The following is a 115,209-nucleotide window of genomic DNA, read 5'->3' as shown; positions in this document are numbered from 1 at the left end:
AGACTCTGGTGTTTTATCTTACTGAAATAACTTCAAACAGAAATGTTTCTGATCGTCCGTGATGTCAGAGAATAAGAAGTCTCAGTATGAAATCCATGGTCACTCCAAGAATTGGGCTGTTACTGCATTCTATGGCTGCAGCTTGTACTTGGGAGAATGACTGTTTTCCGATAAATTCTTACCTGGCTTTACTTGCAGTTCTGATTCTGGATTGGCGAACGGTAAGGAAGATATTTACTCTCTAAATGCGAACCAGTTTTTACTTTTTTACTCTATATTATTATAACATACTATAGCTCAAAATCTTGATGCATACGTCATTCTCCCTTCCTGGGTAATCTTGGTCAAGACACGTAAGGAGTTTGTACCTCATGTTTTTAATTCACAATATAAGGAGGTTGAAAGAAGTCCTCACCAGTCGGTTTATATAAAATTTGACCTCTTTTATTTTTCGTGCTGAAATGACAGTGCCTCCTGCAGTATGTTTACAAGACCTCAGCATCTGAGTTCCCACAATTCCGTCTGCCAGTCCCCAAGGGGAAGCCTCCCAGGTGATCGCGGGGCCCGTGTGACAGTTTCATCTTCTTCTTTTCCTGTTCTAGTTTCCCCAGGCTACCAGCTACCAGCATACCAGTCGTCGGAAGAAGACCTCTTGTTGGATGCGGCACCACCCCTGTGCTCCCATTGCTGCAGCTCCTGAGGTGCAGGGCACTGTTAGTTCTAGAAGAAGCTCAGAGGAAGTCTCTCCTCACCATGATGTCCTCTGGGCCTTAAGTGTTCTGCTCCTGCTGGGTCTCTCAGCAGAGCAGCTTCTGCCTTCTGGGCTTTATCACCTGCACGTGATTCTCAATGCTTCAAACAAGCAAGCAAACAAAACAAAATCACATAAACAAATCAACCAATAATAACAATAAAGAAAGGATGTCAATATTCTCAGAGAACGAGTTCATTCTACCTTACATGGTGACTGATCAAACCACGACACCTAACTTCAGCCTACAGGTCACTGCAACTCTGTCACAAACAAAGGACTTGTCTTAAGTGTGTGTAGTCAAAGGGCTCATCTGTTGATTTTCTAAAAATGAGGTAATTTAAACTCTCCATCTTTGAAGACCAAAAACTTCTCCTAGTATCCCATTTAATTAAAAGTTTTTACTTGATTTTACTCACAAAAATATAAAATCTCTTGAGTCCAGGGCTTAGCCGGGATACCTGTCGTGTACATAATCTTTACCATGCCCGCCAGTGAACGTACGTGGCCTCTCCACTTGCTTCTTGGTGTGAACGTGTGGTTTTTCTTCAACAGTGTTTCCAGTTGATGGATTCACAGGGTAAGAGGGAGGCAACACGACACCTGTGGTGGAAGGACAGTGGGGCAAGGTCAGGGGGGTGCTGATGGGTACTGTGACGAGAGCTGGCAGGGGCTTGGTGGGGTAGAAACAAGTCAGGAGAGAAGGTCACTAGTAGGGCCCTAAAATGAAGACTTCTGGATGGAGGATAATTATACTAGTGATAAATAATAATTATGGAGTGTTTACCATAGGCAGGGACTGCATGAAGACCCTTCTCTGTATTATTTTGTTCAGTTCTTAGACCAACTGGGTGCGTTACATGCTATTATTACCTCCATTTGATGGGTGACGAGGCTGAGCAAGGTTCAAAGAGTGATTTGCTCAGATCCACATAGCGCATCAGTGGTAGTGCTAGTTCTCAAGTCAAAATGTCTCTGATTTCAGTGATTTGGTTATTCATTTTTAATATACTTTCTAAAATATTATGAGATCCATGCCTCATTCTGGCCTCTGTGAAGAGACCTGAAATGCGCATTCAAGTATCTGAAGCAGGTAAAAAACTATAATGTATCTATACATCCTGACATGTATGTTCAAAAATTCTCTAAGCCTGCTTCCTCCACTGCTGATCAACTACAACCTTACTTGTTTTGTTCCTGACCTCTGAGTCCTTCTAATTTGACTCTGTTCCCACTATCTTTATACTTTTCAGGTGTCCCATTTACCATTGCAACAAAAAGAATAAAATACCTAGGAATAAACCTACATAAGGAGGCAAAAGACCTGTACTCTGAAAACTATAAGATGCTGATGAAAGGAATTGAAGACAACACAAACAGATGGAAATATATACCATGTTTTTGGATTGGCAGAATCAATATTGTGAAAATGACTATACTACCCAAAGCAATCTACAGATTCAATGCAATCCCCATCAAATTACCAATGGCATTTTTCACAGAACTAGAACAAAAAAGTCTTAAAATTTGTATGGAGACATGTAAGACCCCGAATAGCCAAAGCAATCTTGAGAAAGAAAAATAGAGCTGGAAGAATCAGGCTCACTGACTTTAGACTATACTACAAAGCTACAATCATCAAAACTATATGGTACTGGCACAAAAACAGACATATAGATCAGTGGAACAGGATAGAAAACCCAGAAATGAACCCACACACCTATGGTCCATTAATCTATGACAAAGGAGGCAAGACTATACAATGATGGAAAGACAGTCTCTTCAATACATGGTGCCGGGAAAACTGTACAGCTACATGTAAATAAGTGAAATTTGAGCACTCTTTAGCATCACACACAAAAATAAACTCAAAATGGATTAAAGACCTAAATGTAAGGCTGGATACTAAAAACTCTCAGAGAAAAACATAGGCAGAACACTCTCTGACATAAATCGCAATAATATGTTTTTCAATCCATCTCCCAGAGTAATGGAAATAAAAACAAAAATAAACAACTGCGACCTAATTAAACTCAAAAGCTTTTGCAGAGTAGAAGAAACTATAAACAAAATGAAAAGAACACACAGAATGGGAGAAAATTTCTGCAAATAATGTTACCGACAAAGGATTAGTATCCAAAATTTACAAACAGCTCATGCAGCTCAATACCATAAAAACAAGCAACACAGTCAAAAAGTAGGCAGAAGACCTAAATAGACATTTCTCCAAAGAATACATACAGATGGCCAAGAGGCACATGAAAAGTTGCTCGACATCACTAATTATTAGAGAAATGCAAATCAAAGCAACATTGAGGTATCACCTCACACTGGTCAGAATGGCCATCAGAAAAAATCTACAAACAATAAATGCTGGAGAGGGTGTGGAGAAAAGGGAACTCTCCTGCACTATTGGTGGGAATGTAAATTGGTGGAGCCACTATGGAGAACAGTATGGAGTTTCCTTAAAAAACTAAAAATAGAGATACCATATGCTCCAGCAATCCCACTCCTGGTCATATATCCAGGGAAAACCATAATTCAAAAAGATACACGCACACCAGTGTTCACTGCAGCACTATTTACAATAGCCAGGACTTGGAAGCAACCTAAATGTCCATCAACAGATGAATGGATAAAGAAGATGTAATACATATATACATTGGAATATTACTCAGCCATTAAAAAGGATAAAATAATGCCATTTGCAGCAACATGGATGGACCTAGAGACTGTCATGCTGAGTGAAGTAAGTCAGACAGAGAAAGAGAAATATCATACGATATCCCTTATATGTGGAATCTGAAAAGAAATGATACAAATTAATTTATTACAAAACAGAAACAGACTCACAGACTTAGAGAACGAACTTGTGGTTTCCAGGGGGGAAGGATGGGGGGAAGGATTAGTCAGGGAGTTTGGGCTCAACATGTACACACTGTTATATTTAAAATGGACAACCAACAAGGACCTACTGTATAGTACAGGGAACTCTATTCAATGTTAGGTGGCAGCCTGGATGGGAGGGGAGTTTGGGAGACAATAGATACATGTATATGGATGGCTGAGTCCCTTTGCTGTGCACCTGAAACTATTACAACATTGTTAATCAGCTATGCTCCAATATAAAATAAAAAGTTAAAAAAAAAAGAATGAAGTATGGCCATTTGCAGCAACATGGATGGACCTGGAGATTATCATACCAAGTGAAGTAAGTTAGACAGAGAAAGACAAATATCATATGATATCACTTATATGTGGAATCTTAAAAAAGTGGTACAAATGACCTTATTTACAAAACAGAAACAGACTCACAGACTTAGAGAAAGAACTTATGGTTACCAGGGGGAAGGGTTGGGGGGAGGGATAGACTGGTAGTTTGGGATTGACATGTACACACTGCTATATTTAAAATGGATAACCAACAAGGACCTACTGTATAGCACAGGGAACTCTGCTCAATATTCTCTAATAACCTAAATGGGAAAAGAATTTCAAAAAGAATAGATACATGTATATGTATAAAAATAAATAAATAAATAAAATTAACAAAATAAGCTATGGATCTGATATGGGAAGTTTATTAATGAAAATTCATAATGGATCTAGCAATCCTATTTCTAGTATATATCCAAAGAAAATGAAATCAGTATCTCAAAGAGATACCTGACCTACCATGTTCATTGTGGCACAACCAAGATAGGGAGACAACCAACTGTCCATTGACTGATGAATAGATAAAGAAAATGTGATATTTAATGAAATGTTACTATATATACATTATAATGGAATATTATCATCCATAAAAAAGAAGGAAATCCTGAAATTCGAGATAACATGGATGAACCTGGAGGACATTATGCAAAGTTAAATAAGCCAGTCACAGCAAGAATTAAAGGCATGATCTCACTTGTATGTGGAATCTAAAAAAGTCAAACTCATAGAAGCAGAGAGTAGAATGGTGTTTGCCCGGGGCTGGGGATGGGTGGGGAGAATGAGGAGATGCTGGTCAAAGGGCACAAACTTTCAGTTATGAGTAAGTTCTGGGGGTCTAACGTACAGCATTGTGACTATCCTTTATAATATTGTATATTTGAAATTTGCTGAAAGAGTAGATCTTATTCATTCTCACCACACACAAAAAGGTAACCATGGAAGGTGATGGATGTGTTAATTAGCTTGATTGTGGTGATCATTTCACAACGTATGTACATCAACTCATCACAATGCAAGCTTTAAATATGCACAATTCTATTTATACCTCCATAAAGCTGAAAAAAATTATAATGAAACTTTAATCCAATTAGGGTCAAAAACTTATCAACACAGGTGACAAATCCAACACGAGGATAACATGTAGTTCTTTCAGTTTTGTCTGTAGCTGATTTGGTCCTTTTCCCCACCGGCTGGTAGGAAGCAAAAACATGAACTTTGATTTAAGGCTTAGTGTGATCTGCTCATTTAAGCAGACGCTTTATTTAACACTCAGATTCTCTTGATGAAATAGAAACAACACAAACGTCGTTCAGTCTATCAGTGTCCTCCCAGCCCTGCTCATCTCCCTCAGGGGGTGTCCCTGTGCGTGGGGGAGGGGTGTGGCTTACGAGGCGTTATGAACGTGGCAGAGTCAGGCCCCGAAGGTGCGGTGTTGTAGGAATCCTGTGTTTCCAGGACAGTGTCCCACTTAACCTCTGTCTACCCTGCTGGCGTTCATGGCTCCCGCGGAACTCTCGCCTTGCGCTCCCATCACTTCACGGAAACTGTCAAATCACCGATGTCAGCCACGTTGCTAAGTGCAATGGCCAATTCTTTGTCGTTATTTACGTGACCCTTCAGCGGCATCTGTCACGGTGATTTTCCCTTCTCTCTGATGTTTTTCATTGACATGGCTTCCAGGACATCACATCCTCCTGGTTTTCCTCGCATACTCTGAAGTCTTCATCAATCTGCTTGGATGGTTCCTCATCTATTCCTGAACTCTCCATATCAGACCCACTGGATAGCACAGGGAACTGTACTCAGTATTGTGTAATAACCTATATGGGAAAAGAGTCTGAAAAGAAGAGGTATAAATGTATATATAACCGAATCACTGTGCTGTACACCTGAAACTAACACAACGTTGTTAATCAACTACACTTCAAAAAAAATAATGACAAAAAGGGGGCATTCACCAAAATTTAAATAGAATGTATAAGTTGAAATCATGAAATCCACTCTCCAAAGTCAAATATTAAAAACAGAGGAAATCACACAAAAACCCAGTAATTCAATCCGAAATATGAGACTGCCCAGATTGCTCTTCTGAAATCCAGTCCTATGTTTCTAATAGCTTCCTTGACCTCTCCACATAAACGTCTGAGAGAAAACTCAAACTTACCCAGCCCTGCCCTGCTCATAATCTTCCTCTCTTCTGTCAATGGCAACCCTATTTTTCTAATTTCTCAGACCAAAAATCTTGGGGTCCCGAGGCTCTGCTAGCTCATAATCTTGTCTCCTGCCCAAGAGGGGAGAAACACAGGTCAGGAGTTTTTGCTCATGAGGTCTTGCCTCTTTGTGACTCACACCCCTTTCTTCTCTCTTACTGTACAATGTCCACTCTACTAAAGCCCATAACCATTTGAGAGTGAGCAAAATTGTTTTGAAAACTAGAGTTCTAGGTAATCCTGGGGTAAAATTACACCCAGTTTACAGTTTAAATTTGAAGTTTAGTCTGAGATGACCTGTTTCATCAGAATCAATTACATGCATAAATTGTCTCTTACAGACATGAGTAATAATGTTGACCATCCTTACCTCCTTCTCACCCTCCATGGGGCTTCAGAGTCAACATATTTAAAACATTATCGTTTGAGTAAGGGACACCTACGGCTATGTTTGCCCTTCATCCGGGAATTGTACTGCTGTTCTTGGAATTATTCCTCTCCCTCCTTTAACTTTGTGGTTTCCATGAGCGTGGCTGTCTTCTTAGGCGAGTCTGCCCCACTGGCCTCATTTGATTGGTTCAGGGATGTCATCCTGGCCCAACCTAAGCCAGCGATAGGATTGCAATATCCTTGCGGCGATTGCTTGATCTATGACATGACACGAGGCAAGTCAATCAGAATCCTCCCTTAAAAATTTTGAACTTGGAAGTAAAGAGAGTAAAAGGCAGAGAGTAAAACTGCCTGCCTTTTACTCTCTGCACGTTCAAGTTCAAATACAGAGATAGAACCAAGTTCAAAAATAGAGACAGAACCTATGAAGAGTAAGCCTAGGGAGATGTGTGGTGGCCACATGGCCAATGATGTAAATGAAAGTAGTCTGTAGTGGGAGAGAATGACACCAGCATCCAGAGAGAGGTGCAGATGAAAGGGGGACCAGATTCTGCTCACCGTCCCATCCCCAAATAGAGTTTTTCCTGAGGCCCAGTTGTAGCTCTGGCCTTTCAGCAGGTATTCATGGAGAATCTAATGCTTTAGATTCCAGAGACCCTTTGCTAACTAGCCAAAGGGAGAAAAAGGAATTTATTTCCTCATATGATCGGGAAGGATATTGAAATAGCTAATATGATCAAAGAAATACTGCATTACCCCGGCCTCTACTTATGCCTGGAACTCACACTGTCCATCTTTCACCTCCTCTTCTCTCAGCTTCTGAGTTGGTCTCAACTGAACTTCACGCAATTAGACTCTTTTCTAGGTTGCTGAGGAAGAAGGTTGCAGGCTGCTCCAATTGTTCATCCTTCCTAAACATTACCCCGAAGACAGCAGCTCCAGGAGAAAAGTCTCTGCTGGCTTGACTGGAGAAGTCTCATGAATTGAGACTGATGGCCAAGCTCAGGTCTTAGGACCACCTCTGAGTTGGTCACTCTGGCCAAAAGTGTGGGACACTCTGTCTAGCCTGTCCTCTCTCATCCACTGCTCCAGTGCCTGTGAGTAGGTCAGACGTAGCTGTACTCGAAACCCGGAGACTGTTATTAGAAGGGATATGAAAATACATTCTGAGAAGACAGCACAGTAGCTACCACAGTTGACTACATCGTTGCTGGTTCAAGCCTTTCTTTGATTCCATGCAACAAGGAAAGCCATTTTTTGCCTGAGCCAGTTGAGTTATATTCTCTTATTCGCCACCAAGAGTCCTGAGCTCATCTCTGTTTTTCTTCTTAGGTGCTTGTCTCCCCGCAGCATGCTGTTTACCAGATCGCCCTAGTTGGAGGTGTGGGGATCCTCTTCCATTTCTCCCTATCCCTCCTCTCCCTTTATCCAGAAATGTGAGAATTATCCTCCATTTCTCCCTATCCCTCCCTCTCCATATCCAATCAGATATGTCAGTTCTAACTCTGAAATGTCTCTAAAACCAACCTCACTCTTCCATCCCTATGGTCACAGCCATTGTTCACGCCTTCATCATCTTTTGTTTGATTTCCCCCTTGGTTAGTTTTCTTACTTCTAGTCTTGTTTCTTTGCACTCTGCCCATCACCCTACTGTGAAAGTGAAATGATCATGTCACTTCCCTGAATACATTTTTCTCTTGGACCCATTGCCAAGAAGTTAAAAACTTCCCGGTGACACGTTTGGGACCCTTGTGAACCCTTGCTGAGGATGCCTCACATCGTCCTGGTGTCCAGGTCTCAGCATCAGCTCTATGTATCCTGCCTATGTATCCTGCTACTTGGCTACTGTGTTATCTTGTTATCTTGGTCCTATTCCTTTCAGGCATTGCTGTCTTGGCCCTAAACTCTAATCTCATAATTAGGTGGCTTTTATTGGCTCTTGGGATTCCTTGATATCCTGACTCCTTCTGTCTTTGGTACTTACCACGTTTCCAAACCTGATATTATCTATAAATGACTTAGGAAGCTTTTAAGAAGCACATAGTTCCTTGACTCAACCCAGATACACTGCATCAAAAATATTTTTTGAAATGAACTCCTGGAGATTCAGAAGCAGACAGTTTGTAGAAGTGGTCATTTGGCGAACACCAAGCTTGAGTGTGTCTGCTCTTGCCTGCTCTCGGGGTTCTGTCATGCCTCTTCTCTACACTGACTGCGTTTCTTCCTTTACCTACTCCAGAGACTCCTGATTGGCCAGCCTGCCTTGGAGTCCCCTCAGGTTTATGTCCTGGTCATCTCTGCTCTGGACCCTGGTGCCATCAGCCAAGAATCAGCTATTTCAACCACTGAGCTCTCCTATAGTTATGTAGTCCCTTCATAATTCCACATCCTTGGATTTATTCTGTCTATTCTTTCTTTATCGTCCATACTGCAACCTCTAGTTCAAGTCTAAATTACTTTTCCCATCTACTTTGGCCATGTCTCCAACCATAAATTCTGCTCCTCATTTAGGGGCCCCAAATATTAGGTAGATAGGTAGATAGATAGATAGATAGTCACTAACCCTTTAAAATTATCATAAAGGCTCCAGTTAGTGAGTGGTAAGGTGCAGCTGATGGGAGACTGTGTACATCTCTCTGAAACTCCATATTCAATAAAATTACATTGTTCAAAATTGAATTTGAATATTTACACAGAAATCAGCAAATACTCAGAAAATCTTACTCCCCCCTCCAAGGGACTGGGAAACATTTCCCATCATACCACTATTTCCAGAGTTAGACCAAGCTGTGGGAGCCCTGGTACCAACCCGCAGTACCTAATCTAACACTTGCAGGTAAGATGTGTGCACCATGAAAGCGCAGGTGGACTGAGCCTGGACAGGTGCGTAGTTAGCGGTCTCTAGATCTTGAAAAGTAGGAAAGCGAACTCCTCATATTGCTCCAATCTGTTCACCTCCCAGACGATCGCTCTCAGCTAATGGCAATTACATTCACATGTCATTTAAGCGATCTGTACATCAAGTTCCTCGTCCATAAAATGGGGATGCTAGTAACATTTATATCATAGGGTTGTTCCAAGGATTACATGAGCTGTGATTGGCAAAGGGCTTAGAATAATGTCTGGCATAGTTGTGATTCCCTGAAATAGTATGTGAGTGTTTTAAATAATTGCTCAGAGTAAAACCTGTGGAGTCAGCCTTGCTCCGTTAATTCTCTCATATCCTAGATTCGAAACTCCAGGAGATCCTTTTACCTTGCCTTTTAAAACATACATCTGGATCTGACCTCATCTTACCGTCTCTCCTGTGACTACCGTGTATCAGGGCTCCATCGTCTCAATCAGAGTTATTTTGATTGCCTGCAGATCCACCTCCCACCACAATCTGTTCCTGAAACAACAATCAGAGTGATTCTTTTCGGTCATTTTTAGACTGCATCCACTTCTCAACTGAAAACCCTCCACGGCTCTCTAATTCCCTAGGGTAAAAGCCAATGTCTTTACAATGGCCTTGGCCTTGCTCTGATCTCTCCTGGGACATGATACCCTCTCAGTCGATCCAGTCTGGCCGTCCTAGCCATCCTAGAATGGAGAAGCAGCAGGGAGTACAGTAGGATTGTTAAAACAAGAACAGGGGAGAAGGAAGATGGACACAGTGAAGTAGTGGGGTCAGGCGTGAAGGGCGGGGTTTAAGTTGTACAGAGCAAACAAGTAAGAGGTAGAGTAGGAGCAGGTCAGGAATTTTGTCCAAAGCTGATCAAGTAAGAGCATGATCTGTACCCGGTCCCTTGGAAATAGGCTTAGTATGAAGAAGGCAAGACAACAGCCACAACTAGTACCTGCAGAGAACCTGGCAACACTGAATGCCCCTGAGTCCTGGGTAGACATGGGCCAAGTGCGGTCTGGCTTTGTTGTGCAGTATCAGAGCTGGGGACCCTGTGCACGTCTGGACAAAAAATATTTCCAAATCTGGTGGTATGTAGAATACGCTCCACCAAGAATATTGACCTCCTCCTCTCCTAGAAAAGTGACGGGAACTGAATGTTCCTTGGGAACACTGTGATGGGTTTAGGATGAGGGCAAAGGTTAACACAGCAAAGACCAAAACCGTGGCAACCAAGGCACTTGGGAGAATCAACCTTGATCCAGCTCATGGATAATCTTCCTTTTCCTTGAGACAGAGAAAACATAGACCAAGAACAAATATACTGTGTCATCTTTAAGGTCTCATCTTGATAAGGTCGGGATTATAAACCAAACAAGCAGATAATCAAAAAGAAAACAAATATAAAAACATTGCACTAAGGAAAAGATCCCGCAACAAAATCTACTGGGATTTCACAGCAGAATCAGGATGGGATCCTGTTTTCTTACAGACCAGCCTCATCTTCTGCCTTTTCTCCTTTTCTGGTACGGATCTCTGTCTGTTGATCCTGTTCTGGTCTGTACATGTACCTTTTAGGCTTTGTGTCTCATCCATGAGCTTGCTGTTGGCTGCCAGTGTCTAAGAGTCAATACGCCTATGATGACTTGGCTGTGGCTTGTCCTCTGGCTACTTGCTTTGCTTAGAGCCCTCTGCTTTAGGTCCCTGATGGTACAGTAGGCTCTAGTGTTGTGATCTTTCCCCTGCTGCCTCTTTGTCCCCTGCCTCCAGCCCATCCTGGTTTCCTCCAGACCACGTCCTTGGATTAACCCAGGTTACCCTCAGAGATACGCCCACAGAGGTAGACTCTGTGCAAACACCTCAGGACAGGATAGAAAATTCCATCATAGCACATCCAGGTACCAAATAAAAGATTCTGGAGTGCTGACAAGGTCAAAGCTTAGTCTTGGAAAATTTGTTCCAGCTGAGGGTTTAGGACTTGGTGATCAATCATTTCTACTCAGCAGTTGAGGCTGCTCGTTCCCCACAGAGTTCCCGTAGCCAGTGTGCCCTCCCCCAGCTGCTCAGGGTAGAGGAGCTCAAGCTTAGAACTACTACAGCTTCCTCCAGAGAATTGCCTTCGCCTTTGGCTGAGAGGAGCTGCCCCTCCCAGAGAGGCTTGGGGCTTTACTCTCCCCTCCCCCATCAGCCCACCTAGATTAGATTTCAAATCCCACTTTTTGCGTAGGTGGAGTTGGGGGGAATGATGCTTCCACCACATAATCACCAGGTAATGTGGTTATGAGTCTGTGACTTTGTGCTGATTGCGTGCTGTCAATTAAACTGATCCTTCTTCCCACCTATAAATAAAATCTACCTTGTGACTTGGAATTTTTTTTTGTCAATTCAAGCATTAATAACTTTCTCTAACTCTGATTAGGGAATTATTTCCAGGTGAGAGCTCTGATACATCTTCTTGGACAAGCTGTCAAACCCACACTTCATCAAAGGTGCCTCACCCCTGTGATGACTTGCATCTTTTGGAGGTAATAGATCTTCAGACTTACGAAATAGAGGTAGGAGGTGATGTGTGAGTCCCTCTCATCAAATTGCATTGATGTGAAGCTCTAGAGAGAGGTATTGGATTCTGTTTCCATGGCAACTGCTTCACTGCTCAAGGGGAAAAACAGGACAGCAATTGAAGTCTGTATTAATAGCAGCTCTAAACATAATCAGTAATGTGTTGAAATCAAGTGAAAGAACCACAAAAAAGCAATAGGTAAAACTTACAACCATGCAGGGTGGGGTTGAAAAATGAGGTCTTGTACAAATATTATTGCAACTCCAATATGCTTTAAGAATTACAGGGACGGGAGCTTCCCTGGTGGCGCAGTGGTTAAGAATCCACCTGCCGATGCAGGAGACACGGGTTCGAGCCCTGGTCCGGGAAGATCCCACATGCCGTGGAGCAACTAAGCCCGCGAGCCGCAACTACTGAGCCTGCATGCCACAACTACTGAGCCCATGTGCCACAACTACTGAGCCTGCGCTCTAGAGCCCGCAAGCCACAACTACTGAAGCCCACACGCCTACAGCCTGTGCTCCACAAAAAGAGAAGCCACCGCAATGAGAAGCCCGCACACCCCAAGGAAGAGTAGCCCCCGCTCGCCGCAACTGGAGAAAGCCCGCACGCAGCAACGAAGACCCAATGCAGCCAAAAATAAAATAAATTCAAAAGACTAGATTTAAAAAAAAAAAAAAAGAATTACAGGAATGGTTGGTGACAAATATATTTTTGAGGAGAATCAACTATTACTTTATTTGCCCATTCATTCAGGTGAATGAATCTGAATCTGTAGAACCCTGATCGTATGTCAGCCACGAGTAGGATCTGAAGGCACAGAGGTAGGTCAGGACTCTCTCTTTCTTACAGGCTCTCATGGTTTTATGGGGACAACAGAAAAAAACCTACCATGATTATAGCGATGCTTTATATGTCTACCCAATTATAACGATGCTTTATCTGTCTACCCATTCTAAGCGTTTCCCACCGCGTAGCAGCCAGGAGGTTAGGGATTTGTAGGGGATTAATATCACACGCAACTCCAGGGATAATTCAAAGTCATTTACTATAGTTATTGGTTCAGCAGTGAGCCGGCAACCAAGGTGTAAACCTATATGACATTGTTTCATCTAAAGGGATTGGCTTCTGCACAAAGCTCAGAAATCTTGTTTGGTGGTTGTGAGATGCTTATAATTTTTTTTCCTCCTAGAGGTGAAAGAGGGGTCACGTAGAGTCTGTTGCTTCAGAAAGCCACCCACCTGGGGATCAGCCTGAGGAAGTCAGCCGTTGACAAGGGCACAGCCAAGAGAGTGACAGAGAATCACAGCCAGACGTGACCCAGCGACACTGAGGCCAGTTCTATCGCTGACTGTTCCAGTGACACCAGCCAAGACCATTTCTTTTTGTGGATGCTTGAATTGGGTTTTTAGGTTTCCTGCTGCCTGGAAACAAAAAAAAAGCATGGCACCAATGACAAATTACAATACCATGGAATAAGTAGAGTATTGGAAATAAGCAGAAGGATTGACGTACAGAGGAAGAATAAATCAGGGAGAGAGAGGAGGTGACAACTGACTCATCTGGCAGAAAGGAGTGCAGGAAAGATCAAAAAGGTCCTCTCTTGTGAGGGAGAGAATTCAGCCCTTCTGTCAGCGTAGCTCCCGACTATTGCTGGAGAAACAGGCCTCTCCTAACGCAGGCTCTATGCCTGGGGGATGCGCCATGGACCCAACGGAGCTTGAGCCCAGGCGCCCTTCACTTACACTGCCCTTTGCGGGGGGCGGGGGGATGTGCTAGCCCCAGATGCACGTCAGCACCTGGCCCCCTGGATGGAGGTCACCCTCCGAAGCCTGGTGGTGTTTCTGGGCCGTGGGCAGGGGAGGCGTGCCAACAGCACTGCTCCTACTTTTCCTGACCTCCAGTTCACAGCCCCTGGTGGACCCCATGGAGCAGCTGGCCCTTGTCTCTGCCCCCGACGATGGATGCTGTTTCCTGCCCTTCTTTAGGCCTGCTCTGCACACTCACGGCGCAAGCTTGCCCAGCCACGTGCCCAGCCACGTGCGGGAAAGGCGAATGCAGACTTGGGGTCACCCTCGGTGACGATCCTCTCTCCTCAAACCCAGCGCCTCTGGCTTCGCGGACCCCGCGTGTGTCTCGGCCCGTGAGACCCCTGCCTTCTTCTCGGGCCCTTGTTGCCCTGGCCACGAGTTGGAAGATGCCCACGGGAGACTTCTGAGGTGACTCGAGTCCCCTGTGTGTGTCCCTTTCTAGGGATTCCAGCTGCTGCAAACCACATGTGCTGGCTCTCCAAGGCCTTCAAAGGATTGCTTATATGTGTTTACAACTTTTTAAAAAAAATTTTTATTTATTTGTTTATTTATTTATGGCTGTGTTGGGTCTTTGTTTCTGTGCGAGGGCTTTCTCTAGTTGCGGCGAGCGGGGGCCACTCTTCATCGCGGTGCGCGGGTCTCTCACTATCGTGGCCTCTCTTGTTGCGGAGCACAGGCTCCAGACGCGCAGGCTCAGTAGTTGTGGCTCACGGGCCCAGTTGCTCCGCGGCATGTGGGATCTTCCCTGACCAGGGCTCGAACCCGTGTCCCCTGCATTTGCAGGCAGCTTCTCAACCACTGTGCCACCAGGGAAGCCCCGTGTTTACAACTTTTAAAGTTATTTTTGGTAGAAGATTTCATTCAATATAAGCTACACTGTTGGGCCCAGGGCTCAAAATTGTATCCATTGAATTTTAATTTCTATTATCATTACTAAATGTTACTTTAAAATTTCTTTTAAATATGTGCTCAATCATTTTTAATCCCCTCTTATTGCATGCTCACTTTGCTGTCCCTTAAACATTATTTATATAGTATATACTAAATATATATTTGGATTCTAATTCTAAAATTTCTCTTTTTTTTTCTTTTGAATATTGGTGATTTCTGATAATCACCTCATATAAACTGATATTCTCCTGTGGAAAATTTAAATTTGAGAATTGTTTCTTTTTAGAGAACTTGCAAACAGTGGTTATATGCTTTTCCTTATTTGTCCTGAGTCTAGGTTTAAAGTACAAAGGTCTTTGAGAGTAATGGCCTCTGACATAATGCTGAAGCAGAAGTTACACAATTTATTCTTGAATTGTGCTCTCTGTGGAAAACTTAGAAAAGTGATAAAATGTTTAGTGATGAACTTAGATTCACTAAGCTTCTCAGACAGTTAAAACTTCAGCTGTTGAAGTTCCATACTCATCTTTTAAATGTTTTAAAATTTATTTAAAAATTAATATATTTTAGAGGGAAAGTTATTCACCTGTTAGCTAAAATTCAACTACTTTTAAAGGATTTTTTTTTTCTTAAAGAAAAGGACACTGTCTTCTTTTCCCAAGGTCCAATAAGTGAAAATAAGCTTCGGTTTGGTTTGAAACTTACGACAGATTGGTAGTTGAATTCTTCATCAAACTAAAATGAATAATCTATAAAACTAATCAAAGCAGTCTAGTTCTGCCACTTGGCAGATGGCAAATTTGGCCTGATTAGAATTGTCATATTTGAGGCTGGGTGTAGGAGCGATCTGCTTAACTGTGTTGAGACCAGACAGGATGGGAAGAATTTGGGTCTGAAACCAGACATTATGTCTGGGCAGGTCCTAAGGTGGTGGCTGGGGAAGAGGGTGGAGAACAGACACAGCTGAAAGCTCTTGGAGAGTCTGGCCTGGAAGATGGGATCCCAAACTCCCCTTGACGGTGAGATCCAAGAAGAAGGTCAACCCTCTCCTCCACAGCTACATCCAAAGGGACTCGACAGTGCCTGTCACAAAGTACTTGCTGCAAGGATATTTTAAATGAAAAAAGCAAAAAGACTAATGGAGGGGTCTAAAGATATGGCAACAGACACCTCAGGCTCTGATAACCCCTTACAAGTGTCTGCATAGCAGGGAGATACCTGCCTGGAGAAGGACCGTCTAAAACCGTCCAACAACTCGGTGACCCCTGCCCTGAGTGTGAGCGAAAGGCGGTGGTCAACTCTGAATCTCTTTCTGCCCGTGATAAGTAAACATTTCTAAGGTCTACTTTTCCCCAGCACAGTGTCCTGGCAATGACCAAGTTAACTTCTTTTTGGTATGCTAAGGGCTTTTATTTATTAATTCATCTAATCCTCACACCAACCCTATGAGGTGCTATTATTAAGAAAAGTAGAACGAATATTAAAGTATTATACTTCTACTGTCATCAGTCATTATTGTTCTGGTAATATTGTTCTGGAGGTCTAGCCAGCTGGAAGATGTCAAATCACCCGCGGGGACTGATCCCCTTCCCGGTGTGATCCACACGTAATACCTTGTATGACAGATGCCCCGTGATGTCAATTACATTGCCAAAGATCCCCTGACTGTAGCCTCCCAGGGGTTACCATAGACGAATTTTAAATAAAGGCAAAAATCACTGAAGGTCTGAATCCAAAGTAGCCAGCAGAATGTACCTGATTATCTTTTAAGTCCTTTGCTAAGTATAGAAGGAAATAGTGAATCAAATTCTGGATAATTTGCTGGATTATTAATTCAGTAAGGTTGATGACGGTTTCTTGAACCTGAAACTAAGTGTCGATCAATGTTTTACCCACTGGTGTTTTCTCATAGTCTCCTTAGAGAATGCTCAGTCATCCGCGTCATCCTTGCAAGAAAAAGAGAGCAGGTGAATAAGCCATGACTTCTGTGGATCAAGCACTGTGCTAAGTGCTTTACGTACCTATAATGTATAATTTAATTGTTAGAACAACACTTGAACTAGATATAATGACCCCAGTTTTTCAGATGAGGAAATTGAGCAAAATGAACTTTCTTGGTGTCTTAGTCCAGGCTACTGTAACAAATTACCATAGAATGGGTGGTTAAAACAACAAACATTTATTTCTCACGGTTCTGGAGGCTGGAAGGCTGAGATCGGGGTGCCAATGTGGTCAGGCTCTGGTTGAGAGCCCTCACCCTGCTTGGCAGGAGGCTGTCTTCTTGCTGATCCTCACCCGGCCCAGAGCAGAGAGAAGAGGCATGCTCTTCTGTCTCTTCTTACAAGGGCACTAATTCCACCACAAGCGCATCACCTTCGTGATCTCACAACCTCCCGAAGGCCTCATCTCTAAACACCATCACATTGGCCACTAGACTTTCAACATGTGAATTTTGAGGAGAGACAACATTCAGTCCACAGCACCTGCCAAAAGCACCTCGCTGAGATAAGAATATTTTGTTTACAAGTTCCTAAGCTCCCCTGAATTTAAATGCAGATTTATTGTCATCAGCTCTATTGTCTGGTTGTTTCTGTATCCTAAGTAATTAGTGCAAAGATAAAGCAAAGAGCATTGCCTTTGAGCTGGTGATGACCTCAGTCAAGGTTGTCTTCATACCCCAAAGACCTGCAAAATAATGTGCCTTTTGAACCAAAGCATTGGTTATTTCCTGTAGGGAAATAATTGGGGTGTGTTATATTTAGAGAAGCAACATGTTCATTCTTATAAAAATAATTGATTTTCTTCTACGTGTACAGTGCTTTGTATCTGTTCACCTTTTTAATTGCAGAACCCATCCCAAGCTTCTTACCAAAGTTCTTTGACTTATAATTTTTGGCTACGATACACATTACACGTGGCCATGGGAACCTGAGGACTGCCTTTTGGAAACCACTGTGATTTTACTGTAAAAGATATCTTTATGGACGCAGAACTGGTGCTGGCCTGCAGAGTATTTGATCTCTTTCTGTTATTTTCCTCCACACCCAGCCACGAGGGCTCCTGGTTTTCATTCCATGGACTGCGAATGTCAGTCTCTCTCAAATTTCTTCTTTTCCCAGTATTTACAGGTTATGTATGACCTTGCTTTGAGCAAGGGGCTCGAATCGTAGGGCTGGGTGCTGAAGGTGGGCGGCTGGGTATGTGATATAACCTGTTCTCTGTGTGTTCTAATCCAACGGATGCAATGTCTAGGAGGAAACAGAACACTATTCGTAAAGGGAGAAGAGGTACAGAACGACCTCGCATAATGTGGTTTTGAGTCTTCTGAACTTTTTACTTTATCCTTCCTCCTTTGGCATTTTCCTCTCTTCTTCCTGGCCTGCCCCATTCTTTTTGGGGTTTGTCCACCAGGGCAATGGGTCTCAAGCATAAGCATGCATCAGATAACTGGAGAGCTCGTTATCATACAGATTACAAGGCCTCTCCTGCAGAATTTCTAATTTAGCAGATCTGGAGTGAGGCTGAAGGGTTGCATTTCTAATAAATTCCCAGGTGGAGCTAATACTGCTGGTTCAAGGCCAGAGTTTGAAAACCACTGGTCTAGGGAGTCCCAACTGCCAACTGGCAAACCGCCAACGCCTGGGAGTGGGACGGGGAGGATGGGCTCTTCCCTGACCTTGCACCCCATTTCCTGCCTGGAAACCAGCGTGTACTGCTAGGACCTTGGTGTCTCAGAATAAAACATGAAAATCCCTCCATCAGGCTTTGCCTGTAGTTCCTTCCTGGGGCTTGAATGCATAGGTTGGACGGGCCGGATACATGACACCAACACATTCTGTCTTTTCTAATCCAGTTTCTTTATCAATTTGTAACCATGCGTGTGTGGTTTTCAGAGCCCAACAATTTATCAGATGTGCCACACATGTCTGAACCATCGTGGGGAACACAACTGAGTCTCAAAACGAGATACAAGTGTAGAAACGACCCCAGATTTCTGTCTTCTTTTCCTGTACTTTTAAGGTGTTTATTTATAGCTCCATTTCTAATGTGCCCAATTTAATCTAGGATCGCCAGGGGGCCTTCCTTGTACTCCGCCAGCAGCTTATTTCTTTGACACCAACTTGCCTTAGGGGAGGAGAGAAGAGATCCTTCCTCTGCACTAGTTTCCCGCAAGGAGCCTAAGGATTGAGAGTGCTTTATCCCCTCTTCATCCCTACACACAGGCTGAAAACCACTGCTGCTTGGGGCGTTCTGTCCTAAGCCAAGAATGACCCAGGGCCAGCGTGTCTGTCTGTCCTGGCTTCCCTGGGAGTGTGGGTTAGAAACAGAGAATTGAGGCCTTCAGTATCCACGGCTGAAACAGAGAAGCTTAGCTGTCTAGACTGTCTCAGGCTTTTAGAAGGAACTTACCTCAGACTTACCTACTTTTTCTGTACTCCACAATGAGTCTGTGTGTTCTTGGGTTTCAGAATTATAAAACAAATGCTGATTGTTATCACATGCATAGATCATCTACTTATCTAGAAGTGAAATGACAACCCTACGAATATCTGTTGCTTCCAATATGTGTCAACTTGACTGTCATATATTTTACCTGTTTCCTATACTATGCTGTGTTTCTGGAAACATTGTTCAGTTTCTGGGGACGTGGCGGGACCTTCCTAACACAAACACAACTTTAAATAAATGGAATCAACATTCCTAGGGAGATGAGGCTAAAGGGATTATTGTGGGAGATTTCTACACCGGGAAAAGGCAGGGTTACTCTTCACCAGATATAACAGGAGACAGAGCGGAGGAGACCCAATGCAGTGAAAGGCCAGCCAGTTTGTCGCCTGGAAATAGGCCTATTGGTGCTCTCTTGGTCGCACGTGAGAGATGGACCTAGGACACCCACCATCGCTTCATAGATGGATAAGTCTAGCTTTGAGAAGACATGGGGTTTTCTTTGAAAGTGCTTCTCCTATTGAGACTAGGTGTGGTGGCGTGGGTCAAGAGAGAAACGTCCTTAGCAGTGAGTCATCAGTGTCAGATAAAAGTGCACGTATTTTTACAACACATAACACAAAACCTGTAACGTCTTTATAAGGTTTTTTTTTGTTTTTGTTTTTTATAGATTTATTTATTTATTATTTTTAGCTGTGTTGGGTCTTCGTTTCTGTGCGAGGGCTTTCTCTAGTTGCGGCGAGCGGGGGCCACTCTTCATCGCGGTGCGCGGGCCTCTCACTATCGCGGCCTCTCCTGTTGTGGAGCACAGGCTCCAGACGCGCAGGCTCAGTAGTTGTGGCTCACGGGCCCAGTTGCTCCGCGGCATGTGGGATCTTCCCAGACCAGGGCTCGAACCCGTGTCCCCTGCATTGGCAGGCAGATTCTCAACGACTGCGCCACCAGGGAAGCCCTATAAGGTTTTAAAGACAGATCTAAGCACTACTGAAGGAACCACCAACTTCTTGGTACCAATTAAACCCCTTTGTAACAAAATTTCAAAGTTTATCAGGCTAAGAGTGTTTCAGCAACAGGTCAGGCCAGCTTGGTCCCGCCCAGGCCTGCTGTTAGGATGGGTAGCAAGAGTACTAGCAAATTCCTCATGACAAGCAGGACAGAGGTCAGACCCAAGAACCGAGGCTAAAGCCAGGATTATGGTTCCAAGAGAGCTGTGGGTCCTACAGGTCAGGAGGATGGTGGGCAAGTGTTAGGGAGCCTGGGGGCAGGTCTGGACAGCACAGACCGGGGATAGAGTATCCATCTGTGGGTCTATAGCCTACGTAACAAGTCTGGGTCAACCACAGCAAGGAAAAGCTTAACACTTAGTTCTTCAGTGACTGGAGCCCTTACGTATCCCTCTGGTGGGTGAGCTCGTCCCCACGGTAGCAGCAAACAGCACACCTGACAGACGCGGGGAAAGGAGAGTCCTTCCCACTGTCGGCCCTGGTCCTGGACTTCCCCCAGGTTGAAGGAGAAACAGCCTTTCCACACGTGGATCTTTCCCTTGGAAGACCTGAAGGATTTAAAGATTATTTCCCTGACAGTAAAACCTAACGCGTATCCCTTGACTGTGAAAAGCTGTTAATTTGCTTCTGAGACCAGCCATTGAACCTTTAGAAGAGTGAATTATAACCCTGCACATTGGACATGTTTCAAACTATGGATTTCTGGGCTCCTCCTCACAGCAATTAAAGGAGAATCTCTGGGGAGCTGGATGGGACCTAGGCATCTATTTTTCAAATTTCCAGTGATTTCGTTGTTCTTCAAGTTTTTCATTTAATTCTTGAATGATGAAAGTATCAGGACCACTATAAATAAAAAAGATGTAAAACATTATTACTCTCTCACTCCCTTTCTATATGGGGGTATAACGGCTATATCCATGATACAAAGAATATAAATGAATATTTGTTTACCCTCCACCTCTTTCAGTTTTATTAAAGGATAAGATATATATGGAAAAGTGCACGAATAGTAAATGGATAGCCAAGGAGTTATTCCCAAATAAATACCATCTAGGTCAAGAAATAGAACATTAGGGAGTTCCCTGGTGGCCCAGCGGTTAAGACTCAGCTCTATCACTGCAGGAGCCCAGGTTCAATCCCTGGTCAGGGAACTAAGATCCCACAAGCTGCACGGCATGGACAAAAAAAAAAAAAAAAAGAAATGGAACATTGCCACAAACCCATGTTACTTCTCCATAAAGGTATAAAAAATTCCCGGGTTATTTTAATGGCCCACACCATTGCCTCTTTTTTTTTAAAATTAATTAATTAATTAAATTAATTTATGGCTGTGTTGGGTCTTCGTTTCTGCGCGAGGGCTTTCTCTAGTTGCAGCGAGCAGGGGCCACTCTTCATCGTGGTGCGCGGGCCTCTCACTGTCGCGATCTCTCTTTTGCGGAGCACAGGCTCCAGACACGCAGGCTCAGTAGTTGTGGCTTACGGGCCTAGGTGCTCCGCGGCATGTGGGATCTTCCCAGACCAGGGCTCGAACCCGTGTCCTCTGCATTAGCAGGCAGATTCTCAACCACTGCGCCACCAGGTAAGCCCCACACCATTGTCTTATTGTCTACTTTTCCGCTTTCTTTTGCTCATGATTTATTTCTTTTTTTTTATAGACTTATTTTTTAATGGAGAGAGAATACTTTAGGTATGAGGTAATGTTATCACATCAGTCTCTCTGAGCTAATACTATTCAGAGCAGTAACAAATATTTTGAGTGTCCTATGTGTCCTCACGGGGTGTATGTGAATATTATATCGCGACAGCAAATTTTCAAACCGTGACTCACTCAAGGAATTCAGGCTTATTTTTCTAAAACTGAATGGAACTTCGCTCTGGAGCCCCATGATACCTGAAGGGAGAAAATACCTTTCTGCTCAGTTTCAGCCGTGACCTTGAGCAACAGATGGGAATGGTTGCACATTCCAAAGTGCGGTGTGGGATCGCCGTGCCCGGGAAGGCGGCTGCTGTCTTGGGGAGCCTGAGGCTGCTGAGGCAGAGGGCGTGACCGTGTCTGTTGGACCGTTTGTGGGCGATACACACAGGCCCAAGTGTAAAGCCAGCCTGCTGGTTATCTCAAATGCTTTCCAAGAGAAGGGCCTGAAGAAACAAGGTGATCTCCGCAGAATAGGGGGCTGCCAGATTCCAAGGGGCTGAGCAGACGTCGACAGCCAGCCAGAGAGGCCACGATCTTCAAAGTGACTGCACCTTCCACCCAGAGGGTCAGCTTCATGCACCTGCCCAGCCCCGAGAGCCGGTACGCCAATTCACGGCGTCAGAGGGCAGCAAGGACATTTGTGCTCTTTCCTCTCCCTTCCCAGCACCCTTCACCTCTGGAACAGCCAGAGCCAAACCCAAAGCCAAGCGGGTGGGTGGGAGGATGAGGGACGGGTAGTCTAGACAGAAAAAACAATCCCAAATGGATTTCCTTTCACCCTGTTCAGTAGATTTTGGCCATACTTTTTTGAGGAACAGCAAAATGCCCGAGAGGGGAAATGCTGTAAACGTAAAAGAAATGTGAACATCTCGACTACTACATAGAATCTAACTTGTGTGTGTGTATGTGTGTGTCTGCGGCTCAGATGATGGAGAAATTTTAAAAAGTCGGACTACAGAAATTATGCCTGAATTTTTATCCAAAGGAGTTGAAAAGGGCTACAAGTCCACAGAGTGGGTTTGAACAGGCAGTGGGAAGGATGATTCAAATTGTTCTCTGATGCTATCTGCTGAGCCCTGTTTATCCAGTGTATGTGTAATATCAATACATTAGGTACACCCATGATTCCATGAGCTGGTTCCTAATCCTACCAGAGACCTTCCCCTTCGGCAATGGTGACTTCCTGTCAGATGCCAGGGCTGGGAGAAGGGCCTCCAAGAAGTTCAATGAGGTGTCAGGGACAAACATTTTGGGGGCGAGAGGAGTCAACCAAGTTTACTAAGTCAGACAACTCTTATCTACTTCCTAAGCATTTCTCCACTAAAAAAACCTGCTTTGGAAACAGCTAGCAGAGTCTTCTGCTTAGTAGAACCTGGCCTCTGCCAAAGACTTACTTTTACTTTTTAAAGAGTTCAGGTCAGTTATTCTTCTGAATACTGAAAATAACAAGATAGTTTTACAGACCAGCTTGGTTATAGTTTCCTTTCAAAAAGTTAATATTTACTATCTAGAAAATAATTCTGGGCTCATGGAAGTGTGCTTTAAGAGTATTGCTACCATATGACCCAGCAATCCCACTCCTGGGCATATATCCGGAGGAATTCATGGTTTGAAAGGATGCATGCACCCCAATGTTCACTGCAGTGCTGTTTACAATAGCCAGGACATGGAAGCACCCTAAATGTCCATCAACAGTGAATGAATAAAGAAGATGTGGTACATATATACAATGGAATACTACTCAGCCATAAAAGAGAATGAAATAATGCCATTTGCAGCAACATGGATGGAACTAGAGATTATCACACTAAGTGAAGTAAGTCAGAAAGAGGAAGACAAATATCTTATGATATCACTTATATGTGGAATCTAAAAAAAAAAAAAATGATACAAATGAACTTATTTACAAAACGGACTCATGGACTTAGAGAATGAATTTATGGTTACCAGGGAGGAAGGTGGTAGGGAGGTATAGATTGGGAGTTTGGGATTAACATATACACACTACGATATATAAAACAGACAGCCAACAAGGACCTACTGTATAGCCCAGGGAACTCTACTCAATATTCTGTAATAACCTAAATGGGAAAAGAATTTGAAAAAGAATAGATACATGTATATATATATATCAATCACTTTGCTGTACACCTGAAACTAACACAACATTGCTAATCAACTATTCTCCAATATAAAATAAAATTAAAAAAAAGAGTATTGGATAACAAAGGAAATCAATTTGATGCTTAAGTTCTCATGCAGTTTAGCCAGAATCTATGGGTGCTTCTAGGAAGAATAGTCTGAGTTTGAGTGCTACAGGAACAGTTCTAGTATAATTTTTGGTATTTGATCACTTGGAAGTTTATCCTTTCCTTCTATACATATTCCAATGCCTTGATCTTTTCCGCATTGTTAAACATAGTCTTTTTACAATTACACACCGTACTCTAACTCCCACTCCCTGCCCTCACCCCCCTATAACAACCTTCTTTTCCTGTGGGGAAAACGTTCCCTGTCCCCTGCCTGCCTGTGTGCCTTCTAGACTCTATTTGCTGTAGAAGCAAAAGCAATAAGTCTAAGTGAGACCCAGAGGTCATCAACCACTGCCTTTGTGCCAGGACAAGCAAGCCACCTACACCAATCACTAACCTGTTTTTAAAAGAAACCTCCAATCAGGGAGAATCCACAACTTCTTTTTGTGAACTGTTGCATCGAGCAACGGCACACTATAAATGTCTCTTCCCACCGATGTGTACTCTTATCTGCCTGTTCTTTTTTCTCCCTCGTTTGCATTAACCCTTTCTTGCCTTTTTATGAACTTCTGGGCCTTCTCGTCTCAGAAGCGGTGGGAGACCAATGTTACTCTGGACACAGCCAGGATGGAAAGGTAAGTCCCTGGCAACGTTGGTGCCCTAATCCCCGGTGGCTGGGATGGACAGAGAGGCGAATGCATTCACCTCGTGAGGCGTTTATTTCACTGCTGCTAAGCGAACACTCTCAAATGCTTTTTAACACCAAAAAGGCTGACACTTCTGAGTCTATTTCCAAACAGGCCACTAGAGGGCTCCCAGGAGTTAAAAATAAGTGGAAAAATACGGCATTTGCTTTTTTTCCCCCAGAATTTAAAATTAAAGTTTATTTTTTACAATATTAAAAAAAAAAAACCCTTACACATCTTAAAAGTGGGTTGTCAGCAGACAGTTAACAAGTACCCGTTTTGCTTTGCAATCAGAAGTTTTCAAGGGAGCTTTGAAAGCAGAGCTGAAATATTTGAAATGTGGAACACTCTTGACCATGAAATATGTTCTACTTACATGCCTCAGCCTTTAATAGTTCTTTGCATTAGCGTCAGGGATTACATTCTTCCTGGAGCCAAGCACGGGGCCAGCTGTGTAAGTAAGGTTGCTTACCAGTTCTTCTTTTTAATAATGTGAAAGAGTAGAGCTAGAGGGCTTTTGGTTTTCTTCTTTCAGCTGACTTTGGTGAAAAGAAAAGGAATAAAAAGCAGTTAGATGTGTGTTTTGTGTTTATGTGTGTGTGTGTGCGTGTGTGTATGTGTGACTGAATAAATGTAATTGCTTCCAAGATACATGGGCATGTATGGCTTTATATTATAATAACCCTTAAAGTCAGATAATGGAATATATTATGAAGAAAAGACTGTACCATACGATTAAGAGAATATGTTTCTGAATTTGAATGTTAATACTTGGTGCTTCTGTCCAATTAGTTAACGCAGGACTTTTAAAAATAAGTAGAAGATAGCTACAGATTTCTAAAAACTTTGGTTACTTTTTAAAAATTATTTCTGAATTTCAAAACGAAAAGCCTGGATTTGTCCAATTTTAATGCTTTTCCTTCAGGATCAAATTAAATGACTCTAGTTGCAAGTTATAAAATAGTCTTGGATTTCGGTGGTTGGTTTTCACTAATGGAAAGTGAATATCAAATCTATACATCTATCTTGTTTCTATTTGTTTTAAACCTCACTTAAAAAATCATTTCGTGGTGATAGTGATGAAAGGAAAGGTTCCGTGTTTTCCTTTCCTCCTGTGGAGGACCTGACCGAGTCTGAGGCTGTGACTCAGTTCACTCTGTGTCCATTCATTCCCAGGAACTAACCAGACCTCTCCTCGGGGAGGCCGACGGGGTTCAGAAGGTTTGCTGTGGCCAGTGTCAGAAGCCTTCCCGGCCCCATCACCCGCCCTTAACTTCCTCCTCGGCCCACTGGCGACCACTTAGACACCTGCGCGGAGGCGACAGCTGCGTTCAGAAAGCCATGCATCGTGCCAGAAGGAGCCGACGGCAGACTTTAAACCCTGCTCGGCATGTGGACGAGACGCAGAAATGAGCTGTCCGGACCAGCCGGGGCAGCTCCTAAACTGGTTCCTCTCCTCCCTGTGCGTCCCGAGGGCGCGGAAACTCTGGAGCAGCCGGCGCCCCAGGACCAGGAGGAACCTGCTGCTGGGTACGGCCTGCGCCATCTACCTGGGCTTCCTGGTGAGCCAGGTGGGGCGCGCCTCTGCCCCGCACGGAGGGCGCGCGCGCCAGGGGCCGCACTGGAGCCGGGCCACCGCCGAGGCCCCCTTCCCTGAGATACCCCTGGACGGCACGCTGGCCCCTCCCGAGGCCCAGGGCAATGGGACCACGCTGCCGCCCAACAACGTGGTGTACATCACCTTGCGCTCCAAGCGCAGCAAGCCCGCCAGCATCCGTGGCACCGTGAAACCCAAGCGCAGGAAGAAGCATGCGCTGGCTTCTCAGGCCCCGCGACCCGGGCCTTTGGTGGGACCGTCCCTTCGGCCTCAGGGAGCTGCAAGGGCAGCTGAGGCTGAAGTGCCCGGGCGCGTCCGGGGAGGAAACCTGGCCCAGGCTGGGGAGCGACCCTGGGGGTGGAGGCAGGGTCTGGGAGCGCGAGGTGGGGACGCAGATGTGCAGCTGCCCCCGGCCGGGGGAAGCAACATCAGGATCTACAGCGAGAGCGCCCCGTCGTGGCTGAGCGGAGACGACATCGGCCGCATGCGCCTGCTGGCCGACGGCGCGGTGGCGGGTCTCCAGCCGGCCTGGCCCGGGGGCAGGGCGCGCCTGCTGCTGCTGGAGGGGACCGGCCGGCCCGCGGCGCCCGCCTGCGGCCCCAGCCCCTGCGGGCTGCTCAAGCAGCCTCTGGACATGAGCGAGGTGTTTGCCTTCCACCTGGACAGGATCCTGGGGCTCAACCGGACCCTGCCTTGTGTGAGCAGGAAATCCGAGTTCATCCAAGGTAACCGTTTCCCGGGCTTCTTGTTTGCAGCTGTTGGAGACTGGCCTTGATTTTCTCTTCTCCCTCAGCCTCTTTTTCTAAATGGTTTTCTCCACCCGCGTTTCCCGTTTGGAGAGCAGCAGCGCGTCTTTCCATGCGCTTGGCGTCCTCGATTTTTCTCGGCTTTGGGGGGACACGAGAGCGCCCGGGCGGGTGCTGCGCTGCGCACGCGATTGAAGCCCCCGCGGCGCAATCTGTGCTCTCCGTTCCCCTCGCCGCGCTTCCCAGCGGCTTATTACATCCGATTAAAGCCAGGGGCAATTTGTGTGATGAGGAGAGGGAGCTGGGGTGGAGACAAAGAACTTGCTGACAGTCAGGCATATTAGTAAATGGGTTTGTATGGAAGTAAGTAGAATCCTGTGCACTGGAAGCATTTAAAAATAAAGGCGAAGAGGGTTATCTTTCTTCGGCAGATGGAATCTTTTTAAGAGGCACAGAGCCAGACCATGTTAGATTCGACCCCTTCATCTTTCACGATGGACGTGACCGCTTTAGCTTACAAAGAAAATGAGGCCAAAAGAGGTGATTTGTTCAGTGTACATACCAACCAGCCACGTGGTTTCTCCGAGTCCATGACTATGGTTTATTGAGCCTGAGTGCCGCGATATGCTGTCAGGTGACAAACACTGTGGCAGGTTCTGGGGTGTGCAGTCTGCCGATTCAGCTGCAGGCGTCAGGGCTGGTGTGTGACAATGCTCACGCCACAGAAAGGGTTTTCTCTGAATCCTAAGGCTCTTCCAGCGTTCCAGCACAAAGTAGGGTGGGTCCTTGGCTGCGTTTGAAAGCAGAGTGATCCCAGAAGTTACCACTCTGAATCCAGGCTGGTCCAAGAGGCTAAAAAGGACCCCAAAGAGATTATAAGCTCAAAGGCTATTTCCTTACTGCCTGTCACCACAAAACGTAGCATTTCAGCCCAGTTCCCATGGAGTCTGGACTGGAATGGATTAAAGCCTTGGGAGTGGCCAAAAGCCAAACTGCATTTTCAATGGCTTCAGGGGTATAATTTAGTCTTAGAATGGGTACTTCTTGAAGTACCACTGGTTTACTTAGAAAGACCTGGCATTCCCTACTCATCCTGGTTCGTGGCCAAGTGCTGCAGATTCACAGGTGTGTTTCGATGCCCCGGATTCACAAAGTCGTCCACCAGGATGGCGCTGACGTGAGAAAGCCTCTCGGACGTTCTGTCAAATGTGGTACAACCTCATTCCTGGAGGGTCCTCACTACTTGCTAAGCGCTATGCTGACTGAGACGTAGCGTCTCTGTACATCTTGACTCCTGCGTTTCTCACAGCAGTACTAGGAGGTAGGTGCGATTCTTATCTCCACGTGGGGGATGAGAAGGCTGAGGCTTATTTAGGCAAAGTAACTGGCCTCATGTTAATGGTTAAGCTGGGTTTTGCGCCCAGGCCCAGCAAACTTCAAAACGTCAGCTCTTAGCCGTTGGGCTTAGGTGATGGTACCACTTCTGTCCAGACAGGTGCACCCTGGAGAGAGGGAGGATGCAGGTGGGCACGGAGAAGCAGGCACACACTGAGCCTGTCCTGCACCAAGCAGGGCAGAGGGTCTCCCCGGAAGGCTCCCTTGCCGTTCATTCATGTCATAAAGGCCCTGAGAAGAGGTGATGCGTGCTTGAATGTATCCTGAGGCATGGTACTCTGATCTGTCCTTCCAGCTTCCCTGGGAGCTCCTGGATGGAAGTTGAGAGAGGAAAGTAGCGGTTAGGAGCCTGGGCTCTGGAGCTGGACCCCTGGGTTTGAATTTACCAACTGTGTGACCCACAAACGTCACAGTATCTCTCTGACCCTCCATGTTCTCAGCTCTAAGTGACAACAGTACCCACCACATGAGGTTGTTGCTAGTTAACACAGGGAAAACACGTAGACCTGGTGCTGGACACACAGTAAACCTTCAATAAATACTGCTATTATTTGTGTTACTACACGAAGCACATGAGGTTCCAAGTTCACTGAGTTACTCATATAGCCTCCAAGCCTCACCTATCATTTCTTTTTTTTAACTGAAGTCTAGTTGATTTACAATGCTGTGTTCTTTCAGGTGTACAGCAAAGTGATTCAGTTATACATATATATATTCTTTTACAGGTTCTTTTCCATTATGGTTTATTACAAGGTATTGAATATAGTTCCCTGTGCTACACAGTAGGTCCTTGTTGTTTATCTATTTTATAGATAGCAGTGTGTATCTGTTAATCACAAATTCCTAATTCCTCCCCTTCCCCTTTGGTAACCAAGTTTGTTCTCTATGTCTGTGAGTCTGTTTCTGTTTTGTAAATAAGTTCGTTTTTACCGTTTTTTTAGATTCCACATATAAGTGACATCATATGATATTTGTCTTTCTCTGTCTGACTTACTTCACTTAGTGTAATAATCTCTAGGTCCATCCATATTGCTGCAAATGGCATTATTTCATTCTTTTTTTTGGCTGAGTAATATTCCATTGTGTATATACCACATCTTCTTTATCCATTCATCTGTCAGTGGACATTTAGGTTGCTTCCATGTCTTGGCTATTGTAAATAGTGCTGCAGTTAACACTGGGGTGCGTGTATCTTTTCGAATTAGAGTTTTCTCTGGATACGTACCATTTCTTCATGTGACAGGGCTAGGACTAAAACGTAGGTCTCCTGCTGGCTTAGTTAAACTTTTTGGTGTCAGGATACCTCTTAGGTATTTAATTCTGTTCTCTGAATATCCAGCACCTTTGGGAATGAAGAAGGCCGTTGCATTAAACTTGAAGGAGACATCTATAATTCCAGTGTAGACTGGTGTTCCTCTCTCTTTGCAGAAGTAAGTGATGATGGAAAGAAACCAACAAGGTTGTATTGACATGACTCTCAATGTGATGAGTTAAATACCTAAGACTGTATCTCAAGGAATACCAGAACTTTCTTTATTCTTTCTTTGATACTTTCTACTAGAATGTAGTTATTGAGAGTCATAAAATCAGACCAGTTTCCTCAGGAGGCTAGGACATGATTTATAGTTATGAGTACTCTACACAATATAATTCTACTCATGGAGACATTGTACTGATGTAAAGTACATAAATAGATCAGTTCTGGTCACGGTAGGGGATTAACAGTCTTAGGTTCTTGGTATCTCTCTTCACTCACCTACCTCTAGTCTTTTCCTGACTTGTGTCTTTCTTCCCTTGATTTCCACAGATGTGTGGATCTTCCCTCTAGAGTCCTCCTAGTCTTCTCTTTTCCAAGCTTAGCTTTATTTGCGCCTCCCTAGCTACCTAAGGGGGTGATGGATCTTATCTTGTTACCCAGCATCTGTTTCTGGCTCATTCTATATCATTGCTTTATAATTATAGTTGCTTATTTAATCATCTCTTCTTTCCCACTAGGCTCTAGATCTGTGAAGGCAGAGACATTTCCTGTCGTGCTCATCATTGAATGTCCCGATCCCAGGGGAGAGCCTGGCACATAGTAGTTGCTCAATAAATATTTTTGAATGAATGCAAGAATGCATTTCTGGTCTGTTTCACTGACTCCAAACAGTAAATCTGTACTTGCTTCTGGCTTCAAAAACTCAGGACAAGTGCTACCATTTTAGTCCTAAATCCAGGCTGGGATTTCTCCTCGAGATTCTTATAAATAGCTCATTGAAAAGGTAAAGAAAAATATCCTTGGCAGCCTCTGTATTATGCAAATAATAAGGTTTAGGGAGCTTATTCTTGTGAGGACCATCAATATAATATGGTCTGTGGCTTCACACTGTAATGTAACTTGATAATGAGTTTTCTGTAGGAGGAAAAATAGAACTCAGCTTAGGTAGGCATTTCTCTGATGATCTGACTTGGTCTGGGAGGAGATCTTGTCATATCTGGGAGAGTAGACAGTCAGCCAGTCCTGTAAATAATCTGCCTTAAGTGTTGTTTCTGTTCTCTGACTTTTGATGAATGTTTGTGACAATAAATTCATGCTTAGTACCAAGAACATCTCTAGTCTCTTGTGAGTCGAATATAGATATTAGGCTTATCGCAGTTAATCTCTCAAAGAAACCTATGCAGGAGACACTTTCTTACCTCAATTTTGAGAAGAAAGAAAGATAAGAAGAAGGCAGCTCAAGGTCATACAATGAGTTAATTGTCCAGAAAGAATTCAAGCCCTTGTCTTGTAACTTCCAAGACTTTCCTCTTTATCAATCTGCTTTCCTCACCAAATCCTTTTGGGGGGCCTTAAGGTGTGTCTTCTTTCTCCATCACCACGACCTATTTGTATACCTGGTTATCTAACACAATGAGACCTTGATGACTTGTGTACTGATGCACAGATACGGGCTATGGGAACCTCTTATTTCTCAAGGAGAAAACAACCGTAACCATAGCAAGAGTAATATTGAATGTTACCATCTACTGGCACTGTTTTAAGTACCACGCACCTATTATCTCAATAAACCCTCCTAAACTTTTTATAAGGTGGGTACTCTACGAGAGGCCTTTTGTGGATGTGGAAGTAGAGGCCCAGTGTAATTAAATACTGTTGCCGAAAGTCATGTACATTACCTGGATGTAAAAAGGAGACATACGATGCAAAGGGAGATGTAAAAGAGCATCAGAGACTGTGACTGAACGATGTGCCCGCCCCAGCCTCTCAGATGAAACTTTCTGTTCATCCAGCCCAAAGACAAAAGGTCCCAATGATAAAGCTCATCTTCAGGTATTTATTTGTTTGTTTGTTTGTAAAACTGACACAGGTGATCCTATCAGCCCAGAGCCACTAGCTCAGGTTCGTCTGGGACAGGTTCTTGGTTGTATAACTTGATGAATTCTAGATGACTCTCCTTGAATCCAACAATGTATATGTGAAATTAGCAGGTTTACTGGCCCTGAACTGTACACTGGACCATTTTCTGACAGGTGTCACTCCAAAGATATCCCAGAAAATGAGAAGGTTGTACTTGGGGAAGGACAAGGTTGTAATTAGGTAGGGAGGGCCAGGAGGGTACCACCCTACAAAATCCAGCCATGACCACTAGACCAGAGTCTCATCCTATGCATATCTGTGTGGGAAATGCAAAAGTGAATTGAAATATAGCATCAAAGGCCTCGTAAAGAAATCCATGTTTGCGATAATGATGTATTTTTCAGTTGTAAACTTATAAAGAATCTAGTGTTACGTCTCACAGAGTGCCTACACTGCATTTGGTGTCATTTGACTATTGCGTTACTTAACAATTCCACATAGCAGATAGTATTGATACTTTATATATGGGAATCCTGAGGCTCGGTGAGGTGTGAAATTTGCTCAAAGACGCATAGCTAGTGAGCAGTGGAAGTGGCATTTGTACCCAGTTCTGTCTGATACTAAAGTATCCTCATGTTGCTTCTCTTAACCTACATTACGTCTCCAATATAACTTGATATAATCATGGGATAGTGACACAATGTGCAGATTTTAACATGGTGATTTCTGATTTACCATTATGCCAATCTTTCTATTTAACTTCTTTTTTCAACTCAACCACTTAACATTGATAATATTTTCACTCAAAGGAAGTATGGCCCTACTACCCTGAGCACGGCTACAAGGGCTGTTGTTGTTGTTTAAATACAAGCCAACGCTTCCCAGATTTTCTTGTTTGACCGTAAACAATCGTGTATATGCCAATATGACTGAATGTATTAGTATGTTTTCTGCCAAACTGTCCTTGCAAAAATCATCAATCATGATAGAGGTCACCAGGTACTATGTGATACTGATACATTTAAATACTTTTTTAAACAAGATATTTAAAAATACGTATCTAAGACAAGACAAAGCAGACTATGTCCATGTAGAGAGCAGAAGAGCCCCAGCCCCCTGTGATCTTCCGCTGAGCACTTGGGCCAAGCTCCCCAGCAGTCTGCGCAGAGATGCAAGTGAATCCCAAGGGCTACCATTTTGGCAGCACTTAAGCATTGTACTGTTTTTCACGCCCAGCATGGGAGATGCATTATGTGTGCTTTATTTTTAGGATGCCGCTTTACGGCCGTAGAGCTGTCAGACTGGATTAGGTCGCCTCATTCCAGGAACGCTGTGTGTCGGGGCTGCTTGGGTGACAGACTGCAGGCACCTCACCCACTTCCATTTAAATTCAGTGTAGATGCCACTGTGCTCACTGTTCTCCGACTTGTACTGCCTCGTCTCGTCACAGAGCGGGAGGAACACAGTGGGTACTTTCCTCTCTCCTCTCGAGTCCGTGCAAGCGGTGCTGTGAGCTCCACGCTGGTGGTGCGGCTGCCAGAGCAGGGGAGTGGCAGCTGCACAGTTCATGTCGCCCCAGGCTCTCAGGTGAGGACAGAGGCATTTTGCAGGGAGTTATGACAATAACCCAGATGCCCTCACAACTTGGAAACACACTGACTTCAAAATCCTGGAAGTCTGGGACATGGGTGCAAACTTTCTTAAAATATTGACTCAGGAGTATAGGAATCATGTCTTGTTTCTGAAAATCTGGATGGAAAGCACGTTGTGTTCTTTTTTTTTTAATTTTTATTTATTTATTTTATTTATTTATGGCTGTGTTGGGTCTTCGTTTCTGTGCGAGGGCTTTCTCTAGTTGTGGCGAGCGCGGGCCTCTCACTATTCATCGCGGCGCGCGGGCCTCTCACTATCGCGGCCTCTCTTGTTGCGGAGCACGGGCTCCAGACGCGCAGGCTCAGTAGTTGTGGCTCACGGGCCTAGTTGCTCCGCGGCATGTGGGATCTTCCCAGACCAGGGCTCGAACCCGTGTCCCCTGCATTGGCAGGCAGACTCTCAACCACTGCACCACCAGGGAAGCCCACATTGTGTTCTTTATCAGAAAAGCTCTAAGGGTACCATCTTTAGCAATCAAGTTGAGCTGATCAACTAAATACATCCATAAGTGAACAAAAGTTTACTGAGCATGGGCTTCAAGCAGTGCTGGGCTCCCCTGTCGTCTTGTTTGCTCACTACATACCTTCTTCGGCAAAGTGGGGGAACCGGGGGACCTTCTCTGCTGTGTCTCTGGAAGTGTCCCCCGATCTCACAGGAGGCTGGGGTAGAAGGGGCAGTGGCCAATAGTTGCCACGGTGCTCACAGCCTGAAAGATGCGTGTTCCTCAGCTCCATGCAATCTGTTCCCTTCTACAGCATCACGTTTATCTTTTCTTCTTTTAAGAAATAGCTGTTGAGCACCTGCTATGTGTCAGCCGCTCTTCTAGTCATTAGGGGCCACATCAGTGGACAAAAGAGTCAAGAATCCCTGTCCCCCTTGGAGCTGACACCATTGGACCACGTGACAGCTCAGTGGCCTGGAGGGGCTCTTCTTATGGCCACTGATTTCAAGGTTCACTCAGCACCAGCCTGAGCCCAAGGTCATGACCTTTCCATTGGGACTGAATCTGTTGCCATCTCTGGGTGGGTTTAAGGACAGCACAGGTGCTGACCTCAGTTAATGGGCAAATATTGACGTTTCAGTCGAATTTGGTTGTAACTGACAGCATTTACCTTCTATTTGTGACTCTAAACATGGGGATGGAGCTGTGTAGTTTCCAATTCAAATAGCTTTGCGGTTCAGATTGTGACTGGCATATCTGCTTACTAGGGCTGCTGTCACAAAATACCACAGGTGGGCGGCTTAAACAGAAGACATTTATTTCTCACAGTTCTGGAGGCTGGAAGTCCAAGGTCAAGGTGTCGGCTGGTCTGGTTTCTTCCCAGGCCTCTCTCCTTGGCTTGACGATGGCCGCCTTCTCACTGTGTCCTCATAGGCTCCTTCCTCTGTGGTCCGTCCCCCTCCTGTCTCTCAGTGTGTCCAAGCTTCTTCTCATTAGGATACCAGTCAGATTAGATCCGGGCCATTGTAACAGCCTCATTTTAACTTAATTGCCTCTTCAAAGGCTCTTTCTCCAAATGCAGTCACGTTCTGAGGTGCTGGGCGTGGGGCTTCAACGTATACATTTGGGGGAATACAGTTTAGCTTCACAATGACTGTCAGTCTAGACGCCCTGAATTTGAATCCTGGTTCTACTGTGTGACCTGGGTGAATTCCCTTAATCTCTTTCTACCTTATTTCTTCGAGTGTAATGGTATTGATAGCAGTACTGACCTCATCGGGTTGTGAGAATGAAGTGAGCCGATACGGATAAAATACCTCTAACAGTGCCCCCCGCATAGGAACACGCAGTGATTGCTGTGTGTTATTTTCATTCAGTTTCTAAGCTGAGTCAGCGCTTGGTGATCTATCACCTTAGATTTCCTTAGTTTGTTTCTCTAGATTGATGTTCACATGAACTAAATACACAGGCACCTCAAATTGTCATGTAAAGAAGGCGCCTGGAGCGGGTGGTGGAGGGTCCCAGTCTCTCCCGTTCGTGGAGGGCGAATCGCTTTACATTCAGTATCTCCCCAAACCGCGCAACAGCCCCGCACATCAGATGTTCTCGGACAGATTTCCTGTGGGGAAAGTGAGGCTCAGAGACTAGCGTATGTGCAGGTCGTATGCAGTGGGGCTGGGACGCATACGTGGGTGGGAGGGCCCGCCAGCCTCCCCTCATCACTGTCTGCACCACCATCATTATCCTCTCACATCACCTGGACCCTCGGTGCATGTGGCGGCGTAACCATGCGTCCCCATGGAAACCCCCTGCCTCCGCGCCCTTTCGGTCTGATTCCCGAGTGCAGCCCCGAGGCCTTAACTGTCCCCCTTCTCATGACGGTGATTTGGCGTCAGGAGGAGCAAGGCAGTGGTGTCTCCACCACCCCTGTGTTCATCATTCCCGAGTCTCAGAGGATTATGGAGACATGGTGGTGGATGGCAGAAGGAGGGCCTGGAAACCCCCCGCCCCCACCTCTACCTCTCCAGTGTCTCAATCCTTCTTAACCCACTTAGAGTGAGGACAGTGACATCACTGCTTACTAGGAGGTCACACCAACCAAACGTTTGTTCAGGGCCCATTGACCACTGCTTAGAACGTAAGGGCTGGAGGTGAAAACTGGGGGATTCTGAAAAATTCACTCATTCATTCCTCAACATCTTTGAATGCTTGCTTTTATCGGGACTTATGGCAGGAGCTGCAGAACCAAAGATGATTGGGAACCAGTCCCTGCTCTCACAGGGCTCCCAGCTTGAGGGCAAGAGACAGCTAACCAAACCCGTCCTACAAGAAGGGTAGGATCTGAAAGAGAAATTAAGGACACACTCCCATTTACCATTGCAACAAAAAGAATAAAACACCTAGAATAAACCTACCTAAGGAGACAAAAGACTTGCATGCAGAAAACTATAAGACACTGATGAAAGAAATTAAAGATGATCCAAACAGATGGAGAGATATACCATGTTCTTGGATTGGAAGAATCAACCTTGTGAAAATGACTATACTACCCAAAGCAATTTACAGATTCAATGCAATCCCTATCAAATTACCAATAGCATTTTTCACAGAACTAGAACAAAAAATTTCACAATTTGTATGGAAACACAAAAGACCCCAAATAGCCAAAGCAATCTTGAGAAAGAAAAACGGAGATGGAGGAATTAGGCTCCCTGACTTCAGACAATACTACAAAGCTACAGTAATCAAGATAGTATGGTACTGGCACAAAAACAAAAATATAGATCAATGGAAGAGGATAGAAAGCCCAGAGATAAACCCACACACATATGGTCACTTTATCTTTGATAAAGGAGGCAAGAATATACAGTGGAGAAAAGACAGCCTCTTCAATAAGTGGTGCTGGGAAAACTGGACAGCTACTTGTAAAAGAATGAAATTAGAACACTCCCTAACACCATACACAAAAATAAACTCAGAATGGATTAAAGACCTACATGTAAGCCCTGATACTATAAAACTCTTAGAGGAAAACATAAGCAGAACGCTATATGACATAAATCACAGCAAGATCTTTTTTGACTCACCTTCTAGAGTAATGGAAATAAAAACAAAAATAAACAAATGGGACCTAATGAAACTTAAAAACTTTTGCACAGCAAAGGAAACCATAACAAGATGAAAAGACAACCCTCAGAATGGGAGAAAATATTTACAAATGAAGCAACTGACAAAGGATTAACCTCCAAAATATACAAGCAGCTCATGCAGCTCAATATCAAAACAACAAACAAACCAATCCAAAAATGGGCAGAAGACCTAAATAGACATTTCTCCAAAGAAGATATCCAGATTGCCAACAAACACATGAAAGGATGCTCAACATCACTAATCATTAGAGAAATGCAAATCAAAACTACAATGAGGTATCATCTCACACTGGTCAGAATGGCCATCATCAAAAAGTCTACAAACAATAAATGCTGGAGAGGGTGTGGAGAAAAGGGACCCCTGTTGCACTGTTGGTGGGAATGTAAATTGATACAGCCATTATGGAGAACAGTATGGAGGTTCCTTAAAAAATTAAAATTGAACTACCATATGACCCAGCAATCCCACTACTGGGCATATACCCAGAGACAACCATAATTCAAAAAGATACATGTACCACAGTGTTCATTGCAGCTCTATTCACAATAGCCAGGACATGGAAGCAACCTAAGTGTGCATCAACAGATGAATGGATAAAGAAGAAGTGGTACATATATACAATGGAATATTACTCAGCCATAAAAAGGAACGAAATTGAGTTATTTTTAGTGAGGTGGATGGACCTAGAGTCTGTCCTACAGAGTGAAGTAAGTCAGAAAGAGAAAAACAAATACCGTATGCTAACACACATATATGGAATCTAAAAAAAAAAAAAAAAGGTTCTGAAGAACCTAGGGGAAGGACAGGAATAAAGACGCAGATGTAGAGAAGGGACATGAAGACACAAGGGGTGAAGTGTAAGCTGGGATGAAGTGAGAGAGTGGCATGGACATATATACACTACCAAATGTAAAATAGATAGCTAGTGGGAAGCAGCTGCATAGCACAGGGTGATCAGCTCGGTGCTTTGTGACCACCTAGAGGGGTGGGATATGGAGGGTTGGGGGGAGACGCAAGAGGGAGGGGATATGGGGATATATGTATACGTATAGCTGATTCACTTTGTTATAAAGCAGAAACTAACACAACATTGTAAAGCAATTATACTCCAATAAAGATGTTTAAAAAAAAAAAAGATGGGTAGGATAAAGACCTCCACAAGATATGTTTAGGGAAGCCTGCAGGCACAGAGAAGGATGTGTGTGTATAGGGGGTGGGTAGGGGGACTGCAGAAAGTTCTAGAAGCGGTAATGTCAGACTGGTTCTTCAAAGTCACTGTGCGTGGGTACAGAAGGGTGGAGAGAACCGATGTGTGAGAAGCTTGTGAAGGCAGCGTGTGCCTGGAAACTGCAAACCTTTCTGGAATAAGGAGAATAAGGGCTGGCGGTGGTGAGTGGAGAGTGGAGAGTGGGTGGGTTTATGTTATGGAAGGACATGGACTTCATCCCGCAGATAATGGGAAATCATTGAGGGGTCTGAAGAAGAGGGGTGATGTGCTGAGCTTTGGACTGTAGGAAGCTCACTCCAGTCAGCAATTCATGGCTTCTTCATCTGCCTTAACCAACATTAAATGGCCCAGGACCGGGTCCCTCTGATGTGACCAAGACTTTACTGGCAAAATGCAATCGTTTGTGGAGCTTGGCAGTGACTCCATCATCATGACCCTCTGAAGTCAAGGTCGGTTCCTGTTTTTCTAAATGGAATATTGAGACAGGAAGAGTCTGGGAGTTCCCATTTTTATAGCGGAAGTCCAGGGCAGACCTAGAAAGCAGAAGTTCCCGTCCATTAGTCAAAGGTTCAGAACAAAGAAGGACACTTTGTTTTTATTTATTTATTTTTTTAACATCTTTATTGGAGTATAATTGCTTTACAATGTTGTGTTAGTTTCTGCTGTATAACAAAGTGAATCAGCTATATGTATACATATATTCCCATATCCCTTCCCTCTTGCGTCTCCCTCCCACCCTCCCTACCCCACCCCTCTAGGTGGTCACAAAGCACAAGCTGATCTCCCTGTGCTATGCGGCTGCTTCCCACTAGCTATCTATTTTACATTTGGTAGTGTCTATGTGTCCATGACACTCTCTCACTTTGTCCCAGATTACCTTTCCCCCTCCCCGTGTCCTCAAGTCCATTCTCTACGTCTGCGTCTTTATTCTTGTCCTGCCCCTAGGTTCTTCAGAACCGTTTTTTTTTAGATTCCATATATATGTGTTAGCATACGGTATTTGTTTTTCTCTTTCTGACTTTCTTCACATTGTATGACAGTCTCTAGGTCCATTTACCTCATTACAAATAACTCAATTTTGTTTCTTTTTATGGCTGAGTAATATTCCATTGTATATATGTGCCACATCTTCTTTATCCATTCATTTGTTGATGGATACTTAGGTTGCTTCCATGTCCTGGCTATTGTAAATAGTGCTGCAGTGAACATTGTGGTACATGACTCTTTTTGAATTATGGTTTTCTCAGGGCATAAGCCCAGTAGAGGGATTGCTGGGTAGTATGTTTTTAAAGTAGAACTGATTGTTTGGATTGTTTCAGTTGTCTGTGGCAGAGGAAGTCACAGTGCTTCATGCTTAGCTAACGCTTGAGGAAACATGGAGATTATTTTAACTCAGTCCAACCTCGAGAAAACCAGTTAGTGAAACAGTTAGGAAGGTAACTAAATACATTTATATTGTTGTTGGAAGAATGGTATTCTAAATCACCCAGAAATTGGATTCCTAAGACGAGCCCTTGTATTGAGGATTTGGTTGGCTGTGTGGAATCTGCACGTATAAAGTCTATGGAATTCTGCTTCTCTGCCCCCTTCCCCTTTTAAAACCTAATATAGATTGATTCTTTCTAATATCTGACAGTGCTGTATTTTCAGTGTCTCTGGATCTCACACTTTTCCCGCCTTGGGGAACCTGTTGCCTCAGTCAGGGTGGCTGGAGGAGTGGGCTTGAGTCCCGTGGAGACCAGAGATGCCGTCAAGAGTAGAATCAACACCTGTGACTTCTTTTTCTACCCTACGCACTCAGCTTCTCTCCAGACACGGCTCTTCTCCTTGTTAATGGCCAGAGCTCCTCATTTCGCTATGCTGGGGCCTGGCAGTTCTTCGTTGCTTGGCTTGGCACTGAGAGCTCAGCCTTTATTTTAGTCCTTCCTTCCCTCGGTCCTTTAAAACACTCTTCAACTGGCAGACACGCAACCTGATCGTCATTACACGCGCGCTTGTCTGTTTCCACTAGACTCCCAGCTGTGGCCCAGGCCTTGCCTGGGACTGGGTTCTTGCAGGTCCTCTGTTTCTGGTATGCCTCACTCTGAATTCTTTCTATCCCACACACAGGAACCAGATGCGTCCAGATACTGGGGGACAGTGGTAAATACATGCTTTGGGAATAAGTGAATTAACAATGTTTAAAAGCCTGAGCATCTTATTCTGCACATTCCCTCCCCGGCAAGACTGTCACAGAATCCTATTTCACTCTCCCTCACATTGACTGGCTTGTCCACATTTGCCATCCCTAAGCCAAGAGATCTTACCTGCTTTTTTCACTTTTAATCGCCAGAACCCTACTGTGAGAGGCACAGTAGAAAAATAGAGCAGATAGTACTTAAGGGATCATTAACAGCAAGACACCTGCTACCTTCTCCGTGGAGGTACGCCCACATCAACACTTGCTTTTAGATGAGAGACCTGCAACATTCAAGTTTTCCTTCAATGCATCGGACAGGTGCAATGGAACATGACAGAATTTGTTTTCCATAACAAAGATGAGCCTCAAGTTTTGGCTGGTCTTTGTTTTCTTTAGAGGGTTTTGGAGTTATTTTTAATGAAGGGGTCTGAGCTGAACTGTCACTTTCCTTTTTGTCTTGTTCACAAGAAGCTTGGAACTTGGCCCATGTGATAAAATAGGCTTTTGATTTCAGAGCTCAGGATATTTTTACTTGTTTCTGCCCGGTGACAGACTCAGACATTCACTGATAACTCCCGCTGTAGTTCAGCAAAACTGGTCACTGGTTCAAGGTGAAGGGCACCTGATACACCAGGGCAGAGGAGGTTGTGTATAGCATTCATTCTTAGTGGATTTTCACGTTCATCTTCTCACAAGAATGTCTTCTTTGTGCTTTTGAATAAAGAACGACTTGGGAGAACATCAAAATTCAGGGGACATATTCAGATTTTGGAAAAAATAAGTTTTACTGGCAAGTCTCAGTTTTTTAAAAGACAGCTATATAACCGTTAATTCACATGAACACCCACATTTCTTTTAAAACCCCACTTCCTCCCCATTCTGACAGTTAGAATTTTCTCTCTTCACCGTTAAGATTTCTCTAGAGAGCCCAGTACTACATCATTCTGACAAACCCAAATGCGAAGAGATAAATGCTCCTCATCTCTGAAACACTTCAGGTAAGTTGCTTGAACCTGTTTCCTGCTTTCAAAGGGTATTTTTCTGTCATCCCTTCAGATCTATCAAGGTTCATTCAGTTCTGTTATCAGCCGTATTTTATACAAAGTGGAATGCACCTTACAGCTCTGAGATCTGGAACCAGCCTGGGCAACGTGCACAAATACTCTGCAAGACCCGCTGGCTGGAAGGAAGGGCATCCAGCCTGGCTCAGCCTGAGAATTGCCGCTTACCCTGCTTTCCGGAAGCCCCTTTCCCTGCAGTGACTGATGCCAGGCGTGGCAGGACAGAATGTGTTTCTGTGGCAGTCAGAATATTTTGCGGAGGGGAGGTGCATGTGGAGGAAAACAGAGGATGTTAACTGAAAACCAATTATTCCCATCCGTTGAAAGCTCCCTGTGGCAGTTTGAGAACCATTTAATAGAAAATGTATCATTCAAAAAAATTTTAAGATTTAAAGGAGAGAAATGGTAAATGAGACACAATAAACCCATACACTAGATTAGGGATTGATTCACTACAGTCTGTGGGTGAGAGATAGCCCACAGCCTGTTTTGTGTGGTCCCTGAGCTACCAATGGTTTCCACAATTTTAAATGGTTGAAAAAAATATCCAAATAACAATGATACTACTATGACACTTGAAAATTACAAAAAATGTGAATTTCAGGGTATGTAATACAGTTTTATTGCAACACAGTCACCACCATTTGTTTGTATGTTTTGACTGCTTTCGTATCACAATGGGGTTGAGTACTTGCTAGTTGACATTGTATGGCCCTCAAAGCCTGAAATACTCACCGTCTGCCCTTGACCAAGTTTGCCTACCACTGGGCTACATTATTGTATCACAGTTAAAGTGACACTATTTAAGAATATTTAATTGTAAGAGAAATGTTTGCAATGTAACATTTAGTGAAACAATTATGATAAACTATATACATAAGGTGATTCCAAATAGTTTATTTCCCTTGTGTAATTTTTGCCTCTTTTCCCTGCTGGAAATGTAAACTCTATGAAAGCAAAAAATCCCACAAAACAACAAACAACTGAAAACCTGGCATGTATGTCTGTATGCTTTAGGCCTAGAACAGTGCTTGAGACATAGTAGATGTTCAATAAACAAATAAGGGCTAGAAGGCTGATGAATTATGTGATTGTATAATGCATGCATATAAAAATAGTCATAGCAAAACCTTTCCAGGATATGCATATATGTTAGGCACCAGGCTGAGAACTTTAAATGCATGATCCTGTTTAACAAAGTTTGTTTTGGAAGGTACGGTATTGCCCACACTTTACAGAGGATGAAAGTGAGGTGTGAAAAGGTTATATAACTTGTCCAATGTTACAAAGCTAAGAAGTAATAGTATCAGAATTCAAAAGGTCTGTTGGGTTCTAGAGTCTGAACGCTAACTATAAGCTCTACTCCTTAAATTTCTAAAAACAATTTACTTTTTCAGGTGTGAAAGAAAGGGATGGGAAAATACCAGATGTAAATATACAAATAACAGAACCAGTTACTAGGGTAGGAGATTGTAGATGATTGCTGTTTTCTAGGCTAGACACTTATTTTATGTTTGTGTATTTGTTTTTTGTATTGAAGTAGAGTGGATTACAATATTTTATTAGTTTCAGGTACAACACAGTGATTCAATATTTCTGTAGTTTTATATTCCATTTAAAGTTATTAAAAATCACATATATTTTCTTGTACTATATATCTTTGTTGTTTATTTGTTTTATACATAGTAGTTTGTGACTCTTAATCCTATAGCCTATATCTCACCCCTCCCCACTTCCCTCTACCCACTGGTAACCACTAGTTTTTTTTACCTATATCTGTGAATCTTTTTCTGTTATGTTATATACATTGGTTTATTTTGTTTTTTTAGATTCCGCATATACGTGATGTAACATAGAATATTTGTCTTTCTCTGTCTGCCTTATTTCACAAAGCATCATACTCTCTAAGTCCATCCATGTGTTGCAAATGGCAAAATTTCATTCTTTTTTATGGCTGAGTAATATTCCATTGTGTACATATACCACATCTTCTTTATCCATTCATCTGTTGATGAACACATAGGTTGCTTCCATATCTTGGCTATTGTAAATAGTGCTGCAATGAACATTGGGGTGCATGTATCTTTTAGAATTAGTGTTTTTGTTTTCTTTGGAATATACCCAGCAGTGGAGTTGCTGGATCATATAGTAGCTCTGTTTTTAGCTTCTTAAGGAAACTCCGTACTGTTCTCTATAGTGGCTGCACCGATTTACAGTCCCACCAACAGTGGAGGAGGGTTCCCTTTTCTCTACGTCCTCACCAACATTTGTTATTTGTAGTCTTTTTGATGTTGGCCATTCTGACAGGTGTGAGTTGATATCTCACTGTGGTTTGATTTGCATTTCTCTGAAAATTAGCAAGGTTGAGCATCGTTTCATGACCTGTTGGCTGTGTGTAAGTCTTCTTTGGAAAAATGTCTATTCAGGTCTTCTGCCCATTTTTTAAGGGACCTTTGTTTTTTTTGATATTGAGTTGTGTGAGCTATTTATATATGTTGGATATTTACCCCTTGTCAAACATATAATTGGCAAATATTTTCTCCCATGTAGTAGGTTGTCTTTCCATTTAGTTTATGGTTTCCTTTGCTGTGTAAAAGCTTTTAAGTTTAATTAGGTCCCATTTGTTTATTTTTGCTTTTATTTCTTTTTCCTTAGAAGACAGATTTTAAAAATATTGCTACAATTTATGTCAAAGAGTGTTTTGCCTGTGTTCTCTTCTAGGAGTTTTATGGTTTCAGGTCTTACATTGAGGTCTTTAATGCATTTTGAGTTTATTTTTGTACATGATGTAAGGAAATGTCTAATCTCATTCTTTTACATGTAGCTGTCTAGTTTTCCCAGCACCAGTTATTGAAGAGACTGTCTTTTCCCTGCTGTATTTTCTTGCCTCCTTTGCTGTAGATTAATTGACCAAAGGTGTGTGGGTTTATTTCTGGGCTCTCTATTGTTCCACTGATATATGTGTCTGTTTTTGTGCCAGTACCATGCTGTTTTGATCACTGTAGCTTTGCAGTATTGTCTGAAGTCAGGGGGCGTGATTCCTTCAGCTCCCTTCTTTTTTTCTCAGGATTGCTTTGGCAATTTGGGGTCTTTTGTGGTTTCATATAAATTTTAGGATTATTTGTTCTGGTTCTGTGAAAAGTGTCATGGGTATTTTGATAGAGATTGCACTAAACCTGTAGATGACTTCGGGTAGTATGGCCATTTTAACAATATTAATTCTTCCAATCCAAGAGCATGGGATATCTTTCCATTTCTTTGTATAATTTCCAAATTCCTTTGTCAATGTTTTATAGTTTTCAGCAAATAGGTCTTTTACCTCCTCTTTTAAGTTTATTCCTAGATATTTTATTCTTTTTTATATGATTGTAAGTGTGATTGTTTCCTTAATTTCTCTTTCTGAGAGTTCATTTTCAGTGTACAGAAAAGCAACAGATATCTGTATATTGTATCCTGCAGCTTTACTGAATTCATATATTAGTTCCAATAGTTTTTTTGGTGGAGACTTTAGTGTTTCCTATATATAGTATCATGTCATCTTTTAGCTATACATTTTAATGTTTTTCCACATTTCCTAAAATGAGTAGATTTACTCTTAATTACTTTTAAAATATGAAACAAATGTTTCTAAAGGGAAGGAAAAACAGCACAGAAGTTAACTGCTTCAATTGTTTTTGTGCATAATTTCCTCATTTCTCTGAGGGCCTTGTCTACTGAGGAAACTGGCACTTTGTCTGTCTTGTGTATTGATTTGTGTTGCTGAATTTCAGTGTTTTTCAACTCCCTTTGAATACTTCCCAGCCTTGAGAATGCAAAGTGCTAGCTGTGTATCAGTTGTTCCAAAGACACTGAGTGATAGAGACTCTTGGTGTTGATATTTAGAAGTCTGAAGTGCCCATATCTTTGAAAGCTGTGTTGTGTCTCTTACATGTATTTGGTTACACTGGTTTATGTGTGTCTCCCACTACATGATGGTCTGCTTTTACCTAGAATTTATTATTATTATTTTTTAAATTGGCATAGTATTTGGAGCATATACATTTAACATTATATTTATCTAATACCTAAGAAGATAATTGGGTCCCAGCAGCCCCAAATCATTTAGTACAGTAAAAGGAAATAAAAAGGAGAGAGATAACAATTAAGTTCTTTATATATGGTTCATGTTTCTCTATTTTTCTTTTAATTGTGCATCAGTGACTGTGGCCTATTTTACACAATCTAAAGGACTTGCTACAGGCCCTGGCCTAAATTGCAAGGCTAAAAGGAGAAAGATTTTTCTTTTGAACAAAACTGGAATGTAGGTGATTAGAATGATTAAGTGAATGTTATTAATATTATTAAGGTCATTGTAACACCACATTCAGGAGTGGTTAGAAGAGTGACTGTCCTTGCATTAAAGACCAGAGATAAGAGCTCTACAGGAAGGCAAATAAGCAAGGTGGGAAAATAAAAGTCTTTAACAAAGAACAAACAGTTATAGATTGAGAACCTCTCAGGTCATTTGAAAGAGCTTTAAAAATCCCTGTGATGTGTCTTGACATTCCAACCATAGTTTCAGAGGATTCGAATGCCCAGGCCTGTTAAGAATGAGTTAAATGGGATTTTTCAGACCTTTGTGACTTAGTCGTTGTTTTTTTTTTTTTTCTTCCAAGAGATCATTCTGATAATAAGTTACAAGCAAAGCTGCTCTTCATCATCTTTCAGTGACTTTATTTGACAGACATGGGAGCTTGAGAGGGATGCTTTGGCTTTAAGCTTACAGTGTCATTTAATGTACAGTTCACCAGTGAAATTTCTAAACTGTCAAGAATGAGACAAAAACATTCGAGTGACAGATTTTTTTGAAAAATATTCTATGCACAGGAAGTTGAAGAAATGACATTTGCTTAAATACACTGTGAGGTTTCATGTGAATAAATGACCCATTACCAGGAGTGCTGTTGTTTCTATCAGAAAAAAAAAAAAACAAACCAAAAACAAACCCTCTTGCTTCCTTTTTCTTTCTTTGGAGATTATAGTGACTGGTGTGAAACGTACAATTTCACTTTTAAATTTGCAACTTCTAAAAATTCTTTTTCTTCCTGACATCATAATATGGCCTCAGAAAATCAGACAGTTGTTATTACAAATAGAGAGCCACTCCACTCAGACACTGAACAGATAATTATAAATGTCTGGATTCTTTCCTTTTTCATGGTGGCTGCTTTTAGATGTGGAATTAAACCACATTAACCGGAGGACGTTGTTAAGGGTGGTTAGTGGCCTGTTCCTGCCACATCTATAAAGTATCTTGTTTAAAAAAACCTTTTCTTTCCTTGTCTAACAATAACTTTCCATCTTATAAGACTCCTATCAGAAAGCATCACTGAGGTATAAAAGTAGTAAATATTCAGAAGGGAAAGTGATCATAAGTGTCATCTAATCAAACTCTCACGTGTGACAGATGAGAGTGTGAAGCTGTGAAAGACGGAATGACATCCAAGGGTACACACTGAGTCAGTAACATTCTAAAAGTGTGTTTTTTTGTGTTTTTGGATTCTATAGATGGCTGCCCATGTCCTTTCATTCTCTGGGACTCATCTTTATCTCCAACGAGTAATGAGACCCACTCTTCTCTTAAGCTCACCTGGGGAACTTATCAGCAGTTGCTGAAACAGAAGTGCTGGCAGAATGGCCGCGTACCCAAACCTGAATGGGGCTGTACTGAAATACATCACCACGAGTGGTCCAAGATGGCTCTCTTTGATTTTTTGTTACAGGTAAGTTCAATCAAGTAAGTGGTTATCTGAGACTGACACAGTGTTATAAATGTCTACCACTAAGGAGTTTTCTGTACCTTGGGTTTTTATGAAGCCAGAGTTTAAGTTCTATAAAGCTGTATTTGGCAAGCCCGGTGTTCTATAAGGTTGTATTTGGCAAGCCTGGTACCACATCACGAGATGTTGTATCCTTTTGGGAAATATTCAGAAATGTCCCTTGGCCCTCATATTAATTTCTGAATAAGTAATTCTTCAGTATTTTACTCATGGAATAGTCATACCCATCATAGATACAATTTACTGGGATAACCCATCAGCAGCTCTTCAAGGTAGAGAGTCTTACCCCACTTGGGAGGTAAGTAAACCAAAGTTTTTTGAGGTTAAGTAACTCACCCAAGTTCTCACGACTACTAAAATCTGGGGCTTGGAATCCTGGGATCTGTTGACAGTAAAAGTGTCTTTTTTCTATTATTCCACACTGTTTCAATGGTCACTTGGCCACATACCTTACAGCCACAATTTCCCCTGTTTTTTTCCAGTAATTCTTTGCAAATATGTCATTAAGATTAGACATTGGAGAATAGTAAATATTGGCCATCTACATAACTGAGTGACTTGATGTTTTATAGGTTTTTTAAATAACTCTTACCTCCTTGTGATGAAGACCTCATGACTCTCCCTACCCCCTCATTCCAATTACTGCCTTCCCCTTCTTCCACCTTAGAAAAACTGGTTTTCTGTTTTTGAATTGTTAATTAGTATATTTGTGGCAATTTAGGACTGCCTTCCTACAAAAACGTAGGAAGAAAACCAGTTTAGTGCAGGGTCGCAGGGTAGGGCTTAGGAACTTCGAGAAGGAGAGATATCTCTGGTGTCTGTGCCTCAGAGCCACCAGTGAGAACTGAGCCGAGAGCAGGCCACTTGGTTTGGCAAAGAGTCGCCAAATACTGATGGAAAGTGCGGCTGTGAGACTCAGGCTGGGCTCCGTATATGTATAGCCTCATTAGTCCATTGAATTAGCACACTATCTCTCTGAGGTAAGTGCCCTCTCTCCATTGTACAGGTAGGGAAACTAAGGCATAAAGAAGTTCCTGTCAAGAACTGTGAAGAGTCTGAGGTCTTACGCTGCTTGCAAGTTAACAAATTAGCCAGTCATAGATGCTAGCAGAAGACAAAAGCCTCCCGGGTCAGCGACAAATGACTTCATCACTCACGTTCCTCTGCCCTCAAGTCCCACTGGGGTGATGTGGAGTCGCCCCACTGAACGCTACACCCAGTGGGGTTTTGTACCTTCTGAGGAAACCTCCAGTCTTATAAGAGGCTGCTGACACAACTGCCCAACATTTGCCCCAGAAGGAGACATTATCTTTATTATATTGGTCAGGAAGCAAATCTGTCTTCCACCCCAGAGGGAGACACTCTTTGTATCTTCCAAGGCTGTTTGCTATACTGACATCCTTGAAGAGATAGTGCAGAAGAAAACTTGACATAAGATGTGCAGAAATGCCATGGAGAACTGTTTCTCAAGAGTTACCTCTCTTGTTTGGTGTTACTTAGCTAGTAAGTTCCCAAATAGAGATTTTAGTAAGTTTGGCTAACTGTATTTTTCATATTTTTAACTATTATTACATAACAACTACCAGGTTATTCTTAGTTTAATGGAAGATGTTGGTGTGATAACATGTAGTAGCGATACAGTGGAGAATGGAAGAAGATTGCTAGGGTGAAGTAGGTAAGGGTATTCACTATGGGGAGTGGCCAGCATAGATGTTGAAGGTCCTGAAGATGATGACTACGGTAGGGGGTGGGGGATGGAGAGGAGATTCATGAACCTGGTGGTGAAGTCTATGAGAAGGGAAAGACCTTGAGGTTTGCAGCTGATGAACAGAAGAGCTAACCTATAATGATTAGATGGCAACCCCTGTTAGAAGTTGTCTCTGGTGACATTTGTTTTAATTTTGGAACCTTCAACTAAATCTCAACCTACCATCTGTCTTTATCATTCTCCTTTCTGTTAAGGGAAGCTCCAACTATCATTCAACCAATGAAGATATATTTGTGCGACATCTGCTGTGCATTAAACCATAGAAAACCACCGCATGGGGCAGTGAAGTAGTATGAGATGGTTATCCCTACTGCTGCACACCAAGTTTGGTTTTTAAAACATTACTTAGTTAGGAAACTATACTGTATAAAACAAAAAGATAGATCCATGTAAGGATGGCTGGCTGAAAATAATGTAAGTTCTTACTGGTATGCAGTCAAAAGAAGAAGAACCTTTTGCCATAAAATAGTGAAGGAGAAAGTTCGAGTGGGATCGTAGGCTGGGAATGATAAAGACGTTGGGGAAACCATGAGAAAGAACATGGGATTGACAATGTTCCTATGATACTTAGTGCATCCTAAATACAGGCATACCTCAGAGAGGTTTTGGGTTTGGTGTCAGACCACTACAACAAAGCCAATATCACAATAAAGTGAATCACACAAATTTGTAGGTCTCCCAGTGCATATAAAAGTTATGTTTACAGTATATTATGGTATATTATAATCTCTTAAGGGTGCAATAGAGGGAGGAGTCTTTTTCATCCCCCATAATTCATGAGGATGAGACCTTTGCAAGACTTTAACCTGGAACCGTCCAAGGTAAGACACCAAGATTGGAGTTCCCAGTTTTGGCTCTGGTTAAAGCACTGAATCTAAAAGTCAGAAGTTAGTCTGACTGTTAAGAGTTCATTTGGTCACTATTTACAAAAGTAGATCAAACTATATATACAAGGGTGGCATCTGTGAGAATGGATTTACATTTTTGACTCATCCAGCATTTATTTGTCCCAAAGTCACAGACAAAGGCTAATTTTCTCTAGTTGTTGCAGTGTTTCACAATTCTATCAGTAATGTGCGAGAGTGTCTGCTTCCCACTCTCTTACCAACTTTGGGAAGTTGAAAACTAATAAATGTTTTTGCTGATTATATGGAGGATAATGGGATCTTGTATATATTTCCAGGTCCTTCATTACAAGTGAGGTTGAGGATAACATATTTTCATACATTGATTATTTGTGTTTTTTTCCTGTGAATTGCTAGTTCAGATCATTGATGTTTTTATTGCATTCCATAACTTTTTTCGTATTGATTTATAAAAACATTTTTATGTGATGAAAGTTAGCCATTATCCAACCCTAAATGTCTCAAACAATTTTTCTTTGTTGTTTTTCTTTTGACTTTTTAAAAAATTTATTTATTTTTGGCCGCATTGGGTCTTCATTGCTGCTCACGGGCTTTCTCTCTAGTTGCGGCGAGCAGGGGCTACTCTACGTTGCAGCGCGTGGGATTCTCATTTCAGTGGCTTCTCTTGTTGCGGAGCACAGGCTCTAGGCGCACGGGCTTCAGTAGTTGTGGCATGCGGGCTCAGTAGTTGTGGCTCGTGGGCTCTAGAACGCAGGCTCAGTAGTTGTGGCGCATGGGCTTAGTTGCTCTGCGGCATGTGGGATCTTACCAGACCAGGGCTTGAACCCGTGTCCCCTGCATTGGCAGGTGGATTCTTAACTACTGTGCCACGAGGGAAGTCCTCTTTTGACTTTTCTAATAGATTTTACTCCAGAGAAATTTTACATTTTTTGTAAGATCTTATTTTATTTATTTATTTTTTGCTTCTTATATTTAGCATCATACAATGTTTATAGAGAGATGTTTATTGAAAATGTTTACTGAGCAAATAAATGAATAAATGAACAAGCTTAGGCCATTTTTCATGAGTACCATAATAAATAGTTATTTTTTATATAATAATGCTTCTCATCAATTACACTTAAAATTTTTATTTTAAAGTCAAATATATGCCTTATTTAAATGGTGTTTGGGAATATGTTGGATTATATTGGGTGGATTTTGTGAGCAGTCTTAGAAAAGTTATGCCTGAAGCAAACTGAAATCACTTGCTCTGATGCTACAGCAAGGGCAAGGGAATACAGAACGCAGTTGTTAATTTTCTGTACACAACATTCTTTCTGTTTCACCCAGTTAACAAATCTACATTCCCAAAGGCTATGGCATTTTACTGGGTCTGTTAAATATGATAGAGACACAAGTAACCTTTTATTCTTGAAGCGTGGGTATCTGAACTGAGTGGATAAAAATTCTCCCCCCATTAGGATGACAAAGGGTAGTATTCTAGAGAGCATTTGAGTTTCCAACATTTGGTCAAATTCCTTTCAAAAGATTAAATAAAATAACAGAAGAAGATTTAGGAGGTATAAAACTTGCTTTTTTGACCTGAGATATAGTCTGTATAACAGTTAGAAACTGAGATTCTGGAACCAGCCTGCTAAGTTTGAATTCCAACTGCCAATAACTAATTTTTGAACACTGAGAAGTTACTTAACCTCTCCTTGCCTTGGTTTCCTCATCTGAAAATAGGAATAATAATATTGTTTTTATAGAGGGCTATTGAGAGGATTCAGTACTTTTATACACATAAAGGATTTAGGATAACGCCTGTTACACAGGAGGTGTTCAGTGAGCATTTCATATTAATTAAGAAATTGATCATCCAGAAATAATACTAGAGGTAAATATCGATATAGGAATTAAGTAAAATACTTTATCATTATTTTTACTTATTAAATTGTAAGTTATTCCCAAACCATTTCATTTTTTCTACTCTCGTGTAATATTTTCATACTTACAATTAGATTTTAGCCTATGAAGTTTTAATTATTTTTGACTAGTCCATCTTCTTTAATAAACTGTGAATTTCTCAAGGGCAAGTCCCTGCCTTATTCAACTTTGTAACCTTCAGTTACCAGCAGTGTGTCTGAAAATGTCACAGTTACTCAAGGCATTGTTTTTTTTGATCAAAGAAAACTTACCTAGTTATATCAAAATATTAAATCCAAAGTGTCAGATTAACCAAATGCAAAGTGGATGGCTAGTGGGAAGCAGCTGCATAGCGCAGGGAGATCAGCTCTGTGCTTTGTGACCACCTAGAGGGGTGGGATAGGGAGGGTGGGAGGGAGACGCAAGAGGGAGGGGATATGGGGATATATGTATACCTATAGCTGATTCACTTTGCTATAAAGCAGAAACTAACACACCATTGTAAAGCAATTACACTCCAATAAAGATGTGGGAAAAAAAGTGTTAAAAGTGAAAGAAATAAAAACGTACTTGCAGTAAAGAAGTAAAGTTTTGTTAAAGGCAGATAATGAGATGTTTAGAAAATGAAAAATCAAATGAATGGAAAATATTTAATATTTTTACTATTTAATAAATCCTCCCTGTATTTATATTTTTTGTTTATTTGATGGGAAATTAAAGGGTATTTCCATAGAGAGGAACCAACAGAGAGGTGACTGGGGAGTTGTCTTCTTCCACCATCAACAAAATAAGTTACACATATTTCTTTCCACTTGGATTTGACAGATGCTCTTTTTTTTTTTGAATTTTTAAATTTTTATCTTTTTTGATTTAATTTTAAAAAATTAATTTATTGTATTTATTTATTTTTGGCTGCATTGCGTCTTCGTTGCTGTGCGTGGGCTTTCTCTAGTTGCGGCGAGCGGGGGGCCACTCTTCCTTGCAGTGAGCAGGCCCCTCATTGCAGTGGCTTCTTTTGTTGTGGAGCACGGGCTCTAGGCACGCGGGCTTCAATAGTTGTGGCACATGGGCTCAGTAGTTGTGGTGCACAGGCTCTAGAGCGCAGGCTCAGTAGCTGTGGTGCACGGGCTTAGTTGCTCCGCGGCATGTGGGATCTTCCCGGACCAGGGCTCGAACCCGTGTCCCCTGCACTGGCAGGCAGATTCTTAACCACTGCGCCACTAGGAAGTCCCTAATTTAATTTTTATTTTATATTGGAGTACAGTTTATTTACAGTGTTGTGTTAGTTTCAGGTGTACAGAGCTAAGGGATTCAGATATATATATATATATATATATATCCATTTTTTTTCAGATTCTTTCCATTACAGGTTATTAGAGAATACTGAGCAGAGTTCCCTGTGCTATACAGTAGGTCCTTGTTGATTATCTATTTTATATATAGTAGTGTGTATATGTTAATCCCACATGAGCTCTTTTCTGTTCTAGACACTTGGCAGGTATAGTGCTGGTGATAAAAAAGATGGCTGAGACCGTCTTCCTGCCAGCAAGAGTCACACCATCCAATAGAGGAGAGAGATAATCACAGCAGAATTTATCAGGTCTAATAATTGAGTTTAACATCCTATAGAAACAAGTAAGATGCTATCAGTTCTTATGGAACTTGAGGGGGAAGAGTGTGGACCAAGAATGTGACACTTAATATAGAAATTGAAGAACTTGCAGGAACCAGGTGAGCACAAGAGTCAGGAATTTAGTTCCAGAGGGAAGGATTCTAACAAAGGGCCGGATAGGAGGAGAAGTTCACTGACTGGGAGAAGTGGTCCTTTGGAAACTTCCTGTCCCATTAAGGTGGTTTCTCCCAGATGTCTGTGAGTAAAACACTTATGGTCATGAATTCAATAAGCGGCAACAGTATAAATTGGTAAGCCTCGCCACCTAGCGTTGTCTCTCCTAATTTTTACCTGCCTAATGATTTAGTTCCTCAATATAACAAATTAGATTAAGAGGTGTTAATCTCTGACCTATTCTGCCCACCCCGCTCTCGATTCTGTGGGTCATTTTTTCCTCTTAATGGTGTGATGATAGTAAAGTAAAAATTCCGACCAACTATCTTCTAATCAAGAGGAAACATCACTTTTCATTAAAAAGAAATTGTTTCTGTAGGAACGTTCTATATGCCTGGGAAAGAAAGATTCCAACGGTGTTCTCCGTGGTACATGATGACTGTCTTCCAAGCATTCCCTCCCTTTATCCCTATGACTCTGTGATCAAGGGCCTCGCTTCCAACTTTTAGAGGTCAGTGAGGGAAAACACTCACAGGCAGGTAAGTGCTGTGACAGCAGAAGGTACAGCAATCCAGGGTCTCAGACACTGGCAGTTCAATTACATAATTTGAGTCAGTTTTGTTGTTTTGCATAATCAGCACACTGCCAATCTAAATGGCCCCTAGCCCTGTATTTATTGGTAAGTCCAAACAAGCAAATAATATAGTTTCTCATTCATTTGCTGGGAAATAATGAGGGATGATGCAGTCAGGTACTGTCTTAGATTCAAGTAGCAAAGAAAGTCTGGGATTAGCTTTGGCAATCTTGGTTGGCATGCTGAATTGGCTGGGATCTAGGGAGGAAAAATTGCCAAGGATGAGAGGATTTAGAGAACATTACATTCCTGCTTTTTATTGTTTGTTGAAAAATCACAGTGGTTCACTTGACTATAGAGTCACTTACAATGTTAAGGACATGGAGAAGATGTCAGTCTAGGCTTTAAAAATGACGGACTTCTAACTTGGCAGACATGCATGTGCTAAGCACTGAAATATGTTCTGGTTAACCATAAAATTTTCAAGGTGTAAAACTAAGTTTGCCCTTTCGATATTGAAAAGTCTGACTTCAACATGGTTTCTACTATATATATGTGTGTTCACACTGTCATGGGGAGAAATTATTTTTGGTATTAATGATGCTACAATACAGTGATTATTGAAGAGGCCTCAGAAGACTTTCCAAATTATTGTGTGACACTATAGTTTCATTATTCTGAGTGTTGCTTGAAATAGGTGAGCAAATTGGCTAGAAAACGTGGTATGTATTGGCCCCGACAGTGTCTTTATTGCTTTTTATGTTTATATGTGTAGAAATAGAGAAGTGAGGTAACAGAATCATACAGATTTGCTTCTGATGATATCAAAAACTATAGAGATTTTTGCAGGAGAAAGATGTAAATGAAATGGTTAAACCCTGCCAAGAAAGGATTTTTATTAAAGAAGGAGTTAGGCTATCTTTTTTTTTTTTTTTTACATCTTGGTTGCTTCCACATTTCTGTAATTATGAATAAAGCTGTTGTAAACATACATGTGCAGGTTTTTGTTTTTTTGTTTTTTTTTAATCAGTCATCAATTTTATACACATCAGTGTATACATGTCAATCCCAATCGCCCATTTCAGCACACCACCATCCCCACCGCACCGCGGTTTTCCCCCCTTGGTGTCCATACGTTTGTTCTCTACATCTGTGTCTCGAATTCTGCCCTGCACACTGGTTCATCTGTAGCATTTTTCTGGGTTCCACATACATACGTTAATATACGATATTTGTTTTTCTCTTTCTGACTTACTTCACTCTGTATGACAGCCTCTAGATCCATCCACGTCTCAACAAATGACTCAATTTCGTTCCTTTTTATGGCTGAGTAATATTCCATCGTATATATGTACCACATCTTCTTTATCCATTCGTCTGTCGATGGGCATTTAGGTTGCTTCCATGACCTGGCTATTGTAAATAGTGCTGCAATGAACATTGGGATGCATGTGTCTTTTTGAATTATGGTTTCCTCTGGGTATATGCCCAGTAGTGGGATTGCTGGATCATATGGTAATTCTATTTTTAGTTTTTTAAGGAACCTCCATATTATTCTCCATAGTGACTGTATCAATTTACATTCCCACCAACAGTGCAACAGGGTTCCCTTTTCTCCACACCCTCTCCAGCATTTGTTGTTTGTAGATTTTATGATGATGCCCATTCTAACTGGTGTGAGGTGATACCTCATTGTAGTCTTGATTTGCATTTCTCTAATAATTAGTGATGTTGAGCAGCTTTTCATGTGTCTCTTGGCCATCTGTATGTCTTCTTTGGAGAAATGTCTATTTAGATCTTCTGTGCATTTTTGGATTGGGTTGTTTGTTTCTTTAATATTGAGCTGAATGAACTGTTTATATATTTTGGAGATTAGTCCTTTGTCTGTTGATTCGTTTGCAAATATTTTCTCCCATTCTGAGGGTTGTCTTTTCGTCTTGTTTATGGTTTCCTTTTCTGTGCAAAAGCTTTTAAGTTTCATTAGTTCCCATTTGTTTATTTTTGTTTTTATTTCCATTACTCTAGGAGGTGGATCAAAAAAGATCTTGCTGTGATTTATGTCAAAGAGTGTTCTTCCTATGTTTTCCTCTAAGAGTTTTATAGTGTCCAGTCTTACATTTAGGTCTCAAATCCATTTTGAGTTTATTTTTGTGTATGGTGTTAGGGAGTATTCTAATTTCATTCTTTTACATGTAGCTGTCCAGTTTTCCCAGCACCACTTACTGAAGAGACTGTCTTTTCTCCATTGTATATCTTTGCCTCCTTTGTCATAGATTAATTGACCGTAGTGCGTGGGTTTATCTCTGGGCTTTCTATCTTGTTCCATTGATCTTTGTTCCTGTTTTGGTGCCAGTACCATATTGTCTTGATTACTGTAGCTTTGTAGTATAGTCTGAAGTCAGGGAGTCTGATTCTTCCAGCTCCGTTTTTTCCCCTCAAGACTGCTTTGGCTATTCGGGGTCTTTTGTGTCTCCATACAAATTTTAAGATGATTTGTTCTAGTTCCGTAAAAATTGCCATTGGTAATTTGATAGTGATTGCATTGAATCCATAGATTGCTTTGGGTAGTACAGTCATTTTCACAGTATTGATTCTTCCAATCCAAGAACATGGTATATCTCTCCATCTGTTGGTATCATCTTTACTTTCTTTCATCAGTGTCTTATAGTTTTCTGCATACAGGTCTTTTGTCTCCCTAGGTAGGTTTATTCCTAGGTATTTTATTCTTTTTGTTGCAGTGGTAAATGGGAGTGTTTCCATAATTTCTCTTCAGATTTTTCATCATTAGTGTATAGGAATGCAAGAGATTTCTGTGCATTAATTTTGTATCCTGCAACTTTACCAAATTCATTGATTAGCTCTAGTAGTTTTCTGGTGGCAGTTTTAGGATTCTCTATGTATAGTATCATGTCATCTGCAAACAGTGACAGTTTTACTTCTTCTTTTCCAATTTGTATTCCTTTTATTTGTTTTTCTTCTCTGATTGCCGTGGCTAGGACTTCCAAAACTATGTTGACTAATAGTGGTGAGAGTGGACATCCTTGTCTCATTCCTGATCTTAGAGGAAATGCTTTCAGTTTTTCACCATTGAGAATGATGTTTGCTGTGGGTTTGTCGAATATGGCCTTTATTATGTTGAGGTAGGTTCCCTCTGTGCCCACTTTCTGGAGAGTTTGTATCATAAATGGATGTTGAATTTTGTCAAAAGCTTTTTCTGCATCTATTGAGATGATCATATGGTTTTTATTCTTCAATTTGTTAATATGGTGTATCACATTGATTGATTTGCATATATTGAAGAATCCTTGCATCCCTGGGATAAATCCCACTTGATAATGGTGTATGATCCTTTTAATGTGTTGTTGGATTCTGTTTGCTAGTATTTTGTTGAGGATTTTTGCATCTATATTCATCAGTGATATTGGTCTGTAATTTTCTTTTTTTGCAGTATCTTTGTCTGGTTTTGGTATCAGGGTGATGGTGGCCTCATAGAGTGAGTTTGGGTGTGTTCCTTCCTCTGCAGTTTTTTGGAAGAGTTTGAGAAGGATGGGTGTTAGCTCTTCTCTAAATGTTTGATAGAATAGGCTTTAAAATAAAGACTATTACAAGAGACAAGCAAGGACACTATATAATGATCAAGGGATCAATCCAAGAAGAAGATATAACAATTGTAAATATCTATGAACCTAACATAGGAACACCTCAATACATAAGGCAAATGCTAACAGCCATAAGAGGGGAAATCAACAGTAACACGATAATAGGGGACTTTAACACCCTACTTACACCAATGGACAGATCATCCAAACAGAAAATAAATGAGGAAACACAAGCTTTAAATTGATATTTATAGGACATTCCATCCAAAAACAACAGAATACACTTTCTTCTCAAGTGCTTATGGAACATTCTCCAAGAGAGATCACATCTTGGGTCACAAATCAAGCCTTGGTAAATTTAAGAAAATTGAAATCATATTAAGCATCTATTCTGACCACAATGCTATGAGACTAGATATCAATTTCAGGAAAAAAACTATAAAAAATACAGACACATGGAGGCTAAACAATACAATACTAAACAACCAAGAGATCACTGAAGAAATCAAAGAGGATATCAGAAAATACCCAGAAACAAATGACAATGAAAACATGATGACCCAAAACCTATGGGATGCAGTGAAAGCAGTTCTAAGAGGGAAGTTTATAGCAATACAATCCTACCTCAAGAAACAAGAAAAATCTCAAATAAAAAAACCTAACCTTAACCTAAAGCAATTAGAGAAGAAGAACAAAAACCCCCAAAATTAGCAGAAGGAAAGAAATTATAAAGATCAGATCAGAAATAAATGAAAAAGAAATGAAGGAAACAACAGCAAAGATTAATAAAACTAAATGCTTGTTCTTTGAGAATATAAACAAAATTGATAAAACATTAACCAGACTCATCAGGAAAAAAAGGAAGAAGACTCAAATCAACAGAATTAGGAATGAAACAGGAGAAGTAACAACTGACACTGCAGAAATACAAAGGATCATGAGAGACTACTACAAGCAACTATATGCCAATAAAATGGACAACCTGGAAGAAATGGGCAAACTCTTAGGAAAGTACAACTTTCCAAGACTGAACCAGGAAGAAATAGAAAATATGAACAGACCAATCAAAAACAATGAAATTGAAACTGTGATTAAAAGTCTTCCAACAAACAAAAGCCCAGGGCCAGATGGCTTCACAGGTGAATTCTATCAAACATTTAAAGAAAAGCTAACTCCTATCCTTGTCAAACTCTTCCAAAATATAGCAGAGGGAGGAACACTCCCAAACTCATTCTATGAGACCACCATCACCCTGATACCAAAACCAGACAAAGATGTCACAAAAAAAGAAAATTACCAGTACCAGCCAATATCACTGATGAACATAGATGCAAAATCCTCAACATACTACTAGCAAACAAAATCCAAAAGCACAATAAAAGGATCATACACCATGATCAAGTGGGATTTATCCCAGGGATGCAAGGATTCTTCAATATACTCAATCAATCAATGTGATACACCATATTAACAAATTGAAGGATAAAAACCATATGATCATCTCAATAGATACAGAAAAAATTTTTGAGAAAATTCAACACCCATTCATGATAAAAACTCTCCAGAAAGTGGGCATAGAGGGAAACTACCTCGAAATAATAAAGGCCATATATAACAAACCCACAGCCAACATCATTCTCAATGGTGAAAAACTGAAAGCATTTCCTCTAAGATCAGAAACAAGTCAAGGGTGCCCACTCTCACCACTATTATTCAACACAGTTTTGGAAGTCCTAGACACAGCAATCAGAGAAGATAATGAAATAAAAGGAATCCAACTCGCAAAGGAAGAAGTAAAACTGCCACTGTTTGCAGATGACATGACACTATACACAGAAAATCCTAAAGGTGCCCCAAGAAAACTTCTAGAGCTTATCAAAGAATTTGGTAAAATAGCAGGATACAAAATTAATGCACAGAAATCTTTTACACTGCTTTACACTAACAGCAAAAAATCAGAAAGAGAAATTAAGGAAACACTCCCATTTACCACTGCAACAAAAAGAATAAAATACCTAGGAATAAACCTACCTAAGGAGATAAAAGACCTGTACTCAGAAAACTATAAGACACTGATGAAAGAAATCAAAGATGACACAAACAGATGGAGAGATATACCATGTTCTTGTATTGGAAGAATCAACCTTGTGAAAATGACTATACTACCCAAAGCAATCTACAGATTCAGTGCAATCCCTATCAGATTACCAATGGCATTTTTTTACAGAACTTGAACAAAAAATCTTAAAATCTGTATGAAGACACAAAAGACCCCAAATAGCCAAAGTAATCATGAGGGGAAAAAATGGAGCTGGGAGAATCAGACTCCTGGACTTCAGACTATACTGCAAAGCTACAGTAATCAAGACAATGTGGTACTGGCACAAAGACAGAGATTTAGAGCAATGGTACAGGATAGAAAGCCCAGCGATAAACCCATGCACATATGATCACCTTACTTTTGATAAAGGAGGCAAGAAAATACAATGGAGAAAAGACAGCCTCTTCAATAAGTGCTGCTGGGAAAACTGGATAGCTACATGTAAAAGAATGAAACTAGGACACTGCCTAACACCATACACAAAAATAAACTCAAAATGGATTAAAGGCCTGAATATAAGACTGAACACTATAAAACTCTTAGAGGAAAACAGGGGCAGTACACTCTATGACATAAATCACAGCAAGATCTTTTTTGACCCACCTCCTAGAGTAATGGAAATAAAAATAAACAAATGGGACCTAATGAAACTTAAAAGCTTTTGCACAGCAAAGGAATCTATAAGCAAGACAAAACGACAAGCCTCAGAATGGGAGAAAATATTTGCAAACGAATCAATGGAAAAGTGATTAATCTCCAAAATATATAAACAGCGCATGTAGCTCAATATTAAAAAAACACACAACCCAATCAAAAAATGGGCAGACCTAAATAGACATTTCTCCAAAGAAGACATACAAATGGCCGAGAGACACATGAAAAGCTGCTCAACATCACTAATTATTAGAGAAATGCAAATCAAAACTACAGTGAGGTATCACCTCACACTGGTTAGAATGGGCATCATCAGAAAATCTACAAACAACAAATGCTGGAGAGGGTGTGGAGAAGAGGGAACTCTCTTGCACTGTTGGTGGGAATTTAAGTTGATACAGCCACTATGGAAAAGAGTATGGAGGTTCCTTAAAAAACTAAAAATAGAATTACCATATGACCCAGCAATCCCACTACTGGGCAAATAGCCAGAGAAAACCATAATTCAAAAAGAGTCATGTACCACAGTGTTCATTGCAGCTCTATTTACAATAACCAGGACATGGAAGCAACCTAAATGTCCATCAACAGATGAATGGATAAAGAAGATGTGGCACATATATACAATGGAATATTACTCAGCCATAAAAAGGAACAAAATTGAGTTATTTGTAATGAGGTGGATGGACCCAGAGTCTGTCCTACAGAGTGAAGTAAGTCAGAAAGAGAAAAACAAATACCATATGCTAACACATATATATGGAATCTAAAAAAACGGTACTGATGAACCTTGTGGCAGGACAGGAATAAAGACGCAGATGTAGAGAAGGGACTTGAAGACACAAGGAGTGAAGTGGAAGCTGGGGCGAAGTGAGAGAGTAGCACTGACACATATACACTACCAAATGTAAATAGATAGCTAGCGGGAAGCAGCCGCATAGCACAGGGAGATCAGGTCGGTGCTTTGTGACCACCTAGAGGGGTGGGATAGGGAGGGTGGGAGGGAGACGCAAGAGGGAGGGCATATGGGGATATACGCATGCATATAGCTGATTCACTTTGTTGTACAGGAGAAACTAACACAACATTGTAAAGCAACTATGCTCCAATAAAGATGAAAAAAATTCTACAAGTTTTCAGTTCACTAAATTCATAGAGAAAGGGCATTTATGTAAAACAGACTTGGGTTCGAATCTCAGCTTCTCTAATAGACAGCTCTGTAACCTTGGGCAAGTTTATAATCTCTCAGAGCTTTAATTTCTTTACTATATGAAAACAAAAATGATTTTACTTCCCTTGGAGATTTGTTCTGGGAATACCATGAATTATTGCACACGAAGTACTTGTCCTGGTATCTGGCTGTCAAGGGCTGAATGTTTGTTCCTCTCCAAATTCTGTGTGATTCTGAACCCCCAAGGTGTTAGTGTTAGGAGGTGGTGCCTTGGGTAGTTGAGGAGGTCCTGAGGACAGAGCCCCATGAACGGCATTGGTGATTTTAGGAAAGAAGCCCAACTGGGCCCCCCAGTTCCTTCTGTCACGGGAGACCCAGTGAGGGGTCGGCAGTGTGCAGCCCCGAAGAGGGCCCTCACCAGAACCTGAACACGCTGGCACCCTGATCTCAGACTTTCAGCCTCCCGAACTGTGAGAAATACATGTTTGTTGTTTATAAATTTGTTGTAACCGCTTCACGGACTAAGACACTGACGGAGAGCAAGTAGTCAATAGATCAGCATCGTTATTATCTAGAACCACCCTGTTTATAAGAAGCTGAATTTATTGTAAGTATATATATGTATATATAGCTATGATTTCCTGAATCTCTGAATACTGCAAGCCGTTAGTGGTAGGGATCATGTAGGTCTGTCTTTGAATTTTCTACAGCGTAGAGCTGCTCATGGTAGCCTTTGGTGCTGTAGGAAACCGTGAGGGCGTGGAAGGCAGTTTCCATGGACTTACCATCCCGGTCAAGTTGGGGTGAAGGGTATTTTTTGCATAGATGGGGGAATTGCAGACAATACCTTCTGTGTTTGTTAACTGCAGGGTCCTCAGCTGACACAATCTGGGAAGCCAGCTGGGATTTTATTCTCAGATTCTGTTCCTTGAGGTCTCCTCAACAAGACATATAAAAGCATACCAAAGAACAGCAATGAACCTAACAAATATCGTGTTTCCAACGTCCAGAATTATCCTGTCAACTTCCTGTGCCTATTTGCTTTAAGAATTTCTTTTAGAGATAGAAATACATTAAAGTCGGTTAAACTGCCTTCGACCGTCTCTTCATGTTCCTTCCTGCACTTTCTCTCTGAGGTGATCACTGTCATGAGATTAGTATACACCTTTTCAGCCAATTTAAAAATTATTTTACACACATAATAAGTGAATATCTGTGTGTGTGTGTTTTAATTACATTCTGTAAACGCAGTTGACTACATGCATTTTTCCAGTGACTTGTCATTACCATCTTTTAACAATTGCTCCTACTTTTAACAATTAGAGAGAGGCAGGGTCCAAACAAGCTGTAGCTTTAAGATGCCGGAAATAGGGGTGGGAGCTGGAGATTAGAGGGACTTCTATTCCGGAGGATATAGGTCTGCAAGGCAGCAGCAGCCAAGAAATTTTCCCAGGATTGGAAGTGGAGTCTTAATGGGACAAATATCACATTAGTGCTTTTGGACTCTTTCACATTATATGAAAGGCTTTGTTTGGCTTCATAGGTGCTGCATTTAAATAATTTGCTTCACCACCATTTGTTCTATTTTTCCTATGAGCATATGTTAGTACTTTTCATTTTACTTTATAAACAAAACCAGGAATTATAAGCATACAGGATACTGCTTACAAGGTTCAATTAAATTCAACAAACTTGGACTGAGGGATTTCTGTGTTCTAGCCAGATAATTCCCAACCAATCTGTGGGCCTCAGGCATCATTTCAGATTTTGTGTCTTGGCTCTTGAATCTGACACAATGTCATCTCCAGGCCTGGGAACTATTGTTCTCTCATTTCTCAGTGTGATCCTTTCCCAGAAAAGATGGCCCCTTGGTTGATCCACACCCAATTCCACCTAGGAAGTTGGTAAAGTCTTCTCCTGCAGAAATTGACCCGTTAGATCATCCCTCCCACTAAGAAGTTAGGCCGTCTCAAAACCTCGTGGAGATTAGGAAACCAGCACTATTTCAAAAGGCAAATAGTTTCATGTTTTATGGCCCTTACATGGAATGTACTTCTGCTGCTAAAAATTCTCTACAAGAACATGACAGGATGGAGAAAGTAAATACAAAGGCCCTGACCTTTGTCAGTCTGTCTTTTGGGCTTCGACATCATTTCTCTGGTGGAGACCTTTTAGAGACCACAATCTCTCACTCCACAGAATTTAAGCTGTTTGATTTTTCAAGGATGCAACTTTGAAGATAAAGAGCTGTCACACCAACCCTAGTCCGTGACAGAGGTGTAGCTTACTAGCAACCTGGCCTCTACAGCAGGAAGGTATTTCTCTGGATCCTGGCCCACTTCCTGTTAAGGGTTCTCTGTGTCTCAAAGCATCTCCTTCCTGTGAAGAAGCACAGAGTTGCTCAGACGTCTGCTTCCAACTTCAAAGCCTTTAGAATTTTGTGTATCCTTTCCACCTACTGTCTAGCATTTATTCTCAGAGCTTTCTGGCATGGATTATGCTAAAGCCTCATTTGTGTAAAATGTGGGCTGGTTGACATAGGTCTTTGCTCTTGTATCTGTCGGAATCAAAGGAGAAATGTCTGGTCAAATACATTATATTCATAAACCTCATATTGCCAAGTGACAACCAACTGAGCATTTCTGGGTCAATTCTAATGTAATTATTAATCAAAGCACAGTCTGTTTTCCTCAATTACAGGTCATTTTTGCTTATTTCAACCCTTGCCGTGGAATTTTTAGGCTGTGCTGAAATTGATTAGTGCATGGTCAGTACACTTCAATTCTAAATCTTGTTGTATCCATAGCTGGGCTGGAGAGATCAGGGATTAGAGGAAGCCTGTGTGATTCCATAAATAATCTTTTGAGACTCAAAGATTGTTTAATGCACTGTTTGAGCTAGCTTTTGGGATTGGCTTCGCCACTGATCCTATGCCATGGAAACACAGACAGTTTGAAACCATCCTTGACTGCTGTTTTCCAGGAAAACAGGAGGTCTAAGCGTTGAATCTAGATAAATCTGCCAGGAGGTAAATAAGGAAACCGTGGAAAAAGCAACCCAACAGTATTGCCATAGCAACAATGAGAGGACAAGCAACTATTTATCTGGCTCAATATATATATTTTTTTGTATGTAATTATTTTTAAAAGATTCATGGTTTGTTTTGCCCAAGGAAGTAGACTCAGAGAGATTTAAGGGAGAGCTGGTCCATAGGGATTCTATTAGTGCCAGGCTCTTCCCAACCATATTCAAAATGTTTATGGACACAGATAACTAAGAGATAAATGGGACTTTTCACAGTTGTTACTGATTGTGGTCACATTGAATGGGACTGTTTGGGGTGATGGCTTTTCTGTGGCCCTTTCAGGGGGGTCTGTGAGGTCACAAAACTCAGAGTTTTTGCTTTTTTTTTTTTTTTTTACAATATTTACAAAATTTGCAATCATGGCTGAATCTGTTGGTACCTTGGGATGAATCGAAGCTGGCACCAGACTCTACCAAGAGTTGTTCTCCTTTCGTGGCCAATGGACTCATGTGAAAAGATACATGGAATGAATGCCTGATGCACTTAAGAAAGTCCTTGATGAAGCAATAAAAACTGTTAATGTTCTTAAGTCTCTACCTGTGAGTGTACATCTCTTTAATATTCTGGGTGAGCAAGTGGAAAGTGTATATAAAGCACTTCTATTGCTTCCCATAGTACAGTTGTTGTCTTGAGGAAAACCGCTTATGCAATTGTTTGAATCAGGAGCTCAACTCATTGCTGTGTTTTCCTTTAACACCATTTGAACTTGCAAGCACAATTCCATTTCTCTTATTATTTTTTTAGAGATATAGCAATTTCTTGTAAAAATATGTTATGTTAACATGTAATGGGTGTATCAGTGTTATTTTTAAATGAGTTAATACGTAACTATTCAATTTTTTTCAGTTTTAATTTCTATATGATAAATAACCCACATAAAGGAGGATTTTGGGGGGGCTTCAATACTTTTAAGAGTGTCAAAAAGTTCTGAAATAAAAAAGTTTGAGAACTATGGCTCTAGGGTAATTTTTCTGAAATAAACTCACTTTTGCCTGTATAGTCTCTGGTAACTTCAGCGTTATGACGTTTCTGTAATTCTAAGATTCTGTGATTTTGATTTTAACACTCTAAGCTTTTTACAGGATACTGGATCAGGAAAACATGGAGGTCTGGCCTGATTAGAGGTCTTTTAGTAGTTAGCTATCTGCATTAGACAGATTTCAGTAGGAGCTGGCGTTCATTCCTTCATTTTTTCCGACAGACATTTATTGAGTATTTGCATTGTGCAAATCGTGGTGTTGGTTGACGTGGAGGATACACAGTGAATCATACTTAGAGGCATTCGATTGGAATCTCTGTGATAGCAGGAATCTTGTCTTCTCCACGTTGGGAGGCAGTGTGGAAAAGGCGGAAGTTGGTAGAAATCCACATCATTCTCTAGCTGTGTCTCCTCGGGCAGGTTACTTAGCCTCTCTGAGCCTTTTCTTTATTTGTAATGTGATACCTAACCTTTTGGTTTATTTTGATAATTAGTAACTGCATGATATAAAATGCTTTTGCAGTATCCTGGGATTTCATATCTAAGCTACATAAACGGCTTTATTTGATAGCTATTTGCCAACCCAGGGAGCATAGAAACAAATACATTTTCAAACAGGAAATTCTATACATATGTGTAAAAATAATCTTTTTTTTAAAGTCTAATTTAGTAAAGCAGAATTTGTTTATTTATTTTCTCTTTTTTTTCCCTTCTAGCTTTATTGAGGTATAATTGACAAATATAATGCATATACTTAAAGTGTACGATGGGGTGATTTGATTTACATATACGTTGTGAAATCTTTACTACAGTCAAGCTAATTAACACCTCCATCACCTCACAAAGTTACCTTGTGTGTGTGTGGTGAGAGTGTGTAAGATCTACTCTGTTAGCAAATTTCAAGTGCACAATACTGTATCATTAAATATAGTCTGATCCTCAGAACTTATTCATCTTCTAACTGAAAGTTTGTTCTCTTTGACCAGCATCTTCCATCTTCCCGACTCCCCAGCCCCTGGCAATCTCCATCCTACTCTCAAGCAGCATTTATTTTTAAAGAACCAGAAAATAATCAGTCTATCTTTTTTATAAAGAGAGCTGATTTCCATAAAAAATAAGTTTCAATAACTTTGGGGTATGTCACATTAGGTTGTGTTAATCATTGTTAAAGAAAAACTATTCCATGGTGCTTGTTAAAGATGGTAAATCAGCCTTTGTTCAGGACCATCGCTATAGGTGTAGGGACACCACAGTGGGATTTTACAGTGGGAGAGGGATGGGGCTGAACCCAGAGTACAGCAGTGCAGATGGGAATTTATAGCCAGGGGGGCAGAGTAGGGGTCATGGGGTGAAAAATGGCTAAGAGCAGACATCCAGGGGAAGGGGAGTTCCAGGGAAAGTGGCCTAACCAGATTCTTGCTAAAGACAGTGCTCAGACATCACCTTTGGGATGGGGGGCGCTGAGGACCCAGGTTAGGTGTTGAGCGTGACCAGGTAGCTGCAAGGGTGAGGGCTTCTGGTTAAACTGACTTTGCAGGGTTCTTGCTAAAACTTGATTTTATAAGGAAGTGCGTGAAAAGCCTAGGAGAAAGTTCAGGAGCCTGACTTTGGTCAAGCAAAGAACCTTTGTCACCATAATCAGAACTGTGTTTTAGTATAGCCGTTTCGTTTATCTTTACTCATTTTTGTCACTATCCTTATAATAAAATACTGCATAATAGGGGAAAATAAAACAGATAGAAATTCCATAAGAATGCTAAAAATGAATACACATCAAGTCAAGCCAGGGAAAAGCTTTGAAAGAACTGTTCCCTGAGATGTAAATGTACATCATTTTTAAATGATTGGCAACCCTGTTTAATGTTAAATCATTAAAAATGCTGCTTCATTTCATTGAAAGAAAGTATTTTTAAGAAAGTGTACTTATATTAAGGTTATTTTATTGCTGTTTTAAATATTTGCTTCATATAAATCCATTCTATAAATCAGAATTTCATAAAATAGTTAGTTACTGTGTTTCTTAGTGCAAGTGCTCTTTGTAATTCTTTACAGGAAGGTGGGTGTGCCTTTGACAGGCTATTTTCACGCAGCTCTGCTTGTGCAAATTACAGAACGTGAATTTTCTTTCTCTAAAAATAGATTGTCACTTGCCTCGTGACAAGTGACTCTTTCCAGAGTCTTTCTGTGGCAGAATGATGTTTGACTTCTGGTATTTATTCAGAGGTACATGAATTCAAATATTGCATCTGTAGAAATAGATCCAAATGTGTTGTAGCGTTAAAAATAGTTTTACTTATATAGAAAAAAAGCACTGTTAGTCTTTACTTATGATTCAGTAATGGGACAGAAGCTGGAGAGTCTGCATAGAATTGGTATACACTGATAGTTATTTTTAAGTGTGGAATTCTGGAGTATAGGCAGTGCAGAGCCATGACTGCTGTGTACAGAGGCTGAGGCACAGGGGAACCGATGCCCGGAGTTAGATATATGTATTGCAAACGATTTTTACTTTTCTCATCGTTCTCCAGCAACTCTGCTGGTCACATTTGCATGCATACTCATTTAACAGGCTACCTGTTGCCATGGTAGCACAGAAGAAAAATGAAACCTATTATTTTATGAGGTGAGAGTTCCCTAGCGATACAGGTGCAGACTGGTGAGAAGGTTGCTTTTGCTTTTGCTTTGTTGAGCTCCCAAGGTTATGGGCCTAAGTCTGTGATCACAAGTACCGTAGGGGCCGGGGGGCTTGTCTGAGGTCTCCCTTCCCTGTGACCTAGTAGAGATCCACACACCCACTAGACCACAGGGATCCAAATCTGGTTCCACTGATAACGTGGCAACAGTGCATTGATGGACATCAAGACAAATCCAAGTACAATGATTTTCCAATGTGAGTTATTAGCTGACAAATAAGTAAGTCCAAATGCTTCTGTTTCTCTTCCTAGGGTGGGGCTGACAATTCTCCCTGTTCTTTTGCCTTTTTGAGATAAAGTAAGTACTGAAAGTTTTCTCTCCGTGCATTTTCTAAAAACAAATGAGGTGTCAAGTGAGATCACTGGAATTCAAAGGAATCTTCCAGAGAACTGCAAATTACAATGCTAGTGTTATTTCTGTCACATGTGCGTGTTGTTTTTCAAATGCCTCTTGCACGCAGGGTGTTACATGGACTCCCCGTGGGGTGTGAGACTCTGTGGTCCACAGTTAGTGAAACTGAACCACGTAAAGACGCCAACCAGGAGCAGATGAGGAGAACATGCAGCTCTGTTCTGTGCTCCCTGCCCATTTTTTCCACTCCATTCGCTGGATGCTGTTCTAAAAAAGACCCACGTCCTACTCTGCCAGAATCATGTTGTTTATTTGAGTCTTCCCAAAGAAGACAGTGTTTTGGAGGAGTTTTGTAGATAGCCAAATGCAGAGTGGATGCTATCGGGAGAATTCTGTCAATCGTACACAGATATCAAGTGCCTGCTCTGCACCAAGCGTTGGATGAGTTACTATGGTGAATTGTTCAATTCCACTCGTTACATGTTCTATTGTGTTATTTAAACTCTCTTTCTAAAACGCAGTTTTCTTTGTAAAGGGGCAGTTCTAATTTTTATTTATATTTTTACATTTTCTTTATCTTTTAATTGAAGTATAGTTGATTTGCAGTGACTGAGGTGTACAGCAAAGTGATTCAGTTTTATATATATATGTTCTTTTTTGGATTCTTTTCCCATTTAGGTTATTACAAAATATTGAGTATAGTTCTTGGTGCTCTACAGTAGGTTCTTGTTGTTTATCTATTTTATACATAATAGCGTGTATGTTTTAATCCCAAATTCCCAATATATCCCTCCTCCCCAAAAGGTGCAGTTTTAAAACAAATCACTTGAAAAGAGATGGTGAGAAGCTTGAGATATTGACTTAACAAACCAGAAGCACACACACACACACACACACACACACACACACGTGTGCACTCACTCAGACCCTTAGAGGGGTGTAGGAAAACAGGTAGAAAAATAGATGGGGCGATGTAATTTAACTGAAAGAACTGAATGAGAGAAACTTTTGGATCCAGGGAATTTCTCATCTCCGTTAGATAGTACGTGTTCATTCTACTCTCTCTTCAGCTTCCGAGCACGTCCTGCCTTGGTTCCCTTCAGGTTGTTTTTTTTCTGACATCTCCTCCTGATGCCCTGCTCCCTTGCCTTTCACCTCTCTTCCAGCCCTGCAGGAGGAGATGGTAGTGGAGCTTGCAGACAGGCACCGGGCCCTTGTTCAGCTCTGGCTCTGGCTCCCCACCCTCACGCTGCCCTTGCCCGCATGGCGAGGGCTCATACAGTGCTGCCCGAGCCAGTCCAGACCCGCCCACGGAGAGAGAAGGGAAACACTGCAGACAAGCGTTTAGAAGCTTTGATGTCAATCTGGTAGAGGAGTTTTGTCTATTGAATCTAACAAAATATTTGGTTGGTATTTTGTATTTTTCAAAATGTCATTTCTCTAGTAATAGATCATTTTGTTTTCCTTTATTGTATTATCTTTTTTTAAAGTTTCATTAGAAGGATAATGGGACTTCCCTGGGGGGCCAGTGGTTGAGACTCCGTGCTTCCACTGCAGGGGACACGGGTTCGATCTCTGGTCGTGGAACTAAGATCCTGCATGCCGTGTACAGCGCAGCCAAAAAAGAAAAAAAAAAAGAAGGATAGTGAATACTTTTTTTAAGAGCATATATCATAATATGGTCTTTATGAAGCTCTTGATCCCTGAGTTCTTGAGATGATTAGATGAATCTAAGCATTTCTAACTATGAATGAAGGTGTTTATTTATTTATATTTTTTATTGAAGTATAGTTAATATACAATGTTGTGTTAGTTCAGGTGTACAGCAAAGTGATTCAGTTATACATATATAGATATCTATTCTTTTTCAGATTCTTTTCCATTGCAGGTTATTACAACATATTGAATGTAGTTCCCTGTGCTGTGTAGGTCCTTGTTATTTATCTATTTTATATATAGTAGTGTGTATCTGTTAATCCCAAACTCCTAATATATCCCTCCCCTCCTTTCCCCTTTGGTAACCATAAGATTGTTCTCTGTGTCTGTGAGTCTCTTTCTATTTTGTAAATAAGTTCATTTGTATCATTTTTTTTTAGATTCCACATATAAGTGGCATCATATGACATTTGTTTTTCTCTGTCTTACTTTGCTTAATATGATAATCTCTATTTTATCATCTTTTAACAAAGCAACAGGCCACATGGAGTATGGGGCCTGGGGAGAGAAAAGGCAAAAACATCAGGTTTTTCACGGTAGACATTTGAGAAGCACTGGTCTAACATACCCTGAGGTTCTCTAAAGATGCCCTTGGATTTCCTACCTTCATGCCTTTGCCTATTTTTTAGCTAATACTGCCTGTCTTTTAAAACCCAACTGTAATATCCTCTCCTTCATGAATTTTCCCTGAACTCTTGCACTGAAGTTCTTTGTGTTTCTGCTGAAACCTGTGACCAGTACTTATTGCAAGTTGGGTCAGTTAACATTCTGTACAGGTGTATTCACCTCTCTGCAGCACCGCGTTGGAGGCTGCCCCTGAGAAATACAGGGTGATGGACACCTGGGTTAGAAGCCTGACTCTTGTCATGTGTCAGCTGAGGGACCTTGAGTCAGTCAACTAGCCTCTCTGTGCCTCAGTGTCCTTATTCATCAAATGGGACTCTTGTTAGCACTCAGCTCTTAGGGTTGCTATGAAGATCGAATAATCCATGCAAAGAATTAAGTGGACAATTCCTGGCACATACCAAACACTCAGTAAATGACTGCTATTATGTTTTTCATTATTAATATTAGCAACATGTTTAGAATATTTTTATTGCCTTTGTTCAGGCAATAAAATCAATCATCTAATTGCTTTGCTTTAAGGAAAAAGAGATAAGAAGAAACTCCCACAGATCCACTCTTTGAAGACACAGGTAGAAAGGGTGGGGTGCAGAAGTACGGAGAGTGATTGGATTTCTGCAGATTTCTACTGGGCCTTAGAGAGCTAGTCAGGGCAGCTGAGGCATCCTGGTTTGGGCTCTGTGCACATAACTTGAGTCACTGTTATGATACTTTTTCTTACAGACAAAACTCACAGTACCAAAAGGAAAATGGGATTAAAAAAAGAAACTTGAGAAGAAGGCAAGATATCTAAAAATATCCCCATCAACAAAATACTTGGCTGGAACACCTGAATTTTCTGAGTATAATTTTAGTTAGGTAAACATTGAAAAGATATATTTTCCTAAAAAAGGAAAGGGTAATTTTATAGAAGATCATCATTGGCAGGAATCTTCAGATTCAGAAGATCAATTTTGCAAAAGATTTTTCCTTGTTTTAAAGAGTAAGAAGATGTGAATTTGAACAAGTTGCAATAATGGTGATCAACACCTAACTGCTTAACTGACAAGATTTACCCCCAGATAGGCTTCTTTGTAGGATTATTATCTAAGAACATAGACATGTAGATGGTAACTATGGTGCTTGATCATGTGACATTTAAATGAAATGATTGTTTTAATGTGTGGACTAAACAAGTACATATATTAAAACCATATTTATGGATATATAGATGTCTAGGATGTGCTTTATTGGGCCTTAAAAAGTGGGTAAACTCTCCTCAGCGTAAGTGGAAATATATTCAGTATATAACTAAATTAAACGCCAAGCAAAATGGTGTTGAATTTAAGGGAGTGTATTATGGTTTTGTGGTCAAATTATTTTGGGTATATTGAATGTCAATTTGAAAGGGAGACTATAAACAAAATTCTGGGAAGAGCTAGGAACAAGATTTAATAGCTGCTTAAGCCCTCGCTAGACAAGGTTATTAATACAAAGACATAACTTACTATAGTTGGATGCTAAGAAAAACAAAGTAATACTGAGAGTATTTAAAGCCTTACAATCTGATTCTCTATCTGTAGGTGTACACACACACACACACACCACACACACTCAACATTTGTTAACATACCCACCAGGTACATGCATAGATCTGAATAAAAGGAACGATAAACATTTTTGGAAGAGAAGTTAAGCTGAACGCACACACCCACTTTCAATAACAAGGTCTGTGAGACTTGAAGGGGGCACAACAGTCTGACAGGGGAGTGGTGAAATCATCACAGACTGTTGAGTGATTCAAAATGAGATCAGACAAAACATTTTAAAAGTGCACTGTTCGAAACAGTCCGATGTTAGAAGATAGTAAAAAGATGCCCTAATTCGGTCTGTCCCTCTTCTAACTTTTAATGCTTTCTTTTAGCTTAAAAATAGAAAAGTATAATATTTACAGAAGTACTAAAAGTTCGGCCTGAACGCTAAAGTGCTTATTATTTAGCAATAGCATATATGATACTCGTGTCCTTGTTGTAGAAACAACAGAAATGTTGCTATATGTCTTGGTCCTTTCCCACTACTAGAAATCAAAAATGAAGAAAGAGCTTAGGGCAGAGCACCATTTAAGAACTGGCTGGTAGATTTGTCGTTAAAATTTAAGTTCTAAACACACATATCCAACACAACACACCTTGATTTTGTAGCCCAAATGAAAGAGGATTAAGTTTTTCCCCCCGTATATAATGTCATTATAATTGGATAAAAACATATGAAGATGATGGGAAAAGGGTAAAGGATTCTTTGAGAATTATTAGCTAATGTATATAAAAAAGAGACATTGGAAAGTGACTGGCAATGTATTTTTATAGACAAACCCTCAAAAACAGTCAGCCCAGTCTCAAAAATCCTCTTGAGTCCAGTAAGCAAACTTTTAAAACCCCACCCCAAAAAGGGGGGACATCGGGTGAGAAACAGCCTCCAGAAGAGTTATTTTTTACATTCTCCCTGACCCCCCGATGGTAACTTAAAAACTGCTGAGCACATACAATCTCTCTATATCGTTTGGTTTCTCTTATATTCAAAGGCAGTCAGGGTGCTACGTAAAATAAATCAAATGGAGAAGAAAGGGCTCAATACATTTTTCTAACAGTTTCCAACTTATGCTTTTTTCATTTAACCTGCAGTGATGTGGGTGGGCATTCCTGCCCACCTTTGGGAAACTTTGCACCAGCCCTGGGAACTCACCATGCCCTGGAGTCAGCCGATGTGACAGTTTTGGATAAACCACTGGTTAGGTTCACGACCCTATGTATCAGCTGCCTGGAGCCAGTTCTGCCAGAGCCCTCCCTGATCTGTAGACTGTTTCTCGACCAGCACTGTACCCTCCGAACTGTCCAAGTTCTCGTGGCTCAAGGACCACCCCATCCCATGTAACTGCTTTTATATAAACCTCATAGAAAATTGGCTTATGCTAACTTCTCTTATAATTCCTGCTTCCCAAAGTATGCTATTTGATACCAAGTCTACTTACCTGCAGAAAACAGAGAGGAGGGTCATTTGTCCAGTTCTCAAAGTTTGCTGTGGTAGTGAGACAAGATTAAGCCACTTCATTTTCCTCAGGAAGTAGTGCTGGTGGAGGGGTGCTGGCCATGGGTGACATTTGCCTTGGTGCCTGGCCCACTGCTAGGGGGTAGAAGATGTTACATAAACATCTGTTGCATGAATGAATGAAGAGTTATTTCAAAGTAGGCTCAATTTTGGTACTACTCTTTCTGCATCCCTTCCTTAGCAAGTGGCCACCTAGAGTGACCACAGCCCCACAGGATCTGCAAAAACCCAGGAAGAAGAGAAAGGATGGGAGTTTAGTGACAAAAGAATAAAAATGACACTCTGTGTTGGGCCATCTTTTGAATTTTGAGCGTATGTACAATCTTTGACTAGCCTTAAAACTATTCAACGTGATGTATTGGGGGAAAATCGTGGCATTTTGAAGACAAACACAACGGTGTCTGAATCTTAACTTTGCTACTTACTAATATTTAAGTAGCAGAGCAGATTATTTAATCTCTCTGAGGCTCAGTTTTCCTTCACTGAAATGGAGAAATTACCTTTTGCCTTGGAGGCTTGTTCTGAGGTAAATCACTTCATATAGCATGTGCGATGTGTCTCAACAATAGTAATGACAGTTTTCTTTTTTTTTGAGTATATTCTAAATGCCTGGGTCAGGGCTGGTGTGTATCCAGACACTTTCATTAATCTTCCCACTAAATGCACGAGGTGAATAGTTTCATTCCCATTATGCAGATCATTAAACTGAGAGTCAGTAACGTAAAGGGATGTATACAAGGTCGTGGAGCTGAAAAGTGTGAGAGAAGAGACTTGAGTTTAAATTTATCTAACTCCTGAGCCTAAGCTTTTCTTTACCCTGATTAATAAATATTATTCCTTCCCTTGCCCGAAAGAAATGGAAGTAACCCAATTCTCCCTTTCCTAGTTAATCTGTTTGCCCTCTTCTAGAGGGTAGTAGCCCTATTACCCACAATAAACACCACTAGGCCCAACTGTTCTGTTCATTCTGCTTACTTTTTAGAAATCTAACTGTGGGCTCCATACATAGAGTGTTCTTGGCTATTATTACTGGCTCACACATCTTTTCAGTACATCTCTTCTCTGTTATTTCAGGTTAGACACTGCAACACTGAAATCCAGAGAGGTTAGGGGATGCAGTAAACTTTTAGAGCCATTGAGGTAACTCCGGTTTTCTGGATGTGTCAAAGTACAACCGTTTCTATCTTCTGTCCCGAGTAGCATGAGAGCAGAGATTCTTCTGGCCACGCATCGGTGTATGATGTCAGTGGGAACTCTGAATGTTAAGGGTGGAGATGCTTAGCTTGGATGATCTGCCTTTGGAGCTGTTAGCAGATCTGGCAATGCTTAGACCCATCGCTGAGTCAGAAGGATATGAACCTTGGACTTTAAGTGTTGCCTTTAATTAAATGAGCCTGGCCCCAATTAGATTCTGGCAAGTCAGCTATTTAGAAAGCGCTCATTCTTTGGAAATCTTCTGACTTTCCCAAGTTTTGTTTTTACTCAGCATCTTGGATTTGTTTTTGTTTTCCCCTATCAGATTTATAATCGCTTGGATACAAATTGCTGTGGGTTCCGACCTCGGAAGGAAGACGCCTGTGTACAGAGTGGACGGAGGCTGAAGTGTGAAAACCAGGATGCTGTGGCTCTAGCCCACATCGTCCAGCGAAAGCAGGACCCGAGGCACTTGGTCTTTATAGACAACCAGGGTTTCTTTGACAGAAGCGAAGATAACTTGAACTTCAAACTGTTAGAAGGCATCAAAGAGTAAGTTTCTTGATGTAGTAACATCTGCAGGACATTACATTTCTCTTGAACAGGTAGTAAGGTCTGGAGAAGACTCACAGCCTGTGTCTGATCAATTTAGCCCTTAAAGAGAATCTGGGAATGGAAGCCCAGAGAAGGGAACCAAACCCAAGGGGAAGAGAACAAGGGTGCCGCCAGGTTTTACCGTCACTGACCCGCCCGTGCAACCTACAAAGGTCCTGCTGCGTTTTCACCTCCATCATGTTGCTTGACCCTCACTGTGAAAATCCGTGTGGGTGAGGTTGGAGTCATGTGGAGGTCTGTGGAATAGGAAGCAGCACAGCAGGGGTGAGCAGGTGACAGGCGCTCCATTACCAGGGCACAGGACCGGGGAGCTAACAGACGAGCTGATATTGACAAGGCAGTATGTCCAAAGGCAGAATAAACTCAGTGACTTTGATCAGCGCATGGGAAGTCAGAGCCCGTCGGCTGAGTAGGACACGGTGGCCAAGGACGATGGCTGTTTAATTCAAGTAGGAGGGTTTCTGAGCATTTGAAAATCCTTCCATAGACATAGATTATGGGGAAAGGTATCTTGAGCTTACACTCAAGAAGTATTTGGAAATATAGGAAACTAAGACACTCCATAGTGGCAGGAACCTCACTGTAGAGTCTGGGCTATTTGCCCCCAACCGTGGAGGTTGAGGCTACATTTCAGTGCTCCCCCCAATAAGCACACTTCATAGTCTTTGTACCTTAGTGAGAAATCGGGGTCACTAAGAAACTGGGGTGTGTGTCTGAACTTGAAGATAGAAGGGTGCTTTAGTGAAACAGTCAACCAGCCTTTTGTGAAACTGAGTGACTGCTGGGAACACATGAGCGAGCCTAAAATTGAGGGTAGAAGCCAGGTCTTCCAAGTCGAAGCCCAGTAATTTTTCTGTTCCTATTTCTCTTGTTAATAAAACTCTGAAGCATATTTCAACAATTCTTCCTAGCTCCATGAATTAGGTAATGTGGATTTTATGGTCTTTTGACACTAGAGACAATGAGGGTTTCAGGAGCCCCACTTTCATGAGTTTTTGTTGTGTCTTTCCCTGTTAATACTCATTTGTCACATCTCTTTGTGGATTGAAGGTAGAATATATGGATTCTCTTAGATTCTCTCTTCTAAGTGTCTAAGCTCAGGAAATTTTACGTGTAGGAAAATTTACATACCAGAGGCATCACTTACTGAGTTGGTATTATGGGGTCTTCTTTAAATCCTTGCGTTTCCTCTTAGAATTAAGTGTATGCCTGGAGAATCCATCTATCCTATACATTCATAAAAATATGAATAACGTTTTATTTATGCTTTCAAAGAAGATTTAACCTTAAATGCATTATGAGGAGTAATGAGTTTAAAGTTAAATCTTCTTTGAATATGTACTTTACCCATTCAACAGCAAAAATGAAGACTTTGCTAACCCAGATTTATGCATAGAATATTTCTATTAATCAGTGTAATGCAAAGTCAGGTAATGTTTTTGATTTTCCCTTATGAAAAGGATTAGTCGCTAAAGAGATCCATGGTTTTAGCAGTTTCATCTCGTACATTCTGCCACAGCTAAATTAGTTCAAGGGCCATAGAATTGATAAATCATGGATTATTAGTACTTCATAGAGCAAAAATTCTTACTTAATTAGTACTGTGGTCACTAAATTATATAGGACATGTCTTTGGGGAGCTCAGAGAATCTGATTAGCATCTTTTAAGCACGTCCAGCTCTGTGGCCTTTGGTCTCTCTGCAGCATCAGAAATGCTGCAGCACGTGGATTGCTGTATTCATACGCCCTCAGTGCTATCCCCAGCTTGCTCCACTGACCTTTGGAGAAGGTGCTTAGAGGCCTGAAACTCCTGGCAGACTGTACTCTTGAAACAAGTATATGTTCTGTTTTAGTTTTTAAAGAACAACTAAGTTTACTATTACACTCCAATATTTGTACTGTGCTTTCATCAGCATTTTAATGAAAGCTTGGAGAGAGGCCACATTGGAGATTCAGCAAAACATTGCTGGTAATTTTGAACCAGAAATTTTACTAAGTCCTTCAGATAATGTATCTTCTAGACCCCTGGCTTCATTCTTTCTAAATGAAGAGCGGAAATCTCAATGCACTCTCTTTAGGTAATTCAGCAAGAATCCTTCTAAATTGACCTCAGGTTTTCCAGAGAGATGCTTCATTGTGGAATGCCCTGGGTCTCAAACTTGAGTTTTGCTAAATTTATTTGAAAACAATTTAGTATTCCAGTTTAATAGAATGTTCCCAGATTCTTAGAAATCCTGAAGTATTATCTGAACTAAAGGCAGTTCTTTATTTAATTGGGCATTTTGGAATGATTTCTTTCTTTTTACTACATACATTTTGGATTATTTCTCATTAAATTCAGTCATGCATCTTCTCCTCTAGAAGAGTACTTTACTGAAATTGTCAGCATTTTTCTTCTCATATTTCCTTGCATAAAACCCCATGTTGGCACTTATAAGGTTACGATTCTACTTGACTGATTAAAGTGGTTTCTATGGGTGCAGTGGAGCTTAAGATTGAGGAAAGTATTTTTCCAGGTTATCAGAATCCATTCTAATTCCATGCCTCTCTTTGCCTGCATATAATAACCTTAAGTTAAACATTGGTATTTATGTCAAGTTCTCAATGGTATAGAAAATGCAGTTCCCTTGAAACCTATTCTTCTAGTATGTAATTATTAAGAGATGTGTCAGCTTGACAGTGACAAAAAATGTTTTGATTCTCAAGGTATTATCTGATAGTGTGATTTCTGCCAGATTAATGAAGGGCAGAGCCATTGGGTAAGGCATAATATTTCCAAGCAATTACGAAGAATGAAATATCATTTTCTCTTTTTAGGTTTCCTGAATCCGCAGTTTCTGTTTTGAAGAGCCAGCACTTACGGCAGAAACTCCTTCAGTCTTTGTTTCTTGATAAAGTTTACTGGGAGAGTCAGGGAGGTAGACAAGGAATTGAGAAGCTTATCGATGTAGTTGAACAGAGAGCCAGAATCCTGCTCACCTACATCAACGCACATGGGGCCAAAGTGTTACCTATGAATGAGTAGCCAAAGGTCTTGTGGCTATAGAGTTCTACATATATTTATGCATCTTTGTTTTGGGGTCAAGTACACAAACCTCAAGTCCTTTTAGGGATGAGGCAGTAGCGATGAATACACAAGATAAATGAATTTAATCAAGTAGATATGACGAGTCTGAGCGCTATAAGCAGACTCTAAAAGCTTTTACAATTATACTGCTAAAAAAGGTTTACATTTTCCTTTAACACCATGACCTGTAAGTTGCAACATCTGAGCACAGAATGGTTGCAATTACTATCCCAGCTAGCCATGTTAAAATATCTGTCGTGTCGGTTAATAGGACAGTGCGAATCAGAGGTGGTGACTCCTTTAATAATTTGCTGCTCTAATGGGACCGGTTCTGGACGTCCTTCTGTTACTAATTGTTAGAACATAGAGCAGTCTGGACACTACCCACAGGCAACTCTGTGTTGGAAAATGGAGGCATATGATCTGCAGAAACCTCAGAGCCTACAGTAATTCTTAGGAGAAATGGTGGTTTACTTGTAAAACCCCCAGGGTATATTCTATTGTACCTATAAATGATGAGCCAGCTCTGTGATCCTGAGTGCAAGAATTGCATTTTCCATTCCTTTTTAGAAAGGTATTTGTTGCCAGTATAGAAACCATCCATATCCGAAGATTTATACGTTAGGTAGTTTTGCTCTCTCAGTTTTGCTCCAACTTACGTCTAGTGGCTTAGACATTCAACAGTTATAAGGTATTTACACATGTGAAACTATACTTACAGAGTATCTTTTTGTTAAGTGGATGCTCTTTTTACACTTTTTGTCATCTTTACCAAGGATATGCTATAATTTCTGTATATTTCATTAATAACAGCGGATTTCTTCTAATTTGTTCTGTGTAATTATATTTAAACTGAATTAATTGATATTGTCCAGATACCGACTATAGGACTGGATACTGAATGTGTTTAAATATATTGTTTGGCTTATTCTAGTATGAAAAATATGAACAACATCAATTAAAACCCGACGCTGATCAATTCTCCTCAATGAAAGCACATGACTAGAACTGAAACAGCCAAAATTATTTAGGCTCAAATAATTCTCTCCGAACTCTACCAACTTTTTAATGAGGTAGAAGGACGTGACCACATAGTATTCCTGCGTTGAGTCTTCATGTCCTTGAAGGGGTCCAATCATGGTGTTTGCTAGATGGTCACATAGAGATTTCAAACCCTGAACAAATCATTATTACCCTCCCCCCATCCCTTATTAAGAAGCTACTCTACTGACTTCTTTCAGTTTAAAAATACAATTTAAGAATGTTTATAATGTATTCTATCCTCTGTTTTCTCAGGTCTGCGTGTTATTCCTAAAGTGCCCCCCATTTTCTGTGTTCTGATCGAGGGTCACTCAATATCACTGTAGATTAGAACTATTGAAGACATTTTGATAAAGGCTAAGATATCTATAGATTATAATTTACACCAATGAATGGGGGCAGGATGTCAAAATAGCATGTTGAACACAAGAGAAGACAGACCAAGGGAAAAGGGATCATTCAATCATCTAATTATAACTTTTCTAGGGTCGCATTCAAGCCCTGTTCTCAGCACCTTCCCTTGCTGGCCGACCCTTGGAGAGCTGGTCTTCAGACGATCTTCTCTTCAGTGTGCCCTCTGTAGCCCTGGGTGCCTCCCCTGGTCCTACACGTTCAGTGTACGCTTGGACCCTCATGAGTCTCCACTTCTACCTGCTGTATTTGGGCTTTTTAAGATTGCTTTATGTCTCAATAATCAGCACATTAATGAAAAATTGGCCTAACAGAAGTCTGGAGATCCAGACTCTACTTTAAAATAACTCTTTGTCAAGTTGCCTTATACCTTGTCTTATCCATGTGGCATATTTGCATTTTAAAATGCTTTTTATGGAATATACCATCTTATCCAAATTTGTGAAATTGATGCTGGGAATTCCATGTTCCTCAGAAGCGGCTTTAATTTTGCATCTCAAGCTACACCGTTTCGGGGTAGCTTGGTCCTCCCACTAGTGGGTCTGATTGTAAGGTCCAGGAACACATGTTTATTTTAGTCACCTTTGCTTTTCAACAATGTATTTTGTTTTGGAATCAGTGAATAATTCATGCTGTATTATTTTTGAATAATGGATGACTGAAGGCCAGGCTTTTCATTCTAATAAGTAATACTCTGCTCTTAGTGAAACTAAGGGAATACTCTGTGCCTTTCAGATATACTCATTATGCTGTGGTTTGGTTCACATAGCACATTATGGGGTTTATATGTAACTTGACAAATTTAAAATAGAGCAATTTACCTGGGCAGACATACAAAAGCTTATTCTTATGTCATTATTTTTTAAGCTGATATTATGAAAATAAATACCTAAAAAATGTATAATAAAAATATTAGAAATTAAAGATGTGTGCTTTTTATTCTGTAGGTGGTTTTTTTGTTGTTTTGTTTTGTTTTTGCTTTTGTTTCTGTTTTTTTGTAGATGGGTTGCTTTTCAGAAGTGAAGTCTAGGAGAATGTTTGCTGCCTTCATCCATGATAAAAGAAACAATTGAATAGTCAAAAATTATACTGGATTGTGTTTGTGTATGCATGTATTTGATATCATTAACAGTGATTTCATGCCTTCTCTTGGTGTACATTTAGCATTGTTTTAGGTGGTATGCAAATTAGTTAACAGATATCATAAACTAGAAGAAAACACTAATTTGGGGTTTTCTTTGCTTTGGGTGAGTCTTACCATTATGTTTAAAGTTTTCTTTATAGTATTCATATTTATTAAGCTTATTAGGCACCTGGGGAGCTTATTGAAATATAAAATGTTTTAGACTTATGCTCAAAATATTTATAATCCCTGAACTTATGTAATAGCCTGTTTATACCATTGTACTTTTCAATATACATTAAATTACAGCTAATGACTAAAATAACCTAGATGTAGATTCATCTACACACTGTCATATGAAATTCTAATGTTTATCTTAGCACAGAACAAATAATGCACATTTAGGGCACTAGTCTGAAAATATGATATGGGAATCGTACATGGGTCAAATAAAGATGATGAAGACCTTTCTCTAAAAACTAAATAGTGTCATCAAGAATTAAGAACTTTTATGAATGAAAGATGATTCGACTTGTCAGAGAAATTTCCGGACACTTGGAAATAGCCAGAAGCGTTCTTTCAGTGCAAGGCTGGGCTTGATTTGTTATTGAATGGACTATTTAACAGTGCTCTAAAGCAGAGGTTAACTTGTCAATTTTTATCCCAGGGAGATGCAAATAATTTCTGTCTGGTGGAAGAGACAACCCTAATGGTTTTACTGTTTATTACCCTGTTAGACATTAACCAGTTTTTATATCTAGTCCAACAATCTTATCCCAACATAGCCTGTAAATATTTAGCTTTGAAATACCCTTTGAAATGATTTTACCATCTTACTGGTTCCCTTGTTAGTTAATTATTTGAATAAAATCTTTGACATATGTTCATTTTACATTTGCATAGGAGTTGCAGTTCTACCTTTTTGAAAATTTTGCTTTAATAAATTTTTGACTGCAGAGCCATATAATTGTATTTTCTTGAGAGTCATGATTTAAAAATTTTGAAACTTTAACAACTTTCAAAACAGTCACATAATTTTAAGAACTGAATGCTACCATTTGATCAACAGCTTAAGTTTATTTTCATTTAATCCTTTAATTTATTAAAAATTATTAGTTGATCATCTACTTGAAAGGTCTGACTCAGACGGGTTACTGGCAGACTTTGTTTTGTAGCCTAAAAATTCACATGGTATGTGAATGAAGTCACAGAAATCCTTTCTTACATCAGCGTTTCATATGGTTAAATTAGTTCAACATTTTTTTTCACCTTAGAAAGGTATCTTTTTACACTCATGTTTCCAAAGTGCATTTAATTTGTTGATAAAAATATACACAATTTTGCACACATTAAGAAATCTCTATGCATCTTCTTTCTAAAAAAAGTAATGTGTATTTCTTAGCAGCACTTGTCAAGATTTCTAAAGCTTTTGAGACGAAGAGGTAAAAACAAAACAAAAAAAACAAACAACAAAACCCTCCCTTGTCAGGGGCTTTTATCACATGCTGCAGAATAGCTAGCTGAGCTATATTTCAAAAGGCACACTGGGCTGCAGGGAGTGGGCCAGTAACTAAGTGAGACTGAAACAGCTGTGATTTTGCAAAACGTGCCAACATTTTCTTTAGCTTCAGGACACGAGACATTATCTGGCTCATAAAGTACTCTATGTTATTGGCTCAACTTCTGTTTAGGAGAACAAGAGATCTTGTTCTATATCCTCATTTCAGGTCCTCAGGAGTATTACAAATTGAGGTCAACATTATTATTTTACCTTTTAGTACTTAAAAAAATAAACTGTGAGTCAGATATCTGCTCTAACTTGGTGAGAATACATTACAATGAAACTTGCAAGATTCAGGTCTTTCATAAGAGAATTTTGAAATAATTTATAGCATCTCCTAGGAGAGAGTCAATCTTCCTCTCTCTTCATCAGGTAGCAAGTGACAGTTAAAATATGACTTTCCCAAGACTTTTGGTGACAATTGTGGCAGTATCATTTGTGTCATTTCCTTAGTCTTACTTTATTGTTAGTTGCAAGTAGAGATGAACTATGTTTAAAGAGGAGTGACGTGGCAGCATCCAGAGCAGGAACTTCCTGATTGAGGACATAGATTCCTAATGAAATCTTGACTTTGTCCCAGGCTACCTACCAGTTGCCAGTAGTAACATGCCTTCAAGTTGTGACCACCAAAAATGTCTCCAGATATTGTCAGCTATCCCCTGAAAGGCAAAATCATCCCCTGGTTCAAAACCACTGCTTTAGTCCATTGATAAAAGGCCTCCCATAGAAGGTAAACCTTTAATTTTCTTTTGTCTTCTTACGTTCAGTTCATGAAGATGTTCTCTGTCAAATTCCTCATATTAGAATGGATTGCCATGTTGTATGACATCAGTCAGAGCCCCAAGAGGTTTGATGCTTTGGGGAAAGGGATCTTGAAATAAGCCACAGGAGAGTCAGGAGGAAGAGACATCTTGGGCTCTGAAATACAAATTTTAGGTGAGGAATAAATCTAGGCGCACACGACAAATTAAACATCAGCGCAAACATTTTGGAATGAGTGGTGGTAAAATTGCTTTACCTTCCTCTGCCCCCGAGGCCAGTATCTGTATCCTTTGAGAAGAAGACAGGTCTGTAAAGAAGGCATGCTCTCATCAGGACTCTTAGCCCAGGGGACCACCCCTCCACCCCCTGACAGAAAGTCAAATATTGCGGGGGGTGTGTCCTTACAGCAGGAGAGGAGGAAGAGTAATGAAGTGCATTAGAAGGGAATTATTGGACCAGGATGCAGCTAGCAGCCAATGGGTGGAGCAGAATCACATAGGAAATCCAAGAAAAGGATGGAATATCAATAAAATAGACTAATGTCTCAGGAACAAAATGCCATCAAATCTCCGTGGCTTGAAACCACAAATGTCGATTTCTCATACAAATGCCCATCCCGGCTTGGCAGGAAGGCTTTGTGTTTCCTAAACGCTGGGACCCAAGCAGATGAGCAGGCTGGATGTATCCATCGCTGTGCCCGAGTGAAGGGAAGTTCTGAAGGGCGGGTATATCCAGTTACAAGTCACTGGACAAAAGCAGTCTGGAAAGTGGGAAACTTGAACTATCTGGTGAATGAGTGGACGGCGAAAGGTACAAGTGGTGGCTGAGATTATATTTGAGGCAAATACAACCTACGTCTACTATTGTCCCTTCAATAACCCTCTTCTTCTGGGGACCCCTCCCACCCCCATTTCACTTCCCCTCTGCCTGGGCCCCCAGGCCATAGTCGAGAGGTTCAGGGATGTATGTGTGACTTCCACTGGGCAAACACAGTCTCTTTATTCAGCTCTGTTCGCTATCATCATTGATTGGTTCAGAATTGAACACCTGACCGACTGGGTCAATCAGAAAATGTGCCTCAGAATTTTAGACCTGAAAAGGAGGAAGACCAGGACTAAAGTGATAATGGGCAATATTCTGGAGCTCTTAGTCAGACTTTACATGAGCTGGAGAAAGCTGATACAGAGAAAGGAGGAAAGATGGAAGGGAACCTGCAGAGGAGCTGACAGCTGACGGGAGGGGCGGCCGGTGCCTGTGGTCCTGTTGCTGCCGTTGCCTTAGTTGCCCTGGAGATGCCTTCCAGTTCTTGGTTTCCTTGAAATGACTCAGTGTCCTTTATTAATTCACCTTTTTGCTTCAACTTAATCTGGGTTGGTTGTTTTTCTGATACTTGCAACCAACAGAAAATCTCTGATTGGTTTCTAAGGCAGTTAGGTCTTCTTCTAATACAAAGTTTAGAAAGCACGTCGTGATTTCTTCCTGTGACAGATGAAGGTGTCCGTGCTCTCAAGTGTTCTTCCCCCACTTCTTTCCTTCCCAAACCAACTTCTGAAATATGTATCATTGTGCTTACATTGTTGATCTTCTTGCTATTTACCTTCCGGCTTCCACCTGTCACAGGTGCTTTACTGCTTTGTGTGCATGGATTTCCTGCCCACCATCAGTTGCAGCTTCCTCATTCCTGACGTCTTTGTTTTTCCTCCTTCATCTCTTTGCTGACAGGTTTCTTCATCAGATGATGTTTACAGACTTACTCATGAGTTCTATATTCACAGAGACCTGCTCATTTGTGAATAACACTCTGTTGTATGGATGTGTTTAAACAACAGCCTGGTGATAGGAAATTTGGATTTCATATATTTTTTTTCAAAACAAAATGTCCCTGGAGGTCTGTAGACATTGAAACCCTATCATTTGGCATTGAACATTACAGATAAGATTTCAGAGGCCAGCCTGCAATTTTTTTTTTCTGTCTAACTTGTAGGTGATTTGCTTTTCCAGTTTTGATGCACACTGAATTCTTTCTTCATTCTTTAATTTTAATAAATTCTCATGACATGTCTTAAAGTTGGTCATTCTATATCAAATTTTCCTGGAACACAACAAGAAATCAACATATTTATATTTTTCCTCATTTCAGAAATACTTTTACAATATATATTTGAATACTCTTGTAGTTCTATTTGTTCTGTTTTCAGGTACGGAGATATTTATGATGTGTGTATGGAATCTGCCTCCGAATCAATTGTATTTTCCTTATTTGCTTACTTTTCTATCTTTTTTTCCTTCACAAAAGGTACTATTTTCTCAAGGGTTTTCTTTACATCTCTGACTTTATTTCAGGGGCATCTATTCTACTTCTTACTGCTTCTCAGTGTTAATTCCACTAACGAATTTATCTTCAAATTTCCTTTTTTAGAAAGCTCAGCTTTCATCTTTTGCTGCTTTTATTAACTCTTTATTGATTTTTAATTTTTTCATTCTTTTTAGTTGAACTAGTTTTTCAAAGGGTTTTAAAAATACCCTTCGAGACTGTAGGAAATAGTTTCTGAAACTATTCAAATTAAATTCAAAGGAAATAAAGTTAAAAGTTTATTTCCTCCGTTACACTAGCAATATTTCAAATGCTCTGTAGTCACAGGTGTTTCATGGATACTCTATTGTCACATCAGCTCAGATGGAGTGCATTTCCATCACTGTAGAAGGTCTGATGGCCAGTGTTGTTGTAGAGCACAGGCCGCCTCTGTGTATTTTCGTGTGCCGTCCTCAGCGGCAGCTGCTGTTTCCTGATTTCTCCCCCTCTACCTCATCTGCCAGGCAGCACATCTAGGTTAGGGTTTTGGTCTCTGTCTTAGTCAGGTTGGGCTGCCGTAACAAAATGCCACAGGCTAGGTGGCTTCGACCACAGGGATTTACCTTTTACAGTACTGGAGATGGGAAGTTCAAGATCAAGGGGCCAGTGTCTGGGGAGGGCTCTCTCCTTGGGTTCCAGACAGCCACCTCCTTACTGTGTCTTCACATGGACTTTTTGGGGTGTGCAGGTGGAGAGAAAGGGAGCAAGGTCTCAGATGTGTCTTCTTATAAGGGCACTAATCCCACCGTGAGGGCTCCACCCTCACGACCTTGTCTAAACCTCCCAAAGACCCCATCTCCAAATACCATCACATTGAGGTTAGGGCTTCAATATATGAATTTTGGGGTGACACAATTCAGTCTATAGCACTAGCCCTTCAAAGTTCACATCCTTCTTGCATATAAAATACATAAATTCCATGCAAACAGCCCCAAAAGTCTTAAACTGTTTCAGCATCATCTCTAAAGTCTAAAGTTCAAAGTCTCATTTAAATACCATCTAAGTCACATATGCAGGAGACTTGAGGTATGATTCATCCTGAAACAAGATTCCTCTCCAGCTCTGAACCTGGGAAACCACACAAGTTGTGGACTTCCAAAATACTGTGATGGGGCAGGTCATTCCCATTCAGAAAAGGAAAAATAGGAAAGAAAGGAGGGGTGACAGGTCCCAAGTAAGTCCCAAACCTAGAAACGCAACTCTCATTGGCTCTAAAGTCTTGAGAATAATCCTCTCTGGCTCGGTGTCCCACCTTTCATGGTCATAGCGGTGGCAGCATCATCCCCACAGCTCTGCCCCTGTGACTCTCTGAAAGGTCTTGCCCACGTGACATCTGGGATGGCAGTGGGTGGGGGTATCCTGGCCAAGTGAGAGCTGAAGGAACTAGTTCTGTCCCTTGGGCCTGTGGTGAGAGTATCAGCCCTGATGATCTCTGAATCACCCTCAGCATCATCCTTCTGTCTTCTTGAGGAGTAGTGCACATTCATAACTGAAGAGATTTATGGTCCTGTCTTGCAGAATCATGCAGGATGAGAAATCCCATGATCTGCAGTTAGTGAGTTTGACAGCATTTCTTCATTCTGTCCTGCTTTCTCTGTCTCTTTCATTTCAAAATGGCAGTGTCTTTGCTGGTATAATCCCATCTTCTCCTTCTTAGGTTTCTTAGAACCCTATTGTTTATTTTCAAAGAAATCAGTGCACTGCTTTCTGCTTTCGGTGATGGTCATCTTATAGCTTTATACTAGAGACATCATTCTTTCTCATTTGCCATCTTCTTTATTCATTTCAGTGGTTTCCAAATAATAATTGTATGCCTTTCTCCCCTTTCTCGTTCTTCAGAAAGAGAACCATGTGAGAAAAGAGTCTGCTGGGGTAGACTGGCGAGTGTGTCGGGGAGGAGGATGGGGAGGACGTGGAGAAGTGATCTAGAAGCTCTAGAAGTTACTTAGGCACAAGGGAATCAAGGAGTGAGGCAAGATGTGTCTAATTTTGAAGTGTTTTTCATACATAATTGTGGGTCATTATAAATTTTAAGGTTCAAAGTGTATTGACTAACCATTCTGAGAAAACTCATGACTATGGGAGATGACTTGAAAAGATATTCCAGGAACAGTATGTAAAACAGGCTGCTGTGGGCCTAGATGCATTTTCTGCACCTGTAGTCATCACACCAGTAGTAGTCTTTAAAGGGAGCTAGGTCAAACAGAGAAGGTCACCTGCGTTTGTATCACTGAGAAAGATTCAGAGCAATTGACGGTCACACACACACACACCCCACACCACACACATGAGACAATAAATCCAGATAAAGAGCTGGATTGTTTTCTTTCTTTTGTTTCTTAATGAACAGGTTGATTTCTTTTCACAGTTGATTATAAACTGAGTGATTTACTATTATCAGAATTGAGACTTTGAACTCAGGTTGGGACGCCCCAAACCATGAGATTAAACCCACATCTCAGGACTTTCTGGACCAATTAGCTCTGAACTGGTGGGGACTACAGAATTTATTTTAACTAGATTTCTTTAAAGTTTTATTGATTCATCCATGTAATAAATATTTCTTGAGTGCCAACTGTGTGTCAGGCACTGCCTTAGATCCTGGGATCCAGCAGAGGAAAATAAGGGAACACATTTTTCTTCAGCAGTTTCCATTTTCAAACCTTTGATCATGAAACTGTAAAAGTTAATATCTGTCTATATGTGGTATAATGGAAATCAGAGGCGTTAGCTAATTTTTTTTCATACATAAGAAAAACTAATTTTATATAGAGTTTTTTAAGCCTTTCCTTTCTGTTCTTCAAATGTTCCTACTAAAAAAAGAAAGATTATTTTTTCAGATATATTTATGAATCAGAATCTCTTACATAATTTCTCAAATATCCTTCATGATAGCTCCAGCCAATGCATTTTATTATCAGGAACTGTGTTTTGTGCACTTGACATTCTGTTCTTCTTCAATTTTATCTTTGGTAGAAAAAAGCTCCTCCTGTAAATTCTGACAAGGACTCCAGGAAGAAAGAGCTTGGAGTTTTGCCAATCTTTGTAGTGTGCTTTCAGATCAAGGAAATGTTCTAAAATCAGTATTTAAATAGCATACTTGGCAAAATGTTCTGCCCTGAAAGGAATGGATGACTTTTTTTTTTGAAGAGGAAGAGTAATGGGAACCAGACAGTGAAGTTCAAGAAGCCAGTCCCGTAAGCCTACTTCCCTTTGCTGCGGCATAATCCCCTTCAACTTCTTTCAACATCTCAGATCTCTTTCTCCACTATCAGTGGTCTTCTTCTCTTTCTATTTTGTTTTTAGTGAGTTGCAGAATTGCAACCTTCTATTTTATTTTGTCTAAAAGCCTCTTCAATGCAATATCTATCAGAATACTTTTCTGCCATATATAGCCATTTCATCTTTGTAAAATCTCCATTGGTTCTTCCCTTTTTTCACTAACGCTGATTTATCCTCTTTCTCTGAGATGGAGAGATACAGCCTTTGATATTCTGTCCTATTCTCCTGCTTCCCTCAAAGCTCTATCCTTTTCCCCCCTACGTTGTTGCTCTTAAGAAATTTATAACTTTGTTTCTACTGCCTGGGCTGATGACAGATAAATCAGCTTTGCCTTATGAATACTTCCACAAACCGTTTGCTTGTCTTATCTTTCAGCTCTTTAAAAGTTTCTTTAATAAGTACTGGACACCATTTAAATCAACTGAAAAGAGCATGAGATAAAGCAAAAGACAAATAATGGGAGAATGATACAGTTGGAGATCTGGTCATCATGTAGGCTCATTGGTACAAATTTTTCATTTATATTTTGAAAATAATAACTTGTGAGTTCTAGTGGGTTGTGGCATGAAACAGTATGGTAGATCTCCTAATTTAATCACAATAGCTACCCACCATGGCCATCATTAAAAAGTCTACAAACAGTAAATGCTCGAGAGGGTGTGGAGAAAAGGGAACCCTCCTACACTGTTGGTGGGAATGTAAATCGGTGCAGCCACTATGGAGAACAGTATGGAGGTTCCTTAAAAAACTAAAAATAGAGCTACCATATGATCTAGGAATCCCATACCTGGGCATATACCCAGACAAAACTATAATTCAAAAAGATACATGCACCTTAATGTTCACAGCAGTACTATTTACAATAGCCAAGATGTGGAAGCAACCTAAGTGTCCATCAACAGATGAATGGATAAAGAAGATGTGGTACATATATACAATGGAATATTACTCAGCCATAAAAAAGAATGAAATAATGCCATGTGTGGCAACATGGATGGACCTAGAGATTATCATACTAAGTGAAGTAAGTCAGACAGAGAAAGATAAATATCATAAGATATCACTTATATATTGAATCTAAAAAATGATACAAATAAACTTATTTACAAAACAGAAACAGGCTCACAGGCATAGAAAACAAACTTATGATTACCAAAGGGAAAATGGGGCGGGGGATAAATTAGGAATTTGGGATTAACATATACACACTACTATATATAAAATAGATAACCAACAAGAATCTGCTGTATAGCACAGGAAACTATACACAATATTCTGTAATAACCTATATGGAAAAGAATCTGAAAAAGAATGGATATATGTATACGTATAGCTGATTCACTTTGCTGTACACCTGAAACTAACACAATATTGTAAATCAACTATACTCCAATATAAAATAAAAATTAAAAAAAAAAAGATAGCTACCCATATCAGGTTCACACTATGAAGCTGGCATGGTGTGATACACTTCAAAAACAGTAAATACTTTAGTCCTCTAGACTATACCTGTCACATGAGATAAAGAAAGAATGGAGAAGTTAATAATTTGTCTAAGAACAACCAGGAAGTGACAACCTAGTATTCATATCCAAATCCACCCAACTTCACAGCTTGTGCTTATGACAGACAATCAGGCTACACAACCTTCCCAAGTTCATCCAAGGGTTCTGTCCACTCTGTTGCAGTGACTCACTTCCTTGAGAGAATTCGTATCTCTTATACACACCAAGATAAATTGCAGAAACCATGGCCAGGTGTTTAAGTGGAAGCATTGACTAAGAGCCATCTAATCGAGAAAAGCGTCAGCCGCTCAAGTTTGCAATAGCCCTCGCACATCTGGTTCTACTCATGTGTGTGAAATGGTCATTGTCAGTGTTCCCCAAGATGGGTACCTACTCTTTAAAAGTGTTATCATCTTGGGCCATATGTTCGGGTTTCCTGATTCATAGGAGACAAAGAGAATTTCAACTCAGAATTGCAATCTCGATCTATTTGCCATGATGCTGAGTTACACAGAACTCGGGCACATGTAAAATAAATACCTCTTTCTGTTCCAAGCCTTGATGAACATTTTTCTTGATGCATTTGGATTCCTCGGGTAAGAAAATCACAATGTAAAGCCATTCTTTACATTCGATGTTGTGAGTTTGAACAAAGGGCTGTGAGACCGCTATGGTGTGAAAGCTGGTGAAGTTCACAGAACAAAGGAGGATTAAGCCCCCTTAAAATCACAGCATTCCACTTCATTTTACTTTGTGTTGTTATGTCGAAAATTGAATTTGCTAGTTTGCAAGTACATATAATAGCCAGTTAGAGCTTTGTTCAACTGATTAGTTAGTGTGTTTTAAAGCAAGAGATTGAAAAAACAATGAACAGATTTAAACTCATATAAAATCAGCTCTGCGCTGGGAAAGAATTTTTACTTTCACTGAGAGTCATATAAAAAAGTTTATTTTCATGACCAAAAAGTGATCCTTTGTAAAATTTTTGTTACCATTGCTTTGATTGAAACATTTTTTTTTTTGCATTCCTGTTGCCAGTTGTATGAGTGACAACCCTCTTAAAAATGGTGTTAAGTCCCCAATATATACTCAACAATCCAGTATCTATCTGGTTGGCTTATATGAAGTCATTGAGGATTGTGGAAGATTGAGAGGTAAAAATAGACGTCTCTCCCTTTATCATCATGAACAGTTTTTTAAGAACCTGGACTCTCCAGGCAGCCACGTATGTCACTGTGACCATGAAACAGCATCAAAGCTCATGGCCAGTGGGATATCTGAGCGCGTGATGCACAGAGTAATATGAAATTCATGGCTCAGTCCAGTGTTTCGGGGGGAGATGAGGTGCTTTTTTAGAATACCACGTTCTTTCTTATGAAGCTGATAGACTATCAAATCTGTTCCATCACCATATGTAAAAATGAGAAGCCATTCCCAAAGAACTGGTTAGTACAGGACCCATTTTACAAGAGGCTACTGTTGAAAAGTAAATCTCCCTAAATTCCTTCTATCAAGACTGCTGCATCGCACAGGGAGATCAGCTCGGTGCTTTGTGACCACCTAGAGGGGTGGGATAGGGAGGGTGGGAGGGAGATGCAAGAGGGAGGAGATATGGGGATATATGTATACGTATAGCTGATTCACTTTGTTAGAAAGCAGAAACTAACACATCATTGTAAAGCAATTATACTCTAATAAAGATGTTAAAAAAATGAAAATAAAAAAAAAATTTTTTAATTAAAAAAAATAAAAAAACAAGACATCGCAAAAGGATGAGAAACTGTGTCTGAGAACTGAGAACTGACCACTTATTAATGACCTTCAAGCAAAGTGTCACTGGAGTAGTGGGGGTAAAAGTCCAATTGGAGTGGTTTTAAAAAACTGTGTGGAGATAACTTAGAGATGGCAAGTATATACTGAAACATGGTCTAAGATAATAAATTCATTTTGAAATTTACCTAGAAAATCTAATTTTCTTACCTTCTCTTTTGGATTTTTTAATACTTCATGATTTTTTTTCCCTCTTTTTCTCGCCACCCCTGCCCTGGGGTAAGATCTATACGTGACAAGGAAGAATAACTAATATGTTAGGACTTGTTTGAGCAGTATATGACCAAACCAATAGGAAAGTCAAGAGTGCCTTGAATTCTTCTCCTATCGTAGTTAATGGAATGATCCATTAGGTAAGTTATACATTTTCAGATGATACCTATCACCATGGTACAGACTTTTAATGTGAAGTTAAATTTAACAACTCAAATATAAACAACATTGATTTGCAATTTTCCTAATGAGACTTCCTAGCTGGAATTTGACTGAAGATTTCATGAATCTCAGAGCCTAACACACAAATCTTCCAGTGTATTCTATGAAAGAATATCCTTATTTGGCAAAGAGAAGAGTTAACCTTGAAAAATAATTTTCTTTTTTATTTCTGGCCTTAAAAACAGAAACTCCTGGGGCTCTAATGAGAAAGCTCCTTTAATGTTGGTGGGGATATTTTAGAGAAGTTCCCAGCAGAAAGCCTCAGGCTGTGCTCTGCTCTCTAACTAGTGCCTGTAAATATCTCATATGATGGTAGGTTTCTGGCCCTCAGAAAAATAAAGACCAAACTGTCCAGTAAGTTTTAGATTTTTGTGTTTCATATTAGGGGTTCCTGTTCTGTGTTTAGTGGATGGTCAAACATCCCTTAGGCACCACTTTGGTTCATGTTCTATATGCCATACCTTCTTTACTTTTCTTGTTCTGCCACCTCTGATGACTTTCAATCAACCCAAAGACATGTATTTATTGCTGCCCTTCATGCCTGCATCTTCTCTGTTACCCACCTAATCACTCAATGGCAGTAGGATTGACAAAAACCACAAAAAACATAACCGGAAAAGAACTGGGCTGGAGAAGATGGATGGAGGTGGGGACTAAAAGAAAATAAGTAAATCCTGAGCAGGGACCCTTGGAATAGACTATGTCCACTTGAAGTCTATGGGATCTGCTTTCCATATGATAAGAGGTGAGGAAATGTCAGCGCAGTATGGTGCTGAGAGCTGAGGACAGGAACGGGCCTTGTTTATGGCCCTGTTCTGGATTGACACTGCAGAGATTACAGCAATGGATAAAGTCAAGTCTCTGCCACTGAGAAGTCTAGGATCTAGTGCTAGGCGGTCTCTCTAAAAACTAGAGCTAAAATATCAAGTGACTCCCTAATAAACATAATTAGGGACTGGGTATTACATACGAGCCAAAATATTAGTTACATTTGGGTCAAAATTTTACTTTATGAAATGCCTCCTTGTTAAATATTTTATTTTCTTTAAGTTTTTAGGAATATCTCCAGTCATTTCTCAGCCAAACTGGAGAAAATGAGGTTCCCCTTCAGTCCAGGGAGGAGGAGGTAGGGGTTTGAAGAAGTAAAGCAACAACCCCTCCCGCCTCGGCTGCTGGGCCTGTGCTCACAGCGGCCTCAATCCCCACACCCCGGAGCAGACGTGAAGGGACAAGACCGCCTGTGCAAACTAGAACTTCTCCTCGCCTGGGGGACCAAAGGTGACAGCCACCTCCTAGAACTCTTAAATCTGGGTCAGGATATTTGCCTGCCTGAACTGACCAGCAGGAAATACAAGTTGTGCTTCTGTCGTGGCTCATCCCCACGTTCGCTTGTCTCCACGTGGGCTTTTCTCTCCCCCATCTCCAAACACAGAGTCTGGGTCTGCAACCTGGAACTTCATAGCCAAGCTGACATGAACAATATCAGATCAGCATGAGGAATCATTAGTAAAGTGCTAAAATCACAGTTCAATCCCATGCAACAGTTGGTCAGGAAGCATTTATTTACCATTTTTACAAACCATTGGATTTCCAAATGCTTCTGCAGAATTACTTTTCATTAGAGCAAATTAATCACTTGGTAGATTTTAGCTTTGATCCTCCATAGCTTTGACATATGTTCATTTTTTTCTTTTGCTAAGGATTAACCCATTGCCTAAATCCAAGTCCTTTGAAGACATACCTAAACAAACTTGCAAAAAAGCAGCATTTGTGTGGCATTTCCTTTGATGTGTGCGGCCGGAGGAAACACGTGTCACCGTTCCTTTCAGTGATATCTTTTGTAACAGCAAAGGTCTCTCATTTAATTCCAGCCATTTGATATTGGATGAATTTCTATTGCTGCTTGTTACTCAAGGTAAATAGTCTGTTTTGCAGATTGGAGTTTGGATTTACTCATATTAAAAAAAAAAATTTTTATCTCAACGAATAGTGGGAAAACTTCTGCAACATTTCACGAAGCTGGAATTAAGTGGGATGATTTTGCCCTAATTAGAGATCAGCTTGCTAGAATTTTACAATTCCAGGTGAGGAACTCATGGTAAAACGAACCCTAATCAACACTGTGGGCTGCTTTTCCTTCTCCACTGAGGTCAATGTAATCCAGCAGCAGAATCATTGGTTCCTGCCGTTCTTGTATGTCTCTCATTTTCTGTAATTTTCTTCATCTGTCATTACTGGATTTTTTCAGATAGCTCTGACCTTGGCGTGCTTCTTTATTCTTTTTGGATAACAGTGTGAACAGGCATCTGTTTCTGCAGTTGCTAATGTCAAAGTTATTTGCCAAGAACAGAAGACAGGTTTCTCAACATTTTGCAAATAAATCCTTAAAAAAAAAAAAAAAGGATTTCATGGGAATGAGAATATTTTGCAGTTAAATACCATATGATATCACTTATATGTGGAATCTTAAAAAATGATACAAATGAACTTATTTACAAAACAGGCTTAGGCTCATAGACATAGAAAACAATCTTATGGTTACCAAAGGGGAAAGGGGGGAGGAGGGATAAATTGAGAATTTGGGATTAACAGATACAGACAACTACGTATAAAATAGATAAACAACGAAGACCTACAGTATAGCACAGGGAATTATATTCAGTATCTTGTAATAACTATAATGGGAAAGAATCTGAAAAAGAATATATATGTGTGTGTGTAAACATATAAAACTGGATCACTTGGCCATACACCTAAAACTAACACAACTTTGTAAACCAACTATACTTCAATAAAAAAAGAAAGTATCCCTAAAAATAATTAATGGAAAACTTGTTCACTATTTTTGGAGATGAAAAATATTCATAAATCATACATTTGCTTCTTGGATGGGCATAAATCTCTGACTGCCTCACCTTCCCTACTCAGAGGTATCTGCATTTGATCTCGTAAAAATTTCCGAATGATGGCCAAAACAATAACAGTTCAAGAATGCTTTTTCCTTTTGCTTGCTATCACCAATCTCTGCAGGAAGTGAAGAGCGCTTTATTTTTTCATGCTTCATTTTAATGCATCTCTCGAGTACACATGCCTTCAGGGTTACTCACACTCGGTACTCCTGTGGTCCTGTTGGGAGTTTCAGGAAGATAGATAAGGAGGTGGCTCCTGTTTGTAGGTGAAAAAAAAAAAAGACGTCGTGTGCAGCCAATGCTTAAAACTCAGCTTACATTTTCAAGAGGTGTCTACGGCCACGCCTTCCTCTCACAGATTGTGAAAGATTGAAGAGGCTTGGGGCAAAGTCCCAGCAGGTTGTTCGATTTCTTTTATGTCTTAGTTGTCACTTCATGACATTGTGGATGCTTGTTTTTACCTCGTTTCACCTCTAGAGAATGTTGCCAGGGGACACACTGAATGCTTGCTCGTGTCCTCTGTGTCTTCTCTGTTTACCCATCTCCAGAGAAGCTTAAGCAAACAACAGGCTGATATTTTACGATTTTAAATTCCAGGGGAGCACATAAGCCCCTTTCTTAGAATGCTACCAGGAGAAAAAAATAGAAAATAAACCCAAATTAAATTTCACCAGTCATGGCCAAATTCTCATCTTTTGTAACTGTATTAGGAAATTTTATGAAAAGCCTCTTAGCCACTTTTATGTATAACTTTTCCCCCTTTTTAACAAAATATTGCTTCAAAATTCATAAAGGATAAGAAATCAAATGACTAGCTTTGACATGTTAATGATGTATGGCTTTTACATACTTTTAAAATGAACTATTCATAAATCCACTAACTGTAAGTTATAAATTGGCTTTCCAAACAAGTTTCTCTTATGTGGACGTAGTTGCTGTACTAAATGTATTTATACAAGCTGCCATAAGTTATTTCTGAATTACTTGTTAAAAAATAAATGAGCAGATTTCCCCCCTTTCTCTCCACCTAAAACCACGTATTCTTTAGTTAGACTTCAAAATATTGAGCTTGACATGAATAATCTTGACACTGAAAAAGCTAACCCCAAATTAAATATTTATTTTCTCAATTCCTTAATGCAATATTCAATCAATAGCAGTTCATTTTAGTAAAATCACATTTGGACAATATATTGCAAGGAAACGGTTAATGTAAACCCAGAATTTTGATATGATAACATCAATATGTATTTTATACAAATGAATCAGCTTTCTTTTTCTTGAGTTCTGAAGAACATGAGTTTCTAATTCTAGAGATGTTTTAAAGCTGAACTCAGTGGTAAAGGACTGCTGAATCAATGCCATGCTATGAGTTCTCTGCATGTGCCCTGTGGGGTGTAGACTTTGGTAAAGCCTCATCTTGGGGTTAGAAGTGTGTGTTGCCCGGGGTTGGGGGAAAGGAGGATTCTGGTTTCTAGAGGCTGAAAGTTTCCGTAGAAAAAATATTAAGAATAACTTAAAGTTTTCCATTGTAACGTATTTGCCCTAATGACTTTTATAAAATCATATTCCGTTTTAAATATAATATAATTGCATTTAAATTTTTTGGGAAGTGGAAAAAGAAAAAATCAGTCATAGCTGTACTGCTCTGATGTTAACCACTGTTAACATCTTGTTGCATTTTACCCATTATTTGTCATTTTCCATATTTTATGCTCCAAATGCCTTATTTGACATAGCTTTTTCAGGCAGATAATACTGAATTATCTATGGAGAACTTACTACAAGTACTTTACATACATTATCTCGTTACATCTATACAACATTCCTGTGAGGCAGGGACTACTTATTACCTCTGTTTCACAGACAAAAAAAAATTGAGGAAGGCTTATGAAGGTTAATTAATTTGTCCAGGTCATACGGCTAGTAAATTGCAATGTCTGGCCTCAACTCAAGGAAGCCTAACTTTAGAGCTCTTGATTTAAATGTTATGCTATATTGTGTCTCTACAAAGTTGCTTTTGGTGGAATTTATGTAGATTGAAAATAAAATTATCTGATTATTGCCAGAAAAAACTTTACCATGTTTCTCTGTTAAAGATACAAGTAATGGGCTCCAAGCTAATTTTGTAGATTGATTATATTATTCAAATTTATTGGTCTAATTTTTCTTATCAAAATTATGGTTGGCAATAACTTTAAGGGATATTTGGCTCAGTAACTAAGTAACTAACTGAATTACCTTTAATTTTGACTGAATTTTCCCTCTTCCCCTGTAGGTTCTCAATCCTTCCCTTTTCTTTTTGTTTTTTTTTTTTTTTTCTGGACTGTGGTTACCTTACTTAATCAGTGAATATGTTTAGTGCTTCAAAGACACTTGCACACTGAAATTCGTATTTCCTCTTTGGCTTTAAAAAAGGGATCAAGGCAAAATTAACCACGCTTCCTTTTAAAATTTATTTCTGCAAGTGCAAAGCCACAATAGTGCTTGAGATTTCGGATTGTATAGAAAATGAAACTTGGAGAAAGGATGAGTGAATTGCAGGCAGGAAGGCATAACTTACAAAAAATCAGTCTGAATTTTTATTGCCCAGTTTCAAGGGCATAAATCACTGTTGATTAAGAATGTGATTGTTGTTTGTGTAACTGTCTTTTTTATATCCAGAGCTAGACATTAGCAGCTGCCCAAGCAAACCATTCAGTGCTCTTTTGAGCAAACTGAAATGCTGAGAATCAGGAGAGTTTCGGGAAGAAAGCCGACTTTGAGATGGTTTAAGCAGCTGTATAGAACCTGAATGAGGCTTTGGCTTTTCCTACCAGCTTATTTATTAGGTAAAGAGTGATAATAGCAAAGGTTTGCCATATTGACATATTATAATGTACTATAGGTCCTCAGAGTGAAACGCAGAGGGGAGAATTCCTCTCCTGGAGACAAAATCAAGAGCCCTCTCCTCCACACTGTCTGTAATCAGGGATGGAGAGCAAAGGAGAGTAAAAATTGGAACAACAGTACCCCATATGTATTCTTGTGAGTTATACAGGCATCGTAGGGTGGTAGTGAATTGAAACCAGCACGATTTACAATAGCCAAGACATGGAAGCAACTTAAATGTCCATCGACAGTTGAATGGATAAAGAAGATGTAGTATATTTATACAATGGAATATTACTCAGCCATAAAAAAGAATGAAATAATGCCATTTGCAGCAACATGGATGGACCTGGAGATTATCATACTAAGTGAAGTAACTCAGACAGAGCAAGACAAATACCATATGATATCACTTATATGTGGAATCTAAAATATGATACAAATGGATTTATTTACAAAACAGAAATAGACTCACAAACATAGAAAACAAACTTATGGTTACCAAAGGGGAAAGGGGGGGAGGAAGAATAAATTGCGAGTCTGGGATTGACATATACACACTACCATATATAAAATAGGTAACCAACAAGAGCCTAAGGTATAGCACAGGGAACTCTACTCAATATTTTGTGATAACCTATAAGGGAAAAGAATCTGAAAAAGAATGGATACATGTATATGTTTATGTATAACTGAATCACTTTGCTCTACACCTGAAATTAACACAACATTGTAAATCAACTATATTTCAATAAAAATTTCTTTTAAAAAAAGGAAGAAAAAAGAATAGATTGGGTACAATTGATACCTGGAGATGTCTGGCTCTGTCACTAACTAGAGGGTTAACTTAAGAGACAACTAACCTCTCCGGGTCTTAGTTTTCTCCTCTGAGCACCATGAAAAGATTGGACTGGTTGACGCCTTCTCATCTCACATTCTGTGTAATTTCAGTAGCCTCATGATTCTTAGCTGGTGTTGAGCACATAGGAAGCTATTACATAGCTTCTGATTAAGTGGCTCTTGAATCAGATGTAGGTGAACCTGGGGGTAACCACATAATACAGGAGAAAAAGGAATACAAGCTTCACATGATTGATGAATAATACATAAGTGGTACTGAGGAAGGAAGGATTATACATTTCATATTTTAATGGCCAGTGTTTGAACTGAACATTTTCCTTGATTTCTATGAGGACTTTGATGCCTGAGGTGATGTTCTTCAGAGTGAAACCAAATCACCAAATTCTTTTCTTTAATAATAATTTTTAAATTTAATTTAATTTAATTTAATTTTTATTGAAGTATAGTTGATTTACAGCACTGTTAATTTCAGATATATATATATCTGGGGATGAATATAAAAGAATATATATAAAAGAATATATAAAAGAATATATAAATATATAATATAAAAGAATATACATATATTCTTTTTCAGATTCTTTTCCATTATGGGTTATTACAGTAGTTCCCTGTGCTATACAGTAGGTCCTTGTTGGTTATCTATTTTATATATAGTAGTGTGTATATGTTAATCCCAAACTCCTAATTTATCCCTCCTCCCTTTCCCCTTTGGTAACCATAAGTTTGTTTTCTATGTCTGTGGGTCTGTTTCTGTTTTGCATATAAGTTCATTTGTATCATTTTTTTTTTTTTAGTTTCCACATATAATCAATGTCATATGATCAAATCACTGACTTCTGTAACGTATCCAGATAATTAGGTCTAAGTGGAATCTTGGCTTAAGTGATTCTTAACATGTAAGTTCTTCAACAAGTAGGGCAGTGCTGTGGGTTGGATTGTGTCCTCCCCAAAACGTCTGTCGAAATCTGACTCCCCATCACCTGTGAGTTTGATCCTACTTGAAAATAGAGTCTTTGTAGATTTAATCAAGTTAAGGTCACGATGAGGGACCTTAATCCAATATGACTGATGTCCGTATTTGAAGATGGAAAATTGGGCACAGGTGCAGATACATAGGAAAACGCTATGAGAATGGAAGCAGAGGTTGGAAGGAAACATCTACAAGCCAAGGAACTGAGGGTGCTCATCTGTGACCAGAAGCTGGGAGGGGGCACAGAGCAGATGTGCCCTCAGAGCCTTCAGAAGGAGCCAACCCTGCCGACAACCTGATCTCAGACTTAGGGCCTCCAGATCTGCAAGACAATACATTTCTGTTGCATTAATCTACCCAGTCTGTGATCATTTGTTTTGGCAGCTCTAGGAAACCAGTAGAGGTAGGAAACTTCTTCCAAGCTATTCAGTCCTGGATGATGAGACTAAAATAAATCCAAGTTATAGAAAAAAAGCTTAGGTAGTCAGCTAACTATTTCCTTCCTCACTGATGGAAGCCAAGCTTTGAGAAACCTGAGGATTCTGGCCTTGAGCTAAATGTTCTCACGAATCAGCAGAAAGGGAGTCTTTTTTCCTCCTAGGTTTAGAAGCTGTTCACAGCTGCCCACAGGGTCAACAGTTTGTGAACTTTGCGACTCTGCTTTCTACCATTCTAATGAAAACAATTTCAGAGTTGAACTGTTTTAAGATGAAAAGGTAGGAATCGGGCTTCCCGGGTGGCGCAGTGGTTGAGAATCTGCCTGCTAATGCAGGGGACACGGGTTCGAGCCCTGGTCTGGGAAGATCCCACATGCCGCGGAGCGGCTGGACCCGTGAGCCACAACTACTGAGCCTGCGCGTCTGGAGCCTATGCTCCGCAACAAGAGAGGCCGCGATAGTGAGAGGCCCGCGCACCGCGATGAAGAGTGGCCCCTGCTTGCCACAACTAGAGAAAGCCCTCGCACAGAAACGAAGACCCAACACAGCCAAAATAAATAAATAATTAATAATAATAAAAAAAAAGACGTTAGCCTGTATCAATTTCATTCAAAAATCTCCCACTAAATTAAAAAAAAAAAAAAAGGTAGGAATCACGCCTAGTATTCCAGATTCAGGTGTATATCTGTGTGTTTATGAAGACAAAGAACAGCAAATCTCAGTGAGCTATCATGAGGCCTCTCGCGTGGCTGACTAGCTCTCACGGCAACCATATAACATTACTTGTCTATTGTACCAACATGTAAACTAACGGCAGTTATATGCTGTGCTCTCTGTCACCTCTTCCTCACCCACCTCCTCCCAAGGAAATCAGGGGAGCACCTTGGGGACACCAAATCTATCTAAATTGCTTAATAGTTAAAGACATGAAAGGAGTACATATTAATTGATCAGGTAAGTGTTATACGCTTAAGTGCTAGCTAGTACTGTGCCAGGTGTTTGAAGCACTGTGCCAGATGCTTTAAACAAAATATTAAGGCATGATCCCTGCCTTCCAGGAACTTAAAATGTTGTGAAAATAGGGATCAAGAGTACAGACCCAGGAGTCAGGGTGTCGTGGCTTTGGTCTGACCTCCATGCAAACTGTTTCAGAAACGTTGGGCAAATTACCCTCTCTCTGCTTCATTTCTTCACTCATCAAATGATAGCAACTACTACATATGCCAAAAGAGTTATTTAGGTTAAATCCTTATATAGTAGTAAGTGCTTAATAAATACTGACTATTGTTATATTACTGACATTACTTTTGAAATTAGTTTGAGAAGTAACATTAACGAACACAACAATTTTAGAGAAGACTCGTAGGAATAAATGCTAAGAAGCAAAATTCAACCGTGAAATATATCTATATCTGTATCTATATCTATAATATAAATATATAGAAAATGATATATAAATATATACACAGAATTCATTGCATGTTAGACTTCACTATTTTAATCTTGGTGACTGAGAAAGAACCAGTATTACAGGCCAGTAAAGGAGGGCTTAGCAGTAGGTTGGGTAGAGAAAGCAGTCAGTCCAAGTAATTTTTTTCATCAACTGGGTGGAAAGGAAAAACTAGCAAATTTCTTTTCTTAAAATTTTGTATTTGACTGAATGTTTTTAAAAGGATTTCTGTGAATGTCATTCTCATTGCTTAACATGAATAGAATACTAAAGCTTACGTCACCAAATCTTAGTTGTAGTAGCAGAATAATGATCCCCTAAAGATATCCATCTCCTAACCCTTAAGTCCTATGAATAGTTTACCTTCCAGGGCAAAAGGGACTTTGCAGAGGTGATTATGTTAAGGAACTTGAGGTTGTCGAGAGTATGCTGGATTTTCTACATGGGCACAGTCTCATCACGGGTCATTAAGGGCAGAGAATCTTTCCCTACTGTGGTCAGAGGGAGACAGAACTCCAGAAGAACAGTCAGAGAGGTTGCTGTCTTGGAAGACGGAGCAAGGAAGCCATGAGCTGAGGCGTGTGGGTGGTCTTTAGAAGCTGGAAAAGGCGAGAAAATGGATGCTCTCCTAAAGCCTCCAGGACGAAATGCCGACATCTTGACTTTTGCTCACTGAGACCTGTGTCAGACTTTTAACCTGCAGAATTATACATAATAAAATTGTGTTGTTTTAAACCACTAAGTTTATGATAATTTTTAACAGCAGCAACAGAGATCTGAGCTATCAGGTACTGTACCTTATCAAAATAAGCTAGGAAGAGGACATTTTCAGCCTTCCCCTGCTCTCTCTTTAACTGTCTGTTGCTTTTTCCTTTGTTCCTTTAGTTGTTGTTGTTTTTTTTAATTGTTAATATTTCTTTTTATTGATAAAACTCTAGTGACGATATGGTCAACAGAACTACACTGCTCAGCACTTTCTCCCTTTAGTTGTCTTTAAAAGGTGAGGGATAACTTCGTCTTCTGCACAAGATATAGTGTCAGTGACTGAATATGCCCTCCTGCTTGATAAAGCCAAAAACCAAAAACAACAACCCAAAAAACAGACCGTACGTAAAAAGAGCTTTCAAGACACTGGGCATCAGACTCAAAGCATAATGATCCCCAAAAAGAAAGCGAGTCCTATCATTTCCCCAGTTTACTGCCCCAGGTCGCAGCAGGGAGAGGGGGGAAAACCCAGGTGCAGCCCAGTGGATTACTGAGTTGAAGAGTCGGATGTGAGGGTTGATCTGGGGAGACCAAGGAGGCTGGAGTTCTCAGGACAGAGCCCTGGAGACTAGAGAGCTGCACAGAGTTCGCTCCTTGGAGATCTAAAGAGTAGATTTTCCTCGGAGTCGCCATCAGAACACTGGTCAGTGCAGGGGAAGAAAGAACCATCCAAGCCTAAGGAAACAACCAACCAAAAGTGTTAGCAGGAACAGTGATGGGCACTTACACAGCCTGGGAATAGTTCCCGTTTCCAGTAGCCAGACTGGAAAAACTCATAATTCAAGATAGCTCCTGCCCAAGTACCAGGAAATTATTAGTCCTAGACTGAGCACCTCTCTGGATCTGCCTAAACAATCAGAAAGTTAAGCTCAAAATGCTTAAATTATTTCCAAGCTCTTAACTGGATCCTAGAATGAAGCCCCAAACAAGGCAAAATTCACCTTTTTTTTTTTTTTTATTGAAGTGAATCTTACCAGGCATGCAAAGAAGTAGGAAAACATAATGCAGAGTGAAGAGAATAATCAGAAAATCAAAAATGACCTAGAACTGCCACAGATGTAATAATTAGCAAAAAAGGACATTAAAATAGTTATAACTGTTTTCCATATGTTCAGTGTGTTCAGTAGAGAAAGACTAAATTCAGAATTTTAGAGGCTAAAGCTACAAAGTATGACATTAAAATACATTGGATGGAATTAACAATTTTCATCACAGAAGAAAAAACCAGTGAACTTAAAGCCATAGTAGCAGAAACTATACATAATGAAAAGCAGAGAGAAAAAATTAACTGAAAAGCATCAGTGGGTTGTAGGAAAATTTCAAGCAGGCTCAGGTAATTCAGGTCCCTGATGGAGAGACGTACAGGGGCAGGAAAAACATCTGAAGAAATGATGGCCAAAATATTTCCAAACTTGATGACAATTTTAATACAATAGATTAGGATCAGTTCATCAAAAGCATATAAGAATTCTAAACGTTTATGCCTCTAGTAACAGATACATGAGGCTAAACAGATAGAACTGCAAGGAAAAGTAGAAATATCCTCAACTATGGTCAGAAATTTCAATACCCCTCTCTCAGTAAATAACAGAACAAGAAGAGAAAATATTAACAAGAATGTAATAAGACTTAACTACACTATTTCCAACCTGGTCTATTTGACATTTATAGAACACTCTACCCAACAAAAGAATAATATGCAGTTTTTTCAATTGCACGTGGAATATTTACCAAGATAACTCATATTCTCAGTCATAAAATAAGTCCCAATTAAAACCTCAGCAGGTGATTTGTAAAAATTGGCAAGCTGATTCTAAAATTCATACAGAGGTACAAAGGATTTAGAATAGCCAAAACATTTTTTAAAAAGAACAAATTTAAAGGACTAATCCTAACAGATATCAAGACCTTTAATAAAACCACAGCAATCAAGTAATGTGGTATTGCCTTTAAGATAGACAAATAGATCTATTAAAAGGATAGAGGTCCAGACATAGACCCACATGTATAGGGACAATGGATTTTTGACAAAGGTGAAAGAGTAATTCCATGGAAAAAGGATAGTCCTTTCAATAATTGATGCTGGAACAATTGAATATCTATATACAAAAACAAAACCAAAAAACAAAATACATTGGTCCATACTATATCTCACCGTATACAAAATTAACTTAAAATGGATTATAGGCCTAAATGTCAAACCTAAAATGGTAATAATTCTAGATGTAAATGTAGGAGAAAATCTTTGTGACCTTGTGTTAGGCAAAGGTATCTTAGATACATTACCAAAAGCATAATCCACAAGGAGTAAATTGACAAATTGGACTTCATCAAAATTTTTTTAAAAATCTGCTCTTCCAAAGACACTCATAAGAGAAAGAGAAGACAAGCCATATACCAGGAGAAAATTCAAGGACTTGTATCCAGAATATACAAAGAACTCTCAAAACTCAATAAGTAAAAAGAACCAAGCCATCAAAAATAGGCAAAAGATCTGAAGAGTCAATTCACTAAAGGAGATTTACAAATGGCAAATAAGTACACACACAAAAATGCTCACTCATTAATTGTTAGGCAAATGAAAATTAAAACCATAATAGGATGTCACTACAGACTGTGCAAAAAGGACAAAAATTTAAAAGACTGACCACACCAAATGTGGGCAAGGATGTAGAGAAATACAGCACACATACACTGATGGCGAAAATGTAAAATGATATAACCACTTTACAGAACAATTTGGCAATATCTTTAATAGTAATACGTATAGCTATCACATGATCTAGTCATTCTGTTCCTAGGCATTTATTCGAGAAAATTACCCAAATACTTGTACACAAGTGTTCACAGCAGCTTGATTTGTAATAACCAGGGACAGGAAACAATCCAAATGTGTATCACGTGTGAATGGATAAACAAGTAGTGGTACATCCATGCAATAGAACATGAGTAAGTAAGAAAAAGTGATGACCTATTCATACATGTATCAGAATGGATGATTTCAAAATAACTCTGCTGAGGGAAAGAAGCCAGACAGAAAAGGAACATGTACGTTGTGATTCGACTTACATATAACTCTAGCTATATTCACAGCAACATACTAATTTATAGAAATGTAATCTGTACTAGTCTATAGTAACATAAAGCAGGTCAGTGTTTACCTGAGCAGGGGGAAGTGAGAAAGGGATGGCAAGTTTGGGAGCTGGATCTATGCGTCAGTTTGGTCGTGGTGATGGGCTTCACCATGTGGCCATGTGTCACTCAGTATGGGCTATGCGGATTAAATGCATTTGTACCTGGAAAGTCTTAAAAAGTGTGTTAAAAAAGTAGATGCTTGCAATTCTTAAATATTAATATAGTCTCTAAATTAAAGTATTTCCTGTTTCAGAGTTTTATCATTTTCAACTCAATTTCTTACAATTAGAACCTTTCTTCTCATCTTCTGTTGTGTGTTTTTTTTTTTTCATCCTCTTCCTTTCATGAGTTTTTTTTTCCCCCTTTTGGTTACTCTTTTTTTTACTTCTATCTTTATTCTTATTCTAAAAATGCAGCCCTACTGCTTCTTTTGCTACCACTAGATTTCTTTGTCAGTGAAAGCAATGGATCTAATGAAGGGGAAAAGGTAAACTTTTTCATAATTCTAGTCCTCTGGAGTTAATGCAAGAAACAGTGGAATAAACAACCAGATCCTACCTACTCATAGATAGTATAACTGGGACTCTTATAAAGAAATAAAACAGCATTTTAGTTCTCAATTTATTCAGGAATATTAGAGGTGGGATGGGGAGTAAAGAGAATTGCAGTGTGTCAACTCAAATGATTCATTCTTAAGTATGTCTTTTCTTTCCAAAATAGAAAGGGGATATAGGCTAGAGAAATCTAAAAATGAAGCAAAATAGTTGTAGTAATCCCCTCATCTAGGAAGCGCTATGGTGGTGGCACAAAATAGTCCTGCAATTTTCTTTCCACTAAATGAAAGAGGAGGGAAGTGTAGAGACCAGCAGTGATTATTTAATACAGGTTAAGAGTAACTACCATCAAATAGCATTTCATCCGTGCCCTTAATAATACCTCTTATTCCTTGTATGTATCACCATACGTATAAATAAAAACGTCTTCACATAAATTTAGTTTCATAAACTATTTTGTAGGAAATGTGTCCTGAATACATAAGTACCATAGCAACAGCTACTGTTGGTTTTATTCAACCACAGTAAATCATACAAAAATATATTAAAGGAAAGAAACAGAATCAACAGTTTTATCAATAGTCTACACTTTAAGAAATGTGGACATGTCATTTTGTATAGCAACTCATGAATGTTTGTGGTCTATTGCTTTAGAATATTGTGATTTGTTATTTCCTTATTGTTAATAGAATGATTTTTCTATGGAATTGCTTGTGGCCATTATAGCTTGAGCTGTAATCACAGTTCTGGACAGTTTTGGCCATTGTGTGGGTTAAGAACCTATAAAAATTGTTTCCATGTTGGGCCTTCTGTGTCTCCATGGAAACTCTCCATGAGTTAAGTGTTTATGAATGATTCGTGGTCCTTGATGAAGCAAACTTTCTATGAAACAAATGCCTTCATGAGCCATTTTTGTGTGTGTGAAAATTTCAGAATCTTTTCCCCTAAGACTCAGGGCCCAGTTTACTTTTGTTGGTTTTAGTTGGTTCAGTTTAGTTACCAGTGTGCTTCTAATTTTTGCTTTATCTATTGCACTTGCTTTTTGCACATTCCTCTGTTTCTGCTTTCAAACAGTTCTGTGGTGGTAGTGAAAGGCTGCCAGGTCCTGTCTCAGAAGTGACTGTTCTCCTTCTGACATTTTATTCAGTGCAGAGTTGCAAATAGACAAACATGCTTTCAATATCACATCTGGCTATGAGGCTTCCCTATTTCTTAAATCGTTCTTGGAATAGAATTAATTTTCCTTCCATTTTCTTTATAGCACAATTGTAATGACGCTAAGCAGACAGACGTTCTTATTTAAGAGGCAAAGCCAAAGTATTTCCATCAAGTATTTAAAATATTAATTTCTCAAATTCATACTACTCATTTTTATCAAAATATTTTAAACATATACTGTTATTAGCCTATATATTTAGAATTTTATCCGGGAATACAGAGGTATTCCAATGTTTTTGGTAATAGCATTTTAATTGCAGTACTTTAACACCAGTATTAGAGAATACTAGCCCTAATAACTTAATATTTAAATAAACTTTTAAAAATGTATTTCCACAGAGCTCTGGCCATACAGGCTACACTCTGTGAAAACTGTAGTCATCCTGGTGGAGGCGTGGGAAGGGTATTTTCCTCCTGTTTTGACTTGTATTTCCCTGATGGCTGATGAGGTGACCATTTTTTCATATATTTCTTAATTGTTTGTATATCTTGTTTTGGAGAAATGCCAGTTTGGATTCTTTGCCTGGTTTTAATTGGGTTGTCATTTTATGGTTGAGTTAGACTTTTTCCAAAAATTAATGAGGGTGGTTTCCCTAAAGCTATTTTTTAACTGGTGAGTTTTAGCTGACTTAAAAAAAATGATTTCCACTCTTAATGTAGAGCCTGTTCTACTTCACCCTCATAGATAACATTGATTTTTATATAAAAGTATCAGTATGGTTTTATATTTATTTAAAAATCAATCATAGCAAAATGATTTCATTAAGCAGTACTTTTAAAATAATGCCATCTTCTCCTTCAAGGATAGCATTTCTTGGGAAGAAACACATAGAGCGTATTTTGGAAAGCAAGAACTGCTTATTGCTTAACAAGCAGTAGGGCCTGATATCATGAAAACTTTTACAGTTCCAAGAAGACCTTGGCCTTTAGACAATGACAATATTGTTTGAATAGAAGTCATTTTTTAAATGGCGCTAACTTTTTCCTACCCTAACTTGGTAATTTCCCCTGAATGTCTCTGTAGGAAGTTTAACAGCGTTGTGAACATCAGCTGTGTGTCTGAATCTTTAAAACTTGAAGTGGGCTGAATGTCACAGCAGGAAATAAAAATATTTTCTGCAAAACAGCAATATTCTAATCTATTGACTGTGCAGATCCCTGGAAATACATGTTTGATTTTTAACACTCTTTGTAGAGTGGCAAAGTAAATTACAATACAAATGAAAATACTAGAAAAATGATTTAGAAAAAACATTATTAGTATATTTTTCCAGACAATTGTCAAAGGGTCTTCAAGAATTGTATCACTTGTAATTTGTAAAAAAATTTTTTTAAATTATATTCTTGGCATTTTCATCATTTAAACAAATCTGTCTTTCACAATAAAAACACACATCAAAAAATTTCAACCACCACAAATTAATCTCTTTTTACTTTAAAAAATTAATACTTAAGGGGTAAAATTTTCCTTAAGTGTTTTACCTGCAAGTTTCCTGAGCGCAGAGACCTGCCTTGTGGACCACAGAACCTGGCATATAATAAGGACGTAATATACGTTTATTGAATGAGTGAATTAAAGCTATTTTTTAATTGATGAGTTTTCACTGAATTAAAAAAAATGATTTTCACCCTGCTCAAGTTCATCCTAGTACCTACCATTGATTTTATTTAAAGGTATCAGTACAATTGCATACTTTATAAAGTAAAGGCCGCCCCAAACTGGGGTTCCTGGGGCGGACATGGTCTGCTTCAGCCCAAGAGGGATTGGAGGATTTAGAGCCACTAGGGGTGGAGGGAGAAGGAAGGTTGGGGGGAGAGAGGGTTTTGGCAAGAGGGGTGAAGGGTGTGCCTCCCCTCCCCCCATGCCCCTGCATCTGGCAAGAGGGGCAGGTCTGGGGCAGGGGGCTGAAGAGGGGTTCTCAAAGGCTGGCCCTCCACAGTGAAGAGGCGGCTCGCTAGCTTGTCTGCAGGGCTCAGCGGTCCTGGGGTCCTTCCTGGTCCTTCTCCTAGCAGTTAGCTTGGTCCCCGTCGTCAGCATCTTCCTGACGGCCTCCTTGGGGCGGGCAGAGATCACTGTGCTCGAAAGGGTTGCAGACTCAGGGACCCAGAGGACAGACACCAGACCCTCCTCCTTGCTTTCCTTATTACACTTTTACATAATAATTTGTTTTTCTTTTCCCTAAAGCAGGCTCCCTATTATGGCGGAGGGTGTCTGTGAGTGTTATTGATCAAAGGAGGAATGAAACCCTTGGACATAGACTTCCCACAGGGTTGCAGCTATTGAAGGATGGTCTGTGAGCCCTTTGCCCTTTAACCTCTCCCACCCTGCAAATTCCAGCTAGACCCAGTGCCTGGCAGAGGTCACAGGCCTACCTCTCAGCTGCATTTGCCAGCAGTTCCTTTCAGATTCTTGGGAAGTAAAAGGAAGAGGAGATAACATTTGCCTTTTACATTGTTTAGCCAATGATTTACAAAACAAACAAACATTGGTTACCACTGGAAAGATTGTCGCCAACTATGTTTGTCCCAGGACATCATTCCTTCCTGATGCTGGATATTTTTAGCCAATGCCAGATTAGCCCTGCAGCCAAACTGTGTAACAGTGACTCTACAAAGCCAGTGCTGAGAAGTAACAAAAATTGAAACCATTTGACTGGCAACAAACCAATTATTTCAACAATTTTCTTTTACTTGTAAGAATGCAAGCAATCTTAGGCATGAGTTAGTATCTTTAGAATCTCCGTTATAATAAGTTTCTTTCAGTTCTAGGCTCAATTAAGAAATTCAAATTATGTAGGAAAGAACAAGCATGACAGCAAACCTCACTTCACCTTCATCATGACCATGAATACATTGCTTTTTCCTCCCTAGAGAGACAGAAGTGCTGAGGGGAGATAATTAAATTCATTCGGAATTAAAAAGAAAATTGAGGAAGTAAAATATAAAAGAGATTTTGGGGGATAAAGGACCTTAGAAATGTAATCTAGTGATTACTCAGCTGTTCTTATTCTGCTCAGATATTTAAGCCCAGAAATGTTCATTTCACAAGAAGGTCCTGCACAAGAGACCAGGCAATAAATCTGAAAACTGAGTAACAATTAAACTGTCACACATCTACCAAAGAGAAAATATGCAAAAAATAACCCCTCACTAAACGTATGCCACAAACCCATGGTCAAAGATGAAGAATTTCACTTAAACACTGACAGTCTTTCCTGCTATAGAATTAGCAAATTATCACTGCTCCAAGTGATAAGAAGTAGATGTTGTGATGGGGGGAAAGTCTTCTGGTTGGTCCTCAGCAACAATTAATGACAGATGTTCTGTCTCTGACCTTGACTGACCAATTGTTAACATCTTGCAAAATGGGCTTTGTTATTCTCTCTTGAACTCTCTGCCTTTGCCTCTCTCTCTTTCTGTCTCTCTGTCTCTTTCTCACACAAACACATACACGCACACACTGTGGGTTTTTTTTTTTATCTGAACCATTTGAGAGTAGGCTGCGTATGCCACACTCCTTTATCCGTTACAGCTTTCGTGCGGAGCCATTGTCTCTGCTTTGAGCTTCTACACGTAGGGCCACAGTAAACAAGTGTGACGCTTTAGGTTTCCTCATGGTTAAACCGGGTAGCCAGGCTGAAGTATCGTGTCTGGGTTTTATATTCCACATAGTTGCACAGAACTACTTAAAAGTCTAGCCTTTATAGAGGCAAAATGGTCTACTAAAGGCATTTTGTAATGTTGTATCATGGTGTCTAAGAACTCTGACTATTGAATTTTTCTCATTTTCTCCCTGCAGGACTGGAGTGATATCTGAGAATGTATATGGGTGTGAGCCTGGGTCCGTGTCCAACTGCCACCCTGCTCTCTCTCTCTCTCTCTCTCTCACACACACACACATACACATACACACACACGACTTTTTCTCGAAAGAACTCAAAGTTCTACTGTTACCAAAATTCTTTCCATGAAGAATACATTTTGTTTTCCTCTTCAGAAAGTTGCCTGTTTTACATGGAGAGGAACTGTTTTCTCTTGTTTCTAACAAACAGTCATGCACGGAAAATGCAAAACCTTGTTTGAAAGAGAAAATGATTCTCTATTCAGTGGGACAGAGAGGCTCGTATAAGAGAGGATGGCTTGTATAAGAATTCCTAATTGTTAGGAACAAATCCCCAAACAATGGCAAACTGCCTTGTCTTTCCTTGGAACTAAACCAATCAGGCTGGGTGGCAGGTATATACCGATGTCATTGCCCCTTTGCCCAAGAGGCAGTAGGAGCTGAAAATAAGTTTGACTTTTCTCCAGATGGTGGATCAAGGCCCCATAGTTTCCAGAAAGGATAGACAAGATGGCCTCCTTGACTCCCTCCAGGGAGAAGCCAGGGTACCTGCTCCAGCCCCCTCCAGGAGAGGCAGAAGCTGTCTCAGATCTCTGCTGGTCCCCGCCTGCCATCTGGGGCCAGTCTCGTTCTTGTCAGCCTTGTGCATTAAAAACCAGGCCTTATTTCTTCTCTCCTTAAAACTGTTAGTAGTTTAATTGCTGTAAAAGATCTTTTCTTGACTATGTTTCTGCCCTCTCTGTCCCTGTGCCCCAGTAAGCTTTTCTGAATTAACTCTCCTCTTCACCCTTGGCAGACACCTCAATGTGCTGGGTTTAGAGTCACATTTGTAGTGTTTATTTTGTGATATTATTGATATTATTGTCTTATGTGATATGATTGATATTAATATCTTGATATTATTACCTCAAGACTATTAACTGTTCTGGAATTTAATAGACTATACATCCATTGAGAAAGGAAGAAAATCTGGGTTCTAATTTAGGTTCTATCACTAACGAATTGCCTGATTTTGTAGACATCAATTAGCCCCTGGGAGCCCATTTCTGTATCTGCAAAAGGCACATGGCTTTGAACTGTGTGGGTCCACTTACTTGCTGATTTTTTCCAATAAATATGGCCTATAGGACTACACTAAACAACGCTGGCTGAATCAAGGGAGGCAGAACCCCTGCTGCTGAGGCTGGCCGTAAAGTTATACTCAGATTTTGGACTGCATACAGGTTGGTGCCTCTAATCCGCGTGTCGTTCAGGGGTCAACTGTATTACTACCAACTCTAAAGGCTTCCGAGAATTTGAAAGAATAAAGCTTGTTAATAATGATAAGGTATTTGGGAACATGATGTTATGTAAACACGACTGAAATTTCCATTGCTCATCAGTTATTTTGCAGTAGTCTAGAATAGACAGAGTCTTAAGTACAATGTACCAGGGCATATAATTATTCTGCTATTTAAAATATCTTTTTCCACAAAATATTAATCAATATATGAGTTGTCAAAAATTCTCTCAATGTATCACTTAACTATCTAGATATGTTCATTAGCCACGCTGGTCATAGAGAAAACTTCTGTAACTGTATAACTATAGGAGAGAGACTGCTATTTGTTATAGATGGTGAAGAAATAGACAGAGTAGAATAAAACTAGTGTGTATTTGCATCTAGTATGTGCTACTCACTATCCTATGACCTAGACAATTTCTGTGTATTGCATGTGCTATCAAAAGAGAGAACAGCATTAAAAAGCCTTAAGAAAAGAAACCATCAACACAGTGAAAAGGCAGCCTGTGAAATGAGAAAAAATATTTACAAATCATATATCTGATAAGGGGTTAATAGTCAAAATATATAAATAACTCATACAGCACAATAGCAAAAGACCCAATAACTCAATTAAAAATTCACAAAGAACCTAAATAGATATTTCTTACAAGAAGATATGTGAAAGGCCAACAGGTATATGAAAAAATGTTCAACGTCCACTAGTCACTAGGCAAATGAAATTAAAACCACCATGGGATATCACCTCACACTTGCTAGAATGGCTGTCATCAAAAAGAAAAACAACAAGTGTTGGTAAAACTGTGGAGGGAAGGGAACCCTTGTGCGCTGGTGAGAATGTATATGGTGCAGCTACTATGGAGAACAGTATGGAAATTCCTCAAAAACTAAATACAGAGCTACCGTATGATCTAGCAATTCCACTTCTAGGAGTACATCCAAAGGAAACAAAACACCAACTTGAAAAGATATCTGTACCTCCACGTTCAGAGCAACATTCTCTACGATAGCCAATAAGAGAACGGGGATTCTGTAAAGTATTTGCTAAAACAATATGGTTTTCTTTGTGAGATCCTCACCGTAGATCAGAAAAGAAATTGTGGAATAAAAACATAATCCACCAATTCTACCATTTATAATTAATGTGTATCCGAGAGGAAAGGAGGATGAATGTACGGTAATAAAGTGCTATCCAGCGATATCAGATGGTGCATTTATGGAGTCGCAAAAGACACGTGGCTGATGAGATTTGGGACTTGGAGTTATTATTTGCTTTTCACTATACCTTTATGAATCATTCACGTCTAATTACACAGGTCAGCAGTAGGCAAACTACCACACACTGCAAACCAAATCTGGCCTGCCTCCTC

The 115,209-nt window shown here is 40.3% G+C and overlaps 1 protein-coding gene across 2 annotated transcripts; it reads left to right on the top strand.

Moving 5' to 3' along the window:
* The first annotated feature begins 24,567 nt into the window (after nucleotides 1-24,567).
* On the top strand, nucleotides 24,568-81,616 carry GASK1B (golgi associated kinase 1B). 2 transcript variants are annotated; one of them, XM_036852886.1, is made up of 5 exons: nucleotides 24,568-24,746; nucleotides 25,974-27,119; nucleotides 47,133-47,347; nucleotides 75,884-76,110; nucleotides 78,991-81,616. In XM_036852886.1, the coding sequence occupies exons 2-5, from the start codon at nucleotides 26,207-26,209 to the stop codon at nucleotides 79,196-79,198; spliced, it is 1,563 nt and encodes a 520-aa protein (XP_036708781.1). In that variant the 5' UTR covers nucleotides 24,568-24,746; nucleotides 25,974-26,206; the 3' UTR covers nucleotides 79,199-81,616. The 2 variants fall into 2 exon arrangements, with proteins under 2 accessions (XP_036708781.1, XP_036708780.1); XM_036852885.1 differs by lacking the exon at nucleotides 24,568-24,746 and adding an exon at nucleotides 25,103-25,251.
* Nucleotides 81,617-115,209: the final 33,593 nt, after the last annotated feature.

This window comes from Balaenoptera musculus, chromosome 5 (genome assembly GCF_009873245.2).
Source record: "Balaenoptera musculus isolate JJ_BM4_2016_0621 chromosome 5, mBalMus1.pri.v3, whole genome shotgun sequence".
In the NCBI taxonomy this organism is placed as follows: domain Eukaryota; kingdom Metazoa; phylum Chordata; class Mammalia; order Artiodactyla; family Balaenopteridae; genus Balaenoptera; species Balaenoptera musculus.
Note: the sequence above shows the minus strand (reverse complement) of the source record. Positions and strands in the feature narration are given on the sequence as shown.

What these genes read in the sequence shown, in the direction of transcription:
- GASK1B (XM_036852886.1), top strand. Translation starts at nt 26,207, where the DNA reads ATGAGCTGTCCGGACCAGCCGGGGCAGCTCCTAAACTGGTTCCTCTCC. An exon ending in GAAATCCGAGTTCATCCAAG is followed by an intron (nt 27,120 to 47,132) that starts GTAACCGTTTCC and finishes TGGATTCTATAG; the next exon opens with ATGGCTGCCCATGTCCTTTC. An exon ending in TCTTTGATTTTTTGTTACAG is followed by an intron (nt 47,348 to 75,883) that starts GTAAGTTCAATC and finishes TTCCCCTATCAG; the next exon opens with ATTTATAATCGCTTGGATAC.